The sequence below is a fragment of the Ixodes scapularis genome, unplaced genomic scaffold (genome assembly GCF_016920785.2).
Source record: "Ixodes scapularis isolate PalLabHiFi unplaced genomic scaffold, ASM1692078v2 PGA_scaffold2__306_contigs__length_199485367, whole genome shotgun sequence".
NCBI lineage: Eukaryota > Metazoa > Arthropoda > Arachnida > Ixodida > Ixodidae > Ixodes > Ixodes scapularis.
In genome coordinates this window covers 84,737,833-84,882,011 of record NW_024609857.1, presented here as the reverse complement: position 1 = coordinate 84,882,011, position 144,179 = coordinate 84,737,833, and the positions used below count along the sequence as shown (strand labels likewise).

Here is a 144,179-nt window from a genome sequence, read left to right as displayed (position 1 = left end):
CGCCCACACCAACGAAGGACCCGAAGCAGGACCTTCGAAATGAGTGCATGCAACTGAACCTTGAGTGGGACTGTTCCCTAGGCCCTAGGGCTTAGTGCAATATGATTAAAAACAAATACCTCCGACTTGCATAACAATATCAACATTTATCAGACGTTTCGTCTCCTATATGGGAGACATCATCAGTGCGGCCCGGCTTTTGGAACATTTTTGCATTTAGTGCAATATGGTAACGTTTTGAAATGAGAGCAGTTATTTCATTAAAGTTTTTCTCCCAATCTCAATCTTTAAAACAGCACCCCCCCCACCCCTCTCCGCTGGAATGTCCCGTTTTCTACCGTGGTAAATATGGTCACCCTAGTTAAGTGACGCCTATAACATAATTCAAAGTGTGCCCAGAGCTTTTGAGGTCTAAAAATGTGCTACAATATAGTTGAATTATGTAAATAATGCCATTTTTGTTACAAAGACTGGCACAAGGAGTTAGTCATGTTAGACAAGTGCAACCATTGCTCCCCAGGACTATTTTCGACAACCCACCAGCTTGTGATAAACCTCAAGCTTACGTTGAAACCAAAAGTAGAGTAGAGTTCTTAGGCTATCTTTGATATTGTGGAACATAATTCTTCGCACTAAATTTAATTTCTCGATGGCGCTTGAAAACCATTGATCACCAGTGACCGATAGCCTAAGGGTGCGGTCAGGAAAGAGTTAACAAATTCCACTTTCTCAATGCTACAGTATGAAGAAGATGGTTGTTGAAATTAGGTTAAATAGAAAAGGGTTTATCTTTTCTTTCCTGTTTAAGTTTAATGTCTACACTGTGAGGTCTCAATTAATAGTGAAAATACCACTCCCCAATGAATGTTTACATAATGTGAGTCGTCAATTATAACGAGACAAAAGCGCATATATTTACTCAGTTCATCCCCGGTCTATATTCATGAGATACGCCTGTATAAGCAAGATCTAAAGGAGCGAAACACGGTCGTACCGCACTGGCTAAACTGGCCGTCTTCAGAGGGGTTACCAAGTGCCGTTTCCAGGGCAGAATAACTTTCCGCTGTCCTAAGCCTCCACACAAACCGTGGCAGATTCAGAGGGAAGGTCCAGATGTCCTGACCCCCCCCCCCTCTTGAATTCTGCATGTGTAAAAATTTAGGGCGTGGAAACGGGGGGAGTGCAAGTATATGATATGCTGACCGACACCTGACCACCCCTCTGGAAATACCTGCGTCCGCCCCTGCACACAACAAACTTGAATTGACTAAAATTCTTTGCTTTCTTGGTATTGAAATGTTTCGAATCAGGCACGCAGAAGAGGTCAAATATCTTATACCTGATATAACGAGTGTTTGTTAGGAAAGAAAATCTTGTTTTTCGACCCACGTAAATGAACTATGCATCGCAGAAAGCTTAAACTTCATGAGAATGTGACACTAACAGTGGCAATAAAATGAAGAAGTCTGAGAACATGACGTAACCTAGATCGAAGTGTAAAAGAAAATGACCACATTTTTCTATGACCCGAAGTCGACACAAGCCTAATATTGTCAAAACAAGAAATGACATTGTGGATGCTAGTGTCATTTATGCCAAAAAAGAATGCTTGCCAGCAAGAAGGAAAACAATGCCATCTTTCCTGCTAAAAAGTCTTTTGTCACACGCACTCGCATACCTTTGATGAGACCCTTGTATCTCAGTCACTTAGTGCTGTCGTAGCTCCGCGCCAAAGCACAAAGATGTGAGGGTAGGCACAGCCATTTCTATGATGATCATTCCAAAATTTCTCAGCGTTTGGCAGCCAAAACAGATAGCTAGGAAACTAGGTTGTAAAATTGTTTTGCCGGTGTCAATAATAGTCCCCTGCATTGAGCATTATTGAAAAAAAATCTACCAATCTTTTTAATCCAAATAGAACCAAGGAAATGGATGTATCTCAGTAAGTAACAATGAAAAATATAGTTCTATAGCACGACCAAATTTACCCTACATGTCCAGAGTACCATAATGTCTCTGAGCCAAAGGGGAACAACACAACATTGAACAAAAAAAGTAATATTAAAAGATGTCAATCTCGCTATCAATGTTATGCGCAAAGCTGTAGCATCCTCAATTTTAGTGACCGGCTACAGGACAACAGAGACTGCACAAATGCATGAGGATAAATAAAAGGCAACAAAGGATTTCAATATTATATTGTAGATTGACTGCCGCAAGCAACTTCACACCAAGGCATGATGTCTCACATCTGCTAACATTCCGATCCCACGCTGCCAGTTTCTTACGAGTTTTGACTTTCCAAATCATATTTATAGATATAGAGTAGAGTAATGCATAAACTATAAATACAGCACACCCCGCACCTGACTACTACATGCCTAGGTCAGACCTTCTGCACAATTTTATGAGGCAGGTTACGTGAAGGTCACAAGAACACCTCGAATCACCCGATATTTGTTAACAGTGCAGCTGTCGGACTCCTCGTAAAACTCTCGGCAGAAGCGCAGTAAGAATGCCAACTCAACACCACTTCCCGAGACAGCGTTTATTTCTTTTTTTTTTTTTTTTTGTAAGAGTAAATGCACTGGGAGAGGTGCCTTCACATAGCAGAAACTTGGCAGCTTGAAGCTTATTGTTGTTTTGTGATCTCGTGAGCCAGAAAAATCAGGCAGATAACGGTTATCTCATAGAGAATTTTTTGTTGTGTATACGATGGAACTGTCTGCCTTATCTTCTTTTCTTTCTTGTCGTGTTGTGATGTGAGAGGTGTTCTAAAAACTAGCAACAGCACATATCATCAGATACGTCCGCAAGTCAGTACACAAACAAAAGCAAGCTCACATGTGCGACATCTGTGAGCTAAGTACAACTTCGGGAACATCAATAACACCCAAAAGAATGCGGAAAATGTGTAGCTCTTAGCAGTATACTTCATCCCATGCACCATACAGGGCTTTAAAAATTTTAAATATTTATAACCTTAATAAAAAAAATTAAAGATTATTTGCAGGCTCCTGTCCACGTAATGTGACTAGTAATTCGTGTTCAATTATGTCTTTTCTCACGCTAGGTTATATAGGCAACATCGCAAGGCCACACTGACATGCGATAGAAAGTTTGAGAGTTAAAAAAGTTTCAAGCCAAACCGAACGAGCGGAAAGCCTTAAATGTGCGATATCCTTTTCTTACTCTTCTTCTTGTGGCACCGCCCAGAAACACACATACAAAAAAAAACTGTTTAAACAAAACGGGCAACTCAGTTTTAAACAGTTTATTTTGGGGTGCTATCTCGCTTCGATTAGGGATCCCGCGCCCGGAAAATTAGTTGTGAAGATGAGCTCACCGGGGATGTGTCACAGCTTCGGTGAGACACTTTAAGAAGCACAAACATATCGGTTTTGTTTACTTGAAAGCGCGCCAACCGAGCTCAGCTCGCTCTGCTACGTTACCAAAAGCAGCTGCTCCCCTCGAACTGCGGCAGGGGCTTACTCTTAGTAGAGAACGCAACATATTAAACGACAGCCCAATTAGGCAAAACTATTCTCGGAGCGTCAAAGCGAAAACTGGGTCAGCAATGACACGCCGGGAACTCCGCAAATATTCGGTGAAAAAAGAAGAAAAGAAAGAGTAGCCTCGGCCGACGAACGGGCTCAAGCTTGGTTACGCAGCGACGACACGAAAATATTCCGAGCGTCGCTATTATCTCGAAGAACAAGACCTAAAGTGGCGCGAGGGAGCGTGGAAGCTTCCTTATACGCGGCTACACCAGAAATCGACGAATGTATTTGGTGTCGTCTTACCGTTTGAACATGAGAATGTCATCCAAGACCCGATTAGCATGTCCTCGTACGGAGATGCCTGGCGGACGCCATACTTGATCACGTGATGTTTTTCGTGGGTGCCATGTTTGTTCACGTGATATCGTTTCGCGCTCGTCTGAGGGCGCCAGGCTGCGTCCGGCCGCTTCAGGGAGCCTAGATCTAAGAGACAGAGAGAGAGCAACTTAAACCATGAACAGCGTTTGCCTCCCGCGCAAATTGGTTGCTCGTGCGAATGCGTGAGTTTGCGCGCAAGGCGCTGCAAAGCCCGATGACGTTTGGGTTGGGGTTCGGTCTCCTCCTTGCAGCTTATATTGCAAAGGCGGGCGGCCCATAAACCACGTGAATCCCATCCAATATTTGAAAGCACTCTTACACCTAGGCACACTCGGCCGCTTGCTTGACGGGATCGCTTCTCGAGACAGAATGAAACTTGAGGCTAACCCCGAAAGATTATGCCAGATAAGAGAAGTCGCCTGCGCCCGCAATCAAGACTAGAAAGTCAATACTAGAGCTGACCGCTTTCCGCATTCGACTCATCAACGTCTCGGACGCAGGAGAAAATGTCCAAGAAGGACGAACTCCACGTAAGTTTGAATAGCGCTCGAAAACGATTCCGAAACTGCTTGTTGCAAGCTTTTACTGAGGTGCAGTAAATTCCACGGATGTGGAATTTGGAATGTGTATGGTAGAATTTCGGGCTTGAAATAGTTAACATTTTTGCACTGTAAAAATTTAAACTGGGCGAAAACTGTCCACGTTGTATGAGTCATTTTGTTTAATTAACAATCACTAAATTGATTATTATTATTATTATTATTATTGTTGTTGTTGTTGTTGTTGTTGTTGTAGCACTGCAAAACTATGGTTCAAAACGCGCGTATGTCGACAGAGGACACATTAAAGAGCGATTTTTCTCGCACTATCGGCTTATGTCGTTTCATACACATAATGATACAATTTTCCAAACAAAAATTTGATAGCGAACCGTTTGGTAATGCTTGTTCTAAGGCTTCAGTAATTCGTCTGCTATATTTTCCTTTTCTCTCTTTTGTTTCTGGGAACCAACGTTGAACGAAATATAAAAAAAGCTTTGTAGGAAACAATACACTAGTCGTTCCGGTTGTATGAGAATGAAATATCATATGCTGCGGAATCGGCATAACAGTCTCTGACATTGAAACTAGCAGACAGCCGCATCGTCTGATCGTTACACATCGGTTGTCTGCAGCCGTGGCAGACGACATTTGACGCCCAGAGCCGCCATCTTTTTCGGCTTTATTTTTATCGAACGAAGCGCCGCGACATTGCGGTTCTCAGAAAGTGATATAGTATAAACAAGAGAGGACACGTCGAACAGGAATTCGGCAATCTTTTCCTGATGCTCCGGGCATATTTTCAAGGACGTCCACTTGTTATATAACGCGGCCCGGCCGCGTTTTATCAACAAACTTGTTCAGCAAGGCTTTTTTTTTTTTTTTTTTTTTTTTTGGATTATGCATAGGAGTGTCAACTCACTTGCATACGTTTTGTCTGGCACCTTCCGTCTGATGCTGAGAAGTGTTTTGTGCGAGGAAATACTACTAAAATTACAGCTAGAATCGAATTATTCGAGCATCGTCCGTCAGTCAGGGAAGTTTACTTCGCCACTTCTATAACATCATCCATATTCGCAGTATTCATTTATACTCTTGCCGGCTGCGACGGATGCAGTATTTTGAGAACTTTACTTATTCGACAACACGCAACTTTGAGAGCAGGGTCTTTAAATACCAATTTACCAGCCATAAGAAAATATTGATATTATTATATTATTCATATTGCGCTAACGCTCGGAGAGTATAGAGATAAGCTGAATAGATAATCAAAAGTATCCAGAATGTGCTGCTCCCTTTTGTGCTTTATTTGCAATTGAGGCGAATTTTTTTTTTTTTTTTTTTTTTTTTTTAAGGTACAGTAAGGGACGGTGGGGGGGGGGGGGGGGGGGGGGGGGGCTTCAAGTTTAAAGACATGTTTTGGAGATTATATATTTTTTCCAGAACTCCAATGGAAGCTTTCTTTCTTTCTTTCTTTTTAGAACGACTGGTAATAGCTGAAGATTGCTGGAGACTTCATCCTTGGACAATTCTTGAGTTCACGATAATTTCTGGGGTGGTTGATGATATGGAGAGAAATTTCGAGCTTATATCCACCCACCAAACCTACGAAGGACGCTATTTTCATGGATTCAATATTGTCTTCAAAGAGAATTTTAAAAGTATATATATAATGTGTACAACAAAACAAAAATCAATTTTGCTAGAATGGAAAGTCTTCTCTTTTGTCATGAAATCTCTTTTTAGACATAACATGCTCATTGCTCAATGCACGCACGCACAGACTATAATGTACAATTAATGATTCGCTCTGAATAAATTGTGTCGAAAAACACGATTCAATTAAGAACTCATCATCTTTTAGGCGAAAATCATCATTGCTGGATGATTTTCGCCGAAAGAAGTGGAGAATATATATATATATATATATTTTTTTTTTTTTTTTTTTTTTAAGCTTACAATTTTTTTAAAAGGATGCTTCGTCTTAGGAAGTTAACTCACATTGTCTTTGAGGAAGTCCACACCATCGCCATTCGCACGCTCCTTGTTATTTTTGTTTTCCTAAATAATTAAGCGAATTTTGTATGCCGAATACGAGCAGAAATTAAAACAAGCCACTGCTCACACCATGATTTAGTGGCAGCACAGAACTGGCATATAACCAGTTAATCGCACAAAACAACTTTTCTTTTCTTTTTTTTTTTTTTTGAAAATAAAGAGATTTTGTAAAAGAAAAAAATAAGAAGAAAGTAAGAGAGGAAGTAAAAGCCGAAATGTTCAACTCAACGCTGGTGACGCTGGTGCAATGCTTCGCACTTTTTAATATTATTTTAATGCATTTTCTATCTATGGTAATTTGCTTTCATGATACTTATTTCTCTGGGGGTTGCACCGATGTTCGAGCAAAAGCCGTGGTCGTCAAGTAGTTTTACTATGTGCGTCGTTCATCAGGCTTATCAAGAAGCGATCGGCTAGCTGCAGCGGCTGCACACTGCTTGAAAATGGCATAATTATTTCTGCACTGACCTTCGAACAGTTAGCCTGCTATTTAGTACCAACACTTTCTATTTTAGCAGAACTAACGCAGGAGGAGGCGACCTCCTCCCCAGCGTTCGTTCCGCTTAAGGGGAAAGATGGGAGGGGGGACCTTCTCTTAAACTCTTCACGTCACTGACTGTAGTTTTTGTCCACAGCACATATGATGTTGGGTTGAAGATCATTTTAGTCCCCTCAGGGAGAAAAACAAGGCATCCGGGGCCAACGTGCTATCGTTAGATTACTTCGATCAATTTTCACCAGGAGTATACGACAAGTTCATCTCCTCTTTACCCGTTACTTAACTGATTTGTTGATGTATGGATATGTGATTTCCGTGCAGTTCAGAAATGTAATTTAATTAGAATTAAAATTACTTTGCTCTAAACGTAGTTAATTACAAGCATACTATAATTTCATAAAGTAGAGCAAGTATTTCGCAATTATTTTCCTTTTAGAGCATTTTTCTGCACTGAGAAGTAATTGTCCATTCCTTCTGGCTATTGAGGGTCCATTGTACAACGTTTTGCATTCGTCACATTTTGGCCTTTGCTTCATCTACTTTATTAATAACAGGATATGGGAACTGAGTTTTTAAGAACGAAACGAATCGGTTTACTATTCGGCAACACCATCAAGATTAGTTGTTAGTATTTTTTTTATCGCGACAGATCAAAGTAAAAGTTATCTATTAGCGTCAGTAGGCACTGAAAGAATCTGATGGAAACATTCATTCCTTTTTCTGAAAATTGCTGGCAGAACCCTTCATGGGATATTCAGTGAACAGATCACAATCAGATTTAAGTGCAATTCTTGGTTGTCTCTCCTGACAATAGAAAGCACTCTCGCTTTATGCTGGAAATTTTCCGTTCCCCTCTGTGTTTGTTTATCTGCAGCGCGTCCGCGGACGGCGCCTTGGAGGGTGTTGCTTTCAGGTCTCCTGGGCCGTGAGTTGGCCGATAGGGCAATGATTTAATAAGGCAGGCACTCGATTTATGCCTGCCTCTCAGTGACCCCGTAGAAAGAAGCGCCAGCATGACAAAATCACGAAAAAGACACCTGTACTTGTAATTTAAATTTTGCAATTAATGAGGCTAAAAGTGAATAAATTACTACAATTATTTTTAGTCAGAGCAGTGAAGAATTTTTACACCCTTTTTAGTCGGGCATATTGTTGTTTGGTAAAACTTTCATTTTTGACGAGAGTAGAAAGGTCGTGGAAAATGGTGTTGCGGTTGCTGTACGGGACAGCTTTAACGGTGGTTGTTTTAGAGGCTGCATCCAATAACTATTGCCCGCAACGACGTTTTCTTTATTTAAAAATACGTTTCTTGAACTTCCACTTGTTATGTTTTACGCAAAATATGGACGAGAACAAAGCAACGTACTTGTAGCCTTCGTAATTGCGAAGGCGCTCACAGCTGATAACGGGTATCTTCCAATCGTCGGGTATATGAGGCGTTGAAGCAGTCAACAGCTATGTGCGTATACGCTGTGCGTGTCGCCTGTAAATTTCTTGCTCGTGAAAACACAACTCTAGGATGTATGCTGAAATCGCCAGCACCCATGTATTTTTAGAGTGTTAGCTAACAAACCAAGGGTGTTACTGTAGCAGCCTTGGGTTGTTAGTCCTGAGACAAGTTGACTGACACATTTAAAGTGTACCGTGCTTTTCACTCTTGCCCGCCTCCTCGTTTCCTGTATCCTCTGCACTTTTTACCTTGCACCAACTTGGCTCCCCTCGCTGCTTAGGAGAGGGGACCGCTAAGAGGATTATCTTCCCTGCAGAAAACCGAGGTTGTACGTCGGCCTTTAAGTATAATAAAAAAATTTAGTGTGTCACTAATTACAATTACGAATTCCCCAGAAAAAAAAATTATAATACAGGAATTCTATCGTTGCAATTCAATTACTGCTGAAGTATAAGCCTATTGAACTCGAGCGTTCTTTCCAGGAAACGAAGATTTATATCTCTATGCTTACGTGTACACTTTTGTTTGTTTCTTTCCAGTATCTCACCGGATTCGGCAATGAGTTTGCCTCTGAAGATCCTCGCTGTCCAGGATCACTACCTGAAGGACAGGTACGCTCTTTCATTTTTACAGCACGGATAAACGTCAACAAAAAAGTTGTCCGTGTTTTGACCGCCTTTTTTTCTCGCCTGGAATTTTCTAAATGTAATAATTATTTTTGTTCATCCATAAATTAAAAAAAAAGACGAAGAGAAAAGTCATAACAGCAGCAGACGTTTTTACCCACAGAAGATTTTACCCACGGGCCATTCTTCAACAATAAAAAAAAACTATATAGTGCCTTTTGTTAATAAAAAAGAGAGGTTTACAAATCTCTGTAACGCGAAATTAGAGCGCAGCTCTTGAGGAGGAGGAGGAGAGGCAGCCGAAGGAACTACGGGGAGAAGATTACGTGACCTCGCTCGGCTCGAAGCTGCAGCATAACGCCTGCTAATGTCAGCAGAGAGGGGGAGAGGAAGCGTCCTCCGAGATAGCACACGGGAACCTACACGGCACCCCCGAATTAACAGGTGTGATCCTGAAGACTGGGAGTGACTTGAGGGGCGCCAGAAATGACAATATTTATCTTTTTTTACACAACTACGACACGCAGGCGAAATCGGTTTTCTGTTCTTTACTTCAGAAGTGTCAGAGGGAAGCTTCCACAAAGTTTTGACCAAAAACCGAAAATTAAAGTCCCTGAATTTTTTTCTTCTTTTTTTAAGCAGCGTGGGACACGCGTGTCAAAAAGAAATTTGCGAAAAAAAAAAAAAAAAAACTACTATTGACAGCGCGAGGCGCGATTTAGTCGGCAGTCACCTCCTTTCCACTTGTTTTCTCTCTCGGCATTTCAGGCGCGTGGAGGAGAGGTGGATCGGCTTTGCCTTCACGTTGAGGTAGAAAGACCTAATGACCATCTCAGTAAGCGAATGACCATTCCGTGACGTCATGGACTTTGCGCGCAGAATTTCTAATAAATCTCTGGCCGTCATAATTGCTCTAAATTTTTTTTTCGCGTTACATTTATTTCTTGACGCGCGTGTCCCAACCAAACTGTTTAAAAAAAATTCTTTTCAGGGGCTAATTTTTCCTGCATTATTTCCTTCCACATCTTTCTCTCGACTTCTTTTATTTACTTTTTCAGAGATATAGTCCGTTCTGCCCCCACACTTGACTGATGGTATTTGAATTATAGTTTTCGGGTTCGGTTTGGTTCATTTAGTGTTCAAACGTTTCATGTATATAGCTAAAGTGAGCAAATTGTTTCACGAATGAGCAAGACGAACATGCACGTGGTTTCCTCGAAGGAAACGGGTTTGAAAACGTTTCCCGGTACTGAATGCAAGTCATGTTATAAATAGGAAATTTCAGTAAACCATGCAAGACGAAGTAATCACAAAACGCTAAGTTAATTTTATTATATTGTTTGTAGTCACTGAAAACTTCAGAAACGTAAGGTACGTTTCGACCATCCTATGCGGAGTGCAAGTTCGCCAGCTTCTTGAGCAGGGGTTCCGGTGACGTCAGAATGCCTAGCTCTGATTGGCTCCGATTGGAAGGATAGTGGGTAGACCACGAGGCAGCTCGCTTTGAGGTCTACCCACTACCCCTCCGGGAGAGCCAATCAAAGCTCGGCGTTCTGACGTCACCGGAACCCCTGCGCAATGAGCAGACAAACTCGCGCTCCGCATCAGCGCTGCTCCGCAGTCATAGGGGTCGGCATTAAACGAACGCCGAAGAACGAATCGCGGGGCAAGATTTAGCGTGATTGTAATGAACCCGGCGTTTCCGAAGTTGTCAGCGCTATAGTAATGAAATGTACATGTCTATATTAAAGCTATAGAGTAGATTGAAAAGGTTTGTGCTTGTAACCTCTGCCAGCGTGACAAAGACCGTGCCCATTTTCATCTTGCAGAATTCTCCTCAGGAATGCCCGTACGGTCTCTACGCCGAGCAGCTCTCGGGAACCGCATTCACGGCGCCGAGAGAAACCAACAAGAGAAGGTGCGACGTGCTCTCGCGTAGCGCCATTCACGTTTACCCTAAGACAAGAAACGGAGACAAACCTACAGACGGACCGCATTTTCATGCTATTTTCTTGTGTTCTTGACGTTCTCTTCAGTCAGGAACAAATTGTGGGAAGGACTTGCACCTCGTGGCAAGAAAAATAATTTCCAAATCCACTAGCTGTGAAAAAAAAAAAAAAAAAGGAGCGGGACGGCAATTGAGCATTAGAGAGACTAGATTTAAGAAAGAGAGAGAGATTAAAGCCGTGTAGAGCGTTTGCTGTTTAATGGCGGACCCCTCGTGGGCGGGGTGGGCGCAAATGCGCGTTGTGACGAGGAAGAAAGTGGGCGGTGTGGCGGAGTCCTTTGCAGACGGTCAATGCTCTCCTCGCAAAAAGTGGCCCATAGACCACGTAACCCCGACGGAGCAGTTGGAAACACTCTGAAATCTAAAGACCCTAACGAAAATTTTGATACTTAGTGCCATGCCATTGCAACGCCCGCCCCCCCCCCCCCCCCCCCCCCCCCCCCCACACACACATTTTCCGAAACACCTTTCGCCGTCCATGGCATCCAATATCCCGACACGCGTAAGCTGTGCACATACCTCGGCAAACCTCACTCATGAGGGCCCTCACTCACCCTCACTCACCCTCATCTTCACAGGTGAGGTGAGGGTGAGTGAGTTTCTGAACCAGGAAAATTCATGAGTGTGAGGGTGAGTGAGGGCTGTGAGGGCCGTGAGGGCCGTGAGGGCCCTGAGGGCGGTGAGGGCCGTGAGGGCGGTGAGGGCCGTGAGGGCCGTGAGGGCCATGAGTGCGTGAGGGGCGTGAGGGCGGTGAGTGGCGTGAGGGCCATGAGTGCGTGAGTGGTGTGAGGGCGGTGAATGCGTGAGGGGTGTGAGGGCCACGAGTGCGTGAGGGCAGTGAGTGGCATGAGAGGCGTGAGGGCCGTGAGGGCCGTGAGGGCGGTGAGTGCATGAGGTGTGTGAGGGCCATGAGGGCGGTGAGTGCGTGAGGCCCCCTTCAGATCGAGCATCTTTCTCAGCAATTTTGGTGGTAATGGTGGGTAATTGTTCTCTAGCTTTCCCTAGATCGACACGAATTGCTGAGATCGGGTCCGGCTCGAAATAAGCAAGCAACTCGGAGCAATTCGAGTACGTTTGAAGCGGCTGCATCCGATCAGGGACGCAAAATTTTCACGCGATAACTCGTGCCGGTGATGATGACACCGAATGACTTGGTTCTGGTTTGAAATCGATCGTTTTATTGGAAATAAACTGTTTCAGAAAGGTGCATTAGTATTCTTAACGAGGTTTAAATGCATAAAAACACGTTCATAACGCGTAATTGTGTCTAAATAGTGCAAGAAAAATAAAATGTTATGATGACGATGGCAAATTGCAGCAATTGGTTGCTGCGTGTGATCGCGGGCGGCCCGTGTTGCTGGTGTTGCGACGTAAAGTTTCTGGGCGAAATTGCCCCATCTGAAGCTGGCCTGAGTGACGTGAGGGCCATGAGTGCGTGAGGGGCGTGAGGCGTGTGAGGGCCGCATGGGCGGTGAGGGGCGTGAGGGCGGTAAGTGGCGTGAGGGCGGTGAGTGGCGTGAGGGCGGTGAGGGCCGTGAGGGCCGTGAGGGCGGTGAGTGGCGTGAGGGCTGTGAGTGCGTGAGGGCGGTGAGGGCCGTGAGGGCGGTGAGTGGCGTGAGGGCTATGAGTGCGTGAGGGCCGTGAGGGCGGTGAGGGCCGTGAGGGCGGTGAGTGTCGTGAGGGCGGTGAGTGTCGTGAGGGCCATGAGTGAGTGAGGGGCGTGAGGGCGGTGAGGGGCGTGAGGGCCGTGAGGGGCGTGAGGGCCGTGAGGGCGGTGAGTGCGTGAGGGCCGTGAGGTTTAGTGAGGGTGAGTGAAGGGCTGAAGGTGATTGTGAGGGTGAGGGTGAGTGAGGGGCTGAAGGTGAATGTAGCTGTGAGGGTGAGGGTGAGTGAGGGGCTTAGGTGAGTGTGGCTGTGAGGGTGAGGGTGAGTGAGGGCGACCTAAAATGCCGACCTCTGGCTGTGCATCGTCTCGATATGTTTTGTTTTGAGCTGTCTCTTTTTCTATTTTCTGACTTTTTTTTTATTTTATTTTTTATGGTTTTCCAATATAACGGAGGCTAAGATTTTACACTAACCGTGCTCATGCATCGTAGCTTTGGTTGTTTCTTCTTCGAAGAAACACGCGTTATTTCCTAAATGTATACTGATAGTCTGCGCCGGCGGCTCATGTGGATTGCTTTCTTTTCCGCAGCTGGCTGTACAGAATTCGTCCGTCGGTGCAGCATTCCCCATTTTCGAAGTACCCGAGTAACACCACCACCGACTGGAATGCCAACCACCCGAACCCCAACCAGGTATAACCACAGCCCGCTACTGCACGTCATTCCGTGCACTGGAGCAACTGATAAATGCCCACTGTTAGAAAGTACTTTAAGTACATTGTACTTAAAGTACTACTTCAAGTAGGTTTAGAAAACTTGTAATACTTGAAGTACGTTTTCTCTGTATGTACTTAAAGCTTTTTTTTTTTTTTTTCGGGTACTTTTTGCGGAAAGTACAATTAACTCCCGACTTTGAAGTACATTCCCCAAATTTGGTCTCGGTAAAATTAAGTTCTTTTAATGACAACGCGCTCGTGTACTTGGCTTTCCCAATAAAATAAAATCCACTCTAACCAAAAAAAAAAAAATGGCGTAGTGTTATGAGAAAACGCGCTATCGTCTTTCGAAACATTATCCAGTCATTTCTTTGAGTGAAGTAATGGTGGCTATAAGGCTGATACAAATAAGTGAATTATGAGTTCATTGTGTTAAAGAGTTCTTCAGTGAGAGTAAAACTATATGTCTTTGTCCACTTGACTTGATCCAATATTCGGATACCAGTTAGAAAAAACAAAAAGACACTGTATAGGGGAATGAAAGGGCATTATGGAAGATTGTGTTAAAAACTACTTGTACTTGAAATGGAATTGTATTTGAAGTATTTCACTTCAAGTACATTGCGCCCGGTGTGCTTACTACTTTACTTGAAGTGCATGACCTCTCATTTACTTTGTACCTTACTACAAGTACTTTTTTAGATGTACAGAGCGCGACACTGTTAGCGCGAACAAGCGATCGCCGGTTTTTTTCAATTTTTCTCTTTGAGACCAAGGGATGTCATTCAAGTTATTATTGCTACGTGAAAAAACTAATTTAGTTCTATAATGTAAGCGATAAAATTTCGTGCTCGCTAGTACTATCTACAAGTCACAGGGCGAAAATGCGCCGATGTCGTGTTCGCGCTAACAGTGTCGCGATGTGTACTAGCCAACAATGTAAATGCCGATGTTTAAAGCAAATGACTGGCCATAAAACAGCATATGAACTACCTTCGTTGGCGAAGACAGGAGGAAATTTAGCCTTTGGATGTGTATGCTACGCATTGTGTGCTATCAGCCATGTTCCTGTTGCCAAAATCAATATGACAAACGCATATCGTGACTGAAAAATATTTTGAAGGTTTTATATCTGCCGATTTGACACCATCATCACCGTCATCATTAACGACATACATTAAGGTAGATGGAATAAACCGAAAATACAGTCGATACAAATTCATAAATAATAAACATATGTCTCCGTTGTGTCAGGTTTTTCATTTTGTTTTATTATATTTCGAGCTACCCTATACCAGAATTTGCTGTTTTCGTACATATTAAACTGAGTCTGCTTATTAAATATTTTTAGCTATCTAAATGTCCAGAAGCGTATTATTATTGGGAAACTATAGCAAATCTGAAAATACGTTTCTTTAATTGCAGATGCGCTGGATGCCTTTCGACATTCCGGACCAAACGAAGGGCGAAGTCGACTTCGTGGACGTGAGAATTATCGACCCCTTTATTAAGCTCTAAAATATCTAATGAGATCAAAACATAAGTTAGGCAAAATTTCAACGCGATAATTATGACTGGGAAGAACGCTCCAAATATACGGGGTGTTCGATTTTATTCCAGACAGACTTATTAAAAAAGAAAGCCTGGAAATGTGGTGCGAAAAAGCGTGTGATAATCGTATTATTCGCGTTTTCGCGTACCCTTTTCACTTGCTTTTAAGTCTTTCTAAGATGTATTAATTTAGTGGTCGGTGACACTCAGCTGGTTTTTAATTGGAACCATATGTTTAGTTTACTAATTAAAAAGTAAATAATAAGTATTATTTCATTATTCTATTTATCGTGACGATTGTTTCTGTCTGTATGACGAACTTACGCAGACGGTACTAGGTACCTTTCACGGCTTTGTTTTTTAGCGAATTTCTTCGAATTAATATTAAACGTCTCGTATATGAGATCAGCAAAACAAGAAAGCTGATGCCAGTTGACATCTTCGTGTCGACCTTCAGGGACTGAACACCATCTGCGGCGCTGGAGACCCGAAAACACGTCACGGAATGGCCGTTCACATCTACTGCTGCAACATGTCCATGAAGGACAAGTAAGTCGGGGATTCCTTTGGGAATCCGGCCTTCCTTACGTTCCAGTTGTGAATCTTTGTAAAAATAACGGCATCAGTTGTCCTTACAAGGCTGTTTTTTTTTTTTTTTTTTTTTGTGTGTGTGTGCGTCTGCAGGGCCATGTACAACTCTGACGGAGACTTTCTGATCGGTAAGTTGTAAGGTTCCGTGTTTTCTATAAATACCGATAAACCTCGAAAAACAACCGCCGACCCGGTTTCAGCAAAATCGAGAAAAACCGATAAACCCCAAATTGAGGCTGTCCTTCGAACAAGAAAAATCCGAGCCTCGCCAAGAGAAAACTTTATCGACATCTTTGTCGTGCGTTAAACCCGAACACATCCCATTGAGCTGTCTGCGAGGCTGCTTCTTTCTCTGAGAAGCCCGCCCGTTGTCTCGTGTTCTTTTCTTATCAATTTACCGAACTTTTTTTTTTTTTAGGTATTTGGTTTGCGCGCATTTTTTGGGGGCATTGACGAATCCCATGCCTGCGCCCTTCTGTTTTCAACATCAATCGAGATAAACGTACGCCAGCTTATTTTATGTAGCACGAAAGATTGGCACATAGAAACACCAAAACCAAGAAAAAACGCTCTCGAATTTGATTTAAGATAAATTCCGAAGACAGGAAACCGCGGCTGCAAATAACCCGAGTACGGCAGAGTGGAGCTTCAATTGCCCCGCCTCCCGTGCAAGCTTCTTACCTTCGACGACGCTTCAACGTCCCGCGCACCTCGAGGGCGCGCGCAGTCAAAGCACGGCGGAAGGCATAGAGCGCGCGCTGGAGGTTGGGCGTTCGGAAAACACGCCCTGCCGTTCTCGTTCTTTCAGCGACTATGCGCCAAAAAGTGAGGGAGAGGAGGAGACGGGAGCGCCGGGGACGTCAGAACGCCGAGCTCTGATTGGAGGGATTAGTGGGTAGACCTAAAGCTAGCTGCCTTTGTATCCACTGCACTCGTCGAACGCGTTAGAACGAAGAAAGAATGCGTTTGGCTTTGGTTTTCGAACGCGTTCCACGAGTGCAGTGGATACAAAGGAGCGCAAGTTCGTCTACTCCTTTTGCAAGCGTTGTGGTGACGTCAGAACGCCGAGCTCTGATTGGCTCTGAATGAAAGATAGCGGGTAGACCTCGAGACAGCTTGCCTTGACGTCTACCCACTATTTTCCTTTTTTCAATCAGCCAATAAGAGCCCGGCGTACTGACGTCACCAGAGCCCTTGCAAAAGAAGCAGACGAACTCACGCTCCGCATAGCTTCCGATCTACCCACTAGTCTTTCCAATAGGAGCTCTGCGTTCTGCAATCCTCGGACTCTTTCGTCTCCTCTCTCTCACTTTCTCGGTGCATAGCTGACCCACTTCCTTACGGTTGGACAAATATAAATCGCTAAATGATTTCTTTTTTTTTTTCTTTTTTTTTTTTGGAGCGCAGCTTTTATGGCTCGTTTACACTTGCGAAATACGCACTCGCCGCCGACTGGATTCGCTCGCCGAAAAAAGATCGGACCGTTCACATCTGTTGCCGTCTGCGGAGTGCGCGGCGCAAGCGTCTCGCAGTTTCCCGAACACACAAGAGTTGACGAGAGCTCCGAAACCTCCTCCTTGCCCGCGCGCGTCTCGTCGCCATCGTCGCCAGCTCGTCAGCGGGGATTTGACGTCAGCAAGCCCCACTTGTCCCGTGCGTTCTGGTTGACTTCCGGCGCGAGAAAACTTTTTTCCGGCGATCGAAATTGGTCCCAGAGCGATCTTGCTCTCCGCCATAAATTCTGCCTGCTTTCGTCGCCGGGCGTCGGAATTCTCGCGGGTCCGGCCGCCGGTTCCTAAGTGTGAACGAGGCATGAGGCGCCCGTTTCCGGTTTGAGCGACGTCGCCGTGGCCGTCGCCGTCGGCATAACCGCGCGTTGCATTATGGGAAACCTCCCATGATGCAACGCTCGGGTCTCACTCGTGAGACCCGCGCGTTGCGGGTCTCACGTGTGACGTCACGAGAATCACGAGTGACGTCACGAGGGTCCCGCGCGTTGCATTATGGGAAACGTCCCACGATGCAACGCGCGGGACTTTCGTGACCCGCGTGTTGCATCATGGGACGTTTTCCATAATGACGTCACACGTAACGTCACGAGAATCACGAGCGACGTCACGCGGAGGGGGAGGATGAGGGGAAGAGAATGAGAGGAGAAGGAAGGAGGAGGAGAGAAGGAGGGAGGAGGAGAGGGTACGAACGAGGAGGAGGGGCATACCCTCCTCTCTGTACCCTCCCCTCCTCCTCCTCAATAGCTGCGCTCTAAATCGGCATTAAAGGGAGTTGTAAACGTCTTTTTCTTTTTTTCAGTGCCACAGCAAGGTGGCTTGTCCATCCTGACTGAGTTTGGCAGACTCCGTGTGGAGCCCAACGAGATCTGCGTGATCCAGGTAGGTCCGAGGGGGGGGGGGGGGGGGGGGGGGGGGCACGCATGGACGTTGCTCGCTTCGGCACTGGGGGCGAAACATATAGTCCGTTTCACTTGAAGTTCGACCGCAGCCGACGCTATCGGTCCACTGGAGCCAATCAGTCAGCTCGTTCTTTTTGCGGGCTTGCTATCACTGCTTAAACCAATCACGCGCAAAACAAAGAAAAAAAAGCCTTAGTTGGTAAAACTCGCAAAGGTGATGAGCACTGTGACGAAGATGAGACGGAGTATTGCTTCCCGAGTTTGTTTCACAGCATCATGTTTTGGCTGCCGAGTGCTGTAGCAATAAACTAGAATAAAAAAAGAAAGGCTTTGCAGCCTATACTTTGTTTTGTTTTACGTCAGAACGCAACAAACTTGTCTCGATTGTATGTTAGCCTTGAAGTTGGTACGCCTCAACCGGTGACCTGTCTCTCAGCTGTGGACGAGAAATATAGCCGGTGCAATACAACCAGTGCAGGGTCTTCAACGTGCATTACGGAGTAGTGATTACACGAACTAACAGACGTCATCACAACGCCTGCAAAAGAGGCAGACGAACTTGCGCTCCGCACTGGACTAGTCTTTGAGAAGAACCTCTGATACCTAAAACAGATTTTTTTTTCCCCCTTCGTTGTTCCCACGAAGTAATAAAATATGACGCCAAAAGACATCGTTTAGTCGAGTGTTGTTTGCTGCGTGCGAAGTCGAACATATTTGCAGAGATAAACGAACACATGCAATGGAAACCACAAAAACCAGCATGGAGGACAAGCGCTTAAGGTTACTTTAAAGAAGCACTGAAGTGAGCTTTCTGATGGCATTTTATGGCGCAAACTCAACCTACGCGTCCTAAACATACTGGGAAAAAACAAAATTACTGTCACGTGTCGCCTTTTTTCACTATTGAAACGCGACCATGCATCGTGACACGGCCCCGTTTTCTGAGATTAGGGAGTTTTCGTCGACAGCGTTTTCCCCTCCGCTAAGCCCTACGTAACGAAGAAGCCGCTACTGCGCCTGCACGCCGATGGCCTTCACTGTAGAGTTCCTGGTATAGTAGCGGGTTGCGGAGAGCATTACGGGACGGCGAAAACCATCTACGAAAACTCCCTATTAGGAAGCGTGTCGCGATGTTCGCTCGCGTTTTTATTGGGGAAAAAGGTCACGTATGATCGTAAACTCGGGCTTTCTGAGATGCATAGGGAACGTAGGTGAAAGTTGTGTCACGCATTTTTGCCGGCTCGAGTCTCGTAAAAATTAAGATGAATGAAATCTGCTATTTTTTATTAGGGAAGATATGCCTCCGACGGCTTGGTACTCCTCAAATATGCCGAGTTCTGATGAAAGCCCCGAGTGGCTAGTTCTCAACAAACTGAATTTGTGCGGAAAAGAAACAACGGTATTCTGAGTCGATAGCATTTTTTCGTGATTGCTCAGTCATTGGGAATCGTTTATGCGAAAATCTAAGAACGTATAAATGATTTCAATGTTCTGAACTTTAAACAAGCTTACGAACACTAGTCTGATGCAAGTGTTCTCGCGCGGTGTAGGCCACTGAGCAAGAATTGTCTCTTTGTTGCGTTGCGTAACCTCGAGGTTAGAAGAGGACTACTTCTTTAAATCTTTTCTCGGTAAGCTTGTCGTGGAGACTTCGATGTTCACGCAAAGCTGCCTCTGTGCCTCGAAGGCGGCCTTGCACCAGGTGGCGGGTTTGAATCCCGGCGGAGGTGCCTGCAATATGACGGAGGCTTATTGTGTAGATGGGACTGTGGGTCCGAGATTTCGGTTGCACGCCTCAGGTGGTCGAAATTAATTCTCAGCCCTCCGCTGCGCCGTGTCAGATGCCCTCCATTGGTTTATTTATTTATTTATTTATTTATTTATTTCCTACGTACATCACCCATGGGGAATTTTGCCGGGAGTTTGGTAAAACAAAGAAATATTGTTTTTTCACACATACAAAAAACACAGTAAACCAAAACACAAATATTTCGCAACAGTATAAAATACAAACAAGAATATTGAGAAGAAAAACTGTGTTTCGAAGCACAAATACTTTAATAAAGTGTAGAATGCACACAGATATTGCATAAAATTAATGTTTTAAAGAAAATTATGCATTTAATAAAAAGGTATCATTGAATCGGAAGTTTCTGTGACGACATACTCTCGGAGACAAATCCACTCATTAATCGATCTTAAAGAGAGGAAGTTTTTGAATAATTCCGTCCAGAATTTAAACTATTTCATTTTCAGTGGATGATTCACCCTTGTTGAAATGTTATCAAGGGTATGAAGATATTCGTCTTTGCTAATGCGCGTAAAGTTTAGGAAAATATTTCTAAAAAGTTTTATTCTGAGATATTTCCTCCGCGCAGCCAGCAGCTTCCAACCTAGCTGATATCTTTTTCTTTTTAATTGGTCATATTTAATATAGAACATAGCCTCCTCTATACTGACAAAGCCTGGCAGCTCGTCACGAGACGCGGCCGCCGAAAGTGAGAAGGTAGAGCGGCAGACAAGAGTCATGTAACGGGCGCCCCGCTGCGGCGAGACGCCGAAACACACTTGTCCCGAACGATGGAATGTCCGCTCGTGCTTCTCGCGTTCCTCGGGCTACCGCTTCTTTTCTCGTCGGGTTTGAAAATCATGTTTTGAGTCCTCGCCGCTGCAAAAGCTGTGCGCTGAATACCAGACAACCCGAGAAATGCTCCGTGGTACCAAATCCTCGCGCTCCAAATCTGCGACCGGGCACACTCTATGGCCCCGTCATCGAACTGCCATGCTTTGTGACTGTGAGTATAGAGGAGGCTATGTCTGGAGTTATAATTATTTGTAACAAATCTCACTACTCTATTTTGTACACGTTCAACTTTTGAAGATAAATTTAAAAAAAAATAGATCCCACATTGGACACACATACTCCAAGATTGGCCTAACGTTAGTTTTATATAACAATTCCTTGATGTTCTCTGGAGCTATTTTAAAATTACGTTCGATAAAATTTAGAGCATGGTTCGCTTTGATTATTATTGCGTCCACTTGCTTTGATCAAGAAAGAGTGCCGTTAAAATAAACCCCCAGATACTTGGCTTCCGTAACCCCTGTTAAGACAACGCGATTTAGTTTATATGTAGATAAGAAAGGGTCGCGCTTTTTGGTAAATCGAATATAATAGCATTCGTTAATATTTATAGGAATTTTCTACGCATTACACCATGACAATCTTCTATCAAGGTCAGTTTGAAGTAGAAAATAATCATTATCGTTGTTGACCTCACGATAATTGACACAATTATCCGCGCATAAAGGGATGCCGACGTTACATTTTCGGTTGAAATCATTAACATAAGCCAAAAAGAGAAGGGGCCCGAGTACAGACCCTCGGGGGACGCTTGACGTCAGCGCCGCACACGGGGATTTTACAGCATTTAAAGCTACACATTAAATGCGATAAAATAAGTTTTTCTTCTTTGTTTTTAACGTGAACGCAGTCGCGGGTGTTAACACCAGAGTGACAATAGTCAAATGCGGCTCTCGCATGGACTGGACACGACCACTGCGTGAACGCTCGACTTGTGCTCGGTTACAGTCAATGCCTTGGCGGCCATTCAAATTGAGGGTGGAGTTTAAAATCGCCGTGATGACGAAAATAGGCACACTGTAAGCGCTTTCTCAGCGCTTATCCCCCCATATGCGAGAAATGCTGAACCACTCGACTATGGAGGCATGCACGACATCTGATATTCAACTGAGGAGACCTATACGGCGCATGGCCAGAACGCGTTTCATAGCCCCACGGGGCGAAAATCGCAGGGCAGATTAAGCGATTATTGGAATGATCTGTATATACTTCATTTCACTTCAAGTCAGGGCACAATCAAAGGCTAGAAGACACGCAAGCACACACGCACAGACTACAACTGCAACATCGCATCGCGTTTTTCTATGTTTGGTTAGATTAGACGGCAATGACATACCCACGGGAAAAAAGAAAACGATAATCAGAGTAACTTTGTACTTTCAGCACTATTTGAATGGTTTTATCGACTCGGCGTCGACTGCGCTCCAAGTTGTAGGGTGAAACGAAGTATAGAAATGTTAGCGGCAGTGCTATACTGCGTTTCAGCTCAAGTCCAGACGCAGACGACGCGTAGTGTCACGTGACATATCAAGCAGCAGCGTCAAAGGCGCCAGTCACTAGGCCTTTTTCTGTTTCTGATTGACTGAGCAATGATAGGACACGTACAGAAGCACGACAAACACAACGATTTGGCGCTTTTTCACGCTGACTGATCGATACCATCAGCTCGTAGCGTCGACAGCGTCAGTACTTTAGGTGAAACAAGGTGTAGTTCCCTGCGAATTTCCAACGCCAGCGAGTGGCTGGGATGAACATTGGTCGCATTTAACCGGCAACAAATCACGTGGCCACTTGTTTTGCCTGCGAGTTATGGAGAGAGAGGAAAGCGTATTTAATGGAACAGAGAACTGAACTCGAGGACCAAAGCAGGTAACACAAGAGCGACGAAAACGTACGGACGCCAGCACCGGTTGCTATGATGGTGCCGCGCTACGCCCGTTTTATCACCTCGTTTCAATAAAGACGAGGTGGCTGCTTTTTTTTTTTTTTTTCGTTTTTCGTTCATCGTGTAGTGCGCGGAAAGAAAATCTGTTACGTGCAAAACAGATTATTCCAAACAATATTTACTAACCATTAAAAAAATCGTTTTAAACCACAAACGAGGCTAGTACCTCATGTGACGTCCATGCCATTTGTTCGAGGCTGTTGACGCTGAGTAATTTCTTGACGCCTCGGTTGTTATTTTATTTATGATCAGACTCAGGCTGCGTGACTAAATATACTTTTTTTCTTATTGCAGCAAGGCATGCGCTTTCAAGTGTACGTCTCCGGGCCGAGCCGGGGATACGTGCTAGAAGTGTACGACAACCATTTTGTTCTACCGAACTTGGGACCCATTGGTGAGTTTACGAGCACCACGCCTTTACCTGTCCAGTGATAAGCACGAATGGTGAACACAGCGAGGGCTTCGTGTTTGTGTCAGATCGTCTAGTTTCTAGCCGGGCTATTCAAACTAAAACGAGAACCTGGCTCGCAAATCGACTCATGGTGGAAAATATACGAGCACCTTGGAAAACATTTTTAGAAAAATATGAGACGTTTTCAATTCTCTGTAATGCCGAATTAGAGCGCAGCCCTTGAGGAGGAGGAACGGGGGGGGGGGGGGGGTACACACCTCCTCCCTCTCCGTACCCTCCCCTCCTCCTTACCTGCTGCCCTCCTATTTAGCGGCAAAATTTTCGCTAAATTTCCTGCTAAATTTAGCGGGGACTATTCCCACTATATTAAGCGGGAAAATTTAGCGACAATTTTCTTGCTAAATTTAGCGGGGAAACTGAATCGGTGTTGAGGTCACGTGACGTAAATTTCCCGCTAAATTTTGCGGGGAAACTTAACCCTCAAAATTTAGCGGGAGATTTCCCCGCTAAATTTAGCGGGAAAATTTTCCATCACGCGTGGCGCGTGGTTACGCCGACGCCGCTCGACCCGGAAACGGGGGCCTAAAAGCTGCAGCGCTCTAAAAGTAACATATTAAGACATCGGTCACGTTTGGTGTCTTCCTTCTGTTCTGTCCGTTACCGGGAACGGCGTCGCCAATATGATGCCGTTTAGTAAATTTAAGGTTTGTTCGTGCTAGAACTTAGTAAAGATTGCCTGGCACACATATTCTGCGCAATACAAGAACAAACACAAGTGTATTTGGCTTATTTAAAGAGACCATGAAATTATTTTTTAACTTCTTAGTCCTTAACTCTCCTCTTTAGCTCAAAAGCGAAATGAGAAATCACGCGGTCATGAATTGCTTAGGTACCGGTACGATGACTCCAAGCTTCCAACGTGCTTTTTAAGCATACCGTAGAACTTATCATTCGCAAGCGATGATAAGTGCTGTCACGGCACTTATAGGCCACGAACACGGATTCAAACATTCGTCAACGGATTGATTGTTGACGAGCGCGTAAGTCCATGTCATGCAGTGCTCGTGTCGAACGCGGCTCCCTCGCTTGGCTGGGAGAACTTTCGTTTCCGGTAGAAACGCATACTTTACGTCACGGCCACTTGATTTCACATGTCGGTGGCCGAGTCCGGTTGAGTTAAAGAGAAAAACAAATGTAAATATTCACGTCTTCTTTTTTTTTTTTTTAGCGAAATTGGAGGCAATAAAACGAAAAAGGATTCCTGCTTTGGTTTGGATGAACATTCAAGATGAATTGTGGTCCTCATTTGGGAAAAGCTGAAAAATAATTTCATGGTCCTTTTAGTATTCACTAATCACGCTGTCCGTATCGTGAGTGAAAATAATAGAGAGTTTTAGTGAGTCGTTTTGAGGCGAACGGTTCGTCTCCGAACGATTCGCTGATGCAACTGCGCATACGCGCACAAATTGCCCGGGAACTTGAGAACGGTTCGACTGAATCGCCACAATTTCCGGCACCTGACTAGCGTGAATGAGGAAGACTCAAAGCCTTTTAACTAGCCGCATGCAGGAGGACGAGCTAGGACGAACGGTGCAACGCACACCTCAAGGCGGCCCAATAAAGAAGCTGGTATCGTTTCGGAGCGAAAGGTTCGTCCACGAATGATTCGTCGACGCATCTGCGTATGCCGTCCTGAAAAAGCTTCGCATCCATTTGATCTCCTCCGACCGGTAGGGCATCGGAGTCGCGATTATGAGGCCGAGATTCCAGTCTGTGTATTTAAATAAAGGCGAGGAACTGGTAAATTATCACTTTGAAGGTCATTAGTTAGTTTTTGCTTCTAGGTGATGTTGTTGTTGTTGTTGTGGCTTTTGTTATACAATAAATTACTGAAGGCAGTCATTATAGAAACTAAAACTAAAATTATGTGTTTGCCTTCAAAAGCTCCGAAAAAACAAAAACGTCCATCACCGCCCAACATGCAATTTGAGAACAACATGCCAATGCTTGGAAGTGAGTATGATAACATATATACTTGCCAGCTCGACGGTGTTCTTTGCGTACGCCGTCGTGCTGTCTTTTAAGTGGACATCTTGGTTAAATAAACGAGTGCAACGGAACGTGTGGTGACTGAACCTATGCCGTGTCTGCGGGGACATCGATACTCAGTCCTTTCGAAGTTTGTAAGCTGGCCATGTCATATTTCCGCGTGCATGACCAAGAAGGAACGCTTCTCCGTACATACACAAGATTCTTGTTTACTCTTACCTCGAGTGTGAAAGATAAGAAGGCCAGAATGACCTTCCCGAGTCAGCTCGCTGCCGAGCATTCTAGGTCGAATATTCGAGATACCGAGTGCGGTAGATCAGGAGCCGAGAGCGGCCTTGCCGACCCCTCAGACTCTCACAACCACGAGGCACACTCCCTCGCAGTCTCGCTCCAGCCAGCTGTTACCTTGACACCGCGACGCTCGCTGCTGCTGTATCGGCGCTCATTCTTTCTTTTGTTTCTGGCACAACTTCGTCGATTAAACCTTTATTTTCAGTTTACGCTCGTCGAGCCTTTTCCATTTGCGATAACATATCGAGCCAACGCCCCCGCATATGTGGGGGCGCCGATGAAGCGCTTGGCAATAAATCTTTATATTCCAGACTAAACCACAGCTGCCTTATTATATCACATTGAGATGTGGCTTGCACAGCTCGCCCAAAGTGCTCCACCCACCACGTTGAAAGGCCTTAAGTCGTCTCCGTTGATGGTAGTCAGGTGCCGCGAATCATAACAGTTAGCTATGCTGGGCCCTTCCCAAGCTCCTTCGGGGACAAACCGGTCGCCTCAAAACTACTCATTAAACTTCGATTTCCTTATAGTTGCGAACCATCCAAGCGCAAATGCGCAGTGACGTTGGCGAATCGTTCGAGGACGAACTGTTCGCGGAAAAATGACAAAGCTCGTTACTTTCTTTTTTTTAATTTCTGTGGCAGAAATATACGAGCCCCTTTCAGTTATCGCGAAAAATGTTTATGCAGGATCAGTTTTACTCAGACTTGGAAGTAATTTGTTAGAACTAACGGGATTACTTGTAATAAATTACTTTTCTTGTAATTTAATCATTAATCCGTCACTTTTTTTTAAAGAAAGTGTAATTTGTAGTGTAATCGCATTACTTTTTGAGTGACGAGTTACCGAAAATTCTTGTCACAATTCTTCCATCCTGTCAAAGAGATACAGTGGAAGAAGGGCGATGCATTGGCCTTCACGCTTTTGGCACGGTAACACAAGACGGGAGTTCACTAGCGAAGACAGCGCTGGCGAGGGAAAGGAAAGAAAATCACAGAATGCACCACAGGCCAGCTAGAGCCCGTTTCTGGAATCGTTCGTATTGTCAGCCAGCATGGGAGGATTGGACTGTTTATATAGAGGCAACAGTCTTTGACTTCATAGAAAACGAACGGACCGTTTCGAATGCACAGAAGAGCAGAAAACAAATGGCCCACCAAACCATCGCGTGAGGTTCGTGAGGAGTAGGGCCGTGGATACCCTGACCTGGGTGCATATATCCGCTCCCTAACGCCCCCCCTCCCCCCCCCCCCCCCCCCCCCCACCAATCCGCCCTCTCTCTCCTCCTCCTACCCTCTTTATCCCTCTGCACCTTATCCGCAAAAAACCAATCAGCGGTTTTTTTTTTTTAATTTGTCACATTAAACCGTCTTCTTCTTGTCGATGTTTCTGCCTACACACGCGCACCCCGCAAACACTGAAAAAGTTCTAATGAGACCTTGCCCCTGCTCATCCTTGACAGCACTGTGCAAGCTAAATGCTAACTGGACCAACCAGATATGTGGCTTATGTCACTTGATTTCGCACAAGCGGATGCGGAAGGGGGAAATATGAGGGCTGCGATGGGCAGCAGTTCATTGGAACAGAAAAAATGTAGCACCAACTTTGCTGAGCAGGCACTAAGCTAGCCGGGAGCACAACAAAAATGGCTCGGGTCTTCGAAGCTCTACCCATAATCTTAGAAACGAGAATGCTGGGGTCCTCGTCAACGGATTGTGTTTGCGGGAACTTAGGCCGACATCCTAGGCCAAGGGTTTCAAACTCGTTTGAGTGCGGGGGCCAGGTAGCCCACCCCCAAAATATTAAATGTAAAGTGCCAACATAGGGCGGGGGTGTGTGTGTGTGTGTGTGTGGGGGGGGGGGGGGGGGGGGGAGGGGTCCGAACCAGATGCCATAGTTTTAGCATTAAGCGTTGTGTTATTCAAAAGCTATAAGGGATTTACTGAAATTTTCAATGAGGAAATAGAGCCCATTTTCACCCATTTTCAGTAATTGGCGCCATAGAGCTCCGCGTATTCGAGAGCTCTGTCGGTTGTCCTTTTCCCATTGAAAATTTTAGTAGATCCCTTCTAACTTTCGAATAACACAACGTTTAGTTCTGAAACTTTGGCATCTGGTTCGTACCTCTAGCGTTACATTTGGGCGGAGAATGAGCGTTCGGCAATGCATACTGTACTTGTGCAGTAAAAAAAAAAAAACATTTTTTACACCCTGTTTACTAGGACAAAAAAAAATTCTGCAATGGTGTTCCGCGTTACAAAACAGCTGAGTCGTTCAGTCACACCCAGAGATTTCCTAAAGGAGGGATCTCGTGCTATCTGCTTTTTGTAAAATAGCCACTTGGCCAGTGTCGTCTATAGCTCTGATATATTCGTACAAATAATTCGGGCTTGTACCTAGCGGGATTACAAGTTTTAAAGTACTATCATCTAGCCTACACGCTGGAAGCCTACAACACAACTAGAAATCAAGCACACTATCGTTACTATGTCACTCAATTCAGTCGGGAAGTATCCGATTTCAATATGTCTCGAAATAAATTCTTTTCGTGCGGTATTGTTGGCTTTCCTGACGATTTTTATAGCAAAATACAAGAAAACACTTTTGTCTCGGCGGTATGTAAGACCAAATAATCCACGATCTGAAAGAAAACAGATTAGTGTCAGATATGTTAAAACGTCATAAGAGCAGAGCTACGTTTCCACTGGAAATGAATGAACGACAAGAGGCCATTATATATCGCGCATGCAGCGCACTGGAGGCATAGAAACAGAAGCTCGCAGACATGGGACACTTGCGGGCCGTGTGTTTGAGACTCCTGTTTTACGAAAAAAAAAAAGAACAGGCCAATGTTTTTGAGAATAAACAGTGGCTGACTGGGACACGAGTTGGGATAGCGTGAGGCGGCTGTAACGCGTGAGAGACATGGAAGCCCACTGTCATTGACAATTTCTTTTTTAATAATTTCTAAACGGCAGAATTAGTTTAGCTGAAAGATTGCGCAGTAATATTACGTGTAAAGAAATATTTACTGTGTGTTCTGATAAGTTTGGTGATCAAGAAAGAAGATCAAGTGCGTCATTCGGTCGAATAACAACCTTCGTCAAAGAGGTGTTTTTGAAATGTACCCAAACGCAAGTACCGCATCTCGGCCTCAAACGGCCAGTCAGTCCTAGTGGGTAAACCAGCCCCTATCTAGGCAATATGCAGCAACCATAAAAAAAAAAAAACAAAGAAAAACATCTTCAGGGGAATCATCGTGTTTTGAAGTTTGCCGATGCCAAACTCGAATTAATTCGAATGGTATGCGTGCCTCCACCGTACAAATGTAATCGTCGCATGTTCATGGAATTTAGTTCTGTCTATCCCGGTTGAACAGCGCAAAACTCGTGTAGTTTGAACACCTCGAGTACTCTAAAATTTTAGATTCGTCCTCCTAAAATTATTGATCTTAAATCATGGTTAAATAGTACTGAATGTGTTTTATTTGTGTTTTACTTCTGTTTTATTTTTTATGTGACCCTAAATGTCTCCCCTCAAACACTCAGTATATGTATATTGCACGTGTTGTGTGTGCTTCTTTGGAGCAATGTAAAAGTAATCGAGTAAAGTAACGAAGTAATTAATCAATGGCTTTTGTGGGGAGTAACTTGCAACAGTAATCAATTACTTTTGAGGCCAAGCAATTTTAATTTTAATTTTTTTTTTTTTTTTTTTTTAGATTAACGGGCGCAAGTCTGGTTCTAGTTTCTACCGTCTGCGGGGCAGAAATCATAGCGGGGCCGACGCGCAGCATTGGGAGTGGGCTTCCCTTGCATAAGACGGAGCTTGCAGCAAAGCCCCCTTTAGGTGCTTGGCTCGAGTTCTGACGGTGCACCGTTGTCGCAGGTGCCAACGGACTGGCCAACCCGAGGGACTTCAAGACGCCGACGGCCTGGTTCGAGGACCGGGAAGTGAGCAACTTCGCCATCGTCAACAAGTACCAGGGCTTCTTTTTCAAGGCCACCCAGGTAAGAAGCTTTGGATGCAGCATAAAAAGCATGCCATGGACGTATTTTAACTCAGGCGTGTCCGAGGGACAGTGACGTATAAGAAATACGACTTCTGAATATGTTGCATGGGAGCGATATTTACACAATAAATTTATAGTTACAATCTATGTTCTTTTACCAATTGGCGTTTAGTATTAGTGTTTAATTTGAATGACACAACTCTCCGCAAGTCATTCATTGTTTTTTTTTGTTTTTTTTTTTTCTAAAGAGGTGTAGAGATAAAATAAAACCTGGAAATGGTACTGAGGAAAACTATGGTACACCTTATATTTTGATTAGTCTTATTGTACATAAGGAAATTTTTAACGCCGTAAAATATATCTTCATCTAGTTTTGCTCGGAGCCTGAAAAGAGAATGGTGCGCACAAAACAAAAAGAGCTAGCGCTAGGAAATATTTGGCAGGCGAAAATCGCATGCTTGGTGCCCGAGCACCGATCGCGTGTTTGCGTCAAAGCCCGTCATTTCGATGGAAGCATTTTCATAGTTTTTCCGTTTACGGGAGTGATTCATAATCCGATTGCTCTTGAATGATGTAAAATAAACGGATTTTTTTTTTAAAGTGTAGAATATCTTAATACGCCATGTTTTGTTAATAAACGTCTGGCTATTCAATAGGGTATTCTAGGGTTCTAGGTCGATAATATGCTCAACGAGTTGTGATATTAATCTTGTCCTGAGTTCACTGGAATTTTTTATGTTTTTTTTTTTTAACCAAGTGGAATTAGTATTATGTTTTCTCTGTAAACGTCTAGATAATTTCGACCTTAAAAATAAAGAACACAGCTATAGCCGAACAGTCTAGTACGATATGTGACTGCAGATCATTTAGCTTCTGCTCGGAGCAAAAATGTATGTTGCTAACAAAGAATACCACAAGGCTTCTCAACTTAGTTTTGTACCTTGCCAAATAGCCCTCAAATTCTTTTTTCTATGGCTCTATACGGCGACGGAAAATGGCGCCGGTTTTTATCAGCGGGCACACTGCAAATTAGTGCAACCCGATCTTTTGTCACAGCAGCTAATCAAATATATGCTACGTTAGTTCTCGTTTTCTTACCTTACCGAACACGGAACGAGCGATTCCGTGCTGTCAAAAACCTTTCAGAACAGCCTCGTTGGACGACGACTCATTGGCAAACCGACTTTCTTTTCCGGTGGTTCATCTACATTCTGCCGGAGAGGCGTTAGCAAAAGCTTTTTCGTCCTCAAGAGAGGCCTAAACCCATTACGAAATGGGAATCGTGGTCTCGAAATACGTGACTTTCACTGACGTCATATCGGCTGCTATTTCGGTGCAGACTTGTGCGGTACTCATTACAAGTAATTAAATTTCATGTAATCGATTACTTTTTGGAGTAATTTTGTAATCATTTGAATACTTTTATCAGGAAATAATCAGAAGAGTAATATTGTTACTTTTGGACATCCTAAAACTGCTTGCAACTGTTAACTATCCTCCGACCCCTTTTAATGACAAGTTTCCAACAAAGGCATTCTCGAACCAAGTTTCCAACAGGAGGGCGGTCTATCGAAATATTGGCGGATTAAAAGATGAGTGGTCTATAATTCGGTGATTGTAATCCGAAGAATGTATCGTACAAAAGGCCCGTTTTCAAACTGGCGGAAAAATTTGCGTTTTGGTAGTCTGAAGTAATCGGAAGTAACGGTCATTATTTCAAGTGATGGCCCATTCATTTTCTTCCCAGCGGGGAGGTAATCTGTTTGAATACGTGTCGACCAAAAGTAATTATAATTGTAATCGAGTACTCTTTTTCGAGTAACGTGTACAAGACTGTGTGCTGGCCTAGCTTCTGAGCGCGTATACCTACTGCAGCCTGCATTTCGCACCACAGAATTTGTGGTTTTCCGAAGAACCGAGTAGAAATAACGACCAGGATTTGGGTGACGACGTCACGTGCGAGCCATGTATTGTTCACACATGTACCTTACAAGGCGAGTTATCTGGGCACCACCTTTTTGAATGCGCATCTTTAACGTTCGTACTAAGACCTTTTCCCAGAAACTAAACTAACTGTATCTATTCAGTAAATTATTTAAACCAACAATGCCCAAAATATATTTTAAAAAAAATATCTCGGGATAAACCATGTAGGTTCGCCGATACCAGCATGCTGGGTTAAGGTGCTGCGTGGCATGGCTCACAAAAGAAAATATGTTCATTGTTTTTGAACGAACCGCGACCGTGTTTGTTGTCGCAGGACCATTCTCCCTTTGACGTGGTGGCCTGGCATGGAAACTACGCGCCCTACAAATATGACCTGGACAACTTCATGACCATCAACACGGTTTCCTTCGATCACTGTGTACGTATCCACTTTTTACTTTTTTCTTATATGTTCATTTCAAAAGGATTTATTATCTAAATATAAATTGCAGCTCTAGTTTATAAAAGAAACTATCGACACTGCTTCAAACATCTCTCCAGGTAAAAAGTTCCGGAGGTTCAATGTGCAACTAAGCGAACAACAAACTTTTGTATTTTCAAATCTAAGTAAAGTATTTACGTCGCATCGCATTCTTTTTCAACATGTTGCAATCTTTTCTCTTCGTCAAAAAAACTGCGCTTCAAAATGTACCTTCCAGACCGACATTTTCGTTGTTCCTTCGTTGTACTCTTTGGCCCCACCTTGGGTTCCATTGTGGTCGGTTTGCCTTGCTGCATACCCGATCCGAAGGAATAACACGGAGCCAACGGTTTCAAAAACAACAATCTACATTTATTTGGACATGGACAAGACGATTAACATTGTTACCAGCGGCGCCCGAGTCCAGGCAGCGACTCCCTGTGCGCCGCCTCTGATCCGCCTTATCAAGGCGGCGCACGCGAGTCGCTGCCCGGACTCAGGCGCCGCTGGTATAATCATCTCTTCACCTTGTAACCTTGTAACCTTCATTTTTAACGTAACTCCATATATTAAATACAAAAAAGGGATCAGTGGTCCAGTGGGTTAACGCATCGCAGCTCCGAGCACGTGGAGTGAAAGCTCGCGCTGCAGAACCCAGAGATCCTTGGTTTAATCACCACCCCTGCTCATATCGACATAGATGAGCATCTTACCGGCGTGCGTTCGTGTATCACTATTACGTGATGCACGTTAAACAGGGGTTTCCCCAGGAATCGAAATTGGGGGGTCTAAATTTTTATTAGGGGTGGGGGGGGGGGGGGGGGGGGGGGGCATTGAGAATAGAGGAATCGTTGCGAACTAAGGGGGGTGCCTTCAGAAAAACAAGGGGGAGTGTACACCCCCCCCCCCCCTAGGGGGTGCGTAGCGAAATCACTGACGTTAAAGACCCCAGTTTGGCAGTGATACTGCACTGGCTAAATTTCTCATCTACAGATGAGAAACCAGTCGCTCATTGGGACTGACTAATTTCCGGCTCTCCAAACATAAGCACAACACAATTACTAGTTTTGACGTTGTATATTCGTTAGTGTGCGTCTTTAAATGCCAGTAAGGATGCGCCGAATGCCTTCGAAGTACTAAGTGTACGGGTGGGCGCTTTTCTGATGCAATGCAGCTACGCGAATGTTTTATTTAGTTTTAATGGGGCCTTTTCTGTACACGCATGGTGGTTCAGGACCCTTCAATCTTCACCGTGTTGACCTGTCTGTCAATGAAACCTGGAACGGCGATCGCCGACTTCGTCATCTTCCCACCACGTTGGGCAGTGGCAGAGCGTACCTTCAGGCCTCCTTACTACCACAGTAAGAAATGCTCAATGTTTTCTACACGGGTATATGGCATGAACATGATTTTGTATTATAAAGAACTGAGTGAATGCTGAGCGTGCTGCAGCACTAAATGCTAACCTGACCAAAGCTATTCTTGCTTCGGAATATAATTATAAGTGCTATTAAACTGCGAGGGTGCCGAGTTTATAATGTGACCTATAGGCTATCGAAAGATAATTGTTTTATACAATTATAATAAATCAGCAAGCACGGCTTTCTTCTTTAGACGAACGCATTGGTGGAGTGTAATATTTAAGAATGAGACATAGAAAGAGAGAACCTGGACGGCACACTTTTTATATTCTGTTCGTCTTTGCCCTTCTATGTTTAATTATTATTTTTTTTACACAATTTAACTTTAAGATCTTCTTGAGGTGACCGGAGGAATTAAAAACAAAATCTGCGTACTGAGCAAACTTTGCTTCCCGAGAAATCACCATAGAGGTAGCTTAAAACGAAGTATTCTATATTTCCTTAAATAAGAGTTCTTGCGTACTTGTATAATAAAGAGTGTTTTTTGGTTTGATATTTTTAATATTCATTCTAGACGGGAATTTCAAATTCCTTCACATCGATGGCCTTTAAAAAATCGGCGAATCAGATCGCGATGACGACTGTGCGTGTGCCCCTCGGCAGGACGTGGTTCGCCAATTTTTATAAATTTGGCACGAGAGCCTTCGAAATTCCTGTTAAACAGGTGCGGCGTATAACATTCTTGAGAGACTACGAGCCAATATAAATAATGGGCCGCTTTTTAGGTAGTTTTCACCGTGAACGCTCTCGAAGAGGAGCCTTCCGAAATATTTTATGTTTGACATTTTTTTAGAGCTGATACATATTCCGTAGCCTATTTCTTCGATACACCTATTGCCGAATTGCCCAAGCATCGAGGAGAAGGCTGGAAATACAGGTCTACGCGCCACACGCGATCGCCTTCCCTGTATAAAAGATTCAAAGTAAATAACCAAACTAAAACGGCATCTCGCACGCGCGTTCGTCAACGCCTTTTTTATTTATTTACATTAATTTTTTTTTATACGGGAAAGGCGAGCACGTGTGGAGCGTAGACCTACATTCCGAGCATTCACGTTGCGCCTTGGGTACAATGGGTATATAGTGATGCAATGATGCCTATTTCCATAAACAATTAGATTGCTGCTAACGTGACACAAAATTAATAGGATCAAGCCAGGGCATCCGTTGCATAAAAGATTACATTTTTGTGCGAAGCGCTACATTATACTGTCGAAAACACCCCAAATTAATGTTTCCCTGCCGCGTCGTGTGTTTGCTGAAAAAATTCAAGTCAAATCGAAACCAGAAAACCAGCGTGAAGGAACGCGACTTTAGTCACTTCCGGAGTTTGGCGAGTTTTTTTTTTTTTTTTTTGCTCAGCGCGATTAATAAGTTGTTTTTTGTTTTGTTTTTACCATTTTATTTCTACTATTGGATCGCTAGAAACATTGAGTTTTATAAATTGCATTATTTCTTGTAATAGAGATGCGTTTCAGAAATAAGTTCAAAATCGCCATCACACATGGCTGACGAAAAGAGAGTGAGAGCGAAAGTGACAGAACAATCCGTGCTTAAAGTAAAATTGTAATTGCGTGTATGTTTATACAGACGAGAGTTCTTCGGCCTCAATGGGCGTTTGGTGTCTCGGCTGTAGATGAAAAATTTTGCCAGTGCAGTAGCACCAGACTGTCGAACCGAAATTGTTGTCGATTCGGTTCGGGTTAGGGTTCACGGGTTAGGTTCAGTTCCGCTTAAGTTCCGGAAAGTCAAAATAACGGTTCAAACCGGTTCGAACTGGTTTGATCCAGTCTAAACTGATCATATATTTTCCGCGTTGTTTCGGCTATAGGAACTAACCCGCCGTGAAAGAGTAACTATACTGTATAGTTCTTTATCGTTCGTACAATCTACTTTTATTTTCAGGTACCACAAAATAACAAACTGCGATATTTAATTGCGACTAAACGGTACAAGGAATTCTAGATTAACATAAAAAAAACGTCGTGTTTATACGACTCAACATCCATTTGTTTACCTCAGTCACATATATCTCGCTTGAATCGAAAGGTTGTCACGAAGTGCGGTAGGTCGCCTAAAATACCCGCGATTAGTACAACTTTGCGTCGCAGTCGCAGGGCGGGCGGGCGACGGGGGCGGCTGCCTTTCCCCTCAAACAAAGTCGACTCCTCCCCGAGCTTTCCCCCTTCTCGGGGGGCAATTTGACATGGGGGGACCCCGCGGTACACACGAAAAAATGGGAGAATAGTATCCTTACAAATTTTCCGCACCCCCCCCCCCCCCCAAAAAAGAAACAACAAAAAAAAAAACACAACCAAAAACAAAAACAAAAAACAAAAAAAACGGAGTTCTGGATCCGCCCCTGCGTCCGCCGGTGACCTCCGCGGGAAGGGAAAAGTAGGGATTTTTCATTATTACCAGTAGAGAGTCGCCTCCTGGAACCGTCGCGGCCGGTGTAACTTGAAAATGTAAGAGCTTCACGGAAAGATTTTATTTTTACAAAATATTTTGACAAAGGCAGCTAGCTTTAGGCCTACCCACTAATCGTTCGAACCACGCAGAGTTCGGCGTTCTGAAGTCCTTGCGCACTCTCGTCTCCTCCTCTTCCTCAGTTTGTCGGCGAATATAAACGCATAAATACCTTATCAGAGACTCTTTAATTAAGGAGCTCGTTCGAAATCAGGTTACATTTGTGGGCGGGAGCGTAAACAAATATGGCTGTTAGACACGTATATGTCGGCTTTGTTTCTTCTTTCCACAGGAAACTGCATGAGTGAGTTCATGGGTCTCATCACCGGTAAATACGAGGCCAAGGTAAGTCGACGCTTTCAACAATATGTACGCCTACTGAACACATCTGTGCAAGTTACCGCGAGCAGACCCACCTCTCGAAGGAGCTCACTGCGATGACACGCAGTTCTTTTGGCTTCTCGAGGCTATGGCCCATAGGAAGCGTAACGGGCGGCAGTTTAGGGCCGAAGTCCTTGAACGGAAACCGCACGGTTATTCCTAGATAATCCACGAACCCTATACATCCGACTCGCTCCGGCACAAAGGATCAGACGCATCTTCCAAAAACTCGAGTTGGGAATCGGAACGAAATTTGAACACGGGGAAATTTTTTTATATTGTTGAACGATTTTTGGATGTATCTATTTCTGTCCGATTTCCGCCTTTCAGCCTTAAAGTGAGAGTGATGCGGACAAAGGCTTGGGGGCCTCACTTGTTCCCCCACTAAGTCGGAGTTACTAGTCGTGGCAAAACACGCTCGCGGACAAACCGATCTTCCCCTCAACATCACACTAGATGACCAGCCTGTCCCGCTTAAATCGGCCATATGGGTGTTCGGCTTCACGTTGCAATCCAACACTAATGCAACACAAACCCTTACCAACTCACCACCCAGTCCAACCAAATCATGCACATGATACGCCGCGTCTCTAACCGCCGAAATGGCCTTAAAGAAGCAGGTGCCTTACGCCTTGTCCAGGCCTTGATTCATACACGCCTACTCTACCACCTACCGTACCACAACCTCACCCAGACCGAACACAGACGTATGTCTACCCTACTACGGAAAGCGCAGAAACTGGCGCTCGGTTTCCCCGTTCGCACAGCCACCGTTTGCCTAGAGCGGCGTGATTAACACCCTGAAGGAACTTATAGAAGCGCATGGAGGCTGCCCAGTTGACGCGCTTGCGCTCGACGGCTCAAGGGCAGAGTCTCCTTGCCACCCTTGGTTTCCCACACTGTCCTGCTTCCCTTACCTCTGCGGGTCTCTCCCCCGCTGCTCGCGCCAAGCTCGCTGTCGCGACTCCACTCATTTTCCAAAATGGCGGTTTTATTGAGGGTCGGAGATCCGTGCCGCTGTTGAGCCTGTCTAGCGTGCTGGCTTCACTGAGCGACACAAATTATTTCTGGTAATACGAGGAAGCTAGCGTGTTATGACCGTCGGTCATCTTTTTACTCTGAAAACAAGAACGGTATTTAGCCTAATATTTGCGCAAGGATGCGCGTTTTAATTCTGGAGCGAAACCGAAACTAACCTCTATTTTGGATTTAATTTCTCGATAGAGGTTTTAATTTCGGATTCTTTCATAACTCAAGATGTGTCTCACATCGTAATTATTTAGTTCGAGAAGTTGTTCGCGGACACTTTATTATATGACATACATATTCGATCCAGGCTGATGTTTGTAGTTCTTGAAAAAATCAGTGCTGATAGTTGTGCATTCTCGCTGCCTTTTCTTGCTCAGACAATTGTCATGGGAAGGAGTTTGAGTTTTTGGTGTTTTGGGTGTTTAGATGATTAATCGGTTTAACATTGTTCCCAGCACAAGAATAAGAGAATAATTTTAATTTTTACAAAATGTCCACAAAACGTATAAATTAATAAACGCTGTTCTCACTGCAACAACCCAAAGACGGAATCTGAGTCAAACAGCTCAAGTGTGTGTGCGTTTTTATCGCAACGCGTGACGCATAGGACTTCATATTACATCCAGTGTTTGACTGTTTGTCTATCTTGATAACTATGTCAGAGTTTTTCCCCCATATGCTAAAAGAAAACAAAATTAACCTTTCTGGAAAGACTATTATGGTTAAATGGCATATTTTCGTGATCTTGGCGTCAATTGGGGGCATACATTACCGCGATTTGTGTTAGTAATAATAATATTAAAATTCAGATATTTTAATACGTAATTTTTCAAGCTCGAATATAATTCGTTGCTTATAATCCAATTTTAAATGCGCGAACAAATATGACAATCAAAAGTGTGCTACTTAATTATCATCACTGGTGCGAATTGCAGCATTTTTAACTACCAAATAATAAAATAAAAATAGTCTAAAATATATGAGAACATTCTAGCTAATGTGAGAAATCCATGCAAAATTACATTAATTGTGGGTAAAGTATAATTTGCTATCAAAGTCACGATTTTTGACATCCGGCAAAACGTTTGAATTCGCCGCCAATATCCTTCCCACCAGACCAAATCCCCAAAAGTAAAAAAATAAATAAGATTTTTTTTTATTATATAATATTTTTATAACATATAGGTACTTCCATTCTTACGCTTTCCGTCGTTCTGCCAATCTCAGCCTTTCCAGTTCGAAGGAACGCCTACCTGCTTGCACGTCAGCTCACTGCAGCACGTTTCGTTAGCGTTAGAAGACGGTGAAAAAGTAGTGAGTTTTAGTATTTCGTATACGAGCGAATGCAAACACGATGTATTTGCGCTAGCTTTGCGTGTTCCACACTGCGCGTGCGCGGAGCCCAAAATTGCGGTCTTGGATGGCGCATGGCGATGAGGCGCACGCACAACGTAGGGCACGCAACTCTAACACTAACGCACAGCGGCTTCGTTTGCTTCTATGCGCAATACTAAAACTCTCCAGTAAGGTACAATCCATACCGGCTGCATTCCTACGTTGGGACAGTGAAGAGTGTTGTGTGCATTCGGAAATGACATTTTGCGAGCCATGATCGCGAGCAGTTCCGCCGTGCCCGCTGAGCAGGAGAACCGGGGGACCCTCACTAGAGCGCTTCCCGCTTCCGCCGCGGGAGGGCGAGTGTCGAGCTGGAGACGCGAATTCCCCGCCATATGCATCCACCCGTCACTCGGCCGGCGTGACCATCGCTCGCGCCACCTCCGACGCGCGTATACTGAAGGCTGCGATACCGTTCGTGCCCTCTTTACGGACGCCAGTCCGCAGGATGCACGCGTGGGGATCACAGTCGTCGTGAACAGTGATCTCAGGCTGGTCCACGCTGCCACGGAACGTGGCCTCACTGACGTGTCCCTCCTGGAGGAGTGTGCGGTTGCCAGGGCAATCCTTTCCACCTCCACTCTCTCCTCTTCCACGCCCACTCACATTCTGACTGACTCCCAGGCGGCCTGTCGCCACTTCCTTTGCAACATCCTACATCCGTTCACTGCGTCCCTACTCGACTCTTTCCTATCCTCCACCTCCCACACTTTCCGGTTAGTCTGGGTGCCTGGGCACGCAGACATCCCCGGTAATGAGTGCGCAGATGCGCTCACCCGAGAACTCTAAACCGGGCACCTGGGGAAGACTCTGCCACCCTCCGACCGCCCTCTTTTTCATACTCAACTCATCTAGCTGAGTTACGCCTCGCTCGACAACATTCCTCCTCCTCAGCCTTCCCTTACTCGCAGACAGGGCGTCCTATGGCGTCAACTCCAAACCCTTCCCGACGCCCCTTTTCCACTCTTACGCGTATCCCTCCCGCTGTCCGCCTGAGTGCCGGCACTGCGGCGATCGTCCCACCCTTCTCCATATGGCCTGGCAAATATGCCAAGCCATTCCCTCTGCCTCGCCTCTTCCCAACCCCTCCCCCACCTCCTGGGAGGAGCGACTGACCGATGACACGGCCACCGGCCAGCGATGGCTGGTGGACCGTGCCGAGTCGGTGGCCGCCACGTATGGGGCCCGGGCTAGGGGCTCCAACTGGGTGTACTAGAACCCACACCTGCAATAAAGTTTATTCATTCATTCATTCATGCAGACAAAGTAAATGAAGAGCGCGGTGGTGTTACCATCATCTTTTTCGCACCGCCATCTTTGAGCCTGTTGCACGAGTGGTGAAGATTGGGGGTTGGGGGGGGGGGGGGGGGGGCTGGGGGAGGAGGGTATGTTTATACAACCTAGAACTTAGCCTGCCTCAACGGGCGACTTGTCTCCCAGCTGTCGATGAGAAATTTAGCCAGTGCAGTACAATCGCTAGCATGGGGTCTTTAACTTGCACCACGCAGTTGTGACGCACGACCGTACGCCGGTACGATGCTACTGTGCGCGACTTGTACAATGATACGTGCAACTTCTTTTTCGGTAGTAACCTTCTCACACAAAGCAATCACTCGAAGTATGCTTCAGTCGAGTGAATGCGGTGGTGCATCTTTTTTGTTGTGTGGCACCAGGAGAAAGGCTTCCAGCCCGGCGGCGCCACCCTGCACAGCATGATGACTCCTCATGGACCGGATGCCCAGTGCTACGAACAGAACAGGAAGGGCAAGTTGGTCCCACAGCGCATCGCCGAGGGATCTATGGTAAGTCACGTCGAATGTGCGGGAGTCCTCTATGCTGCGCATGATCAACTGACCTCCGAGATACGAAGACAATGGGCGCATCTCCTTTTCACCTTTGCTCGTCATGCTTAGAGCTTCCTAAAGCCATAGTCACACTGCTTGTATACATCGTACAAGGGACACGGAGTTTCTCTGCAGACGCGGTGACAGAATGGTCTGCGGACATCCGTCAAGCACGTTCGAAGCATGTTTGCCTCATGCATGCTTCGAACATGAATGCAGACAGTGTTTTGTATGACCAATGTGACCGTCATGCACGGAAGAAACAGGCCTCACAGTACCTTCGGAATGTCTTGTGTATGTACTGGCAACGTAACCGCGGCGTGCAGGGCCCGTGAACGGTTTTAAAACGTCCCTTGTGGAGTCTGAACTACACCTCTGTAACTCGTAATTAATGAACCGCAAACGTTTGTTTCCTTCTTAGGAATAGCTTTTCAATCCCCCCCCCCCCCCTTTCCCTTTTCCCATTAAATTATCATCTGTAACACGAAACGATTTGGCCTTCTAGCATTCTCTACTTGTCATATTTTTTATCTCGCGCATTCTCGGGCAACACCGCCTAGAAGACAAGGCCGCAGTGTTGACATTTCTTTTGCGTCACCAGCAAAAGCCAACGCTTGGACACCGATTGGAAACGTCCACTGCGTGCGATGCTCGGCAACGCGTCAAGTTTCAGCCCGAACGATGACGCAGTCGTCGTGCCCATTCCGTGACCAGCGTTGACCTTCGCCGATGACGACATGTCTATCGGCACCACGGCTTTCTTATCTTCGAGGTGTTGGGCTCGGGTCGTGGGTCGCTCCGGGTGCGCGTCATCGGACTACGAGTAGCTTGACACGCAGTTGTTATTTCCGCGCAAACTCAAAATACGACAGCTTTTATTTTATTTTTTTTTTAAGTACATAGAGTACCTGTTTTGTTTTTTGTACACCCGTTCGTACAGTATCACACTTGTTCCATAGGGACCATTTTATTTTTACTCGTAACTTCTGAATTGACTGTTTCACATTAAAGGTCGGTTCACACATACAGCGGAGCGCTAAGTTAGCGCTACGTGAGCGCTCCAAGGAGCGCTCATGTGGCGCTTCCTAGCGCGTGGTGTGGCGCTCTGTTAGCGCTTCAGAAGCGCTTTGTTAGCGCTCTGTTAGCGCTACAGAAGCGCTCTGTTGGCGCCACAGAAGCGCTTTGTTAGCGCTCTCACGCTCCTTGTGCCGTGCTTGCTGCTGCTGAACAGCGCGTGCACGGCGATTCCTTTGTTGTTTTTCTTTTGGCATTGAAAGAAGAGGAAGTAAAGCAGCCGCTCTCCAAGCAAAGGGTCGGGCAGGCCATCCAGAGTCATGGACTCTGAGCGACTAATTGGTTAGGTACGACCTCATCGCTTTCTATTCGATCTGCGTGACCCTAGTTTCAAAGACACGCTGTTAAAAATAATCGCCTTCGAAAGAGCTCTGCGTCTCGGTCCCTCAGCCTGGGAACAAGGTTCGCCGGGTACCCCTCGTATCTCTACGGCGAAAGATTTCGCGCACCCAGAAGGCTCTTCTGGGCATTAAGCCGTCCACACACATATGCACTAATCACGTATCTAAGAGCATTTGTCGCATTTCTATTTCAGCATCCCAGATGTCTGCCTTGGTGCTGCTGACGCACACCCAACCACAGGAACCGGTACCGCGGTGCACGCGCTAATCCGCGGCACCGCGGTACAAGAAGCGCTACTGAAGCGCTAACAAGGAGCTACTGGAGCGCTAACAAAGCGCTACTGGAGCGCTAACAAAGCGCTACTGGAGCGCTAACAAGGCGCTACAGAAGCGCTAATCGCGCGCTATGTTAGAACTAAGTCACGCGCTAGGAGCGCCGTGCACATGAGCGCTCCTTGGAGCGCTCACGTAGCGCTAACTTAGCGCTCCGCTGTATGTGTGAACAGGCCTTAAGTTCGACTGCAGCCACCGCTACGATCCGATGGTGCCCATCAAGCACGCGCCAAAGCAAAAGTGCATCTTCAAGGCGCTCGATGTCTTTGTACGTTTGCTACCCCGACTAAACCAATCGCATACAGTAAAAATTTCAGCATCACGCAGCATTCACTCTGCGTGACTGGTATATAGCAAGTGAAAGCGAGCACACAAAGACGACGGAGTGTAGGTTCTTCGCTCAAATATTCCTACCCCCATTTCCCGCCCTCTTTCTTCTATAATATACAAACTACTTATGCTATTCCTGTACCATTCAGCTTCTGGAAGAAACGGGTTTGTTTCTATCCGTTTAAAACTCGTTCAATCTGAGACACCCGCATTTCTACTCACGCAGGCGTTCATGTTCGAGAGCTCGCTGAGCATGGCGGTAACTAAATGGGGCGAGAGCGTCTGCGATAAGCTCGACCTGGACTACTACAAGTGCTGGCAGGCCATGGCCAAGAACTTCGACCTCAGCTGGAAGCCTGTCAAGCAAGAGTAGATGCACGAAGAACGGCTTTGGTTCTCCATACAGCCGAGACGAGACTTCGCCACTTTCGTGCATAATACTCTTCCGCGGTTAACTGCCTTCAGATGAGCAGAAGCAACGGTGCCATATATCTGCTGCGTTTTTTGTACAACCGAGCTCGAAAGGATGCTATCAAGGGATCGAAAGTGGTGTCACTGGAACCGTGAAATATGAAATAAACAAATATCGACGGATCGAACGGATCATCGCAGAGGCTAATGCGTCTTTTGTACGAAGAGTACGAAGGCAGCGCGGGTCACAATAGGCCATTTTCAAAAGTCAGAGACAGCTATACTTCGTTTCACCTAAGTCCAGAGACAGCCAACGCTACGAGCAGGTGGGTCCAATCAAGCAGCTTCAAAAACGCACCAGCATGGTGTTCCATGTTTCTGTACGTGCTCTCTCATCGTTTAACCAATCATAAACAAAAAAGGCTTAGTCGCTTGTGATTTTGACGCCTTGATTTGTCCCATTAGCTTGTAGCGTGGCAGTCTCAAGAGCTTCAATATTTTCGCTCTAATGGCTGTAATAAACTCTAATGAGTTTAGATCAGCTCCGGCCAGCCTTACCGTACACCCCTGGCACCAAGCGCGGCCATGGACGCGAGAGGCGAGGCGTGCCGAAGCGAACTCTGGCCAGCCTTATCTTTCGTCCCTTGCACCAAGCGCGGCCACACTCGCACTCCAAGAAAAAATGGAGGAAAAAGGTAGCAACGGCGCGGTCTTCCGCGTCTTCCCCTCTTCTACTGACGCGCCCCCAAGCGGACAGGAGAAGAAGGGAGAAATGATACGTGTTTCATCTTCTCCAGGCAGACGGGAGAAAGCTTTCGCACTCCCGACTCATATTATTTCGGTTTCGTTTTTCGAGCACGTCGGGCACGTTGTTTAAAGGGACACTGACAGGGTATTTATGCTCGCCGAGGTTTTTAGTTGTACGTGACATATGAGAGCTCAACTACCCAGAACAAAATTTGCGGCTCGAAATTTGGTTTCTTTCCGCCCGAAAACCGCCGATCAAGAACTGGCCAGTTCGAGTCTCGCTCACTCTTTTTTCCGCGGTCACGGGCCGTTTTCTAAGGCATCGATGCGACCACCAAATTTATTCAAAGTCGTGGGTCACTGAAAACACACACTCAATATTAAAAATAGAAAAAAATATGAAACCCATTTTTTGTGGCTTCTAAAAAGCTGCAAATCGTTGATTGAAAAAAAAAGTTCCACAGACAACCGGAAGCATTCTGTGCGTTCGTCGTTTCGCGTATCGTGGAACTCGCGGGAACGGCGATGGCAGCGGACGACGGGCGTGGGACCTCTATTTCAGAACTGTCGTTCGCGGTACCGGCGAATTCTGTCTACTTTTAAAAGAGAAATTTGGGACTGATCAAAAGAATTGGTATTCATCCCGTACGACACGCCCGACCACCAAGCCGATTTGCACGAAGACGTCGCCGAGACGTCGCCCCCTTCTCGTGGCTGAAGACATCGCTCGCGCAAACGTCAAGCACGACGTGTCTACTTCGAGTTGAATATGCACGCGTACGATTTCTTTACTATAGGTGCGAATGTCGCCAATGCGTGGTGCTTCCCGACTTCGACCCGGGAGTGCTTTTGCTAGAGGAAAATCGGCAGCAAACTTTCCAACTTACAGTTTACCGGCTGAATTATTAGTCAGGAAAGAGATCCAACATTGAAGAAATGCTCCAGTAGCTCAGGGGGAGGAAGAAGAAGCGACCGTGAGTGGAAGCCATTAATTTACCTTCCTGCAATTTAATTCAACAACGGGGGCCCGGGGCTTCCCCGGGTGACCCTGTTTGCCTAATCTTTGCCTCGAGAGGATGGCGCACGCCACGAGTGGGGAGATGAGCTCCGGAGGGAGCGGTTCGACGGCATCTGATGGCCGGGTTTCCAAGAAGACTTTCGAATCTTCAGACTACAGAGTTATTTTACCAAGGCTACCACAAGGCATTCTCGTCCTGAACTCAATATTTATTCATGCTGACATCACCGGAAGGCCATACAAGGCCAGCGATTTCAAGGAAGCCCTATTTTCTATCGCCGACCGGAAGGACGTCGTCGGCTTAGGGCAGTATCAAATGAGCCACGTCTGGATGATCACCTTCGGAAACGCTGCTGCAAAGAACAAGCTGAAGGCACAGGAGGAGCTCGTAATCAAAGGGAAGAAATGCATCATCATTGACCCGTGCAAAGAGGAAATCAAGCTGAAGCTTCTATGGGTGCCTATCCCCATGCCGGACTCGGAGGTGAGAAAGGTCCTAGAACCCTTTGGAAAAGTCAAGGAAATGACGAGAGAAAAGTGGAGATTTTCAGGTCTCGAGGACTTAGAATCAACGACGTTAGATGTAACCCTTACTCTGAGACAGGATCTCACAGTAGACAAGATCCCACACATCTTAAACATATACGGGTCGAATGTGCTCGTTGTAATACCAGGAAGGCCACCACTCTGCCTGAGATGCAAAGCGATTGGACACATCCGCCGGCAGTGCCGCACTCCTCTGTGCCATGAGTGCTGGCGGTATGGACATACAACTGAAGAGTGCGTCGTGACGTATGCCTCCAAGCTCCAAGGAAAGGCATCACCGGAGACTGACCACAGCGAGCATCTAATGGATGTGGAGGAAATGTGCAACGAGGAGCTAACACCTTCGCAAGCGACGGACGACCACGCTATCACAAAAGACAACTCTAACAGCGCTACCAAAGACGTGCTAGCGGAGCAAAAGAACAGTGTAGAACAAGACTTGGGACATGAGGCACCACTAGCCGAACCAGAGATTTCTACAAACATAGAAAAGGACCCGCGAAAGCAACTGACGCAAGCCAAACAGCTGGCGGATGATGACAGAACAGATAGGCGACAGAGCAAGAAACCCAAGGTTGACGTCACCGAGTCTGCGAAGGAGGAATCTCAGGTCGCAACATTTCCAACAACCTCCAACGACCCACAGAAGCAGCTGGTTCCTAAAGAGCAATGGCTAAAGCCAAAATTCAAAGACCGGAAACCATCTTTCCCGGCTGCCCTAAAACCCGACCCACAAAATGAATAGGAACCGCGTCACCCCCGCCCAGATAAGTCCCTCCACCATTTCCACCTTAAATGTGCGAGGGATAAATTCGAGAAAAAAACAGTACCAACTGTTTCGGTTTCTAGAGAAACATGACAGCGACATTGTAGCCCTGCAGGAAACGAAAGTGTCAGAACAGAATACCTTATTTTCGGGATGTAACCTGTGGATGAACACCTATGACGTGGTCCACTGTCCCGCAATCGACTACTCAGCAGGGTGCGCAATTCTGTTCAAGAAGCATATGAATTACAAATTGTGTAGCGTTCTCGAAGGGACTGACCGCGGGCGCCTAATGGTAGCAAACGTCCTCCTACAAAACCAGCCTTGGCGAATAATTATTGTGTACGCGTACAACGACGTTGCGCAAAGAGAAAGCCTCTTCTGTCAGGCTAGAATTTACGCCGACACTAGGTTTAACGTCATCCTCTTAGGAGACTTCAACTGCGTTTTAAACAAAAAGGATAGACTTCCACGAACAAACATTGTAGATCCAAGCGCAGAAGTTTTAAAATCACTGGTACGAGACTGCGACTTGTTAGACTCATCAGCAACATCAAACCAAGCGATCTGCTTTACTCACTTCCAAGGGTCGTCTCATGCACGATTGGATAGAATCTACATCTCCGGAGCAGTCTCCGGTGCAATGAGCAGCTACAACGTGATTCCTGCCTTCTTTTCTGATCATTGTATGGTTCAGGTGACAATAGGCACGAGAACATCTCAGAGAACAAGGAACTCACAGGCCTGGTCCCTTTGGAAAATGAATGAGAGCCTACTTGAAAACGAGGAATTCAAGAAGGGAGTAGAATCAGCTCTTAAAATATCGAGTGTACCAAACATGGGTGGGGACAGAAATGGGAAATGTTTAAACAAGAAATAAGGAAGATGAGCATCGAACTGTCATCAATTGTGGCATACCGACAAAAAATGGAAAGGCGACTTAATGAAGGCATTCTCTACCTGTATCGCCTTGAATGCCAGGAACCAGGAAAATACAAAGATGACATAAAGAACCTTAGAAAACAAATTGAAGAACATGATAAACTGCACTACGGAGGAGCCGCAGTAAGAACACGTACCTTGCAAGTCATAGAGGGAGAGCAACCGACGAAGAGGTACCTTAATGCAGAGAGAGAATATGTGAAAAAGAAGCGAATTGACACACTACAAGGAGTTGGTCAAATTTCGACTGATGAAAAGGAAATTCGCGAAACATTTGAAGCCTATTACGAAGACATATTGTCACGGGTGGTGACCAAAAAAACAGGAAATAAACAGAAAGAAATAAACGTTTAATGTGGCGAACTTGTGCCAAAAATAAACGAGTACAAAAGATAATAATAGAGCGTCGCGGGCGTCGAAGTCGGCGTAGCAGCAGAGTCGAACGCTGGTGCGAAACTGACTCGACAAGGTAGCGGGCGGCCTCTTATCTATAGTCAGTTACAGGTCAAGAAGGTAGCGGCAAATGCCCCTCAAAGGGAATCACATATCCCTCCGCCACCTCCGCATCCAATAGTGTCCCACCATTTCCGTGACGTTGCGGCCAACGCGCGAGGAGGGTCTTGCCTTTCTGTACATATTTGCTTTATTTTTCGAATCTGACTTAGCACTGTGGAAGCCTCGAGAGGGAGATTAGAGTTCTGCCCCACCGACGGAAACAAATGCGACTTTCGGGGATTAGCTTCCCCCCCGATGGATACAAAGGCTGCTTTCAGGGGCTCGGTTCCCTCTACGATGAATACAAAGGTCGCTTTCTTAAAAAGTGGGATCGGAGACAAGTTGGAATCTATTGAAGCGGAACAAGGAGCGTTTCCAGTGAACTCTTCTTTCGACTGCGGAGGGATTTGAAACGGGCGCATCACACTTGTGGGAGGAGCTTCTCCTACCTTCTTGACTTGTAACCGACTATAGAGTGTGTCACTATCTCGAAGATTCGGCGAAAGCGGCTCGAGCGTCGCGTGATCGGGGCGAGAATGAACACGCACTTTCTAGAAAACAAAAGCAGGAATAAATGATAGAAGTTACGTGCGGTACATGAATAGACGAGAACTTTCTGGGGGTCCGTGACCGAGCGTTGCTTTCTCAGCCCTGCGCGCGGCATTATCCCCCCCTTTAAAAGTGCATCGTCCCGATGCAGCACAAAAACGGAAAACAAAAAAAACAAAAGGACAGCAGAATTGCTAGCCGGAGTTCACAGTCCACAGTTCACTCGTCGACGAGAGTGGAGAGTCCTATCGTTCGTAATACGGCTTCAGCCGGACGACATGCACCACCTCGGGTCGCGGCTGACGTCTTGCAGATGGGCGCGTTCCGTCGGGTAGAACTTCGTAGTTCAGATCGCCGAGGCGTCGGATGATCTTGTAGGGCCCAAAGTAGCGCTTCAGCAATTTCTCACTGAGGCCGCGGCGACGGATGGGCGTCCATACCCACACCCTATCTCCGGGCTGAAAGTGGACGTCCCTGCGACGAAGGTTGTAGCGGCCGGCGTCGACGCGTTGCTGGTCTTGAATCAGGAGTCGGGCGAGCTGGCGAACTTCTTCGGCGCGTTGAGCAACCGCCTGGGCGTCGTCGCTCTCGTTGTCAGATGGCTCATGGGGCAGCATGGCGTCCAGCATGGTCGTTACCTTCCGACCATGTACCAGCTGGAAAGGGGTGAATCCAGTGGTCTCTTGAACCGCCGTATTGTAGGCGAACGTGACGTAGGGCAGCACCTCGTCCCACGTCTTGTGCTCTACGTCGACGTACATAGAGATCATATCGGCGATTGTCTTGTTGAGTCGCTCCGTCAGCCCGTTGGTCTGCGGGTGGTACGCAGTTGTACGACGATGGCTGGTATGACTGAGTCGGAGGATTTCTTGGGTCAGTTGTGCCATGAACGATGATCCGCGATCTGTAATCAGAACTTCTGGAGCGCCGTGCCGGAGGACGATGGACTCAATGAAAAACTTGGCAACTTCCACAGCAGTCCCCGAAGGAAGAGCTTTCGTTTCGGCGTACCGTGTGAGATAATCTGTGGCGACGATGATCCAGCGGTTCCCCGACGTCGAAGGCGGAAAAGGACCAAGTAGATCCATTCCGATCTGCTGGAAGGGTGCAGTTGGAGGAGAAATAGGCTGCAGGAGTCCGGCCGGCCTCGTCGGAGGTTTCTTGCGTCGCTGGCACTCGTGGCATGATCGTGTGTACAGGTGGACGGTCTTGGGGAGCTTGAGCCAGTAATACTTTTCACGAATACGGGCCAGTGTCCGGCTGTATCCAAGGTGTCCGGATGTCGGGTCGTCGTGACATGCTTGAAAGATCTCCCCTCGAAGGTCGGTCGGGATTACCAGCAGCCACGGCGAGTTGTTGTCCCCGAAGTTCTCTTTGTAGAGTACACCTTGTCGACTGGCGAAGGTCGACACGGCTCGTGAGAAAACACGGGGTACGGTACCGCCGCGCCCTTCTAGGTGCTCGATTAAGGCTCGCAGCTCCGGATCGTCTCGTTGACGTCGTGCCATGTCATCGGTGTTCACTGCCCCTAGAAAGCACTCGTCATCATCGTCGTCGCTGCTACCGGAAGGTGTTTCGACAGGGGCCCTGGACAGGCAGTCAGCGTCGCTGTGCTTGCGTCCTGACTTGTAAACCACAGTCATGTTGAACTCTTGTAGCCGGAGGCTCCATCGAGCGAGGCGTCCTGACGGGTCCTTGAGGTTCGCAAGCCAGCAGAGCGAGTGGTGGTCCGTGACTACGCGGAACGGGCTTCCGTACAAGTATGGACGAAACTTCGTGATTGCCCAGACGACCGCAAGGCATTCTTTCTCAGTCGTGGAGTAATTTCTCTCTGCCTTGGACAGTGTCCGACTTGCGTAGGCGATGACTCGTTCGGTGCCTTCTTGTACTTGAACTAATACCGCGCCAAGTCCTGCGTTACTTGCGTCAGTGTGAATCTCGGTGTCCGCATCCTGATCGAAATGTCCAAGAACCGGAGGCGTCTGGAGTCGTCGCTTCAGCTCGTCGAATGCCTGCTGCTGTTCCTCGGCCCATTCGAACCTCTCGGCGTCCTTCGTGAGGTTTGTGAGCGGTGCGGAAATTCGTGCGAAATCCCGAACGAAGCGACGATAGTAGGCGCAAAGCCCAAGGAATCTTCGCACGGCCTTTTTGTCTTTCGGCGCTGGAAATGACGCGACGGCGCGAGTCTTCTCAGGGTCTGGGCGCACGCCTTCGTTGCTAACCACGTGACCTAGAAACTTCAGTTTGTCATAGGCGAACCGACACTTTGACGGTTTGAGGGTGAGCCCAGCGGTCCGTATGGCTTGAAGAACAGCTCGGAGTCGTCGCAAGTGCTCGTCGAAGTCGCTGGAAAACACCACGACGTCATCGAGGTAGACCAGACAGCTCTGCCACTTCAGTCCTGCCAGTACGGTGTCCATAACACGCTGGAAAGTTGCTGGAGCCGTGCACAGTCCGAAGGGCATCACCTTGAATTCGTACAGCCCATCTGGCGTGACGAAAGCTGTCTTCTCTCGGTCCCGTTCGTCGACTTCGATCTGCCAGTAGCCGCTCTTCAGGTCCATCGATGAGAAGTATCGAGAGTGGCGCAGCCGGTCTAACGTGTCGTCGATTCGGGGGAGTGGGTAGACGTCTTTCTTCGTCACCGCGTTCAGCTGCCGGTAGTCCACGCAGAACCGAAGCGTTCCGTCCTTCTTCTTAACCAGTACGACTGGAGAGGCCCACGGACTGCTTGATGGCTGGATTATGTCGTCGTTCAGCATCTCTTGAACTTGCTCCTGGATCACCTCCCTTTCTTTAACGGAGACTCTGTACGGTGATCTATGCACAGGGCGCGCGTCGTCCTCGGTAATGATGCGGTGCTTCGCAACGGCTGTTTGGCGTACCTTCGACGACGTCGCAAAGCAGTCACGGTATTCGGCGAGGAGGTTAATCAGCTGCCGTCGTTTCGGGTCCGGAAGCTTAGGGTCGATGTCGAGTTGCGCTGGTGACGTACCGTCTTGCTGAGGTGGCGAGGATTCATCAGTAATGGCGGCGATTTCGGCGGAGTTTCGGAGATCCTCGACGTGGCCAACGGCTGCACCTTTTGTGAGGTGTTGCGTTTCATTCCGGAAGTTCGTCACGAGGACCACAGTGCGGCCATCCTGAAGTTCGGCTACTCCTCGTGCGACGCCTATTCCTCTTCCCAGGAGCAACTGGAGGTTGCCTTCCAGAAGAACTTCGCTACGGGTAGCTGCATCGGTCACGACGGGTACGACAACACTTGATCGCGGCGGCAGATTCACGTGGTCGGCAGCGACTCGGACGGCGGCTGACGCAGTTTGGAGTTTCTCTGAAGACGGAAAAGGTGTCCGCAGCGTCAATCTGTTTTCTCTAAGGTCGATGACGGCGCCGTATTCACACAAAAAGTCCATGCCGAGAATGACGTCTCTGGAACAGTCTTGTAGAATGACGAATTTCACAGGACACGTCTCGCCGTGAATTTCGACGCGAGCGGTGCACCTTCCAACAGGCGTGATGAGGTGTCCTCCGGCGGTTCGTATCTGCGGTCCATCCCACGGCGTCGTGACTTTTCGAAGGTGGCGGGAGAGCCTCCCACTCAAGACTGAGTAGTCTGCTCCGGTGTCCACCAGTGCCGATGCGTCGTGGCCGTCGATGATGACGTTTAGGTTGTTGGACACCGTTTCAGGAGCGTCGTTTCGGTCTCCGGTAGCGTTCGAGTGGGGGCCCTCCGACGTTCGTGGAGGATCTTGGCGTCGGTCGTCTTCGGCAACTCCACCTCCAGGGGTTGCCGCGCCTAGTTTCCCCGGCGTGGAGCGAGGGGCGACAGGCTTTCACGTCGGGGTCGGTGCATCGGCGAAGCTGGACGTCGTGGTGAAGGCGATCGGAACTCTCGGCGGGACGCAGGCTCGGGGGACTGAGGTCTTCGCAGGTACTCGTCGATCTCAGTAGGGCGTTCACCATGACGGGGGCGCGGGTCGTTCGGGTGGAACCCGCGTAGCCCGAGTCGTCGGTATGGGCATCGGCGGTAGATGTGGTCCGCTTCCCCGCAATGGAAGCACAGAGGGCGTCGGTCGGGCGTTCGCCACACGTCGGTCTTGCGGGGTGCGCGAGGCTCCGGGCAGGCGTACTGGACCTGGTCGTCGTGGCGTCGGTCGTGCTGCGGCGCAGGAGACTGACGTCGGGGCGGCGCGACATAGGTGCGACGAGGAGGCGGTGGCCGTCGGGCCACTGCGGCGTAACTCAATGTCGGTGGTTCCGGAGCGGTGCTGACGGGAACCTCAGGCTGCAGCGCTTGCTGGACTTCTTCCCTGACAATCTCGGTGATTGAGGGCGAAGCTGGGCTTGCGGCGGCAGGTAGAAGTTTCTTGATCTCCTCCCGCACGACGTCCCGGATAATCTCGCGGAGGTCCGGGCTGTTGCAGCTGGAAGTCGAGAGGGCCGCGACGCCGGGAAGTCGCTGGTAATGGGAGGCCCGTGCTTGAAGGGCACGTTCAATGTTTGTTGCCTCCGTGATGAATCCTTCGACTGTGGTAGGCGGGGCTCGTACAAGGCCTCCGAAGATGTTTTCTTTGACGCCTCGCATCAGGATTCTCAGCTTCTTCGCTTCGGAGGCTTGAGGATCGGCGCGGTTGCTGAGTCGCAGGACATCCTCCACGAAGCTGACGATGCTCTCGTTAGGGCCTTGGATCCTCGCTTGAAGAAGCTCTTCCGCGCGTTCTCTTCGTTGTTGGTTCGTGAACGTTCTTCGCAACTCAGCTTTGAGTTGCTCCCAGGAGGTGATCGATGCTTCGTGGTTCTCGAACCAGTTCCGAGCGGTTGCTTCCAAGGCGAAGTAAGCATTCTGTAGACACTGTTCTGGTGTCCACCCGTTATGACGGGCCACTCGTTCGTACTGTTGGACCCAGTCGTCGACGTCTTCGTGGCTTTCGCCGTGGAAGGGAGCCGGTGTCCGAGGAGCGACGGGTAGGTAGACGACGGCAGGAACGGCGGGGTTCTGCGACTGGTTGGCCATCGTCGTCGTCTCCGGCTTGGGCGTGTCCAGCAGTAAACCGTAGTCAGGATCCTCTTCCTTGGTGCGGCGGCTGGTCCGAGTTTCAGCTTCCGCGGTGAGTGGTCTTCTCACCGAGCTAGGAACCGGACTTGCAGTGCGGGCCCTTGGAGGGGAACGCGGCAGGGGCATGCGGTACCCAGCACCTCCACCAAAATGTCACGGGTGGTGACCAAAAAAACAGGAAATAAACAGAAAGAAATAAACGTTTAATGTGGCGAACTTGTGCCAAAAATAAACGAGTACAAAAGATAATAATAGAGCGTCGCGGGCGTCGAAGTCGGCGTAGCAGCAGAGTCGAACGCTGGTGCGAAACTGACTCGACAAGGTAGCGGGCGGCCTCTTATCTAGAGTGTGTCACTATCTCGAAGATTCGGCGAAAGCGGCTCGAGCGTCGCGTGATCGGGGCGAGAATGAACACGCACTTTCTAGAAAACAAAAGCAGGAATAAATGATAGAAGTTACGTGCGGTACATGAATAGACGAGAACTTTCTGGGGGTCCGTGACCGAGCGTTGCTTTCTCAGCCCTGCGCGCGGCAATATTTACTTCCAAGCCACTTACCACAACCATGCAAAAGCAAGAATCCTTGTTATCTGGGCTACCAACACTACCAAAAGAGACGACCGAAAACCTGAACACCCCCATCGATGTAAGTGAAGTTGAATTAAATATAAAAGAGATGAAAAACGGGAAGGCCCCAGGCCCAGATGGTTTACCAGCCAGTTTTTACAAGAAATGGAGCAAAAGACTTGCACCTGTACTCTTAAATGTTTTCAAGGAATCGTACTGCAACGAATGTCTACCTCCATCATTTCGGAAGGCAGACACAGTGTTAATACCTAAATCCAAGAACTTAGACAAGCTTCAGAGGGTAGAAGGTTATCGACCTATAAGTTTAGTCAATAACGACTACAAAATTTTTGCACGCGTGCTAGCAGGTCGATTGCAAAGCGTAATATCTTTGATTGTTGGTGACCACCAGACTTGCTCCATCAAGGGAAGGAATATACAAACCAACCTTCACATAGTTCGATCTATAATAGAAATTTGCCAACAAACACTCGAAGCCGCGGCAATTTTACAACTCGATCTTGCAAAGGCCTTTGATAAAGTCCAACACTCCTTTCTGTTCTCTCTTCTGAGGCACATACAAGTAGGCGAAAATGTCGAACGTGGGATAAAACTTTGTTATACTGACATATCAACCAAATTAATAGTCAACGGAACTCTTACACGATCAATAGAAGTTCAGCGTTCGGTCAGACAAGGATGCCCCTTGTCACCCCTTCTTTTTGATCTCTACCTTGAACCACTCTGCAGAAGCATCCTGAACGACAACAAAGTTCAAGGCTTTCGTCTCCACAGCTGCGAAGTCAAGCTTCTGGCTTACGCCGACGACGTTGTGCTTGTGTGCTCCAAGTCCAACAAGCCAAGCATAGAAAATGCAATGTCGCGCGTTTCGCATTTTTGTGCCGTGTCTGGTGCGGCAGTAAACAACGACAAAAGTTGCGGCTCGTGGTGTGGGGAGTGGGGGACGACTCCACCCCTATTTGTGAACATAAAATGGTCCACCGAGAAACCACAACTGTTGGGAGTACCGCTGAAGGCAGTGGACAATCCAAAGGCAATGTGGGACAACGTTGGAAAAAATGTCAAATCAGCTGCACGCATGTGGAACCTCAGATATCTGTCAACCTTTGGTAGAGTTGCCGTTTGCAATATTTTCTTTTTGTCAAAACTAACATACCTTCTGCAGGTTATGCATTGTTCCAGAATAACAGTTAACGGGTTCAACAGGATATTTGCGACATTCATCTGGAGGTCACCGTATGAGCCAATGAGAAGAACAAACTTATTTCGAAAAATTCAAGACGGGGGGCTTGGTCTGGGTCACATCTTTGTGAGGCAACTAATTGCCAGATGGAATTTTTTTAGACACGAACAGCATCCTTTCTTGGAGATGTGCAAAAAGTTCTTTTTGGCAAAATACTTAGTACCACCAGCTGATGATTCACTAACCACAAGTAAAATATCGTTACGAGGTTATTATAAAGAAGTAGCAGACACGTTGGAGTTCCTAAGAGCGAGGTTTGACCTAAGCTTTTTAACATCGTGCTCAAAAAGATTACTGGTAAGGAAACTTCTGCTTTCGTTATTTCCGGACCCAGTGTTTCGCCTGCACCCTTATGACCCTCCAAAAAATTGCAGAACGGATGTTCTAAAAAGAGTCATGAAAATGCAAATTCCTCCCAAGTGCAAGACTTTCTTTTACAGATTTCATTCACGTACCTTACCAGTAAAAGAGTGGCTCGAATCCCGCGGCATTGGAGTATATGGAACCACCAACTGTCGTCTTTGCCAAACAACTGAAACGTTCACGCACGCTTTCGTTTTATGTGTAGACGCTGTCTTTTTTTGGGACGTTTTCAAAAGGACACTGAAAAAGGACTTTGAAGTGGTTGAAAAAAATTTTCGGTACTTACATTTTGCCGAAAGCCTGGATACAATCCAAGATGTTTTAGTTGTACTGGGCCTTTATAGCTTATGGAAGACGCGAAAAGTAGATACCGAAGCGGGAGCTGCAAAGCCCTCCTGGGTAAATTTTAAACACATAGCAATTCAAGTTGGCCACAGCATACTCGCATGCCAAGAGAACGATGAATGGAAAGAAATAGTTAAAAACCTCAGTCAGTCGCCAGATATTATATAACAGGCAACTACTCGTGGAGAACATATTACCGTAGCAAGATGTCACCCTTGCAAAGGTCACGCAGGTGCCCTACCACCTTAGTTAATTTACCTATCGCTTGCTTAAAAGTTTTTGCGTCATTGACAAAAAAAAAATCATAATTTGTACAAAATTGAACACTGTTGATATTGTGTAAATAAATGTAAATAAATGTTTCCAAAAAGAGAAATGCTCCAGTAGCTCAGTGGGAACGACGTCAGCTTCGCACGCAGTAGGACCGGGTTCGACCCCCGTGAAACCTATTTTTTTTTTTTCAAACATTTTTTGATGTTTACATTTTTTTTTAATTTTTTTTTTACAATTATCATTGAAGAAACAAACAAAAAATGGCAAAAAAATGTTGTGGACGACACTTCGCTGAATTAAATGGTATGGGATTTCCTTTTTGACACCTGCGAACTCAATGTAATCACTTTCCACAAAATGCAAGGAGCATATAAATCAGGTAGCGTCCGCTTTCCGAGGTGCCCGTATATGTTCTACATTAATTGCAGCCAGCCATTGGTCCCGATCCCGTTGATCTTTCGGAAACTCTGTCGCACAACGCCCTTTTTTTCCGGACGCAGGACATGTGAGCCAGCTCTTCACGCAGCACCTTGGGTGTATTCTTTTCGGAGCCGATCATGGAAATTCTCCACGGACACTCACTACTCATCTCCAACTCCTCAATGTACAAAACAACTCATCTTGGAGTACAGAACAACGAGCGGAACAAACATAACTGCAAAAGAAGCGCACGCCACGGCGAACAGTTCCCGTACGCCGCATGTCGTGTCGTCTGCTACGGAGAGGAGAAAAAAAAAAACGCACGGTCGGGTCTAGCCACGTGACTTCCGCCACTCACTCTCTTCTCTCCACTTCTCCGATCTCCGTCGGGTTTCGGTTTCGGTTTCGAGCAGTTGCGTCTTTTGGCTTTATTAAAAAAATACGCTACTCTGTTGCAAAATATTAATTGGGTAGTCCTCCGACACCATAATAAAGCGCCTGGCAAAAAATGAAAAAAAAATTTGGGGGGGGGGGGGGGGGGGGGGGGTGTCAGTGTCCCTTAGGGGCCCACCAACAGTTTTTTGAGCGGTTTGAAGTTCGCGCTTAAACGGAGCTCCATGAAAGCAGGAACACCGAGGAAAAAAAATCATACAGAAATTCGCGATATTTTGTGAGTTATTAGCAAATTAAATATTGCAGAAAACAACTTTAAATAAGCAAAACATTGCGCTTCATGACGTAAAATGAAACAGTTTGGCGATTGGAGCAAAGTGGTTGGCCAATTGGACGCGAGTTTGGTTGATAGCCTGTCGGCCCGGTCGGCTCGTCGGCCATTAGGCCTAGCTGCAACCATCGTAGCTTTGGGATCGGGTTGACATCATCGATGAATTTAGCGGGCTTATCAGGTTTTGAGTGCAGACCTGGGCGTCGCGCCGTACGAGGACACTTCACGCAAGCGCCGCGTCTCTGCCTCAGTCCGCTTCGACAGCCGCGGAAGACTCGTCTCCCGCAACTCCGCCACCGGAGCCACCTCGGCGAGTAGGAGGTACAAACTGTTGAGCGGCACCGTTGGGTACCATACAAGCTGGGTCCCGTCGCCGCACTTCACTCGAACAGTGAAAAGTCTGTCACAGCACTAAAAGAAAATAAGGGTTCCCCTGGCTCCTCTTACTGCTTTTAGTTGACCGGGACCGGGGGCGCACAAGGAAAAATACGATGCGCGCTGTCTGCACGGATCACTTGTCGTCTGCTCGCGATGGTACGTCGCGGACGCCGCTGGGAGGCGCGCATGGCGCTCTGACGAGGCGTACGAGGCGTTGTTTTCGCCCTTTTTGAACTTTACTTTGCAACTTTATTAACTCTATAAAAATAACTTGTTAGTGAAATAATGACGGTTAACGTGTGATATACATTATTTCGTTTCAAAATTCCTGGGACGGCTCTCGCCAATCACGAAACCCAGAGAATGTGACGTATAGTGAAAGGGAGCGCCGTTATGCGCGCGCCTTCGGCACCTCACGGCGCCACCGTCGGAGGAGGTGTTTCCGAGTTGTCAAATTAAAATACGATGCGCTAATATTTTCAAACTCTTTCGTTGTCCACTTGGTTTCCGGGACCACTAGCGTGTAGAAACCGCGGCCCAGGTTTCGACGGCGAGTTTCCCAACTGAGTGTTCTAGTAACGTTGCGTGGTGTGACAGCACTGACAGGGTAGTCGGACAACAAATCGGACAACACTGCTGCCGGGCGGCAGCAACATGATGCCCGACTGTTGCGATGTGACAGGGTCACCAGAAACACGATTTCCTCGTGTTGCCGGATAGAGTTGTTCAACTGTTGCCTCAGTGTGACAGGGCCTAGCAAGCTCGTTGGGCCCAGAGCCGTATATTGGGAGAGTTTGGCCAGTGGGTGTTTCGACGAAGGCGCCGGAGAGGAGAAAAGTAAATGAAAGGGAGGAGAGCGCCGAAGGAGCGAGAGAGAAAGAAGGGAGCGGAGAGCAGGGCGGAGAGGAGACGACCGCCATTTTTTAGCAACGCTGTCGGAGACTGGTCGGAGAAGAGCACTGCTGATGCTACGCGTCGTCTGTTACGGGCCGACGTCTTTTTCGCCTGAATAAAAGTTTGTGGCCATACGCCGAAAAATCTTCATTTATTAGCCTTTTAACCCACCGATGAATAACAGAATGCCATTTTCTTGCCAGAGCCAGCGATATAAAAGGAATCGAGATTTAGATGCCGATCCCACGCATTCCGCCGGGAGAATGATCGGAGATGGCGGCCCTCCCCAATCAGGTGGGAGCAGCCGGGAGTTCACGCGCATGCGCTCAGACTTCTCGCTCTACGCCGCGTGCTAATTGGCTCACTCGGAAGGAGAGCGTTACGACGGCGAGATCATAGACTGACCAAACTCTCCTCATATACGGCTCTGGTTGGGCCTAGTCCGCGATCAAAATCAAATCAAATCAAATCAGTTCATTTTCACCTTGTACAAAGATGAAGGAGCTGTGGAAAAAAGCTGCAGCATTGCAGCTTGACGAGTCCGCAGACATTGGCAGCTAAGCAGCATCCTCATCCTGCATCTTTGAAGCGCGCCCCATACGTTCGTGCGCAATCTCTCTCAGAGGTTAATTGGGAAGTGCAATTAAGTAGGTTGATAATGAGCCAGTACTGATCAGTGATGATCTGTTGTGCGCGGTATTCTGTAAATCGTCTGACGACGAAAAAAAGGCGTGCCTCCCCCTCCTCTTCCGTCGCTAATGGACGCTGGATCAAGCTCGTTTCAACGTGTTTCTGGACCGCGAGTGCCGCAAGTTACGAATACAGTCGTCAGAGTAAAGTAAGACGCTGATACAGAGGCACATACGGCTTCACGCACACTGCACTCGCAAAACACATTCGCACGGTGCCGATTCTTGATCGGTATCCAAGCGTGCGAAGGCACAGAGACACAGCACTTGGGCGTGCCGAGGAAGCTTTGAACACGCCGCTGCGACCGGCGAAATTTGCTTTCGACAAGTTGTGCCTTTTTCTGCGCCACTGCGCTTTCGTAAAAATTTCCACGTATTCTGAGCGGCAAGTATCACGCCTCACACATCTTCTGCGAATGGAGTAGAAAACGTGTACAGCACGCTGCCACCAGCCTCTGCAACGCTAATAACACACAAAACAAAAGAAAAGAAAAGAAGAAAAAGAAAAAAAAACAAAACATTGTGAAAGTTGGTTGTTCTGTAGTTCGGTGGCCGCACTCGGCGCTGCAGCGATCCTCTGCAGCGAGCAAGCCGGCCGTGTCGCAGCAGTCGCCCATTGTTTGCCGCGACCTAGCGGTAGCCGCCGCAGGAGCATCGGGGAGCAATGGCGACGAACAGCACGGCGCGCAGTGTCCCCGTCGTGATTACGAAGGAATTTAAGGCAGTTACGAATTCGGAAAGTTCCTTCTGTAGCCGGTGCCGTCGGCGCAGAATCATCGGGAAGTAATAGCAACGATCACCACAGAGGACAGTGGGCGATTACGAATCCGGAAAGCCTCTTCGGTAGCCGGTGCAGAATCATCGGGGGGAAGCAATGGCGATGAGCAGCACAGCGGACAGTGTTCCCGGCGTGATTACGACGGGGTTTAAGAGGGAGCGCACCTCAGAGCCCCATAGAGAATACATGAGGTTTTTCACCAAATTAAAAAAATTCTCACATAATAACGGCTGCGCGGATCTTCTTGAAAATTTCGGCTTTAAAGACATTGAGTCATTATCGAGACACTAAACGCAACAGATGTGTCGTCATAAATTTAATTATATTCTTTAAAAAAATCATGAAAATGGTCAAAATCGGCTAATTCGGCACTCTTGCGTTCGGAGCGAATTTACAAAATTATCTAAATTTAAACATAAGAAGAATTGCGTTTAATGTCTTCTAAATTTATTACGGAATCGAATAATATTCAAATTATTCATGTAAGTCGATTTGTTCCGTAACTACAGCAAATATAAAGAACCAAGGTGTCGGTGCTTGTTTTCGTCGTTTTTAAGGTACCTCTCTCTCCCGTGCGGTGGCGCTCGCTGTCCACGAAATGCGAAATCGTCCGTTCGGAGATCGGCCGGATCGGCACTGTGCGAGGTGTTCTTCCGCGGCCGTGTTCCGCGCCCGTATCCTGTTTCATTCTGCACGCCGAGGCGTCAGTGTGCGTGTCTTGCTTTCCTGGTTCTCGCTGGGTAGGTCTCCGTGTTTTCGCAAGTGGCAAATTCACCTTGGAGCTATGGGTCGAAGACAACCGTCCTGTGGCAAGCGGACCGCGAGGTGTTCCACAACCTCGCGGTCCGTCAACGCGTTGTGCTTGTTTCTACTTTTTTTTTTTTTCTTTTAAAAACGGGCTTTTTTTTTTTTGACGCAAAGTTTTATTTTATCGTTATCCTTCACACAAACGTCCTTCGGCCTTGGGGTCGTGGAAATTGGGGATGAAGCGTGCACAGAGTAGATCGTTGTTTGCCTCCTTTTTATTTTTCACGGACGTCCTGTGACCTCCGTACGGTTCGTGGTCACCACAATCTAACGCGGGGAAAAACGGGTCGCCTGCTCTGTAGTCAGGGTATTCCTAGGGGAGGGTGATAACTCGCTGTTCTTCTGGAAATTCACATATCACCCAAAAAGGTGACATGGGTAATGATTACGGTATGTTTTTTTCCGGTGTTTATTTTTGAGCGAAAATCGGTGCATGTTTTTCGGTGCTTATTTTTTAATCACCAGTGTATTATGGGTTGAACGTCTTGTGATGACGCTAAAAAGCGTTGATAACCAAAGAAAAATGCGATTGGACAAGAACATTTCAAATTTCCAATTCTATTCACATATCCATTACGCTCTTCTCGTGGGAGCATCTATCCTGACGAAAAATGCCAAAGTCATTGAGCTGTGAACGCATACTCAGTGTACAATCTTTCGGCCTAGAGAGGTATTGCGCACGCTCGAACGCGCTTCACAGCCCAGTAGACGAAGTTGGTGGCACCCAGAAGGCGAGTTCTTGAATGGTCTGTAGTAGGCAAAAGAAACAAATAACAATCAACGCATATCAGCTCTTCAAGCGAAGAAGCGCGTTTCTAAGGTCAATGGTTCCGGACGGCACTAATGTTGTTGGCGTTGTCGTAAGATGACGTCAGTTCATACGAACTGACGTCATCTTACGTGATGACGTGACACAAACACGTCATCTTACATGATCTCGTTACACGAAATGACGTCATCTTACGTGATCACGCTGCACGAAATGACGCCATCTTACGTGACCACGTAACACGTCATCTTGTAAGTCAACCTCTCCACACAGCAGCGCTTTCCGGGCCCGTGCAGTGCTGTAGTCGAAAGCAAGCTCCCTATGGCAAGCGAAAGCTTCTGAAGTCTCACATTGAGAATACTCGCTAGCGACCGTCTGTGGAAGCTTCGCACGTTGAGGTTTTTGTCGAGATCGAGCCATCGTGTTCCATTAACTATAGTTGAAGTTATCGTTCAATAAAGCCCTAAAAAATATGAATGTAGTTGGTGTAGACATCAAGATCTAATCAAAAATGCGGTTTGACGTCAATTAACGTGCATATACAAGTGTAGAAAAAAATGAGTTATTTGTGCATAGATGTTTAAAAAAGTGTTTATTATTCGACATAGGACTTTGGGAGAAGGATGTGTTCAGATTTTTCTTCATGAGCGCAAATATACCTGACGCAATAAATAGTGACGATTTCATCGTCCCAGTGGTGAGCAGGTGATTTCTTGCTCGAAACAATGATGCCATTTCATAAACCAAGTTCTGTGACATATGCTTTTCCAATGTCTGGTCACTATTTTGTAAACCTTTCAGTCCAAACGAGTATACTTCTGTTTGTTTTTGTTAGCTCAGGAGGGGGTCACAGAGCCTATCTCTTTGTCTTCCTCTAGGACAGACGTACAGAGTTATACCGCAACACGCATCTGTGGAACACACAGAGCTATCGCTCTCCTGTTGGCGGTACAGTAGCAGACGACACAACGCAGCTCCGTAGTCTATCGAGGGCACGGCTAGCCGCGGCCCGTAGCGCGACCGTTCAGACTTGGGAAATGGTTTTGAAGAACCGAGAAATGGTATCTTGTGTACAATAATCACATGTCGTTAGTATACTAGTATTCTACTTGCTAAGCCAAATAAATATTTGCAGCTTGTGAGAATATGTTTGCGTGACGATTTACCGTTCACACTCCTGACGGATGTTAGCGAGTCCTTCATGTTCGTGGCTCGCAGTTATCGCTACCCCCTCGGAGTGACTTCACCATATATATTTTTTTCTTGCTTGCAGGACATCATAAAAATCACAAACACGCGAGAAAAAAAAATCTTATGAGTACGCGTGATTTTGAGCTTCGCAGCTCTAAAGATGCCCGGTAAATGTCGTCCAGTCTGTTTTGTCTATACTCCGTTTCACCGTAATTTGGCAACCCTCAGTCGCGGAGCAAAGCACGTGACAGCTACTTTTACGAGCAGTACTATGGCACCTGCAGCGCGTCTCCGACTGGTGTGGTTAGCGTCTTATGCTGGCCATACATCAAAAGTTGTCCCGAAGTGCAACAAATGACGTCACAGAAGACGGAGTGTCACGCTGTTGCATCTCGCGATCCTGGCAATTCATCGTAGAAATGCTGGCGAAAACCACGAGGGAACACGAGTGTCGCTGTCGTCATGGCGTCCCAACGAAAAGCAATTATACAATTTCGACGTTTTTGTAATTCGGTAATTTAAATTACTGTATATAATTTTTAAGAAAGTAAAGACATCATAACCAAATAGGAACTTCCGTGCCAAAACATGCAGTGCGAAGTGAAGACAACTACTATCTTTTTTTCTTGATGTCCACAAAAAAAAAAAAAAAAGGCTATGCAGCATCGATCCTACCGTTTTTTTGTTGTTTTTTTCGCACATTATGTGATGTCCTCTAACACGAAAGTACCGACGTAAAAGCGCTGTAGAGACGATATAAAAACAAAAATTTAAGGGAATCGAGCTTTGTAGTAAACGGAAAAAAATAAATAATTAACGACTTTTTACGGTAAACACTTCACCTCTAAGTAGAACTTCAAAAAAGTGACGGTTACGCGCTTTCATGCCCATTTCAACAAAGTTGGGAGAACGATGTATTGCATCTTGTGAATAGACATGTGGAGCAGCATGTTTATGTTAGAGGCATTGTGTGTAATCGCTGCGCAGTACCTGCCAAAAGAAGATATTATTTGGGCAGTCTCAACCGTTTCCGTCTGTGTGTGCTACGAATACAGCAACTCTTTTCGTAGAAGAAGTGATGAGGAAATGGCGTGCCCTTGATGATACGATTGTGATTATGAAATAAAATTTTTAATCAGCCAATAATTGCGACCTGTCCGGTCGCCTGGAACCCCGACAACAACTCTCGTTCTCTGGAAAGTTCATTCTAATATTTACACGTTTTGTGGAGTTCATCGAGCGAATAAGAATGTTCCAACGATGAGCTAAACCTACACGAGTTCCCCAATCCAACTCGGCGCTTTTGAATTTTAGCGCCGTAGATAGTTCTGCGAACAGAGTATACTTCTGTGCAAATATTCGTCTAACAGTTTTGCAACGTTGGAAAGCATCGGAATGATTCAGAATCACTGCGGAGTTGATACTCGGGAAGATAAGACGGGCACTTGGGAGAAACGGACCGTGGCATTTGAGACAGGGGCACAACCGGGGGACAAACGTGCTACTATCGCAAACCCTTCCAAGGTCATCGCTTGGGCGACCGCGCGCGCCCAAGAAACCTTTCTTTTCTTCTTTTTAGGGGTGGTGGTGGGGGGGGGGGGGGGGGGGGGGGGGGGGCGAGTGGAGGGGAGTGGTGTAGGCGCTGATTGTCTTCCTCCTTTGTGACTTTTGACAGACGCACAACGAGACTGGCAGAACAAGCGCATGATTCATTTCTTTCGATGGAGGCGTTCTGTCTGTGTATGCGAACATGATTTTTTTCCCCTTTTAGTAGTTAGTTGTTCTTGCCGTGACTCGGGTCCCAGTGGGTGCGTTGTCGTTGTATGCCCACTATTTTTTTTTTTTTAGTTTATGGTAGTTTTTGCGCTGATGGGGTATCAAGGTAGACAAAAAGTAAAAAAAATGAAATAGCGCCTCGACAAAAAAAAAAAAAAAAGTTGTTGCGATCAGGAACGTTTTCAAAGCCATTTTAGGAGCCTGCGGTGTTACCACAGGTGCAGGATTGAGAGCGTAACCCACGCACTTGAAGAGAAGGGGAAGCTCTCGTCTTATTGGAACTCTCTTTTACGGGTTTCCACGTCGCGATTGTCCTTCAAAATCAACTGTCATTTATTTCTCGCTCGTGGCTTTCAAGTACTGGAAGCCACGACTCGAGCCACAATAGTTTTGCGAAATCAAGGTTTCGCTGAAATGGATAACTCTCACGTACAGTTCGACGCGCAATACCTTTGCCGTATTGACTCGCGAGAGATGCCCCCAACACGGCTGAGTATGGCGGTGCCACAGACCTAAAGGCCCATACGCACATTCGCGTTTGAGCGCGGTGCGTTCCGTAGCGAAGACCGCTTGCGCCAAGCTTGTACGCACAGTTGCGTTGACACGCAGTCAACCGCAGTCAAGAGCCAATAAGAACGCGCTATCGTCGGTAGTGGCTCACCAATAGTAAGCGAAATCCAAGGCAACATGGCGGCGCACGGCGACGGCGTCGGTGTTCGATCTTGGGACAATCTCGCCGGCTTCCCCGACGTTTTGTCAGGCTTGAACCATCGCAGCCTTGGAAAATACAGTCCCCACCGCTCCCCAAAACGAAAAAGCAAGCACTGCGACCTGCGAACCGGATACGTCTCGCCGAGTCGGCCGGGTGGGGCGAGCGAACACGTCATCCCCTCTCCTCTTTCGGCTTCTGATTGGTCGAACGCACGCGAACGCACCGCAACGCTTCGGAAAGTTGAGCGAGTCTCTACTCGCTTGCGTCGCGCTACCGAGCGTTGCGGGAAGGCGCTCGTCGCTCTGCAAGCGACCGCGCCTGGCCGCAAGGACTCCGCAACGCACTCAAACGCGTTCAAACGCGAATGTGCGTATGGCCCTTAACATCTAAATTTTGTTGCCTTACCTGTTACTCTTTCGCGCCCATTTTGAGCCATATCAAAATGAAAGCGCATGATGAAATAAAAGTCACACTCGTTTTCCGCTTGATGGAAATTTCACGCCAGCTCGCTGTCTTTGCTGGTACCTTGAGCGTTTCCCAGCAATGCGGAGAGTTAAAAAAAGAAAAAAAGAAAAAAAAACGTACGATGGCATCCTTTGCGGGATGAGGACGATTCGTCACATGCGCATTCGTCACAGGACGATTGGTCACAGGAGGATTCGTCACATAGGAACATTTGTCACAGGATGACTCGTCATGCGGGCAACTGGTCTCATTGATCGAGCAGGGGACGATAGTAAATTGTAAATTTCAACATCTGCCTACATACCCTGATGAGGAGTTTCACAATTTTCCACTGTCACGTAAACCAATGGTTATATAAACTAATATTACAATACTCATCCGCTTTTCCTTTCATTATATTACGGGTCTTGAGCAGGTTGATCTCAGTTGCAGGCTTGAACGAGCAATAATCCGACTGGCAGCCAAATTAGTTTTTAGTTTTGCCTTGCATACACCTATTCGACAAAACCAACAAGTATCGGAATTCCTTCTGCCGAATGTGTACGAGTACCCCTCGTGCAGCATCATGGCTCTCTCTGTTGTGATCACCTCCATCCTTTTGAATGTAGTTCAAAAATAGTCGCTCTTCTATGGCCTCCGCATTCACCGTTCAGGACGGACCCAGATAGCTAGAACGTCTGTTACAAATTCTTTGACCTCGAGAAGCGAAAGACATGCTAAGATAAGAGGTGACCGACTTTCTGAGGCCCAACCAACATTCAATGTTCGGGACCGAATCAGAAGCTAAAACGTTCCTTACAAATTCTTCGCCTTTGTCCGCCCGAACCAAATTGAACAATACATTTTTGGGGGGACGAACTATTGTGAGACCGGTTGGCCGCGTGACGAGTCATCCTATGACGAATGTTCCTGTGTGACGAATCGTCCTGTGACCAATCGTCCTGTGACGAGTGTGCATGTGACGAATGGACCGTATCCCATCCTTTGCACACTCATTACTTCTATAACACTGAGCCACCTCGTATCCTTTTGTTTTTCTTTCATGGTACTAATTTCTTTCTGCGCATTACGGCTGTTACGACGCTAAGTCTGTCTGCCCTTCGAATTTAAACTTAGGCTCAGATCAGGGACGAACCAGTTTAAATCAGGAAAATATAATTAACACTGTAGCAAAGTAAATCTATCATATCGATCGGAAATACGATTTGGCACATTCCATCTGAACACATATTGTGCACAGCGAATGCAATAGCGAGTCAGCGTGCAAAACGCCGCCACACTGAGCTACCATAACATCTCAGCGATTTTTGCATAGCACCGAGCACGGAAAAGAGAAAACAGTTATTCATCCACATAAACGAAGCAAATTTATTTAAAGCCCGGACACTCCGTACGTCCAATCTAGCTAAGGTTATCAATAGACTCGACCATGTCATTTGTCGAAACAGATAAAAGACGTTGGCAAAAATGATTAGACTGAATAAGTGAATCTAACGCACGTATTTTACCAACCGACGGTCGCGCGAATTCAATACCCTTTCCAATTGTCATTGCGCACCTTGGACACACTTTGGGAAGCAATGCATATTTACATCGCCGCCCGAGGTCTCCATTAAACGTGTAGTGCTGACCCAAATAAAATGCTAACCTGACTCTCAATCGCTCACCGCAAAGGACGATTTCGAACAGGCGGTACTGTAGGTCACTTGAGATAAAAAAAAAAAAAGAAAAACAAGCTATAGAAACGAGCGTCGTAAAAAAGGGGACCGGCATTTTTATTCCTACCTCCGAACAGAAACGAGCGCCACCCACTGCATCACACAGCGCAGAGGCCGGACTCGGTCACCGCGCGTACATACCAAGCGCGCGCGAGGGAGGGAGAAACTTCCTCCGCCGGGAGAACACGGCAGATTTCGGGATCTATTTCACGCAGCGGATAACGCGGGCCTTTTCACACCTCGATACTGGCGCCATCTAGAAGTTGCGCGTTCAACCACGTTTCGAGCCGCGCGCCATCTGGTGGCTGAAACGGACGAATAAATAGAGGTACCGCGCCCTCTTAAGGTGGCTACGAATTCAGAAGAAGGGAAAACTCCTTCGTGAATCTGGCCGCGTGTACGACGAGAAGGAGGTCCGTTTCGACGGACAAGTGGATGTCATGGAGCGCCGTACTCCGCTAACAAAATTAAGCGCGCCCGCAAAAAATGTAGTGGGCGTTGAGTGGACTGTGGTAATTATGTACCTTTTATTTCTGAATCAGCTTGACAATAACTGGGCGATTTTTTTCGCGCCGTTCCGCGATTCCCACTGTAGGCTGATGGAAACATCCAAGGGTAGGCTTAGGTGGGCGACCGCATTCCGCTTGTCGATTCCGGTGAAGTATTTGCTGCATATTTTAGAGTTTGCCGTAGGTGTCGATGCTGTTCCATCGTCGCTAGAATAGAAAAAAAAAGTCAATTATATGAACTGGAAGGTTAGAAACGCCACTAACCTGTATGGACGCACAAGTCGCACCCAGATCGCGCAGTACTCCGCCTCGTACGGCTTCGAAGAGACGATGTAGTACTACGCGCCGTGCGCGATCTTCGACGTACTGTTGCAGCCGACCACGCAGCAATTGTTGCGCCTTTCTTGGTGCGGAATAGCCATCTCAGAAATTACAGCGCTAACTAGGGATGTCGCGAACCACCCCAGGTTCGATTTCGAAAGGTTTCGATATTTGCGAAGCGAACTGAGGTTCGATTTCGAAAAATTTTTGATCTTTTCGTACCCTCCGAGGTTCGAATTCGAAAAATTCGCAACTTTCGATCACGGTGGAGTTTCGAATTCGAAAAGTTCGAAGCTTTCACGGTCTCTAAAATTTCGAATTCGAATATTTCGAATATGTTTTTACTTCAGGTTCGATAAATTCGATTATTTCGAAATTCTTTGGAAATAAAATTCAAAAACTTCGAACGCTTCGAATTTTTATAGACATGAAGTTCGAACAATTCGAAGATTTCGAATTTCTTTCTGCAAAAAGTTCGAAAAGTTCGAAGGTTCGATTCTCTTTTATCGCTGAATTCGAAAAAAAAAATTTTTTTTCGAAATTTTGAATTCCTTTCTGGTCCAAGTTTTCAAAGTTCGAAGTCCGGTTTTCAAGTTCCTCCACAGTTTGTTGCAAATAACGTTTTCACGACTCACTGGTTTTCACAAAATCAAGTTTAGAAAAGTTAGGGTGTGATATCTAGATTCTGCGAAGTTGGTCAGGCAATTAAATGAGACGACGAGTGTCCCGGATGTGCTGGAATATTTGGCAGTGCAGAGTGACGTCTGACCATAGATCAGTAATTGTGACTGCCAGCCCGGGGGGGGGGGGGGGGGGGGGGGGGTCTTTAACCTGCATCACGCAGTAGTGATCACACGAACACACTGTTTTACGAGACTCATCCAGTTCGAAACGGCCAGGGGCGACCAGTAGGTTGAGGCTCAGAAAAACGTTGTAGCGACCTGGCAAACTACCTCGCCACCCACTGCACGCTGGTAGTAATCCAATCGAACGCCGCTCGAATGGCGCTGGCATTTAGTAAGTTAAGTTTGTAATTGTCCTGGAGGTTTATTTTCTGGGACGGAGGAATCGCCTCGCAAAAAAGCCGACACAACTCGAGGTCGAGGAGCGTTCTACCATACGAGTGGCGTCGGAAGAGGAAAAACGGGGGGAAAGAGGGTAGCGGGGGGGGGGGGGGGGGGGGGGGGGGGCTTCAGTTTCCTTCCCCCCGTCCAGATATTTCGGACTGTTAAAGAAAACAATACGGGGAAAGAGGACGTGGTCGAGCTAATTTTAATCTGAAATTATTTAAGCATATGTATAGCTACTGTTGCTCTTCACTGCATAAAAGATTGCGTAGATGGTCATTGTTAGAAACTCGTTGTCAGAAGGCACTACTCGTCACATGCTTAGTGATTCGGAAGTTCAAAGCTATGTCTTTTCAGCCTAAATACCTGTGTCAATAGTAAAAAAAAAAAAAAAAAAAAAAAAGGAATAAATGCGGGGATAAAAAGCTGGAGAAAAAAAAAAACTATCAAGAATCCGCCGGAAGTGTTGTATTCTTGCATATTCAGAGGTTCAGAACTTCGAAACAAGTTTCTTTTACCAAAATGTGTACAGGCTAAAAGAAACACGTCCCAGGAACGCGAAGCGAAAAAAAAAAAAGTTTTCTTTTAATGACGTGCTGAACTTGAACACTATTAGAAATCTTCTCCCATGAGTTAATTACGTGAAAAAACAATAAATACATTATTTCGTATTCTGCAGATGGCAATGATATGTACTGTCCGTGGTGTTAATTTAAATACGATACCTCAAACAACTTAGACGAAAATAAATATCAAGTTTAGGGCATAATTGCATGTAGATACATGTTTGGACATTTCTTCGAAACTTACGTTGAATAACAATAATCACATCTTAAGACGGCACTTACCTAGGCTATACATAGATCATTCTTTAAAAAAGTATAACATCTCTACCATAAATAGCTTCGGCTACAGCGCGCTTCAAATCTGGCACAAACGATAATCGTCAAAAACCCGTCGTCCTTCCTCGCCCCTTCGGGAATTTATTTCTTTAAAACTAAGCATGCCAGAACATTGAAACAAACGGCATTGTCTTTCGTAAGGAACGCAGCACCGCGTGCAAAAGTTCGAGAAAAAAAGATTACGAATGTACCTCATTACTTGAATTCAAATGAAACCGTCCGCCGGTCTTTCGAAGTTCGACGAACGTCGAACTTTTACCCTAAAAGTTTGAAGTTCGTCGAATTCTGACTTTTCAGGATTCGAAAGTTCGAAACTTTTCGAATTCTCTTGATAAATAAGTTCGAAAGTTCGAAATTCATCGAATTTTTTGGTCAGTTAAGTTCGGAAGTTCGACAAGCATCGAACTTTGCAGCGCAATAACTTCGAAAGTTCGAAAAAGATCGAATTTTGTAGCGTAATAAGTTCGATGGTTCGAAAAGCGTCGAACTTCTTAACAAGGTCGAAAATTCGACTTCCGTCGAATTTTACGATGTAGACAATTCGAAAAATCGAAATCTTTCGAACCTTTCGGACCGCTTGATTCGATAATCGAAACTTCGATTCGAAAAAATGTTCGCGGCACCCCTAGTATGGTGCCTGGAACGCGTCTCCGACTGGTGTGCTTACCGCGGCCAAAAAAGTGGTCCCTCGATTTCCGCCTGATGACGTCATAGAAGTGTCATGTTGTCGCCGGTCGCGACCCTGGCGGCGTTCCAACTGTTATGGCGAAAATGGCAGACGCCTGTTCTGCTGCAGATCGCTCTCCACTGTGACAGTTCACGGAAGCTAGAGCAGCGGGAAGTTGGGACGCCTGGGATGCCGTGACGACAGCGACCCTCGCGTTCGCTCATCCTTTTCGCCAGCATTTCTACGGCCAACCGCCAGGATCGCGACAGGCAACAGCATGACACTCCTGCTTCTGTGATGTCATTTGTTGCCACTTGGGGACCACTTTTGATGTATGGGCGGGATAGGACGCTAAACACACCAGTCGGAGACGCGATCCAGGCACCATACCCCTAGCGCTAACCCACTTCAACGCACAACCAACGCAGCGACTGGCAGGAGCTCCCCGATGCAATGGACCCGTTTGCCGCTAGGGGCGTCCTGGTCGGGGCTTGAATTAGATGCGCACGGTTCCTATGGCAGCGAAGAAGCGGTCCTTTAGATAAGATAACTTTTGTGTCCTTCCAAAGTTAGACATATCTGAATATTAATTTAAGAAGCGGCACCTATTTAAAGTATATAAGTAGAAAAAATTGGTCTTTCATTTTTTTATGAAGGAATATAAGGCGGCGATCGTTATGACTTTTGAGCAAACAACATTGTGTTAACGTTTTCTTTTTTTCATTTTCAATTCGGTTTCTTTTCCTGTGGTGTTGTGGCTGCTTTGGCGGTTTGGACAAATTAAGGAGTTTTGATATTGGATGCAGTTTGGACACTTTACAACACAGTACCAGAAGGTAACTCGCTCGAAATATCGCCAAGATCATTTTGCGACTTGAGCCTTATGGCTGTAGTCGCTGGCGTGATAAGCTATAAGCTTGACAACTACCTTCAGGTTCAGCGCATGTAATCAATACAATTAACGTGCGATCGTGTACAATGAGGACTAATAACATTGACATACGGTTATCTGCCGGCGTTAGTGAGGCTTCGCGCTTTTTAACAATGCCAACCGATCGTTCGTTTAGTGGATGATTGATGTTAAATCGCTTGCAGTGCACCGTTTTCCCGATCTTCACGGTTCCGTTTTGCTCTTGGTTTTGGCGTATAACAAAACCATAGACGCTTCGAGTGGAATGTTGAACAAGCGGAAGGCTCGTTTAGACTACGCCGACTGCCAGAGGCTGGCCGGATCTCGCGAGGGCATCGCGTCGTTAGCCACGCCGTCCGTCGTCAAGAGATCGTCGAGGGATCCTCACCGGGGTCTCTACCCAGCTCAGAGGCCTAGGATGAGCCGCAGCGCAGCGAACTCATCGAAGAGCGGCACCTCCGACACCCCAGCCCCCGGCCAGGACATGTCTTTGAGGTACCCCAGCTTTCAGTCGGCGCATGCACTGTTGTTGGCCAGCTGCGCCGGCAGCAGCGACAGGAGGAGCTCTGCCACGAACCGCCCAGAGAACGGCAGGACACCCGAAGGCTCTCCGGGGAAGCGCAAGAGGGCCAAGACGATGCCCCAGAACAACAAGATCACGCGTTACTTCGAAACGTCTCCTAAGAAGCTTGGCGCCCAGTTTGACGAGGAGCATCGCTGTCCTCAAGCTGCTGGGCCTTCGTCGCTTTCTTTCGTCGGTTCTATCAAAGGTGAGGCAGTCTTACAACTGCATTCCGCGTAACCACGGAATCTTTTAAGAACCCTAGTTATTATCTGTAACTCCTCAGTGTGTGGTTTCTCGATGCACATTCGCATCTCTTCGCTCTGAGCTTATCTGGAGTCTCCACCTGGTTTCTTCGCGGGTGAACAGGGACTGGCGATGGAGCTCTGCACAGGCCGGGTAATACGCATTGATCTTGGGCCGGATCCGGACTCGCGCCCGAGGTGTGCTTTATCTCCCACTGTCGAGGCACCTCTAGCTGGGCCAGATCTGGCAGGCATCCCATTGGGCCGGGCCAGGGTTGTGTAAGACTAGAGGTCTGTGCAGTGCTCTAACTGGTGCTACATAGTATGATGTGTTCTGAAGTCAGGCGGTGATCAAGTGCCACTTAGGTTTTTAATGCCTCAGCACGCTGCTCCTTGTACAGAGCTAATTTCAGTTCCGCAAATGGAAAAAAGCTTGTTTCACAAACTCTTCTAGATAGAGCAAAGGCTTGCCAAAGGCCATGCACCCTTGCTCGCAAAAAATAAAGCAACCCTAGTAAAAATAGTTTTGGAGTGCTATGCTGGAAGCAAAGCTACATTAATAGTGGGAGTCCCATTGTCATTCCCTGCCAGGTCATTTAATAAAGCCTGCGTATCGAGGAAACCAAATAAAAAGTTTCCCTTTTTGGTTAGAGTTCTTAATCTCAGCAAGGCAAGCGTAACAGGTCTTGGTTTTCATGCAATGCGCTCCCCTGGGATGCCGTAGAAGACTCCAAGTGGCAGTACCCTCTGGAGGGGGACTCTGATGACTCCGACGACTCCGTGGTGATCACTGAAGTGTTTGGACTCCTGTGCCCGGAGGTGGTTCCCGAGACAGAGCTGAGCAATCCTTTTGACCGGCTTCCCACCGAAGTGCTGGAGGCTGTCTTTGCCAACATAAGCCTCCAGGAGCTCTTGTTGACCTGCAACCGTGTCTGCCGCAGATGGCTCCAAGTCATCGGCGATCCAACGGTGAGAGCAACATACTCGCAGTTAGTCTCTGAAAACACATTTGATTGTACCTGCACAGGTTCTTTTTGCAATGTTTTGCATGCTGTTCAATGGAAGTTACGGGACCCCACATGTCTTCTTTTATGAAAAAATAATATGGCAGTGTTAAAAGGGAGTCCGGCATCAATTTGAACGTTTTCAACTAAACTTAATTCCTAAAGGAGCACAGAAGACTGCGCCTAGAATATCATGTAAATCTCCCAAAATCTCTCTATACAATTCTAAATTGTAGAAATATGGTATGGCCGAAACCAAACCTAACCTGGAACTTCCCTGGTCCGCCATCTTGTTGCGACATTAGATGTTGTTTAAAGATCGGCATACGGGCAGCTGGATCCCGTTTCTTCTGGTGTTGGAAGCAGTTGGAAGGCCGTCACGATTGTCCGTGGAAAATAATGGGCCATGATTCATCAAGCTTGTCTGAGCCCAGCAATAACTAGCAAATGTTCCAAGATTTTCAGCGCAAGATTTCAGAGAAGTCAACATTTGCATTCTATCTGCCGGCTTTGCCTCCGAGGGGACTGCCCGTGGTGGCTGCACTCGCAATCCGCTGACATGTGGACCTAGATGGTGCTTCAGAAGCGAAATGTTATGGAAGGTTGTTTTTTTTTTTGCTAGCACGGTGCAAACATTTTTTAGCACAACGCGAACGCTACCTTACAGCATTGGCGTTGGACTATTTGAACCCACTTCCATTGCAGAAACTTATCAGTCGTAGACCGATAAGATGTCACTCTACTGCATTTCTTCGTGGTGTTATTACATCCCACAGCACAGCTGATTCACCCCACCCTCCATTGCATACCGCAAATAGCCTTAACCAGATGCAATCCACAAAACCACGGACACTCAACGCACAACGACGTGGAGGATGGAGTGTCGTCTGCTCTTCGGTACGTTTGATGTCACGAGCGCCCCTGCTTGTTGTGGCCAGAGAGTGGCAGCCACTGATTCGGAAATTTACGCGTCAGCTTCAAAATTAGTTTTTTCGAAAGAAAATTAATATTTTGATTAGATGTCTCGTACCCATACTCACGGGTGGATATTCGCTAAAAATTTAATAAAAGACAAGGACCATCAATATTTGACATAAAAAAACGATAAAGTAATTGGGAAAAAAAAAAAATGTTGAATGTTTTACTTTTTGCAAGCTGGACATGTAAGGATTTCTATACTCGAACAATTTTTGATTTTATGAAATTAAATTGTTAGATTATTCTTGAAGTGGAATGCTCATAGGCTACCTAGTATATACACCAACTTTCACAATTTTTAGAGTGCTAGGAATTGCAATTATCAATTTACAAATTTTTATTATTTTCGTTTGGCGACTAGGCAACAGTGCTTAAGTTAAAAACGCCATGGTGCCCATAAGCCACGTGATCATGACTGCACTCTCATTTTAGGGGCCCTCGTGATCGCCCAAGCTCGCCTTGCAGTGGTACGATCAAAACCGCTCATGCAACTCGGCAACCTTAGTGCTTTTCTTGCCCCCAGCCCTTTGACCTTCCATCCAGTATGTGCCCGCAAGATTTTTCTCGGACGACGGCGAGTTTGTCCGTGACTTGCCGTCGCTGGAACTTGTCACCAGCGGGTCGCAGTTGAAATGAACAGCTTCCAACACCTCTTGATAGCAATCACTCTCATCGCTGTTGCAATCAGTATCGAAGACTTTGACGACGCGAGCAATGCTGTAGACATAATCGTCACGAACCGCATGCTCAAAATGCGGAAGGCAAACGAGGAAGCTGAAGCTCCAGATGTTAAGAGAGCCAAGTCTGTGAGTGCGTGCAAGGGGACGCAGCCCGGTTGACTGGTGGCATCACCAACCCTTCAGCCATGGTGGTCTTTACGAATGGGGCGGGTCCGAGGGTCCAGCATATAAATCAATTTATCCACAAAACTATGGCGCCATTTTCAAAACAAATTTAGCAGAATTATAGGAGCATACTGTGAGTCCTAGCAGTATAGTTATCAGATATAATATTTTTGGCATGTCCTGACCCCCCAAAAAATTTGTAAAACATTATTTTGAAGAGTCGTATCTATTTGCAGCTGAGTAGTGTCTGATAGTGCATGCAGACATCTCATAGTGCTTGCCATGTCACCGAACGGTACTTGTGGCAAGCTCCTAGCACAGTGCTAAAATAATTGAATATTAAATGAAAGGGTAGATTTCTCTTCAATTCGTTCTTCAAGCTTACCTAAAAGGCTAACTCACATTGAGTGTTTTGCACTTCCAAGGTAAGCTAATGTGCTGTCAAGAGAAAAAGGGAAGAGCTCAAATCCAAAACCATAACAAAACTAACAACTCATTTCAAAGTTGATTTATTGGACACAATTTTTAATTCCTCACTCTTTGCTGACTAACACAATGATAACTAAGGGTTCCATGTTTCTGCGGTTTCTTTTTTCCCAGAGATTCAATGTTTTTCTGTGTTGGTTTTCGGTCGCTAGGCCTATCCTCTCGACCAAGGGAGCACACTTTCTGTGGGACTGTGGGACTAAAGAAAATTCGTTGGATTTTCTTTTAGTTTCACAGAAACCACCGCGGACAAAGCAGATATTGGCACGACTTTGCAATGTAAACCGTATGGTAAAAAGCAGGAAAATCGCCGTAAGAAGTCGCGTGCCTTATGAGCGAAAGCAGTACCGCCCCCGGGGGTGGGTGACCTGGGCGGTCGCACATGGTGCCATCAATAATAGGCACCACTGCATACCCTATTGAATTTTCTTTTAGCTTTCTAATTTATTTGAGCTCGGCACCCAGCATGACGCTTTATGCTCGATAACCTTTCGTTTTTGGAATGCAGTTCTTGGCTGACAAAACTCTCATGTTGGGCCACTACTCACATGTTTACTAACAATGTGATGTTGGTGATGTTTTACTTAGCAGATATGGGCAGATCAAAAGGGAGGGGAGGTGGGAAGCGTCACGGCCAGAGTTTGCCCAGTGTGCTTGATGGCGTAAGGCCGGCCTTGAGTGGAAGCGATTTGTGGGTGGAGTGATATGAATCCCTTGAGGGGCCATTTGCCGCTATAGGAACCTGTGGCCAAGCAGAACGTGAGGAATCAAACTTTCAGCACTGCCTGGCAAAGCATGCTTCACTAGCAGCCAATGTGATCTCGAGTTGCCATCAGTTTTTTACACGGTGTTCCTGTCTCTTCCAAACCAACAGTTCCTGCAGCACCGGAAACGCTACTACAAGTTCAAAGCGGGCAACTGCAGGTCTGTCGTGTGCGAGGTCCAGTGCATCTGCGAGTCAGAGAAGATGTGCTCCACCAGGAGCTGTCTTCCTGGACTCATTAGGCGAGTAAATTGCCACTAGAGGTGGCAAGGTTTTGTGGTCGTGAGCTTACATTTTTGTAACACTCTTACATGAGCTAGTAGCTTTTGTACAAAGGGGCACTGACCAGTTTCAAAGCACTCAGTTGAACCAAACTATCTGTGATCAATGTTTTTCTGACAACTAGTTCCCGTAAAAGACTGAGAGGATGCCTCTACCTAGGGAAACATCCTTCCTCGGATCCTCAGAAATTTCCACGCATGCCTCTTAAAGAGCCCTAAAGATTCCCCAAAAATGTTTTGCTTATATACGAAGCACTTAAACACGATATATCCAATTAATTGTTTGCCACAGAGTTGTGCATTTGCTAAGAAAAACAGTCTGTAACCAGGGGACTGGCAGAGAGCAACGTGTTGTCAGGTGCTCTGGATGTCACATGGGTCGTTGCACTTGATGCAACCATGCATTCAGTTTTTTTTTTGTAAATCCACACATCTTTGGGGTTTTTGTTGTAAAGATTCAAATTTTTTGTCAGTGAAATTTGTATGGTTCATTACTGATAAAATATTCTGAATTCCGTGTTGTCATTGCAATAAACTGCGAAAGAGAAAGCAGGTGTAACTTGGAGTAGCAGATTTTCCTAATTATAATTCGTGCCCTGTGCAACGGCAAATTTTGACTGAAAATGAAGTATTTGTCCTTAGATAGTTTGCTCTAGTTATTTCATTTACGTTTTTCCCCCATTGAAACCATTAAAGTGCTAAGTAACTTATTCCCCAACAAATATCACTCCATGCTGACTAATAAACAGACAAACGCAAATTTAGCAATTTTTTGTGGCTCTTATTATTTTTATTAGAATAGTTGAAGGCAAATGAAGGTGAGTGTGAACGCTCTTCATTTAGGAAACATTGTGTCCGTGGTTTCTGAAAGACTCCACAATGACTTATATGCAGTGTTGGGAAGCACTTTAAAGGGGCCCTGCAATCATATTTAAGCGTCTACCTTTTTTTGCGGTTTCCACGTCTCTTGGGGTTCGGGCAAGCCAGCGGGCACGGAGAGAGTAACTAAATATCAGTGCATCATATTTTAACCAGGTGACGCAGAAACCTCCATTGACGGGTGCAACTTGCGGTGCCGAAAGCGCGTAATATGTGACGTCTTTGGTCCTGAGCTTACTACTAGTCAGAGCCGCTAAAAGCTTCTTTTTAGTCAAAATACAAAATATAAGTGGCACGAACCGTTTCAATTATTTATAAAAGTAGTTATTGTTCACTATTTTAGATTGGAAAAGAAACAAATGCAGTTTATAAAGTACGGAAACAAGAAATGACCCGTCGACATACCCGCCACCAAGCGGTGGAAGAGTCGGCGCATACCAGAAAGGAGTAGTGGGATCAGGCGCCGACACGGAAAGGTCCCGGATGTACGTGGCGGCGCTGCGGTCGTATCGACTGTAGGATCCAACCGGCTCTGAGCATTCTGAAGGCCTTCGGCGAGCAGCTTTGGTCTTGCGGTTAGCCGTTTCGCGGTACGGCAGTGCGAAGTGGCTGCCATTCTGAACTGATCTTTACCCTGTGTTTGCTGTCGTTTGTGACCAATGAAGTGTCATGTCAAATTAGTGTTTAATCGGGCAGCAAATGCAATGAGAGCCGCTCTGGCTGTCCGCTACCTACAGCCTATCCAGAACATGCTTTAGCGGCGCCCTCTCGCGCCGTCGACACTGAGTGCGGCTGCCGTGAGCGCTCACTGAGCTCACTACCCCTCCTCTAGTTCACGGCCACTCAAGCAACCAAGGGCGTCTTGAAGGAGGTTATTTCTTGCTTGTTTTTGTAATTTTAATTCGCCTATAACTTTTAAAATAAAGCGAAATTTGAGAAAAGAAAAGTTTAATTAAGTTATTACGTTCAGTGCACTCAGGTTTGGTGCAAACTAAAAACCAGTAAAAAAGTCTTTGCAGGGCCCCTTTAAGTACATCATACTTAAAGTACTACTTCAGTTAGGATTAGAAAACTTGTACTTGAAGTACATTCTCTGAGTATGTACTTGCACTTTACTTAAAGTACTTTCTGATACTTTCCGAGAAACGTACAACCCCCGACTTCAAAGTATGTTCCCAAATTTGGTCTGCTAATATTGTATAACAAAATGATGCTTTGTCAACTCTGAAGCAATACTAGGGGGATATTCAACTCTCACCAGACACGCGAGCAGACAAAGCATTGCTCTGTTTGGAGGGATGTGTCATACGTATCGTTCAAACGGCGTATGTCATAAATGGCTTATCATCACATGAAAACTTGCTGTCGTCTTTCGAGACGTCATCTGGTAGTTTTTCTGAGTGATGTAATGGCGGGTGTAAGACGTACACAAATAAGTGCCTTTATAAGTTAATTGTGTTAAGTAGTTTTTCAGCGAGAGTAAAAGAATTACTCTGTGGCCACTTTATCCACTATTCACCGCCATTTCCAAAAATAATTGATGCACCCCCGATTGCCCCTACAGCAATTCATACCAGTAAAAAAAAAACATTGTATGAGGGAATTAAAGGGCATCATGAAAGGTTGTGTTAAACAGTACTTGTACTTTATTTTTAAAGTGCATTGTATTTATGGCACTTAGTGTACTTACTTTAAATTGCATTGTACATGGCACCTAGTGTACTTACTACTTTACTTGAAGTACATGAACTCTCACTTATTTTGTACTTTACATGAAGTACATAACCTCTCACTTAATTTGTACTTTACTTCAAGTACTTTTTATATGTACTTTTCCCAGCACTGCTTAATTGCCTATAGTAATGATCTTACAACCACGTTTCAACTGATTTTAGCTTTGAGACATCAGAAGTCAGAAATTTCTTGCTAAACAAGTTTTTTACATCTTGTGCATGGCAAAAGCGCATTCTCTGCTGTTTGGATTAAAAACATATTTTATCCACTTTGTGGTGCTGGAGCTCCTAATTCTCGTCTTCGAGGATGGTCTAGACCAGTGCGATACATTGGGAGTGTCTGACCAGCGGGTGTGGTGACAAAGACACTGGAGAGGAGGAAAGTGGAGGAGAGGGTGGACAGAGCCGAAGGGGCAAGGGAGGGGGGAGGGAGAAAGGAAGGAGGGAGGAAAGAGGAGACGACCACCATTTTGATGAAACACGCTTTCCGTACAGAGTACTGTTGAAACTACGCATTGTCTGCTACTGGCTGTCTTTTTTTTTCCTGAATATAAGTTTGCGGTCAGACATCGAGAAAACTTCATTTGTTAGCTTTTTAACCCACCAAGGAATAACAGTATATAGTTATCTTGCCAGAGCCAGCAATATAAAAGGAAATAACTGAAATTTAGATGCCGATTCCATGCATTCTACCGGGCAAATGAATATAAATGGTGACCCTCCCCACTCGGCTGGGAGTAGCTGGGAGTTCACGCGCATGCGCTCACCCTTCTCACTCTGCGCTGCGGGCTGATTGGGGGCCGGGGAAATCATGATGGTACTCTGTTTGAGTGTTTGAGAACCCATGTTCTAGATGCTCGATATTTGTTTTTGGCTTTTCCTATCTGCTGGATAAGCATCCCTTCCTAGACATTTTGCCCAAACCAGGCACTTCTTACAGCTGGCAGAAGTGTTTTGGCAAACCCCGAAGCAACACTGCTTGCGATGTTGAGAAGGCCGCGTCGTCCCCCCCCCCCCCCCTTGTATATATCATCTCATAATCATAATCACTAGACGTGGCACCGCGGGCCTCCATGGTACGGGCTGTCGCCTTTCCGCGGTGCCACGGCTCTTCTGAGCCAGTAAAGATTACGATATTTAAAGTGCTCTTTACCTTTAGGTGCTTTTGTGTTTGGTTATCGCGGCCTTTCGAGGCAGCTCTTTCAAGTGATAAAGTGCTTAGCTTTGACTAAATATTCTATGTGTTGCGTGCTGCGTTCTTCACTTTGCGCGTAGAAGTTGAGCCTGTCCCGGATTCCTCGGTTTTTGTATTCGGTGTGCATTTGTCGTTCCATTTCACATTCATTAGTTAATGCTACAGATAATGTTTGCTTTCCAGGTACATGTTGAAGTTTAGAAAAGAAGCAAAGGGCCTTGAAGCTGTCCTGAGGAATCATGAAAAATATGAGATAGCCACGGAAGTGCTGCAAGGAGGCTTTCGGGACTGCTTTTCTGGCAAGGTGAGGTTGACAGGTTCGAAAGAAATGGTGCCCTTCTTTAGTGTTATGTATCTCAGGGTGTCTAGCGACCGGGAAAACCGGGGATTGTCAGGGAATTTTTAATTACCGGGAAAAATCGGGGAATCGTCAGGGCTATTGTCAAAAAGCCAGCCCAGTCAGGGAAAATGAGCCGGAAACGCCATCGAGTGCCCTGAACATAGACTTGGGGACTTGGTGGCACAAGAATAGGCAATAAATTCTGCTTAGAGCAAAGTGCGGGCTCTGTTCACCCGATGTAGAGTGCTACCCGATGCAAAGAGAACAGCCGACAAATCCAGTCCAAGCCTTCATTGGATTGTATTGAGAGCGTGACACTAGGCTAGATCCAGTTAGAGGTACTAGATTTAGTAACAAATGGGAAAGCCGCAGACCCCAATCCAAATCAAGCCTTAAGCCGAAAGTATCTGAACGTATGTATCTGGCGGCCGTGTGGCCATGTTGCCATTCGGTTATTGACATGTGCGGTTGAGCGTCGTGTTTTCATCGTGTTTCCGGAAGTGGCCTCTGCACTGACGATATCGGTGGCAAGGAAGTGCTCATTTAATCCGAACTGGACGAATCCGAATATTTTGGAATATGCGAGTTGCATTAAGCCTGTGCAAAATGATCCTCGCAGTGCTCAATGCTTAATGCCTTGTCTTGTAATGGTCTTATATATTTAACCGCCTCTACAGTGGTCAGGGAGTTTCACCTGAAATTGCCAGGGAAAACCTGAAAAAATAATAATTTGCTAGACACCCTTCATCTATGTTTGTGATCTTGTCCGTAGGACCCTCATCTTCTTTGTGTAGTTGGCAGTTCACCAGAAAAGCCTAGATAATAGTACTTGACGATTTGTGATTGGATATTTTACCATGCCCTTTGCAGTTTGTACACCCGTGGTGCATTGTGGCAGCACTCGTGGTGGTTTCGGAGAGCGTCCAGGACATCTTTCAGCTATTTCACCCGTCGCTCGACAATCTGGCCCTCAGCGAGGCGTTGTACTGCATTGCCACCTTCCTTCTGCACTTCCAGAAGAACTACAACATCAATCATGGGTGAGCAGTTCCCAGTTGCCTGTTTGCTTTGCTTCGTTTCATTATTGGGCTTTTGGGGGTAATTAAGTAGAAACCCACTTTTTTTTACAGAAAATGTCCTCATATATTTATAAAAAGTAGAAGGGTAGCCATCTACTGTGGTCAACCTAGGATGAGGAAGAGCTATCATTCCGTTACAAAAACTGCTGGCCTTCCTCATGCTCTGCTAAAAGAACATGTTTTCAAAACTTTCTGGAAAAATCTGTTCACATTCAACTGAATTTTAGTTTGCACATTTTTAGTTTCATTTGAGCACCGAAATTGTTATTGCAGCAGAAATTGCAACCAAAATTGTTTAATTTTATATGAATACTAACATTTTCTAGTATACCACATTAAAGTTAAAATAACATAACTTCCGGTTTTTCCTACAATGAGAATTAGCTATTCCTGTACTGCAGGACCCAGCACAGCAGCGTCATTTTTCCTACCATCAAACTTCGTAGGGGTGCCCTCCCCCGAGAGATAGCCCATCCCGTTTTTCTGGCCAAATATCCATAGGCTAAAAACTCTGAAACACCGCCCTCCCCCGATTCCCATCGGTCGTTATGCTGTCTCCGACCCACATCACATCAACCACGCACACATCAGATCAACCACGCACGCGACATTGGTTACCGTGACATGCGAGTTCGTGGTGGGTTCCTACGTGTGCACCACGAAACGCGAATTTGCTGCGTCCACGATCTGCTACACCGGTTTCCGTGACATACGAGTTCATAGCTAGTTCCTGCGTATTTATTGCTCTGTGAAACGTGATTCTGATGCGTCCACGATCTGCGGTATCATTTTCCATGACACGGGAGCTTGCGGGGAGTTTATTGCACTGTGGTAAGCGAATATGCTCCGTTCACGATTTGCGGTACCAGTTCCTATGACACGGAAGTTCACGAGTTCCCGTGTGTTTATCGCACCGTGCAATGCTTATCCGTATGTCTGCGATCTGTGGTATCGATTCCTGTATATATGTATGTTCACTAATAAACACTTTCTAATGGGCTACAAAGGAGTACAGCGTAGTTACTTCCAGCTGTAGCCGTAGCTGATATGTGGCTATTGCGAACTCCGAGGTTAAAAATATTTACTCGCTAATCTTGGGAAAAGCCGAATCATTAAGGAAAGGAAACGTTAGAGTCACTCGAACTTTTGTTCAGGTACCACTACAGGACCTACTACGCACTTCACCTGTACGAGAACATGTGGTCGGGCACTCTCAAGGACTTGACTGCCGTCCAACAGTCACATAAGGGACAGCAGAACATTCTCAAGTTTGGGTGAGTGGAGCCAGTCTAATACAATGGCAGTTGGCTTAACTGCAATCAGCTGGAGCTAAATAGCGTCGCTGTCATTCAGCCGCTGACGACAGTTGAGCTAAACTGAGCTTACCTATATCGGTTCAGCTCGTTTAATCCTGCTTAAGTTCAACGTGGTGGCATCTGCAGCATTGTCACGGATAACCAGCATTGGTGAAGCACTTACCGTTTCCAAATGCTGGGTAGGGGCGTCTAGGAACAGTCATAGGATTTACGTCCCATTATCATGTAATCAGTGTAGGTCATATGATTATGTAATTACTATTGTTAAGTGATGACATGACCACTAGAAGTGTCACGTGGTCCATCAGACCAATGTGATTCTGTAAGCTAGAGTTACATGATCATGTTGGCTGATCACATTACGTACAGTTTATAATTGCAGTGTCACACAACCTATCATCATGGTCTCACGCGATGGAATGTCACGTGACACACTGATGACATCACATGACCACCATCCGCTAAATTTAGTATGAAAAGATTTTGCATATTTCTCACTTTATGCATAGAATCAAGGTGTTTCTTTGGTGTTGTTTACTCTGTTGGCACACTTCCCGTTTTATGTCGTAGGTATGTTATAGCGGACAAACTTCGTTGACAAATGTTTTATTTATTATTCTTCATCAACAGGACATCTAGTCAACGCGTCAAATACACTCACGAGCAGATGAGGGTCATCAACCACGAGCTGAGTCCCAACGACATTGTCCGCATCATTGCATTTGCAGGTAGGCGCATCAGAGACACTCTCTCGGTTCTTTTGCCACTATACGCAACTCTTCATCTGGTTAATTTTTAGCCCATACGATTCCATCTGTTCCATGTTCTTCGCTTGTCCCAACAAAAGATTGCCAGTGGCTAAAGATTTCATACCCGAGAATCTCTTTGTGAGATAGGCAGAGTTAAACCTCCACGGTGTGTCTCAGTTAACATGCACCCATGCAAAGGAAAGCAACTGTGTGCTTTTGGCCAGTGTTTTGTGAAACAGCCAGTATTTTTTTTTTGTTTGAGCTGAGTTGTTTAGTAAAGACTACTAATTAGCTAGCTTTCTAGACATTTATTTAAGAACCCAGAGTCAATTGCAAATTCGTGAAGTGCCTCGTGAAAATTGCTTGGAGGCACATGATTTACATGATAATCATGCGATTTCGTAAGAAATGGTAAACTCTCGCTCTGCCTTATCGCAGCAGTCGCCATGCAACCATTCTGCAGAGTGTCACCTCGGTACTTTTAGCTGGTTTTTCGTGACATCACTGACATTGCGACGGTGGGGGCGGCGTTGTCTAGAAATTTGGACAATCAGATGGCCAATGCGGGTGACAATAAAGTTTTAGCTAGCATAACTAGGAACACCCTAAATAAATTTTTTTTAAATTTACTTTACTTCAACGATATTGTACCTATTATATTCTTGCCAATTTTCCGAGTAAGAGATCAATCTATATTTGAGTATATATGGCATTTTCCCCTGACCAGACGACTCTGCCCACTAACAAAGCATGCAAAAAAAAAAGGATAACCTATATCTTAGCAATGAGTAATTTACTTTTAATCGGGCTTGCCTTATGCTGAGCACAGAGGGGCTTGTCAGCCTCAGAAGTTCCTTCTGAAGCTGACATGTGACTTCCCTAGGTCCCATTTTGGGACCCAGGGAAGTTACGTGGGTTGGCCCGGTGTCATTGTGGCGAGGTAATTGCACGTGGTTCTTTCGCCGAGATTGCTTGTCTTGTGCAAAAGAGACACCCCACCTTCTTCAGGAACAGGCAAAACGTCCACCCTGGTCGAGTATGCGCGCTTGCGGCCATCCAAGAAGTTCCTCTGCATCGTCTATAACAAGTGAGTTGCCATTTCTCACAATTTTTATGCGTGTGTTTCAGCCAATGCAAAAAAGTGTTCCCACGACTGCCGCCGAGAATACCTCGCCCAATTTACGAAATCCAGTCTGCTTTCCACAAATCCCATGAAAATGCTGCAGTTGATATAACTTAACCCGAGACGGAAGGAGAAGGAAAGCACGTAAAACGAAGGGACAACACATGATGTCTCCCTGTCTCGGGTTTAGTTATGGCGACTTTTCACCAGTTTGCCCTATGCGCTCATCCCTCTTTCAGCTGCAGTTGAAGTTGTTGGGCTTTCAGTACCTCGGTATTCTGCATACTTTACATTTTGTCCTTGGTTCTAGCTCTTATGGTTCCTTTACAAACATTATGTAAAATGTTGAATGAACAGGTGGTTTAAAACTCCTGCCTGACCATGGGGAAAGGGTTTGCTTTATGCGACGTTTTGTGAATATTTTTTTTCTGAAGAAACTATTATAGGTTTACTATAGAATGTCATCCATAGAAATTAAGCTGAATGAGGGCTTTTGAAGGATGCGAGCATCAAAGCAGAGACTTGACTTTTAATGCAATATTTAATTTGTCAAACACAATTGTGTTCCAAATATTGTGCCAAACCGGGTAAAAATATGTCTTTACCAAGGGTGGCCAAGCTGTGGTTCGCGAGCCGCATGCGGCTCTCCGCGTGTATAAGTGCGGCTCGTGGCTCCCCCCCTCAGAAAAAGAAAAGAGAAATGGAATGCGTTTTAAATTGAAAGATAGGCTGCTGTTTGGTAGTCTTGTTCTACTGTTACCTTACGTACAGTTGGTCTGCTTTTGATTCTGACATATTGAAAGTAGTTCAAGTTTCGTTTACTGCTCTATACAAAAGTTTGCCCCCCCCCCCCCCCCGCGGCTCTTGCAAGTTTCGTGGGTTTGTTTGCGGCTCTTAGGCCGGGTCAGCCTGGCCACCCCTGGTCTATACTGTAGAAAATGAAAGTGTAAAAGAAAAGGTTGAAATATACTAAATATTTTGCATTTTCACTACAAAGAACTCTGCAGAAGTGGAGTTCTAACTCAATAAGTATTTATTCAACCACTAAAAATTAAAGTCAACCCTCATGACTGACGTGCCATTGGGCTGAGCAGTTTCTCAATGTGGCAACGCAGAGGTCATGAGAACTAAAATGTGATAATCTGACTTCATCGTCAGACCCACTGCTGTGCTCCGAGTGAAATAAACCAATGAAGGATTCGCGAGAATCGATACATTTCTGAGCGCTTGCCGGACCCATGGAAGTGGCCGTAGCTGTCTCAAATGATGACATGCCATTGTCTTCAGATTCGACTTAAGAATCGCCGCCACGTGGAAAGGAGAAGAAAAACGCAGAAACTTAAACTGTAGTCTTCAACCAACTTTTGAGATTTCGCAGTCAGCACAAGAGCTGTGCGGGAGTTTTGAAGTCCATCAATCACGGGTGATCAATGTTTTATAGGGGTATGCGAATAGTGATTTTTGACACAGAATCGAATATGAATTGAATAATTGTGGCACCGTACCGAATACGAATTGAATAATTTTCAAATAATTTTTGAATAGTAAGTAAACTGCTACTAAAAAGAGTACAGATTACAAAATTAGTTTTTTGTTCCAAAATGTTTCTTAAAATCATTGTAATAATGGGACTACATAGATGAGAATGACTAGAGTTAACAACATATACTTAAATAGAGACAAAAACTACTAAACTGTTCGAATGCTAAACATAATATCAAGGTTCACACGGATGCTGAACATAAAATCACAGTTCACGTGGAATTATAAAAGAAGAAAAGGAATCTTGCACCTTATCAGCGTTCTTTTCACTAGCTATATGGGAGTGAGGTGACATCTTATCTTCGCAGATCAAAAAATGAGAAGGCTTGTTACATCAGCTTGAGGTAGTTCCCATGCAAAAAAACAAGCTTTTCCAGGTGTTCTGCAGAAAGCGACTCTCGTCGGCTTGTCACACTGTTTGAGCACGTTGAGAATAGTCTCTCGCTTGCAACCTGGGTTACAGGAATTGCCAGGTATTGTTGCGCCGCACATGCGAGGGTCTTGTACTTTTCTTTGCCTACAGTTTGCCACCAGTGGAATAGGCTGTTGGTACGCGGCAAAACTGGAGACTGAATGTAGTTGTAGACCTCTTGCATTAGACAACTTGGTGCATCATACTTCTTCAACAATGCCAAGCTGTTCAATATATTCCACACTGAAGGCTGCTCACTGGTTTGAGATTGCTGTTCGGTGCAACTTTGTTCGGACGTGAGCTGTGTTGAGTCTTGTACATCCTGAAGCATTGTAAGGAATAGGAACTCCCCATTCTCTTTTTCTTCCTTGTGGTAGCAGATATCTTTAAATCGAGGATCAAGGAAGTTGGCAAGGGCATGAGGTGCCTGTGTGCTTACATCCAGGAACCTTGTTTTCACTGATCTGAGAAGATTCTGGGAGAATGCCTTGTCTTGAATTCCACTTGCACCCTCAGAAAGCAATATCTTCACACAGTGAACAAGTGGAACAACCATGGAAAGTGTTGGGAAAGACTCGGCACAAGCAGCTGTTCTGGCTTCTTTAATTGGTTGCAGCACTGACACCAAGGCCGTTACAAGACGCCATTCTTCCGTGGCCAAGTTCTCAATGGTATCGGTTTCTGCCAGGTCTAACGCGACAGTGGACTTGAGCTTTAGCAGGCGCGCCAGCATGGCGTACTCACTATTCCATCTTGTGGGTACTTCTTGTACCAGCTGAAGAGAAACTTCTATGCCCATCCTCTTTTCAGTGATGTGATTGCTGCGCCAATTGCGCCAAACTGCGCCAAGGGGCTAACCCTGCTTCATCCTGCTACATTTTGCCAAAATATGGGTAATCTGCGCCAAGCCTGCGCCAAAGGACCAATTTCAGTCATCTTTCAAAACCGAAACTAAACTGAGTACCGTAATTGAGCACACATGAGCTAGGTGGTGCCAGCAACCATCCGACATAAACTACCCTGCATCAATCGTTCATCCGGTCTTGTATGATTTTTCCCGCCGTCTCTCGTCTCGCGTCTTTTTAAAAAAACAATTTCAATGATAGACGTGGTTGTGTGCGGACGCTCCGACGCTAGCGTGCTGGGTACCAGCCGTGCCGTCACGCTGTGAAACGAAACCATGTTCTTGCTCAGCGGGGGTTACTTTATGGGCTGAAGCACTCGCTCCTGAAAGCAACGGCCGTGGCCAAACTATATTTGGTCCCTGCCTGCCAGCCACCATGGTCACGTGGCGTCGGGTGTTGCCATCCCCACGTCACTGCAGTTATGGCACTTTCCAAACAAACGTAAGGACTGCCGCATATTCAACAACAATCCTGTTCTTGTTTAATACGCTACTACAAACATCCCTTTAGCTCAAAGACTGCTGTGTCGAAGTATTGATTGCCTAGGTTTCTCTCGGTAGGCTTTCTTTCGAGACGTACCCCGGTACGTGAAAAATCAGCCGCGAAAGATGTTGGTGAAGAAAAGTGATATAAAGCAAAGAAGGCAATGTCCGCATGCTGAACCCGCACAGCGTGCTTATTTGTCTCGAGTTCAGTCGTTGCACAAAGCGCTCCAAGAACTTTTTGACCCTGACTCGCGATGTCTTGCATCAATGCGCTCACATTCTTTTTTTTTTTTTTTTGTGTGTGTGTGTTTAGCTGTACCTCGCCTGCCGGACTGGCAAGCACGTGCTGCTAGACTGTTTTGTTTTTTTTTGTTTTTTTTTTTGTCGTATGTTGGACAGTTACATTTTGCATACAATTTTGGGAATTAGTTGGAGACGGAGCGAAGTGGCATGGTTTCGGTCGAACAGCCATCTCCGCTCGCGTGACAATTTCGCAGGGCACGGCAGTAGTTAGGTGTTTCATCAGTTAGAGACTTCTTCCATTTATTATATTACTAGTCAACCTAATTATGTGATAATATAGAGTTTTGGTAGATCGTGTTTTGGGGTCACGCTACTTGTAGTGGGAGCTCGCGCTGCCCCTTCGATGTACGCTCTGAAGCGCGCGCTGTAGCGGGCCTTTGAAAACGATCTACTGAAACTCTCTATTTACTACTAAGCTGGTCATTTTCAAATAAATTTTAATATGTGCAGTTTCGTCCGATATATTCGTATCATTGAACTGAAGCATTGCAAAATGTGTTAAGTCATTGGCATTTCAGTTACATGTTGAAGGACTCCCAGGTGGTCTATCTTGACAATAATTGGTTGATTGCGGCGAGCAATGTGTCCTTCGTTTGTCCACCACCTAAAATTAATATCTTTTTTTTTTTTCTAAGAATATCAGCTCCAAAAACCACTTTCGCTGCTCCGAAGCACTGTTTTAGCTGCTCCAAAAGCCAGTTTTGCTGCTCCAAAACTCTGTTTTGGCTGCTCCAGAAGGTGCTCCAAAACGGCTTAGGCCAATCACATCACTGTCTTTTGTATATCTTGCAATCTTGCCCTTGCACTGCTGCTCCGTTTGTAGTGCCCCACTATGGCTCGCACTTTGGTACACACATTTGAAAACCCCTCGGTTTCTTCCTTGGCATCTTGAACGCGAAGCTCCAAGGCATATGCAAAACACGCAATGTGCACCCACAGCGTTCGGGCAATTGCAGAAACAAAGTTTTGAGCGTTATCAGTGATTACAAAGCAAGAAAGAGTCAGAGGTATGCCCCACTCCTCAAAGACGTCCTTGATCAGAGGACGCAGATCCTCCGCAGTGTGGCGTTCACGCATGCAGCGGCACATAAGCACAAAACTGTTAGGCACGAAGTCCTCACTCAGCACGTGGCACGTCACTGACACATAACTGTCGCCAGCTCGTAACGCCCAGCCGTCAGTGGTAATGGCAATACAGCCCATGTCTTTCCTTAGGACGCTGTGCAGCAAAGTGTGGAGAGCATATCTAGCAGCATTGTACATTTCCAGCACGGCAGTCCTCAAAAACGTCGCTCGAGAAGGAACGTTGTACTCAGGCACTGCAGATTTCATCAGCTTTAGAAATGCTGGTTCCTCCACGACTGTGTAGCTGTGCAGGCCAGTTGCGATGAAGCAGCTAAATTTTCTTTGTTAGTGCCCTGGCACGAACACTTTGCTTACTCAGTCGGGGCTGGAAAGCCGGCATCATACTTGCGTTCTTGGACTTTGGAGTATTATGTTGCTCTGCCGCAGCAGTTGCGCTTTCATACTCCTTGCGAGCCCCCGGATGACGCTTCAGGTGATTCAACAAAGGCATTGTCGTGTTTGTGGGCGTTTCCACGATGGTGCCACACACAAAGCACTTCGACGATGCAGCGCAGGAGCGATGGAAGAACTTCCACACTCCGCTGCGTTTTCTCTTCGAAGAATTTCCCGCTCATCCACTTCTACTCTGCTCATACTAAGCGCGTGCACCGTTGCAAAAAGTCCTGAAAAGTCTCCACGACACGCTTTCCGAAAGCGTGCACGATCAGCCTTATGCAAAAATGGAGGCAACAGCAACGTACGAATAGAAAGAAACATACTGCCGATGATGATGATCATTGCCTAGGAGAAGAGGGTACGTATTGCCTCTTACAGCACGTATGGCAGGCGTGCCGGCGCGTTGTGGGGCACCTGAAATAGAATCTCGTTGCGCGACACCATAATGACTGCCGTATTTAATCGCATAAAAAACGCACCCCTCACAACGGGCATCAATATTTTGTCTTTTTTTTTCCGTCCCTTAATCAACGCACCTCCAATTTTCGGATCCGAGAGTCTTGAATTGCGTCCAATTCAGCAAGCCAGCAAGCCAGTTTTCTTTTGCCGCCAAGTAGTCAGGCCAAGTCAAGTCAAGCCAAGCCAAGCCAGGCTGCTCACATAATGGCCGCAAGTGCGTAGTTGCGGTACCTATGGAAGTGATCAACCGTGAAACCGAGTGTCGCGCACACTTGACGAAGCTTAGGTCGAGGAATTGCCGAGTCCTGGACATTCTTCGCCTATCGGATGCACTGATGTCAACAAACAAGCCGTCGTCTGTGGTCCGCTTTCAGACAGTGAAATCGTGGAAGTGGTTAGGCTTAATTTCACATACTCCAGGTAAATGCGTTTATTTAATCCGCAACAGAATGGCACAGCGAGGTGCACGCTGCTTGGGGGTTGGCGGTTGGACTTCATACGAGTTCTTGTCTCCGTGAACGAAACTTGATCCATGCGAGCGGGCTCCCGCGGTCGGGGGTTGGATTTCGTATGAGTTCGTATACGCTTAGTCGCGAATTATACCTGAGCGTGCCCGCCGGATACTAGCATTGTATATCGCCTAAGAATGATTGTGTTGCTTTTCGTGCTGAATCAGCTTCATAGGGCGCTTTTCCTTCGGCAAAAGGCACCCCGAAAGCGCCCTGAAAAGGTTTGCAATTTATAAAGCATGATTATTGTGGCGCACCCCCGACCAGCCGTGGGTGCGCCTCCATCAATGGAGACGTGCCACAGTACCTTGCCGAGTCATATTGGCACCTAACATGACATTTGCACGAGGTGTGTAAATGCAAAAATTTTACCCTGTGTAATGAACCCCCCCCCCCCCCCAAATATGGGTCAATTTTTCGGGGAAAAAAGTGTGTTCATTATGCAAGTAAAAACGGTATTCGGAAATTATTGGAAAAATATTTGAAACTTCTGAAAGTTATTATTCAATTCAATTAACAAATTGAATAGGGGAATATTCGATTAATTATTTGAAAATTGTGAATATTCGCACACCCCTAATGTTTCATGATAGGAGCCACAAAAAAGATAAATTCAAATTTTTCAGAAAAAACTTTTTTTTTTTCAAAAATGACATGTTTGTGTTTATTAACTTCCAAAAAATGGTTTCAGAAACTTTTATTTATAAACATGCAGGATTTATCTCACAATAAATTATTTTCAAACGGCACAAACTGGTAGCTATTGCCAGGGGAACAATGAAGTCTTAAAGACGGAGGAGCTAACAATGTTCCAGGTGAATTTGGCCTACCTCGGACTCGTAGAAAAGAAAGATACCTGAAGTTGAAACTTCAAATGCATTTTTCTCAGTTTCACTTTTTGGCAGGAAATGTGGTATGAGGAAATGTATCATTTTACATTTTGAAAGTCTAAAGATTTCATTCAGTGGTGTCCTGGACTGAAATGTCCTGAGGAATAAGTTAAGCCACTCATAACCTGAAATGGCTGAATTCCTCATGACAAAAATGGAATATTTTAAAGCACATAATTTTTTTTAAAATCTTCTGCCTCTTTGGGGTGTTATTGTTTTTCTCTAGAATTGCATTTTCTACAATTAATTTTTACCTTAACTTGCCTTATGGGTAATCACATTAAATCAAACATTTTGTGAATTGCAGTCATTATTTTTTTTTTTTAATAAATTTCCTAATAAAGTTACTCTTTTTCTGGGGCTTGTTAAGTATAGTATGTTGTAGAATTGAACACAAAATCGCAAATATATTTAATTGTGTTATTAAAAAAAATATGTGGACAGGAAGGTATACACGACGTTTCAGGTGGACGCCCTTCTTCCTACAACACTGAAACTTTAGATGTCATCCATCCTAAAACGGTTCAATTCACCCTGAAAGTTTGAATCAATTTGAGGGAACCGTTCAAAAGTTGACCCTCCCAGGCCATGTCCCCCCTCAAATGTATCATTTTTAAAGTGAAAAAAGCAATATCACTCGTAGTTCTTATGCTAACAGCGCTAATTTTTGCCAGACACTCAATATGCATGCCCTAAATCCATAACAGAAAGCTGGAGCTTTAACGGGGCATTCCTTTTAAGTGGCAACAAACCATCCCAAGGGGGACAAGGTAGTAGGCAGAGAAAAGGGATCTTTAGGGCACATTTGTTGCCACCAAAAACACTTTCTTTCTTTTTTTTTTTTAATTTTACAAAAAAATTTGTTGTCTCTTTGGCATTTCCCAAGGGTGTTCTAAATGCATAGCATTTAGAACGCCCTTGCTCACGTCCGCCCTAAACCGCTACCTGTTGCACACATTGCACATCGCATCTAATGTATTGTCCCTGAAGTGGCGCTCAAACCTGCTGAGGCTGGGCCCGGCGCCCTTGTTACCGCCTTCCTTGGCCTTCCCCCCTTCGCCTTGCTGCGCCTGCTTTGGTGGTACACAAAGGCCGGGAGTGGGAGCCTCCATATTTTGTGCAGTTCGCTTTGCTGCTGCCGACCGGGTGCCGAGCAAAGTTCACGCTCCAAGATAAAAGAGTAGTCGCGGATCGCATGCTCTATCAAGGCTACGTCCGCGGACACAAAAGCGCTGATGCTGGTCCCTTAAATGTTACGCATTTAAAAGAAATGCTCGTGTCTATGGTTGCTATCTTCGTAAAAGTGCACCCATGCGATGGCTAGCGTATGCCCATGGTTTCAGTGGTTGGCTCTTTTCTTCTCGCAGGTCTGTGAGCGAAATAGGGAAGAGGACGTTCTCTTCTAACGTGGAGTGCCGGACTGCTCACTCGCTGGCCTTCAGGTCTACTGGCTTCCGGTGAGTTGTGCGTGTAATGTGATGTAATTCAGGAATAGGTGCTGCAACGAGCATACTAATTAATGGCGTACAATCAGTTTAGCATTTGAGTGAAACCACTTTGCATCCAGCTGCAAAGTGTTTGCTGGATGGGAGTATAGTCAACTGTATAAGGAGAGTGGCATTTACACAGTAAGAGCCTCACTTGAAATACAGTTGTTTTCCTTCGTGTGTTTGTTAGGATGTAAATGATGCCTAAATGGCCATTTGAAGGGTTAATCCTTTTTCTGCATTGGCTGAGATTTGTATACCACTTCGGGGGGTTAACAGGGGCGGTAAAAAGATGGACATATTGATCCTCTGTAGGGTGCTCAGGTGTTCAGAGAGGTAGTAGTCTTTAATGGATTTCTTGAGAACTGTAGGAAGCTTCATCAGATAACTAGATTTGTTGTTTAGGCATCCTCACAGTAAGTAAAAGTGGCAGCTATACTTCAATCTGTCGATCAATTCATCATAGGCAGAACTGTAATGTATGAAAAACGGTGTGTTTTCGTGATATCTTTATGGCGGTAGCGGTTAATGCCTTTCTTGGCAAAAATACCATGAGCCATTCTGCTCTGTGAAGGTTAGCAGATGACACAGACCCCCCCCCCCCCCCCCCCCCCCCCACCGAGGAGCCGGAGGAAACTAGACACGTGCAACTGGACCGCCACCCGGCGGAAAGTAAATGCGCGACGGGGCCGCCACCCCAAAAGAGCGAAAGGAAAGGAAACTAGGCATGCAAATGGCGTGGAACGACGACAAAGAGTGGGCGGTGCAAGCGTAGACATGGCCGACGCGGGCTGCACAGCGGCAAATCTTTGAGGAACCCCTGTATTATCTACCTGGGAGTCTACGGATCTTGAAAATGGTGCCTACTGATAACTGATCTACTGAATGCAGTGTAGACCGCATATAACGTATGTCGCGGGAGTCGCGAAAATCCGCACTATAAGCGGTACCGCGCTATAACCAAAACATAAATTTTTTAGGCCAAAATACATGCCATCAGACAATTTACCTTTGTAAAAGAATTTATTTTATGTTAGATGAAAAATAAAGCTTAGTTTGAGGAAAGTCTTTATTTCACCAGACTAGTGCACTTCTCTCTCAAGTGTGTCACACATTTTGAAAGAAATGAGCGACTTTTGCCTGGCGCAGCCTTTTAACGGCGTCGCGGGTTGCGGACGGATGTTGTGAGCGTTCAAGATTGCTAACCCTAATCACTTTTCTCTGGCGATGAAAACGTGTGAAAATTCGCATCCATTATACGGTACACGCCAGTAATAGCTTCAACTTGAGCACAGGCATGAAATGCTCCAAAGAAGAAATCCGGGCGATGTTCGAAAACACAAAAGCTTAGAAAGCACCACTGTAGTCGAAGTAAACAAACACGACACGGTCGTTTCTGTCGTCTTGACAGTGCCGCCACAACATCGCCACACCAGTAGGTGGATCTTCCGTTCTAGTACATGCTGTGTTATCATGGCGACACACGACGAAAATTTACAGTCAAGGATAGCGCTTTTACGTGGAACGATGAGCTTCCACCACACCGTCTACGTCTACGATCACAACCGACGCCATGTTTGCGGATAGTAGCAGCCGGCCCGGGACCGGTATGCAACGCGTGCGAACACTTCTCCTCAACCTGTGATTGGTTTGTCGTTGCGGTTGTTTCCAACGTGGCGGAGGGACGCACGCACGTGAACGACACGTGTGTGCGTCCCTCCGTCGCTATGGCAACTGAAGCCTCTCTCTTCGCTTCTCCCCACTTCTTCGAGCAACCTCCTTGCCCCGCAAGGGCCGCTTGCGGCTCGCGCCGTTATCTGGTGTCGCACAGGGAAGCTGGGGACGCATGCTCGCTGCGCCGGTCAGTCGGCGCAGCGACTGACCGGTGCACTCTAACCGGTATTTCCCTTCGCGTGCCTGCATTTTAAGCAATATGTAATTACATGGAGTTCTATGGGAGGCGAACCGGTGGTTTAAAAAAGCCGCGTTATACCCGGTCCTGCACTATAAGCGGTTACGTTTTAAGTGGTCTATACTGTAGACCTATTGCTAAATTACCCAAGCGTCAAGCTGAATCCAGTGAATGGTGTTGCGCGCGCCGGCATCTGCAGCAGTAACTGTTTTAAAGCAAAAGCCTAAAACAAATGGCATTTTGCGTGCGTGTTCGTCAACGCTTCATTTTGGCTATTTAGTTTGAATCTTTTATACGGGGAAGGCATGTGCGTGTGGTGGTGTGAGCATAGAGTTTTTAGTCACCGCACACGAAAAATCCACGGAACCCTGGCTATACACCTTTCCAAAAAACACTCGACCCCAGGGGCAACAAACCGTCTTCGAGCCCAGTCACTGAGTTTGAGGCTAGACTCTCACCGGCATCCCTCCAACCCTAACCGAGTGGACTGTGATTTCAATAGGCGCAGCCTTGTAGGCGCAGTTTCAAACGCTGCTGGCAGCTGAATTCTCGTCTTTTCCACCTATATTTTGTGTTTCACGGTACATGTATTTTCCCGAGGACATTGAAAAAGCATTGTGCCACATTTAAAAAAAATAAAAAAAACTAAACTGTTTTTGTTGGGTACGCGCGCGACAGAACGAATGCGATTGGAATGAATAGTTCTAGTTATTTGTTTTTTTCTGACGATCAGTTTTGACGGCGCCGCGGGATTCGCCGCATGTGAAACGACAAAGCGCTTTGCTGTCAAAAATAAATTGCAACAGAAGAGGGCCGAAAGGATTGCATTTTTCACGCTCACAAATAATGTGTTTACTGATGGACAGGACACGGACATACAATTGAGGAAGTGGTAACATTCTAACCATATATCGTACTTACCCCACGATGCAGCGTTATCCGAAAAGAGTTTATTTGAGAAAGATCTCAAATAACACAGTCACAGTCGACGGCAGTCACATCTTGACGATCGGACGGAATCCGAGATTTCGTTTTGGGGCACGTTTTGGGGAGAGCTTCCTTTTTTCACAACCGCACCAAGGCAAAGAAACAAACACGACTGACCCGTTTCTCACCCCAACCCGGACAACTATTTTTGGAGATGACTGAGGATTCTACGCGGATTACCTCTTGGAGGGGGGAGAACAATGTTCGCAAAATCGCGTCGAGGGTCGTTCGACGTCCTTCACCTGCTTCGTTTCCCGTGAATGTCGAGCAGAAAAGCTTGAATGGCAGGCACTTACCAGCCTTATTTCTCACAATGGCAGATAACACAAAAAGGGTACGCAGCACGCATAAACAAAATTAAGTGGAAACTTTCAAGAGTGACTAGAAAACATTGAATGCAAAAACGTAGGTTGAGAACCGCGCTGAGCGGGTCTTCACAGTTCCAGAGAGGCAGAAAATTTCTAGCTGATTGAGGGCGCGAGAGTTGCAAAAGCCGCATCTGCGTCAGCAACATGGCGGCAGCCTAGGAGCGTTTTTTGGAAAGGTGTATAAACAGCTTCGGTGTAAAAATGCTCATGTACAAATGCAAAAACCCCACAGTACAGCAGAGGCCCTTCCCTCCCTCTCCCCGTCGTTCCTCCCAGCTCTCTTGCTCTCCCCCTTTCCCCCCTGTGGGCCGCCGCTGTTTCGAAAAACCCACATGATTGTGGGGAGAGCACTGTCTGCCTCCCCATCCTTCCTGCTGCATTCTTGTACCCTCTGGCGACGCTCTCCCTTGCTCTCCTCTCCGGCAGCCGCTGTTTCGAAACAGCAATGGGGTCGCACTGTGCGGACATGCTCCCTCGCCTCCCCACTGCCACCGTCCAGGTTCCATTCTCGTGTGCTCTCCACGCCTTTACAGAACAGCTCGCATACAGTGAAACCCGTTTGGAACGAACCCAGGTACAGCAAATTATTGTCGATATCGAAATCAGGCAAAATTTAAATAGAAATGCATGTAAAAAGTACTTTTTATAACAAACAACAGATTGGCTATATCAAATTTTTTTTCCCCCCGGGAAGGCTTCCAAAAACGTGCAAACAATCATCTTCTAGCCTGTCCCTTCCCCCTAAAAAAAATCTAGGAAAGAAAGAAAATTCGAAAAGCTCAAGAAGCGAACAAAATTGACAAAGAGAAGCAATTCAGAAGGAGAGAAAGCTAAAAAAAACACTGCACCAACGTACAAAAGAAAAGAAAAAACTTCATGCCAAAGCGGTTGCCTTCAAGGAGAAGTGATTCAGAAGGTGGAGATAAGCTAAAAAAAAAAAAAAACTCTGCACTTATGCAAAGAAAGGAAAAACTTTCCAGTGCTTTGTTTCAAGGTGGAAGCGAAGAGATGAGAGAGAAAGAGAAGCTCTCCCTTACAATGAACGCATCGTAGAAGTTCGTTGTAAATGGTTTTTGCTATATCGAACTGGTCGTAGCGTTTCCTGCTGTTCGTTATAGACGGGTTTGACTGTACATACTTTTGCTTCGTCCACCGCAGGCGCTGTCGCCCCCATTCTGAAAGAGCGTTTCAGCGAAAAGAAAAAAATGCACGTCTTTGTGTCCTTCTCCAACACATGCAACATCTTGCACACTCGTTCCACCAGAGCACACATCTCCTCACACACGTCTCCTACATCAATTCCACCGAAAGCAAACACCCATTACAAAAATCATACAAACACTGGCTGAAGGCAAATCACAATGTAGCAGCTACCGCCGTCAGTCACAACACACTCTGTGCAATTGTTTGCAATTTATTTTATTGGCACACTCCAATTATTGTATTTACACAATTGTAAGTCGACTAGATTGTAAGTCGGCCCCCGCACATTGTACATCAGCAAAAACAAAAGAAACAAAACAAAAAAAAACTTCAGATTTGCATTTTACTGCGAACATGTTAGAACGGCAAAGTATCTGTTTTGAAAGCCTAGCCTTCAACACGCGATCGATGCCTTCTGGGGTGTTTTGGCTGCACATGCATGCACGAGGTACGCAAGATGCCCAGGTGTTATCGAAACTAGGAAGTTTACATTGGAGACGGGACAACTGAAACTGCTCCCTGCTCCCTGTTGTTCTCACTCTGTTCGCTACTAGACTACGACTCGTTGGCACTGGTGATGCCAATCTTGTCGTCATCCCTGCTATGTTCTCGAAGTACGTCGTCAGCGTCCAACAAAATCTCGCACTTCGCAAATGACAGCAATCGCATTGCGCGTCACTGGTAGGGACCGCTTGTGCACTTTTGCGGTGTACCATTTGAAGCCTCACCTCCAACTCCGGGAGGCATCCCCACCTTTCCAGACTTTGGCCTACGAAAGCCTCTTTGTTTGCCATCACAGTTTAAGATCCTGCGCCATTGCAGACTCCACTGGAGCATCACCCGCTCCGCCGGGTCGAACTTGCGCCCAACAGTGCAGTTGTTGGTTGCTTCTGGGTGAAGAATCATAAACGAGCACCAAAAGCCTAAACTGCCCGGATTACGCATGTTAATAAAATAAAACATAGTTAGCTACCCCAGCATGATCTTGACACACTATCTAACAATGTGCGACCGTGAATCGTGCGAGAAACTGTGAAAAGAAGCCGCGAGGAGTGAGCCGTGAGCCTGTTACAGCGGCCTTTGGAGTAGCTCTTCTAAGAAGTGCCGTTACCCGCAGGAGTCGGGCATGCCGTCACCCATGCGCTGTTCACCACGGTACATTTGGGTTAATTTGCGAATTGCTATTGATAATACTCATTGGCACAAATGAAAAAGAAGAATTTGTAAAATGAGCGCACAAAATAGCGCAATGCTACAAGCCGGCTGAACTTGGAACGACCCAACGTTTTCTTGATATCGCGATTGTTTCGTTTATGTCGGTGGTGGAATGCTTTAGTTCGATTATGAGTCGACTTCCCACTTCAGATTTTCAAAAATTGAAAAATGGGTTGACCTGCATTCATGTAAATACGGTAATCACATAACATCACATGACATGGTTGTATGACATCACAGTGTTGAGTCATGGTGTCAAGCGACATCACTTTATGTGACACATTGTCAGTGACACTTAACCTGGTATCATGTGACTTGGTCATGTGACATTACAGAATCAAGTCACGGTGTCATGTAACCCGACGTCGTGTGACGTGTTCATGTGACCTGACGTCACATTACAACACAACTCGACACCCGAACTTACTTAAAACAAGAATTCACAGGGTCTTTTACATTATAGCTTAAATGACTTGAAGATGAAAGCCCAAGCGCCAATGCAGTAAAGACAGACACATGATTTAATTAATTTACTTTGATTTCTCTTAATTCACTTTGTCATCCTTCTTAATTTCATCTTCTAATTCGCCTCAGTGGTCATGTAAACGTGATAGCGAGCCTCCGAAGACAGCATGCTTTCTTACGACGCACTTTTGGCACCATTTCATTGACTCACTCGGATCGTGGCGTCAACTGTGGTCCAGGTGACAGCGAATCCTCAAAGACAGCGCGCTCTCTGATGACGCACTTTTGGCGCCATTCCATTGGCTCACTCGGATCGTGGCGTCGGCTGTGTTCCTGGTGATAGTGAACGTCCAAATACAGCACGCTCTCCGACGACACACTTTTGGCGCCGTTTTATTGGTTCCTTTCGTTTCGGTACCTTTCGTGTCGCCGACGTGTTTTCGAAAGGTCAACTGAACAATAATACCTATAATGTTTTCTCCTTAATAATGCTTTTGACACTGTCATCTTACACCACAACTTGGCACCTCAAATCGCATGACAGGCCATGCACACCACAGACACACACGCAATCTGAATGATCTTTTATGTCTTTTCATGCATACAGCGCCATGCTAACCCATCACTATAGGCACAGTGTTGCATTAATGCTGCGTCAGCACTGTAACAGCATGCTGCTTCATGAGACCTGGCCTTTTCCCGTTCACATACACTCTTTGCTTTAGTGCCATAACACTCGTAGGGGATGAATAGTCTTGTCCTTCCTGTTGCCAGTGTGCTTTTTTCCCCTTTGTCGTCCCAGGTACCGTGACAAGATGACCTCGAAAGTACGCGTGCTGGACGTGTCACGGCTGGTGTCGATGCCCCCGGGCCTGTCCCTGAACAAGCAGCGCTTCTCCAAGCTGGTGATCCAGAGTGTAGAGCACTTCCTTTCCTCGGCCGACGAGCTGCTCACCACAGCCCACGTGCCCCAGAAGGTGATGGACTTGGAGAACAACATGCCCATCCAGCTCACCTCTGCCCAGAGACTGGTAGGGAGGGTTTGCTACTGTAACATTGGCTTTCTTTATAAAAAAGTTTGAGACGCAGCTCAGTTTTATTACCTGCCTTTCTGGCCCGGCCACTGCATGCTTTAACATGAAACATTCTTTGGTTAGGTCCTCGGCATTTCGTGAAGCCCTGAAAATAGTGAAGCCTGAATAAAAGCGCGGCCGCAAGGCTTGGACACTGATTGGAATCGCAGCGAAAAAGCGTTTGCGCCAGGCGGAAATCAAACCAAGACCATTTGGATTATGAAGCGAGTGTTTTTCCTACGTTTCACGACACGTTGTCGTGAGTTGAGGTGATGATAATGTGAAACGCACTTTGGCGAGGTGTTCGGCATTTCGTGAAGCCGACAGAAAAGCGTGGTCGCGATGCTCGACACTGATTGGTTGACTGGTGGGATAGGAGGAGTAAGGTACTCGACGCTGATAGGTTGACAGGTAGGTCATGTGACCAGAAGAAGAGGCGAGGAGGAGCTCGACTGCCTCTGTGCACTGAGAGAGAGAAGCTTGCGAGTATTGAAGGTTCTGGAAGATCGCCAGGATTATCAGCCCAATTTGCAATGGTATCGCTTCATTCTAGGAACAACCATCAAGTGTACACATGGTACGCGTTAAACTATCTGGTGAAGAGCGTTGTGAACGTAGGCCTCTAACTTCTGGAAGCTCGGAGTATAGCTAAACGTTTGTGACGCTAGAATGTTTCACGTAAGCAACACAATTGCCTAGCAATGTGTCATACATAATTTTTCTAAATGTTGCCTCGTCGTTTTTTTTTTCCTTTTTTTTTTTTGGCATACACTGAGAATGGACAAAATGAGGCAAGAGAGTATCGTCTGGGGTGATATGTCGCCAACACAAGACGCTTGTGAACATGCGCAGTTGGTTCCAAGTGCAGAAGTTTGGCAACTGGCCAGCTGGGCCAATTCTCCTAGCTACTATTAGCCCAAGGCGTGCAACGGAAGCACGCGAGATCTGAGTTATCATCGGTAAGAATGCAGTTAGACGTTTAAACGGCGGGACAACTGCTTTAGAGCGGAACGTGCGAAGGGCCAGTTGTTGCAGTTGGTTGCTTGGAATGGGTCTTCACTGCCGTGTTTAGCACATCACAGTTTTTAAAGCAATAGCTTTACCAGGGACACTGCATGGATTTCGGTGTGGGTGTTTGTAGTCTGTTGTCACAGCGGAGATGGAAAAACCCTTCTTCTCTCCCCTCATGGTGCGATGAGAAAGAAGGCTGGTGTTACCATTAGCCGCACGAAGAGGGAAGAGAGGAGAGCCCCGATGGGAAACGCACCGGTAAAGGCGCGTCGACGAGGAAGTGTCGTCTGCTAAAGTCAGTGTTGGACAAGATACTGGACAAAAGTATTTGAGATAAGTTGCTAAATAATTGCTTCATAAAGTATTTAGGGTACTACTTAAGTTACTTTCACTGCAGAGTATCTTGAGTAGAGTACAGATACTTAGAAATGTTGTTCAATTACTTTTGAATATACTTCCGCATTGCGTAATTTGTATGGACTTCAGTGGCACCGGAATGATTCATTTGCAATCAACAGAAGCAAACAAAACCGTAGTGTTATTGAATGCAGTCCCAGTACAAGTAGTATCTCTGGTGCATCTTGCAAGATGATAAACATATATTTTAAGAAGCAGAAAGTTCCATTTTGCGCTAGTTTTTTAATGCACACCTTGAACACATTGTTTTACTTAGGGCCATTTCGCCATATCTGTATTTATGTTAAAAAAAACTTAATACACACAAAATAATTGCAAAACACGGCACTTGCCGCCGTGCCTCCCTCGGGTAGGTTGCCCAAAAGCCGCAGAAGGGATGATTAAACTTCAAAAAACAAAAGTCACGAGCGGACACGGAGAAGCACTGCTGTCTTTCTCGGGGTTGTCCGTTGCTTTATTTTCCGTGACTAACCTCTAGAAGCGTGTTTGCAAGGGCGCATAACTTCAGGAGGATCCTTGTTTGCATTTTGAGAGCCCATCCTGCTCCTAGCTCGTTTCCTGCCGTTTTGTTGCAGTTGTTGTCCTCGTGAGGAGGAGAATCTTCTTCATTTTTGGACGAATAGGAGGAATTGAGGGAAAGTTTTTTTTCTGCTTGTTAGTCAACCTTTAAGATCATTTTCAAGAACACTTTTTTTTTTTACAAAGGTTGTGACAAGCATGTTGAATTATACCTTCAGGAAGTGAGAGCAAAAGCATGTGTTTGTCTGTCTTCGTTTCACCCTCAATTTCTGGAAATAGTTTTACCTCTCACAAAATAAATTTTTTTTTACATCTACGGTGTCATGTCAGTATTTTAAAATTAAAACTGGGCTCAAGTTGTCTTGGAAGTCTACTTACTGCCGCAATGGTGAGATGAAAAAGCACTGTATTTACTCGCATGATGAACACACCTTTTCTCCCGAAAAGTTTACACATATTTGGATTAAAAATTACATTAAAATTACACAGGATAAAATTTTTGCATTTACTGGCTTCGTGCAAATGTCATATTAGGTGCCAATATGACACGGCAAGGTACTGTGGCACGTCTCCAGTGACGGAGGTGCATCCACGGCTGGTCGGGGGCGCGCCACAATAACCATGCTTTATAGATTGCAAACCTTTTTAGGGCGCTTTCGGGGTGCCTTTTGCCGAAGGAAAAGCGCCCTACGAAGCTCACTCAGCACGAAAAGCAAAGCAACACGACCGTTCTTAGGCGATGTATATTGCTAGTATCCAGTGGGCACGCTCAGTTATAATCCGCGACTATGCGTATAAGAACTGGTAGGAAGTCGAACCCCCGACTGCGAAAGCCCCCTTGCATGGATCAAGTTTCAGAACTCGTACGAAGTCCAACCGCCGACCCCTGAAGCCCGCTCCCACGCATCAAGTTTCGTTCACGGAGAGGCTACCAGACATTCTCAGCCTACAGCACCTACAGCAGAGCGTGCACCTCGCTGTGCCGTTCTGTTGTGGATTAAATGAACGCATTTACCCCGAGTATGTGAAATTAGGTCTAACCACTCTTATGATCTCACTGTCCAAAAGTGGACCATGTACGACGGCTTGTTTGTTGATATCAATGCATCCGATAGGCGAAGAATGTCCGGGGCTCGGCGATTTCTCGACCCAAGCTTCGTCAAGTGTGCGCGACACTCGGTTTCACGGTTGATCACTTCCGTAACTACTGCAACTACACACTTGCGGCCATTACGAGAGCAGCGTGGCTTGGGTGGACTTGGCTTGACTTGGCCTGACCGCTTGGCGGCAAAAGAAGACTGGCTTGGTGGCTTGCTAAATTGGACGCAATTCGAGACTCACGGATCCGAAAGTTGGAGGTGCGTTGATTACGGGAGGGGAAAAAAAAAGCCAAAATATTGAGGCCAGTCGAGGGGGGGGGGGGGGAGGGGCACGAGTAAATACGGTAGTTTTTACATACAATATTTTTATATTCTCAGGTTTATTTTCAGTAGGCTCGACCATAGTTGCCGCATATGTTTGAAGTGACCATACCCTTTTGGTTGTTTTTTAAAGCGGTAGCTTTATAAACCGTTTTATCGTGGGTAGCGCCATTTTGAGAGCGAGAGAGAAAAGGGGAAAGGGCTACTGGCGCTTTCCCCCTTTCTTATTGTGTAGAAAGAGTGAAAGTCCCGGATGAGAGGCTTGGCAGGTGTTGGGCGTCTGCAGTGCCCCAACTTCGTTCGCGCTTTCTTCTATGTTTCAAACTCCCAAACTTAATTAGAGCCATGGTCTTCGATGGCGACAGTCCCCCGGTCATCGGGACACCATTGCTGGGTGATAGGGTGCACGAATAACGACAGAAAGCGTTGAATACTGTCCGAGGACCTATGTAGCTTGCATGGAATCCGGCAAGGCAAGTACGGCTGGAATGTTTTTAAGCTCCAATGCTTTCCGCATGTCTGGAAATGATGAACCATTTATACATTTTTGCTTGCAATGGGCCTATTTCAACGTAGTCGCTTTTAGTTGTAATCAACAAGCGATACACGGAACGGGAACCTCAATTAACTTTGTAAACGCCCGGAGCTGCTACATATCGTCTTGCTGTGCTGTTTTTATCTTCGTGTCCCTGTTCTTATATCTCCTTGTGAATGAACGACGAAGACGCTCTAGACATACTTTTATCGAACCGCAGAAAGCCTCGAAGCAGCCACGAATTATTTTACTATTTGATGCAATATTTTGAGTTCTCACCTCCAATTTCTATCGCTGGCACGTTCGCTGCCGCTGTTCCCCCCGTCGCCACACTGGCGGATGCCATGACTCAAACAAAGAAACGTGCACACTGGGCTCGAAAACGCAGATCGCAACACACAAAACGTTCCTGCAGCGACTATCTAGCGCCTCAAAGCGCCTTAGTCAACGGAAACAACCCACCAGCGGCACTTCAAGGAGCGCTTTTGCCGGCTCTCTGGTATCGCGCAGGAGATCGCGATTAAAAAACAAATAAACAAACAATAGAACTACGTTTTCAACAATTTCCAGCCTCACCCGGCGGCAGAAATGAGGCTTCAACTAAGTGCTGTAGATGATAAACTCGAGTCAGTCAGCACTGCAAATTATCACTGTTAAGATAAATTCAGTTACGGAATTTTACAAGCTGAAACAGCAGTTATCATGAGAAAACTCGCACGCACATTGCGAGCCTACCCCATGTTCATCGGCGGTAGAGCGTTCGGTGCGCGCTCCATTCATGAAATGTTCCGAGCGAAGTCGAGAGGATGGCGTTGAGGAAACGCCTTTTCGGTTTACGGACGCAATCCACTGCCGCCGGAGACAGGGGTCATGTGGAAAGTGATGGAGCTCAAAGACATTGTAGCCGCTCTCGCCTTGACGGGTTCCTTGCAAGCTACATATGTCCTCGGACAGTGTTCTATGCTTTCTGTTTTTATTCCTGCACCCTATTACCCAGCAATGGTGTCCCGATGACCGAGGGACTGTTGCCATCGAAGCCTCTGGCTCTAATTAAGTTTGCGAGTTTAAAACAGGAAAGAAAGCGCGAACAAAGTTCGCGCACAGCAAACAGCCAACACTGGCGAAGCCTCTCATCTGGGACTTTCACTCTTTCTACACAATCAGAAAGGGGGAAAGCGCTGGTAGCCCTTTCCCCTTTTCTCTCTCGCCCTCTTTCAGTAAAACGGTCTATAGGGCCAACCAACCTCAGGAGCCATGTAAGCACGAAATGTTTAGGTCGAGCAGTCCGTAACCGCTAAACATTGTTGAAGAAACCGGCGACCGGTACCAGGAATCAAACCCCCTGGTCAATGGCGAGGAAGCCAAGTGCTCTGCTGACACAGCTACGGACCCAGCACACAGGAACGGGAGGAGCAGAAGCTGGTGGTTTGAGAAAGCGTGCCACAATGCCACAACGCTGTCTGCCATGGATGGATTATAGTGGCTGCAGCAGCTGTGCATTGGCTAGAGGTTAATATAATTCTACCAAAAAGATGGCCGCCAGTGGCCGCATTTGCGGAGCGGGCAAACGCGATCCAGCAGTTGTCATAAAGATCAGTGGTTTCCATACAAAACCCTGCCCTAGGTGCCACGTGAACTAAGAGCACCGCCCACCCTATAAAGCTACCACATTTAAATGCGTCTGGCAGAATGTCCAAACATGCAGCCAATTTTTCTTTTCCTCCGACATGTTCTAGAATTGTTTGCTGTAAGGAATCATTTAAAATGGCCAGGTTCAATATAATCGGCTCTGACTGTGCCGAGACTGGGACACTTTGTGTTCAAGCAGTCGGATCCAGGCGTGCCAGTGCATCGACGGCCTAACCTTGCAGGCCGTGGCAGACGAAGCGGCCAGCTTCTGGGAGAAGATGGCCGACCCCAACAACAAGGAGGTGCGCATGACCCACGACGGGTACCTCAAGCTTTTCCAGCTACAGAAGCCCAGGCTGGGAGTCTACGACTGCATCTTCGTGGATGAAGCCCAGGACTGCAACCCAGGTTTTGCCTGCATCCTTTTGTTCATAATTTGTTGGTCGTAGGGTGTAAAAGGTGGCAGCGATATGCTTGTTCTCGCAATGAAACAGATTCTTGGTATGGTGCCTGGAACGAGCCTCCGACTACCGTAGCGTGTTTGCCATCCTTTACCGCCCATGCATCAGAAGTAGCAACAAATGGCATCCCAGGAGTCGGCGTGTCATGTTGTTGGATGTCACGATTCTGGCGGTCGGTTGTGGAAGCTCCGACAAAAAATATGAGTGCTGCCGCTGTCGTGGCGCCCCAGCTCCAAGCTGCTGAAGTTTTTGTGGACTGTCAAGCTGGAGAGCAAACTGCAGTGGAATGTGTCAGTTATTGTAGCCAGGTTATCAAGAAACAAGCATGATCTTGTACTTAATGAACCATTGCCCGCTCTTGTATCGTTTAGCTCTTTCCTTACCACGGAAAAAACTGCCCCTTTTTTTTAGGGTCCCAGTATCCTTTTTTTTATTCTGAAAAATATGCTTCGAAAATTTGTTGTGTATACATATCTAAATCTAGCTCAATAAATATTTTTTTTTATAATATAAGTATGAAATATGACCCTAATAAATTATTCATTATTCAATTTTTGAAAACCAAAACTATTGTGGTCAACTCAGCAAAAATTAGAAAGATATGTGGATATCTTGGCAAAAAATGACAGCTAAAATATACAAAATATGCCAAATTTCAATAGCAAGAAAGGCTGCAAATTGTAGTGCTCTAGATGAAAAGAAAAAAAAAATGCTTTTCAAGTTTTACCACAGTCTCAACCAGCACGGTGTGCATGCTATTCGATGAAGCAGTTTCTGGATGTGGTAAAACGCAAGTGAATGTAGCAGGTACTGGTGGAAGACATTTGTCTTGTGCCCAACTTTACACTCTTCGTAGCTTATCTTGCAGTGGTGCCGCTTCATTTTTTGGGGGGCTTGCGATGCAGTTGTTCAGGGGTTGGAGGGGGTTGGACATACTCTGCATCAAGTCCAAGAAGCTGTTGGGCGAGCTCCTTTCGGAACGCCAGCTGATCAAAACGCGCACTTCAGTAGGGTTCAGGAATATTTGGGTGTTGCTTGCGGTGTGCTCGAAAAAGAATGCAACTGTTGACAGCTGAGGTGCCAATGCAGAGAAGGAAGAGAGTCTTCAACCAACGGTCTGTTTGTTGACATCAATGCATCCGATAGAGGGGTTGCACTGACGTCACATCACATACTTTTGACCACCATGTAAGAGGAGGAGAGGGAAGGTGGTTTCGTAGGAATTTCAAGTGTTGGGTCAATCTTCTATAATCTTCTGGGAGGAGAATAGCGACACCTGTGCAAATCCGGGAGGCACAAAAGAGGGTCATGATAAGAGGAGAGCTCCTTCTTGTCCTCTTCTATGGTGGTCATCGGAGCGCTCTTTGAATGACGTCACGTGCAACCCATGTATAGGTGAAGACAGTCCGGAACTGGGCAATTCCTCGACCCAAGCCTTGTCAAGTTTGCGTGCCGCTCAGTTTCATAATTTGATCACTTTCACAACTACACTTGCAGCGCCATTATGAGAGCGGTTTGGCTTGGCTTGACTTGGCCTAACCGCTTGGCGGCAAAAGAAAATTGGCTTGGTGGGCTTGGTAGCTTGTTAAGTTGGACGCAATTCGAGACTCACAAAGTTGAAAATTAGAAATTCGTTCATTACGCGAGTGGAAAAAAAAAAGTCAAAATATTGGTACCTGTTGTGGGTGGTGCGTTCATTATCCGAGCGAGTTCATTATGCGAGTAAATACGGTACAGTCACGGACCGATTTTTCAGACTTCGGGGGGGGTTGGAAAGAATATCCGCATAATAAAGCAGTCCGAAAAATCTGCAGATTACAATACTTGGCTTTGTTGAGCCTAAGTGGGCTTAAAAAAGTCGCTAAGAGTACCTTATGTCATGTAACATGACATAAGGTACTCTTAGCGACTTTTTTAGCGACGTGAGCTGGGACGAGGACGTGACGCCCGACGCCTCCGCCGGGCGTCACGTCCTCACCCAGCGGAGGCGCAAGAAGAGGCGTGAGCTCCAATGCACACATCGGCATGGGGCAAAACGACAAAACCACAAGACATTAATGTGCGAAGTTTAAAAGCTGTTAACAGCGACTCCACACTTCACGGATGGCGACTGGCTCAAAAACAACAAAAAGTTGGTTGGAGATTAAAAAAGCAATTAAGCAAAAAAAATCAAGATGATGATGAGGATGCATATCAAAGACAAAGTGCATTGCATAGCACGCCTAGCGGCTAGTTCAGCTGCACGAAAATAGTGCTGTCAAACCTATCCAATCCATCTGAAACATCAGGCCAAGCCCACGGTCAAGCCAGTGAAGGATCCAAGATGGCAGCCTCTTGGCGGCCGCCATTCGATGGCCGCCACTCGAGTCGTAGCTATTTTAGTCCGAAAAATCTAACTTTCGGACTGCAAACTGTTTGAAAAATTGGTTGTTAATACATACTACAGTGCAATCCATTTATAACGACACCACATGTAACGATATACCGCTTATAACTATCAGCTTATAGAGTTTATAGTTAGAAACAATCGGTTTCTATACTCCGCGACAACTTTTCTTGGCAATGCAGTGGAAGGTACAGGCCCGCGTCCCCTCTCCCATTTTGAGTGTGCGCGGGCTCTCCTCCTCTTTCCATTTACGGGGAGAGGAGGAGAGCCCGCGCACACTCAAAATGGGAGAGTGGACGCGGGCCTGTACCTTCCAGATACAACAATAATTGGTTATAACGATTCCATTTTCGGGTTTTCTCATTATCGTTATAAGTGGATTGCACTGTATTTCAATTGGGTAAGTCACGGTTCATCGTCGATGTCGAAAACAACGAACAAGGCCTAATTTTCAGCGTCCGAAAAATCAGTCGGGGACTGTATACAGAAACTCAAACTAGAGTCTGATCTACTAACCAGATGCATTGACAACAAGCTAAAATCGTCCAAACTTGCACGCAACACCAACAAGGAACATTAACACCATAACCAAAACAAGCCTTACCCATGTACAGTCTCCGATGTTCTGGGCCGATTTGATAAATGGTCCAGCGTCATTTTCCCGCTCACTCGTGTTAGGGTCATCAACAAAATCGACCGCAGGCGCGATCAAATTGCAAGACCTCAGACATGTTTGAATCGCAAGACCTCAGACGCTTCTGAGGAGGCACGCCGGGCGAGGAGCGCTCTTCCTTGTCGGTTGTTTTTAAAACGTTTAATTTACATGATACTGAAATTAGCCGCCGTGTCACTTGACTGTAGTCATCTGAAACGGTGGAGTGGGGAGGGGGAGATAAGACAGAAAGAAAGATATAGAAAGAGAGAGAGAGAGTGTTGCATATACAAGGGAAGGGTCACTGCCCGCACGGATGCAAGCAACGGGTCAATAATGTGTTTCCGGTGAACGGATGCTTTGTGGGGTGAGAGCGTGTCCAATCCGCGTAACCCGTAAGCCGTAGCTCGCTGGAATTGGATTTAGTTGTGCGGAGTGCTCTGGGCAGTCCCAAATGATGGGAGGACACGTCGATGGCACTCTGCATAGGGGGCAGAGCAGGCTAGGGCCCAAATCGTCCATAGAAGAAAGGTGGTGAAATTTGCCCGTCCACAGTGGTTTTAATGCTGTTTCTGTTTGGAGCTTGCAGAGGCATATTTGCACATTTGATTATGATGAATTGCCATCTGGTGGGAAAAAATAGAACTAAACTGAAACTAGAGTGTCTCATCTAACCACCAGATGCGTTGACAACGAGAATAAAACAGCCGGACTTTCACGCATGACCGTCAAAGAACATGAAAACTAAAACTGAAACCAAAGCAAGCCTTACCGACGCACAGTCGTCGATGTTCCAGGCTTATTTCAATTAGAATCTAATGATATGACATCATCTCGCTACTAACTCCTGCTAGTATCAGCGACCAAACCAACTGCAGACGCCCTCGAATCACGAGACTTCAAACGCTTCCAAGGAAGCGGACGCCATGTTTGCAGCGCGGAGCACTCTTTCTTGGTTGCGTGTTTGGTTATAATAAATCGCCATCACGGGCGCAGAAAATAACTACACAGAAACTGAAACTAGTGTCTATTCTAGCTAGTGATGGACTGAATCTGCCAAACTTCAGATTCGGCAAAGTTCGGTACATGCCAAACTTTTGAAAAAAAGTTCGGCAAAGGTTCTTCAAAAATTTGGTAAATGTCTGCGCACGTGCGAGAATGCGATGTTGCCATGGGTTGCAAATTGATGCCGTGCGGTTGTGCAGTTACCATAGTACAGTGTGGTACTACCAGTGGTTACAGCGAGGTGCAGAGTAGGCGACATGGTAACTGTGTGTTTTTCAGCCTTTGTGAGTGTGGTTCTCTTCAATATTTTTTGCCTCAAGAACAAAAGATCTGCTTGGAATAGATGCCACTGCTCAACTGACGAATGATGTGGTACATTCTGGATAACGTGACTTCATTTGATCTTTCCAGTGATGCTATGAGGTAGTTGCAGCATTGACTGACAAGTACTATAAAGCGCAATTATAGCAATCTTGTTTGTGACTCGCAAGTAGTTTGTGCCCGGCATCTATAGTCGGTTGCAAGCTAAGAAAAAACCGGGAATGCCTCTCAGAGGAACATGTAATCCTACGCCGAGAAACGCCAGCCAATTGTTTTCATGACGTCACAATTCTGTGGACCAATCGCGATCCTTTTTAAAAAAAAAAAAAAGCTCAACATGGCTGCTGGCCTTAGCAACGCGATGCTATAGTTTCTCGTGACAATTATTCTGCTTTTTTGCACCGTGTTTTACGTGCCCGAGGTTACGCCACGAAATCTTGATGGTATCGGCTTGCGTTTGCAGCAGTTTTTGCGCGACAACGTGAGAATCCAGCGACGCTATCGCCAACGAAAATTTCGAAGCGGGCGCGAGGCTGAGCACTGCTGAGAGGTATGTTAGACGGTATGTTAGACAGTATCTTGGACAGAAAATGAATTGGGAAGACGGTACATTGGACATGAATTTCTTTCTTTCTTTACTAAACAGCTATTTCGTTGACAAAAACGTATTCTAACTTATTTAAATGTCCTGAATGAATTAAATAAATATTGTAGTAGTTTAAGACAGGTTTCCTGGAGGAAGAAAAAGCAACGTTGCTAGCGAACTACTTTCTCGACGGCGGAGGCACTTCAGATGGGCGCAATGCGCTTGTGGGTGGAGCTAAAAGATTGTTCTTAGGTTGCATCCGACTATAGCATTGAGGTCTACCCACTATCCTTCTGATTAAAGTCAATCAGAACTCGATATCGTTCTGATGTCACCGCAACCCCGGCCCAAGAAGTAAATTACTTACTGTGCGCATTGCTTTCTAATCAGCATTATTTTGCAGTTTTCATCTATCCGCATAAAACTAAACACAGTACTATCATGCTTAACATTGCACATCCAACATTCCTTACTCTCCCATCTTCCTAAACGTTTGCATGTGTCCGAACATGAAAAACCGTCATTTTAAAAGTTAAAATCGAGGCGTTGCAAATATGGGACACACACTTTCATGCAAAGCTGGCGTCAAGTGGTGACTCAAATCGAAGAAAATGCTTATTTTCACTAATATTGTTGTCTCTTCTGGTAAAGGCTCACCAGCCGTTGCCGTTCATTTTCACGCATGAAACGGTGACTCGCAGAAAATGGAGCTTGCAACTCATTGATTACGTGTGATCAATCTTTGGTGGGCGTGATCCAGAAAAAGTTAAGGCATCGTTTCTTTTTTTATACAAGGTGATTTTTTTAGTTTGAATAGATTATTACAAAAATCTGTAAAAGATGCAGTAATGCATTTTGTGCAGGTCAGTTATAAAGCCAGGGGGACATTATGTGGGTGGCTAATGTTTGCAATAAGTCGGCTAATTATTATAATTCGTTAATTAACTTTTTAATTACTGAAAAGAGACATATGGTTTCAACTAGAAACTTAGAGTGTCATTGAAAACCACTAAATCAACTCTTTTTAAAATGACTTGAAGCTTGGGTGGAAACTCGGGAGTGCGCCGAAGTTCCAACTCGTGAAGCAGGCGCAAAGCTAGCAGCAGCGGAACGCGGATGATTAGGTCATTATCGCGTTCGGCCGCTGCTACCTTTGTGCCTGCTTCACGAGTAGTAACTTTGTTGCCCCCCTGAGTTTTCCGCGAGCTTCAAGTTGTTCTCAAAAGAGTTAATTTAGTGGTTTTCAATGACGCTCTCCAAGTTTCTAATTGGAACTATATGTCTATTTTTACTAATTAAAAAGTTAATTAACGAATTTTAATTAATTAGACGACTGATCGCAAAGATTAGCCACCCACATAATGTCCCCCTGGCCGTATAACTCACCTACCGTATTAGTGCATCTTTTACGAAGTTTTTTTGTGATAAATCTGTTTGAAATAAAAAAAAAATCACCCAGTATACTATGGGCAATTGGAACTTACTTCATGACTTCATTGTCAACTTAACGGACATGTTACTTTTTCTGGTGGTGAAGTTCTGCACTTGTTCGTTGAGGAATTACCATATGTGTCTTGCATTGCTTTTACTTTTTCTGCGTGTTCTTGTTTTTTGCATGTCATCCTAGCTTTGGAGCTAATTGCTGGCTCTCTACATGAAATAATACTAATGAATAAATCTTTGGGTTCACGATTTACATGCAAATATTGGCATTTTCTAGATAACTGACAAGGAGGTGTGTATTTCAGCCATGCTGGATTTCATCCTGGCCCAGAGCTGTCCAAAGATCTTGGTAGGAGACCCCAACCAGCAGATTTACGCCTTCCGGAGAGCCATCGACGCACTGTCCTCTGTGCCGGGGACCCATACATTCTACCTCACTAAGGTACAGACAGGCATGTTCACATCCAGAGTTCTGCTGCAGTACTCAAGGTGAACTTTATTTTAGCGTTTGCCGTCAGATCACTGTCCAACAACGAACATTGCCATGCAAGGGCTTGTGAACATATTTGGAAATTTAAAGCCATATTGAGGCTGAATTTCACGGAGCTGTTTCATCATTTACTATTCAATCATTGTTTTTAAAACTGTACATTGCCAGGCAATGGCTTGCAAACATTTGAGAAAAGTTTTGCTCTTATTGAGGCAAAATTTGATGTGGCTCACTCAGACCTTTTCAGTGATCTCGTTAACTTAATTGCAGCGGAGGGATTCTATCAAAATTCGTGTAGTAGTTATGGCAGCTTTTTTTTTTTCCTTTTTTCAGAATACTTCGTGGAGATTTGTTTTTGTTTTTTTTTTTGTTTTAAGAGTGTTAGAGAAGAAAAAAATACTGTCATTAGCTGTACATTTTACTCGTTCCAACTGCCACCAGTCTTTCAGATTTGGCCCAGAGATTGGATACATAGCTTCATGTGCCTTGGAAACCCTCAAAGGCATCAGCAACAAGACCATAGTGGGCAGTGCAGAACCAGGTGAGGCATTCCCTGTGTCAGTAGCGGTACACGCCGCCTTGGCATTATGTTTGCGAGGGTGCGGATCGTTGACGCCATTTCCTCCTTTCCACCAGGGAAGGTGGACGGCAGCATTTCGGGTCAGGTGGCGGTCATCGCCAGGTCCAACTTGACCCTCTTTAATCAGGCCGTGGAGATTGTCTGCAACGAGCAATACAGGAGGATGGGACTGTCTCATGTCAACGGTGCCTTCATTGGGGTGGGTCTTCCCGCCCTTCCCTGCGTCGTTCTTGCACATGCTTCGAAGTGTGACCGCCATTTGACGACTGATGATGGTTCATTGCTGGCTGCACCCTGGTCTTTTTGAGTCTACCTTAAGAGTGAAGCCAGAAGCTTTAAGGTATAGCTTTGGCTCTTGGCATTCGTGTATGGCACATTAAAGCGGTGAAAGCATTACGAAAGGGTAGGGAGGCTCCAACGTTTTGATCTTGGAACTCTACTCCGAGTGCGAAGATACATTGATTTTCTGAGTTCAGAGGCTTACAAGCTTTAGTAAATAAGTCCCACGCACTAGGGAATTAAGGAGGGGGTGCATTTAACTCATAGTTGCAGATTAGTGCATGTCTCAGCACGCTTAAGTTGTGCTCAACCCAAAAGAATGCTCCACCCAAAAGAATGCTTCTAGCGAACACTAGGAAGTGTTTGGCACATAGTTATGCATCAGTGAGTGGCTTGGGTCTGCTAAGGTAGTGCCTAAATCAGAAAACCACCTTACCTAGGAGAAGGGACGGTCGAGGAAAGTGTGGAGCTAGGGGTATCCTTGACGGTACTCTGAGGAAGCCAGTTTCAAAACCCACGGTGTAGGAAACTGCAGTGGTACGTGCACGAAAGCAAGTGAGGGGGCAGCAGTGAGTTTTGCACAGGAACGTAAGTGTACCCCTGTTCCAACAAAACTTTAAGTTGGGCTTTTTGGTTCATGACTGGATAGAAGCGCTGAAGGACAGGGACAAAGTGGAGGAGGTAACGACAACACAGAGCGCACTCGCAACTGAAGGTTTATTAGAAGCACAGTGACTTAATTTACTTCAATAAAAACATGTCACTTCCAGCCACCCCACTCTCTCTCTAAAAATAACACTTCCTTATCTAACAGTGCCACAGACAGCTCACTGATACACTTATTGGCACCCCTTGCTTTTTAATGACATACGCTTAGTGAATTTCCCTTGTTTTTCCGCTATGTCTTCCCAGGGTGGTTGTGTTTGCCGAGTACCACCCAGTACCCTTGTTCGTTTGCTTCCTTCAGCCTTTCATCAAAGAGAGAAAATTTGAAGAGCATGGCTCAGAATTGGATCACTGCGGACCATTGACAACTGCTGCAGTGAGATAACCCGTGTACTACTGTGGTCTATTGACAGGGCATTGCGGGCTATGGTTTCCAGCAGATACTGGACATCTACAAGCTGTGTCACAAGCCCGAAGGTCCGTGCCCCAGACCCAGTATACCCTAGTTAATACTTTTTCTTGTCCGGTGAATGTAAATCAGTCCTACCGTAATATGCCGAGTCATCGCCCACCTCCCTACCACCTGAAATTCATTAAAAAAGTGGGGTGGGCCATGTCTCGGTGGGTGAGCACAAACACTTGAAAAAAAGCGGAAAAAACCGCATATTTTTCTCTGCGTATCTAGCGCTGATGCACAAGAGATACATCAAACTCAAAACTCGATTTAGTTTCATTGTTTTATAGAAAAAAATGCTCACGAAAGAATATTTTACTATAGCGAAGTCCGTTGCTTGCATACGCGCTAGAAACACCGCCGATCTGCATATAGCGCGAACGTTTGTTCCGTGAAAGAATGTCACCACTATGTTCTCCTAGTTAGTAAAAAAAAAAAGAAAGAAAAGTCTACAAGAAAATAGAAAAACCGACCAGGCGCAACGAGCGAGCGGACCAAAGAAGCGACCAAGAGCAATGCTGGGAAAGCGGGAAAGCCGGCGGTCGCGTTGGCAAATACTTTGGCGTCGGGCCAAGTCGGGCGCCTTGTCAATTGCAAGCTCTTGCGCAACTTTCTTGTTTGGTGCGTACATACGTGCGTCCGTGCACGGCGGGCTATCAATGCACGGTTGGGACGCTCTGCAAACGTCTGTGTAGGGCGTTCCAGCAAAGCTTTATTTACGTGTTGGCTTTGCCTAAAATATTGCACAACCGCGGTCGCGACGGGCGGGAAGAAGGAGCAGGTTCGCGGTGACCTTACTTCGGCGGAGACAGACTTTGACCTAACACTCCGGGCTTACATTAACAAACTCTTATTTTGTTATCTCCATCGTTTTCTTTTCGCACGGATACACGACCACTTTGGGGTCGCTCACGGAGGTAAACAAAAAGAAGTGTCTTTCCCTCCTTTGTTTTACTTTGTCACGGACGTCCTCGAACTGTAAGGTCCGCGGCCGCGTCATTCGGGTAGGATGAGTGTTCGCGGATCGCAGAGTCCGCGCTGGAGTATTCGAAGGGGTGGGCGATGACTCGGTGTTTTTTCGGAAATCGATATTGGCCCAAAAAATGGGGTGGGCGATGGCTCGGGGATGGGCGATGACTCGGGATATTACGGTATATACCTACAGGGCTCCAGTTACACTTCACGCACAATTATTTGAGTAATAGTAAGTGTGGAGTTCTGATGTTCTAAACACTGCCAGCACTGCGACGATCATGATTGTACCTTTTGTCTCTGTCATCGTCGGCGTTCATTTGCAACATTTACTCGCACATTCTGAGACATACCACTTTGCATTTGCATCCATGTGTGTACGACACATTGTCATTAAAGAGCGCGTGAACTGTGGAGCTTGGGGAAATTGTAAGTAGAGAATAAGCCAATAGTTGTTGCCTCTTTTGTCCTCCAAAAGCACATCAAGAACTTCTAAAACAAAGAGAAAAACATTTACAATTCTCTGCAACGCCAAAAGGGAGCGGAGCTCTTGAGGAGGAGGAGGGTAGGGGAGGGTATGTCGCTTCCCCCCTCCCCTTACCCTCCGCTCCTCTCCTCCCCATTAGCGGAAAAGTTTTGCAAATTTTGGCAGGAAATTGTTCCGCCAAATCTAGCGGGGAAATTTTTCCGCTAAATTTAGAGGGGAATTTTTTCAGCTAAATTTAGTGGTGAAAGGTTACTGCTAAATTTAGCGGGAAATTTTCCCGCTATATTTAACAAAATAAATTTCCCCGCTAATGTTAGTGGAAAAATTTTCCCGCCAAGTTTAGCGGGAAACATTCCCCACTTAATTTAGCAAAAAAATGTAGCAAAAATTTTTCTGCTAAATTTAGTGGGGAAATGTTCCCATAATGCAACATGCAGTTACGCCCGCTTGCAAAAAGTTGAGATAAATGGAAAAATCAAATGGATAAATAAAAAAGTTGAGATAAATGGAAACATCTCCACGTCTATCTGTAACCTCAGGAGTCCCGCAGGGCTCAGTCTTAGGTCCATAATTGTTTTTGATATATATAAATGATATAGCTACGCACATTGCAGAACCAGTAAAACTAAAACTTTTTGCAGATGATTGCCTTCTTTACTCTGTGATAAACAATACTAATGATCAATTAGCTCTTAATAGGAACCTGGAAAATCTAAGGCAATGGTGTGAAAACTGGCAAATGCAAATAAATTTTCATAAGTCGACATATATCCATATAACGAACAAAAAAAGCGTTTTGAAATTTTGTTATAATATAGGCAATGTTAATTTGAGTGTTGTAAACAGTTTTAACCCCTTGCCTACTAATAACGAGTGTCACTCGTGCCGCCATTTACGGACCATAAAACCCGACCACGAGTGTGACTCGTGTTTCGGTTTCAGAGCTTGTTTTGTGAGCTCTGCGGCAGATGGCAGCACTACCCCTGTTGCTCCTGTTTACCTTGGGTTCTTTTCTTGTTTGCTTTGCCTTTTGACAGAGAGAGGGCGCTCCATTGACAAAAAATAAGAGCGCTATTGTAAGCAAGCGCGCCAAAAACATGTCTTCGGCGCGGAGGTCTGCTTTGGCAGACGAAGATATACAAAGAGTTCTTTTTGAAAGTGATGAATGCGCCAGTATTTCTGACGACGAATCCTGCTGCCTTTCCGATTACTCGCAATCCGATGAGAGTTCAACGGACAGTGAGAAAAGTGTTGAAAACGATGCGAATCCTGGAAGCATTTCATCGACTTCGGCGTCTCCACGTCAGTGGAACTGGGAGAAGAGGGACAATCAGCCTGCTCAGTTCACCTTTGTAGAAACCCCAGGTGTGTCAGCAAGGGTTCAACGCAGTCTTGGTGAGAAGACAAGCGCCTTGTCGACCTTTTCTGTGTTTGCAAGTCATGATTTTTGGGCGTCTGTCTCTGCTGAGACAAATCGCTACGCCGAACAAGAGATGGGCGACGAGGATCGTCCCAAGAAATGCTATGACGAGCAATGGTTTGACACCACTCCGGATGAGATAAAGGCATACTTTGCCTCGCGCATCATTATGACACAAGTGAAAAAACACAGCCAAAATGAACTGGTCCAAGAGGTCCATAGTGGAGACCCCAATTTTCGGCAAAACGATGTCCTATGTGAGGTTTCTGCTAATCTCTCGATTTCTATCATACTGTGAAGAACTATTGAAGAAGAGGAGACGACCAGAAGTCCTGGTATAGAGCACGAGACTACGCCTGAAAGCCAAGGAAACGTTTTTCTTTATTTTGACGCAAATTGCTTGATTTAAATAAAGCTTTCTGTATGATCTTTAAAGAAAAAAAATGAGTAGGCAAGGGGTTAAGTACCTTGGTGTGGTGATCTCACACGATTTGCAATGGCGCACCCATATAGATAATGTCTACTCCTCTGCCTATCGAAGTTTGTGCTTCCTTAAACGAAAGTTAAAACATGCAACTAGTAATGCCAAAATCACAGCTTATAAGACAATGATCCGTCCTATTTTAGAGTACGCCAGCATTGTATGGAGTCCAAACAAAAAAGTAGGCATCAATAGACCAGAAAAAATTCAAAGGCAGGCTGCACGTTTCATTCTTAATAAATAAAAACGAACAGACTCTGTGACTGAAATGCTTAGCCAGTGTGGACTTCAATCATTAGAAACTAGACGGAGAATAGTGCGGCTAAAGTTCTTATTTGCGTTGTATAACAATCACTTAAACATTGAACCTGAACTATATTTAAAAGAGACACATAGACGATCACGCAGATTAAATCACAATAAAACAATCCAACCGTATAATAGTAGGATAGACATTTTTAAATATTCATTCTTTGTGCAAACAATTGAAGACTGGAACCAACTCCCAGATTATGTCATTAATTCTGCAAATATGTCCCAATTCGAGTCTTCTTTAGAAAAGATATTTACCCAGCAATAAATAAAAAGGGCGTTTTTCCTTTTTTTCTATTTCTCTTCTTTTTACAAAGTGTGGCGATATGGTTCACATTGTCTTCAATTAAAAATTGTATAACAGTTTTCTACTATTACATACATATGTATAGAGTTCAAATTTTTTATATGACTGTATATATATTGTTGTTACCTCTCCTGTAATAGCCTTCTAGTGAAGGCTGACAGTATTCTTAAAATAAAATAAATAAATAAAAAAAATTATACGCATAATGCAACGCACGCGGTTATGCCGATGGCGACGTTGCTCAAGCCGGAAACAAACGCCTAAAAGCTGCACTCTAAAACAAAAAACAAAACGAAAAGGAGAGAAATAAAGAATGGCAAAGCGGGACATGTCACCAGAAAGCGAAGAAAGGTGGAAGGTGCGTTTAGAAGGAAGCTGCGAGGCAAAAGGGCAACCAAAGGCACATTGGTGAAGGTGCTTTAACGAAGAACGGACAGCCAATCGGGGAAGGAGAAGAATACGTCCACTGATGCAGTTTTATGTTCCCATTATGTCAACTTGGTTTTTGGCGACGTGCCCGGGTCGTTGCATGATGTCGGGGGCATGTGATTATGTGTCTTGTATAGTCCCAACCCCTAATACATTGTTTCTACGGGGAGTTCGCTGGGGCTGCACTAAACCATCATAAAATATGAGACGTCGCATAAACTGGGGACGCATAATTGGGATTCTAGCGTATGATGGCATAATAAAGGTTTTGTTTGGTAATATAGAAGATATGACGAAGGAGCTTACAACTATTCCCATAACAGTTTGGAGTCAAAAGATCTTGGGTTTTTAGTGGCAAAATTTCATAAGCAGGAAATGCAGCCTTTTTTATATTTCACATCATAAGACTAATCTACAAATCTTTTTAGCCACAAATCGCGGGGGAAAAAGACAATTTTTCTCCAGACTTCAGTTAAAGATAATAAATCTGGAACTCAGTGTTTAAATTAATCAAAACATAAAACACAAAAGTGAGAAATGGTAGTTGCACCACTCTGTCGATACTGAGGGCGTTGGGGGCCTCTTGAATCCCCAGGTTTCATAGGTGATTTCAAACCATTCCCTCCCAGATGTTTCCTCCATCAAGGATGCCTTTGTAAGGCGGTTTGACAGCTTTGCCCGACTGCGGAGCTACGCGCGCAATGCAGAGGACGTGGAGCTGCTTGCGAGGATCCTCTTTGTGGAGGAGCACGTGCACGCGGTTCCCCAGTACGTGCGGACCCTGGAGATGAAGTGCAGCGGCAACGACAAGCTGGCGAGTAAGCCCAACCCAGAGACCGCTCAGGCTATGTCTCGGACGAATGTTACCGGTTACTACCTTTAACTGCAGGCTACACTTCGTCTGTCAGCCAGGTGACGTTTTTTGTGTGGTGGGAGAGAAGGGAGAGGGAGGGGTTTGAGGGGGCCGTGAAACAAAGGCTGGTTGCGGGGAACCAGATGATCCATTTCATCCTTCGTGAGATTACGTTATTGCGATGCCTTTGCGACTTTCTGGCAATGCTGTGTCCAGTTTTTCGAGTTGCTCTCTGCTGTGGGATTGTTTGTTGTCCCGTTTTACCATATCTGAAGCTCCAGCTTCATTGTGGCATGGCATCTGTTCTGCCTTTTCATTTCATTTCATTTATTTACTCTCAAGGCCGAAGCATTACAAAAAAAAGTGGTGAAGCAAAAAAAAAAAAAAAAATACAACATGAACATAAACACAGCAGGGGGATTACAAAAAATGGTTGCAAACGGCACTTTTGAAACGGTCTGTGTCAGTGATTGAAGTGATGGAGGCGGGGAGGTGGTTCCAGTCTGTGCAGGTTTTGGGAATGAACGAGTGGAAGTGCAAATTGGTGCGGCTGCTTGGGACGCCAACCTTGAACTGATGGTCGCTGCGGGAAGAAATGTACGATGATGGCAGAAAGAGAGAGTCACTAAGTAGAGAATTGAAATGATAAAACTTGTGAAAGAGACAAAGACGAGATAGTTTACGACGCAATGAAAGATCGGGTAAGTTAAGGTTAGATTTCATAGAAGCGACACTGGCAGTTCGAAAGTAATTTGAGAAGATGAGTTCTTAAAATTTGTACGACATGTGCTGATTCTGTACATGCAAAATGTGAGGCTGAGTATTGCTGGGCAGAGGTGGCATCTTTGCGTGAGAAGGTATTCTCTGGCTCGTGCTTTGCGAGGTCACTTCTGCAAAGGCAGGCATCGGCTCTGTGTTTGTAGATATGTAGGCGTTGTTCATAAGGATTGCAGAGTTTGCTTAGAGCAAAGATGATAATGTTTTTGCGGCAGCTGAGCTCGACCCGATTTGATGGTATACAAATATACCGTACTTGCACGAATATAACGTGATCACGACTATAACGCAAGGGCAAGTTTTAATGCCCTCAAAAAGCAAAAAAAAAAAAAAAATATATATATATTACTATTATAACGTGAGCCGAGGCTGCATACATTTCCCGCACTTGGGGGCATGGCAGAAGTGAGAAGGCAATGGAAATCGAAGAAATATCAGTTTATGTTTTGACTGCACTCATCCTCACTGCTTAGGTCCTTCCCTTTACAATCTACTTGGTGACTACGCAGATAAGCAGAAGCACTGCGGCGCGCGCGGCTTGTCTGGTAGTTCCTTTTTCTTTGGCGTGAGCTCTTTGGCAGCCCACAACCAAAGCAAGGCACAAAGCAGAATCACCAACGCACAACACCAGACCACTCTGGAGCAGAAACTAAGAAATGCGCAGGCAGAAAACAAAGATGGCTGAACCTGATACACGACCACACTCATTTTTGTTCTGGTCCCTCCGCATAAACAAACACCTCCTGTTGCACGATTGCATAAACACGATGGGTGGTCTTGGCTTGGCTCGTGTTGACTTGACTTGGCCTGGCTTGACTTGGACAGTGCCCGCATTCTTCCGTGGCACGCTTCATTTTTGGAGCGTGTCTTGCGGCGTGCGTTGTACAAACACAAAAGCAATAAAAATGCTTTTTTATGTTCTCTATTTGCCCCTTCACGTGCCCCAATAGCTAATAAATTCCCTCCCACACCCCCACTTCTTTTCCCATCTGATTTCCTGCACTGAGCCGGAAAGGTGGCTTTCTCCAGACTCGCGCGCCCGGTGGCTGAACTCGATTCCGAATTTAACGCTAGTTGTCTATAGACCTTTGCAAAAAGAGCGCTCTGGCCGCCGCCATTTTGCGAACCGAGCGACCCCTATCAGCCAGCAATTTCTGGCACCCGCCTGAGCTGTGGAAACCCGGTTAGCGTGACTCCCCACCTGCATTTTGCATTCGCAGTTCACCGGCTTTTCTTGGAGGTTTTTACTTTATTCGCCTGTTTAGGATGCTTACCCTTTGTGTGTTGTCTTCCACTGTGAGAACCAGGGACTACCAGGGCTCGTAGCCTGCTCGGCCTTCGTAAGAGACGAACGAAGAGAGCGAACGTCAAGCAGCCTGCGACGCGGGCAGTTCGACGTTTTTCGAGGATTATTTCCGTTGAGATAATCTCCAAAAAGCCTTCCCGGCTTGTGTTCCGGGTCTTCGCGAAAAATAGCTGATAGGGTCGGGTCCGGGGTGTGGGGACGGAAGAGAAACATTCATTCATTTGCTTTGAAGCTGTGCAAAAAAGCTGCTCTCTTCTACATGTTCCCCAAAACACGCCGGATTCAGTCCGATTGTCGTGAAGTGACTATCGTCACTGTATATTGGATATGCTGTGTTATTTGAGACCATTCTCAAATCCTGTTCGGATAACGCGGCACCGTGGGGTAAGTACAATATATGTTGTTCGATTGATGAGACTCATTGAATTTTATGTTGTAGGTGGGGAATATCCATGCAGTTCGGATATCCTGTGTGATAAAATATTTTGACCTATATAGATTGACACGGCTGAGTGTACGGTGCCGTAAAACGATGAACATAAAATGAAACAAACATTCCAGTTGCATTTGTTTTGTCGCGCACGGACTCAGCAAAACAGCTTTCATTTCTTCGTTTTTGTTCCCAAAAATAAAGCACTGCTTTCTTAAAGACCTCTATAAATTATGTTCGCCACAGAACACAAAATAAAAAAGAAAACGCGGCAATTCAGCCGCCACCAGCGTCCGGAATTGCGCCTACGCATCCTGCCACTTCCCACTGACGAGAAACTCCACAGCTCAGCGCAGTCGGGCAACACTGACGTACATTCTCAAAACCAGGGACGCGCGCTGTAAATCGCTTCGTTCGAAACTGCCGCTGGAAAGGTCTATTGGAGTACGTAATTACGAAAAAAAACTTGCATTATATTCATGCAAATACGGTGCTCTAAACTCCTTCGAAAGGTGTTAAAATCAATTTTGAGGTATCTTTTTTTTTTTTATGATGCAAACTCAAGTTATACATTCTAAGCATCCTAGTAGACCCTAAACTTCAATTGTGCTTTGCCTTTTTGCTCATTAAAAATGCAACCAAGCATTGCAACATGCCCCCTTTCTGAGATACACCCTAGAAAAAGGGGAAAGTTGCAACATTTGATCATGTTCTTATAAGAAAATGGGCTATAGAGCTTTCCAGAAAAAGCTCTCTGGCCGCCGCCATTTTGCGCATCGAGCAACCCCTATCAGCCAGAAGTTTCTGGCACCTGCCTGAGCTGTGGAAACCCGGTCAGCGTGACTCCCCACCTGCATTGTGCATTCGGAGTTCGCCGGCTTTTCTTGGAAATTTTTACTTTATTTGCCTGCTTAGGATGCTTACCCTTTATGTGTTGTCTTCCACTGTGAGAACCAGGGACTACCAGGGCTCGTAGCCTGCTCGGCCTTCGTAAGAAACGAACGAAGAGAGCGAACGTCAAGCAGCCTGCGACGCGGGCAGTTCGACGTTTTTCGAGGATTATTTTCGTTGAGATAGTCTCCAAAAAGCCTTCCCGGCTTGTGTTCCGGGTCTTCGCGAAAAATAGCTGATAGGGTCGGGTCCGGGGTGTGGGGACGGAAGAGAAACATTCGTTCATTTGCTTTGAAGCTGTGCAAAAAGCAGCTCCTTTCTACATGTGCCCAAAACACGCTGGATTCCGTCCGATCGTCGTGAAGTTACTATCGTCGACACTTTATTGGATATGCTGTGTTATTTGAGACCTTTCTCAAGTCCTGTTCGGATAACGCGGCACCGTGGGGTACGTACAATATATGTTGTTCGATTGATGAGACTCGTTGATTTTTATGTTGTGGGTGGGGAATATGCATGCAGTTGGAATATCGTGTGTGGTCAAATATTTTCGACGGTTAATACCTTTATAGATTGACACGGCTAAGTGTATGGTGCCGTAAAGAGATCAACATAAAATAGAACGAACATTCCAGTTGCATTTGTTCTGTCGCTCACGGACTCACCGAAACAGCTTTCATTGCTTTGTTTTTGTTCCCAAAAATAGTACAATGCATTCTTAAAAAAACGCCGAGAAATTCTATTCGCCAGAACACAAAAGAAAAATAGAACACGGCAATTTAGCCTCCACCAGCATCCGGAAGTGCGCCTACGCAGGCTGCCACAGCCCACTGACGAGAAACTCCACAGCTCAGCGCAGTCGGGCAACACTGACCTACCCTCTCAAAACCAGGGACGCGCGCTGTAAATCGCTTCGTTCGAGACTGTTGCTGGAAAGGTCTATAGACAATTGTAATTTTTAGTTTTCTACTCAGTGATTAGATTGAATTTTCACTGTAAAAAGATAATCTCAAAATTCACTTTAGCATCCTTTTAATGGTTGCAAGCCCCTAATTGAAAATTTGCAAACTTAAAGGGGTAGTGCAACAATTTTAATGTTGAAAGAATTTGCAGTTTTTGTATTATTTGTATCGTTTATCTAGGCACAAGTGAAAAAAATCTGTCACCCTGCCCCGAAAAACTGCTATTCCGCTGTGTAATCACAAAGGAAAAAAACAAATTATTTGCTGATCTGCAGCTGCGTGTGGTGTTTACGGGAACTAGGGTAACACTTCTCTGGGGGACATTTGAAAGTCGACGAAACCTGTCCCCCTTCGCTGCTACACGCCATCAGCCTTGTGGCGAACCGTCTTGCGTCGATCCCTCTTTATGACCTTTCACGGTCCTATTCCTAGAAAAGTCGACAATGACTGAGAAGGCGGCTGTGGTCTGAAGAGAGAAGCCAACGGGAAATCAGGTGTTCCTTCATAGTATGTCACTTGAAAGACGACGTGAGAGTTGAGAGGCACCTTGACCTTTGGTTTGTTTCATTTTTTAAAATAAAAACTACCACGCTAAAAAAAAAATAAGGTTTTCTGTTCATCATTTTAGAGGCGACACAGATTGATCCCCGCAGTTAATTAGCCAGAGTCTGAAAATCATTGCACTGCCACTGACACCCCAAAGGTTGTATTTTTTTGTCGTTGTCTAAAACAATGCAAGTTGTAGTCATAGACACACAAAAATAATACCATAACACGGGAAAACAAATGTTTGCCTGTGGGCTCCTTTTTATTTTTGACATTTTTCTCTCTCTCTTCTCACCTCCTCTCTTCTTTTTATTTGTGATGTCAAAAATGATTAAATTTAGAAGCTTTGTATGTGACATTTTTATAATATTTAATAATGACATTCATAAATGTAATAAATAAATAAATAAAACATGTTTTTAATGCAATTGCGAATGCACTACGGCCCTTCATACCGAAAATCGGAGTTGAGAGGGATGTCGCCTCCTGGCTTTTTATCCTCCCTTGGGAAAACATAGCAGCGCTGGCTGCTATGTTGTCCAGAGATGCAAATTTCAGAGATGCAAATTCCAACCTTTAGAATTTATGAAATGTAATTGTTACCAAATTTATCCTTTTTTTTCCCAATTCGTAAAAAGTCGGAGCCGCAAAAATAAAGGATTTTGCAGTAACTGTTTGGTTCTGTTCCCACCTTTATGTAGTAGTCCAGTCACTGAATGTGACCTGAAGCTAACGTGGGACAATCGTCATCTCCTACTGTCTTAAAAAAGAACTCTCGAAAGAAAAAAAAAAAAATCTCAAGCCTGTTTTTTTTTTGTTTTTTTTCCCTTTGCCAGACATTGTCTTCACCACAGCCCACAAGGCCAAGGGTCTTGAGTTCGACACGGTGATGCTGGCAGACGACTTCTTTGTTGGGAATTGCTCACTGGGAAACCACAAGGTGTCCCTGAATGCGGGTAAGTGACGACAGGAAAGAAGTCCTCAAACAATCTTAGACAGCCAAGCTCTTCCTGTGTCGAGCGTTCATGAGCAGGGTGTGTATCAACCTGCAAATCCTAGAGCTGTGAGGTGTCGAGGAAATCTTGAAAAATGATGGCTAAGCCAGAGAAAATAACCAATGAGATTGGCACGGTGATGTGCAATGAAGCCCGAGGGTGCTGCGTAGATCGACATAGGTGGCCTTTGCCATACCATTTGCCTGAGGCATTACTAGGCAGTGCAAGTCACCACCTGATTAACCCAATTAATGCTGATGTGCATTGCGTGCATACCCATCTAGTGTCTGTTAATTTCCCTGATCTTTTGGCCATGGGAGTATATTTCTTTGCAGCAGCTACAACCTCTTCAAGTGTGTGTCTGCAATTCATACATATTATGCCTCTTTGGCAGAATATCTGTTAAAGCACTCTATTCCTTTTTCGAGCATGTTTAGTAAAGCACTAGAGAAGCTCAACAGAGTGGCAACAAGGAACTACAGCTGTAGTAAAAGACCATGCATACAAGCATGTCAGTTTAAAATGTTGTAAGTCTCTGTTAACCCTTTATTGACGAGATATAAAAAAATTGTTTAAAGGGCCCCTGAAAAGAAAAAAACTTCTTTAAGCAATCTAATTGGGACACTCAAATCGAAAAATAAATTTTATGCAAAAAAAAACTTTTTTTGGCGCAATATTGACAGCGAGAGATTTATTTGAAATTCTGCGCGCAAAGTCCATGACGTCGCGGAATGGTCATTCGCTCAACGAGATGGTAATTCCCTCTTTCCACCTCAACGTGAAGGCGAAGCCGATCCATCTCTCCACCACGCGCCCGAAATGCCGAGAGAGAAAACAAGTGGAAAGGAGGTGACTACTTGCTAAATCGTATCTCACACCATCACTATCGCTCTAAAAAAATCTTTTTTTTGCGTAAAATTATTTTTTTTTGACGCACGTGCCCCAACCAGACTGTTTAAAAACTTTTTTTTTTTCTTTTCATAACTTGGAAAGGTAGACTTTTGAACCATTCCCTCAAATTGATTCAAACTTTCAGGGTGAATTGAACCTTATTAGGATCGAGGACATCTAAAGTTTCAGTCTTCTAGGCCAATTCTACAACATACTATACTCCAGAAAAAAGTTATTTTATTAGGAAATGTGTTTAAACAAAATAATAATTGCAATCCACAAAATGTGTTGTTTAATGTGAAGTAGAATACTCATAGTGCAAGTTGAGGTAAGTATTGCAGAAAATGCAATTCTAGAGAAAAACTACAACACCCAAAAAGAGCAAAAGATTTTAAACAAATTTCTGCGTTTTAAAATTTTCAGTTTTTGTCATGAAGAATTTAGTTCTTTCAAATTATGAGTACCTTAACTTGTTTCTCGTTAAATTTCAGTCCAGGACACACTGAATGAAATCTTAACATTTTCAAAATGTCAAATGATACATTTCCTCATACCACATTTCCTGCCAAAAGGTGAAACTGAGAAAAATGCATTTGAAGTTTCAACTTCAGGTATCTTTCTTTTCTATGAGTCCGAGGTTGTCAAAATTCACCTGGAACATTGTTAGCACCTTCCTCTTTGAGACTTTGTTGTTCCCCTGGCTATAGCTACCGGTTAGTGTTGCTTGTAGGCAAGCTAACTTTTGTAGCAGGCATTCCTTTGCAACAAAGCAAGAATCTGATTTGAAGTGGAAGATACCGTGAAAGGGTATTACTGAAGATGGCACTATATTACGTCACTGGGCAGGACGTATCGTAAACCCTGTTTCAGGTCTCAACCAATAAGATTGCTCATACCAAATTTTCAGGATTTTTTTGTTTGGATGTATAGCATTCTCCTGGCCATTGATACTTTTAAACTTGGAAAGCTTCTATGGGCTAAATCTAGAGTAAATGGCACTTTCAATGAGGGTGAGATGTTCTGGCTATGTTAAACAAGTATGAAGCAGCGTTAAATAAGAAGCACGAAAAACTTGCTCCTTGCCGACTTGGAAGGCTGCGCACATGTCGAAAATAATTTATTGTAAGATAAATTCTGCATGTTTATAAATGAAAGCTTCTGAAACCATTCTATGGAAGTTAGTAAACAAAAACATATCATTTTTAAAAAACAAAATTTTTTTTTTTCTAAAAGATTTCAATTCTGAGGCCATATTCCCCTTTAAAACATTTATTTTTAAAATATTAATGTTCAACAAGTTCAGATGAAAGGACAGAGCTGTAATAAAAAAGAATTTCATAAGGTAAACTTGCAAGTCACAGCTTTGTTGCCTGTGGGCAACATAAGCAAAAGTGGTTACCTTGTGTAACATCTGTGGGTCACTATGAAATCTCAATAATATAATATCTGCACATACGATAGTGCATACTATAAATGTTCACCTGTTGCAAAATATTGATGACAAGAGAAAAACTGTTATTAATATTTTTCGCCCGAAAATTTGGGGAAATTCTGTTCTCGCTCGCCGCACATTTGCGTGCCAAACTTCTTTTTCCCTGCCAACTATTTGCGTACCTTTTCATCATATGGCGCTGTAGTTTTGATCTTCAAAACTATTGCGAGACCACTAGATAAAAAAAAAATGTGATGAAACAGAAACTGTTGAACAAAAAAAAAAATGATTATGTGGTTTGTTGCCTGGAGGCAACACTGGTCAACAAAGGGTTAATACCGTATTTTATAGGAGCTGCAGAAAGAAACACAAAAGAATTTGCCCCTTTGCCCTACTAGCGTGGCAAAGGCAGTGGTAACACAGAATGTTAAGTGTGGAGAAACTGTGTTCACATCTGGAGACTGGATGGCATAAAGCGGCCCTGGGTCATGCGAAGTAAGCGCTTGAGTACTCCGTGGATGTCTTACTTACTTACTTGTAGGTGTCACTTTCTCAGAGCCTGTTGGAATGTGAGAGGCGGTAGACGGAGCGTGCAGAAAACAGAACAATTGGAACGTGGCAGCTCTGAGCAGAGCTAAGCAGAGCCATGCACCAGCTTGCGAGAAAAGAGAATGAAACACCCGGAACTACCTCAACACATTGCGGCAAAGGAGTCCACTTTTTTTTTTCTCTCTGCTTTTTTGTTGCTCTCTCCTGTTGCTTTTTCTCTGGGGAAGCCAGAGGTGCGCTCGTTTCACGGCGGAGAGTGCCGCTGTATGTCTGAACATGTGATGTTTAACCCCTGCCGGGAGTAACACGGAGGCTCTCTTGGAACAGGTTCGGCTGGTACTGGTGTCCAACCAGTGAGGAAACGAGCGCTGCGTCAGCGGCGTTCGACTGGCAGTTGGCGTGTCGGCTTCCGTTGCTGGCACCTAACCGGATATGGCTGGGTGCCAGCCGTATAATGCATTCTGCTTTAAAAATTGGGAAGGAGCAGTGCCACTTGAAGGAAACAAAACATGTTTATCATGCTACTAACATTCAACTGTTGTGGCAACAACCACGAGAGAAAATAGAAATGTTATATTGCAGTCATTCTGTAAGATACGACGAAGCACTGTCAATTTCAGAGGCCTTGCTAGGTAACAGCAAATGCTCGCACTGCTTTCCAGAGACCATCCAGGAGTACAACGTGCTCTATGTGGCCATGACAAGAGCTAAGAAGAGGCTGTGTATGTCACGGGCAATCTACTTCCTACTTCTACAGGCACAAGTGAGTTTGCATGACCGTTTACCGGTGGAATGCCATTGCACAGTCCACGTTGCACTTGCACTAGTACTTGCGGTTCTTGACCAAGCTCATTGATTATGCTCGACATAACTGTGCAGCTAAAGATAGTAATATTACAGTGGTCCCATTGAAGTCCTTAAATTTAGAAGCACATACTTCATCTTTATCGTACGTATGTTCTCAGTACTTCGAAATAGTGACCTGCCGCATGTTGAGACAGGAGGCATTCATCTGTCTCTTACAAAGACATGGCTACTCGTTGAGACAGTTTATCCAGGTAAACTCCATTTCTGCTGTGCACCTAAAATAAAATTATATTACACTACTTCCATGCAGCACTTTCGTAGGTTGAGTTTGCAGTGCAAATACCATGCCACCTGCAGTGTGACCCTGACCATAGACCAACAGCCTTTTCACTCTTTAGGCCAGTGATTCTCAAATGGGGGTCTGCATACACTTCAGAGTTCCTGGGGGCCTTCTTAGGGTCTCCGAAGCCCTTTACCATCAGTCGAGCCAAGCTATAATACTTTTATTTTATTGATGCTGGCTGTCCCCAAACCACAAGCGCCAAGGAAGTAGGGTTGATTGTATTTCGTTTCAAAGGCTCAGTATTAGTTTGCATGCGTATAGCTTTCTTTATTTCCCCTCTTGTCATTGTAATCGTCCAACAATCCTCCCTCTGCCCCTACCGGTGTACCACTCATCAGATCTACTGATCCAGAAGGGGTTCCTGAAACATCAGCTGTTGAGAATCGCTGCTTTAGGCCTTGCTTTGTGGTAGTCTCAGTCCCTCTGTTTTCCTTGCGTTTGCTCCGCCTCGGTGGCTCTGAGGCAAAGCTCCGACCCACGGATGCCCAGACAGCAGTTTTCCCAGGCGAGGTACCCACAATCTGACAAAGGCTTATTGCAGAGAAGGGGCCGTCTAATCGAGATTTTGGTTGCATGTCAAAAGGTTCCCAGGGGGTTAAAATTAATCCTCAGTTCTTTGCTGGGGCGTGCCAGGTGCTCTTTGTTGGTTTGGCACAAAAAATTCTCAAATTCGACTTTCTTTGCATTGCGTGTTCTCTCTGTACCAGGAGAAGTATGAGTTCCTGCAGAGCAGGGACAGCGCCGTCCTCGAGGCTGGAGGAGGGGTGCTGACGTGTTGCAGCTGCGAGGAGGCCTTTGAGCCGTCGGGCAAGTTGGTCCTCCAGCGACGGCCTTTCTCCGTGGTGAGTGCACGGGCGGCCACGCCTGTTCCTCTGGTACAGGTTTTCATACCGCGAGCGAGTACTATTCTAAAATGCATCTTTGATGCATCGGGACTAGGGATGAACGAATATTCGGGTATTACGAAGATCCCATCGAATTCTGTTCTATTCGGCATTCGCTTCAAATCAAATTTAAGTATTCGGCAATTTCGAATTATTCGACAAGATCGAATTATGAGACCTTTCCGAATGCTCTGGCTTAGATTTCCGGCCAGGTGGTGCGAGATTCTGACTATTTTGACCATTTCGTGCTCCCAAACTCAGTACACTTGAAATTAACAATTGCAGTACTTCTAATACCAAATAAGGGCAAATATAAAACTATAGTTTAAACATATCTTGTGGTATTTGTTGCTTGTGCTATTCCAACAATTCGATTCAAAATTATTCGTCCAAAATCGCTATTCGCTTCGATTCGATTCGGACCCGAAATCCTCCATTCGCCCATGCCCGATCGGGACACCAGGGGGGGTACGCCAGCCAAAAATCAGCATAGAGAATATGCAGGAAATATGCTATGACGACGCAGCCAAGCGCGCACTGTCATTGGTTGAGGTTGGGGGGAAAGAAAGGCTCATAGGTGCATTTGGCGGGCTTCTTGCGCACAAGGTGCGCAAGAAGCGGATAAACTTGCACGGTGTTTTGGAGGTCTTTGAACAACATTAAAAAGAGTTTTGGCCTTGTCCAAATAAGCAGTACTGAATCTAGCCTCTCTAAAACAACCGGGACATTAAAATCCAGTTCGCACATGCATCTGAGTTCCGAGATAATGCTAAGTCGGCGCTGTATTAGCACTACCATCAGGTCTTACTCATCACTGATTTAGCGCTGTATTGTGTGTTTTTGACAAAATATTCTATATTTTGGTGGGTTGCAGGGTATCAGAGTTTGGGAAACACTGTTGTACAGCATTCCAGTTCCACAGTTGAGTTGTTGTAATTGCAGCAGTGCAGAGTGGGAGTTCTGTATTTGTTTCTACTTAGTGGAATCTTCTTTTGTATTCGGAGCTGGTTAGGATAGCATGCTGCGTCGCACGAAAAGATGCAAGAATCCAGTGTTTCTTTTGTTTCAGGGGGGCCAAACCTCACGAGGTGGGTTTCTCTGCAAGGCATGTGCCACATGTGCAATGTTTCAGCCATTCCTGAGGCCCCATATTGATGTGATGAACTTCAACTTCATGGTTCCGGACTACAGTCACGAGAGCCTGTCTGCCATTTTTGACTGTGTGCTATGACGTGGGCGTCCACACCCGGCCGTCGGGGCCCAAGATTGCGTTGTCATGATGCTGTGACCCAAGCGTAAAACTAGCACTGTAAGATAAGTTGGTGTCGTGTTCCAAATGGGCGTGGTATCGAATCCCTCCTTTGAGCATTCAGTGTTTTTGGAAGGGCCTCCAGCTTAGCCGATAAATTGTTTTTGTTTTAGAAGTTGCTGCAGTGATGCTGCACACTGCTCTCAGCACACTGACTTTCCAAACAAATAAAATGTATTATATTTTACGCATACAATGTGTGCTTCCAGTTTGCATCCCTGTCAGTCCCGTGTGCAGGAACTCTGTCAGTAATGCTTCACTATCGGCCACCCAAGGAGACAGTGTTAGAACCCAAAATGTGTAGCTCCATTTAAAGGGCTTGAATCCCGGCAGAGGAACCCACAATGCCCTGGCTTAAAGTGGTGCAGGACCAAGACAGATTTCAGTGGCAAGTCTAAAGATTTCCAAATAGTTTAAACCTCAGCTGCAATATTCCAGATACTTAACAGTTGTATTTTATGCAAACTTTTTAACTATACTTGAAAGCAGGCAAAAAATACAACTGATAAGTTATAGACATTAACAAACTTCAGAGTGCAAAGCTGCACATGTCTAGATAACATGTAAAAAGGCAACATGTAATGTCACACAAACAACTGATAGTAGTATTTTTTAAGAAAATTATTAAAACTGCCCTTGACTAGCCAGCAAGACATCGGCTGCTAATGCAATTATTGCAAATTATGATGCAAGGCAATTAATTGTTTCTGATGTTCAGTACATAAGCGCTCTCCTTTTGCAGTGACAAATACTCCTGCAGCAGAAAATCCCTTTGCTCCTGCAGCAGAAAATATAAGGTTGCTAGAAAAGTGACTCACAATGCAAGCTTGGCAAAACGAAAACCATAACTGCTCCTTTGTCGTGAGCTAATGCAAATGTTTGCACGATTCTAACGCACACTTTTTTTGCCAAAATCGGTGCCCAAAAATACATAGACTTTACAATTAAAACCAAAAACAGAAAAAAAATTCAGTACTTGGTATAAGGTGGCTAGCCCCATCACCATTGTGACCATTTGAAGGGAGACAAAGACATTGTACCGACCAATCACAGTAACATCAGTAATCTACGGAATAGCTCTGCATGATGTAAAGAGAAGAATGGGCTGAGGGCAAGTAGATACTGGGAGAACCCCAAAGTGGTTTCAAAAGGGATAGAAGACTGGAGGATAACTTATTCATATTCACGCAGTGCATAGAGATAGCAACGACAACGCAAAGGCCGTTATTGCTGGCATTTTTGGACATCAAAGGAGCATACAACAATCTGAATCAGGCAAAACTCTGGGATCAGCTGAAAGGATATGAACTAAATGAAAATTTGATAAAGTTTATAGAACAGATATACCATGCAGATAACAGGGTAGTTATAACTTGGGAAGCCGAAACCACAAAACCAGCAGCAATATTTCCCTGCTCTTTATGATATACCTTAGTGAAATGGAAAACAAAGATTAGAGAAATTCAATTTAGGATTTGATCTGACTTACATGAAGGGAGGGAAAAAACTAAATCAAGTTTTACTAAAGCTGATGTGTGCAGATGACATTGTACTTGTTGCAGAGAGACGATGCAGTCACTAATTAGAATTTGTGGTGGGGAAAAGGCCACTTAGGCCTAAACTTCACTAGGGACGAGTCTGGGATACTACAGGGTGATTCAAGGAGACGCCAGGCTCTTTATAGTCGCGTCCCACTAGAGCGACAGACAGCAACAAACGACAGCGACACACGACAACGAGCGACAGACGACACCGACAGACAGCCTGTTTATCGGAGTCCACCGTCCCACTTGGCGGACACGACGCAGAACACGGGGAGAAGAAAACTTGTTTCCTAGTGGGACTGGAGTTGTCAACAAAACACTTCAAAATACACAGACAAACTGAGTCTGGCGACACGGTTTTCGTGTTTTGCTCTTTGGGCATAAAACGCGCCGACAGACACGGTGAAAGTGGAGACGATTACTTTATTTCTTGATTAAAGCTTCCACTTGTCTTCATTTGCCGTTGGCGACTTTCCGCAAACAGTCGTGACAATCGATGCCAAACTTTTTCCGAACTAGAATACCCGAATCGTTCCTTTTTTTGGGTCGCTCGAGGAAGTCTAGGTGAGCGCCACGGAATTTCATGCCTACTTTGAGGATGTTTATAACCTCATATCCGAATGATCGAGGGCAGGTGTTTTTTGGAAGACAGTACGGCATCCCGATTATCGCGGAATGCGATGACAAGTCTCTCGTGTGCCGGAATGGCTTGCCTCGGAACGTCGTGTCCTACTTCGTGGTGAGCGGTCTTACTTTGGTCAGTTCTCGAACATGAGTGTATCCATCCTGATGCAGGGGCGTAGACCTCGGCGTCTTGAAGCACCATCTCGCGCACCAAGTTTTCGCGGGCAAAACCAGCCACAGCAAATTCCCTTTCGCAACACGACCGTCCGGCGCCAGCAAGCAAGCCGCGCCCGCGACCACTACGAGTAATCGAGGGACCGGAACTGCGGGGCCGGGAACGAGGAGTGGCCGCCAAGGGCTTCTCGTTCCGGGAGGAAGGGTAGAAGGGTGGGAAGGGAGGCAACGGAAGGCACAAGCGGACGAGGAGGATAAGTTTGTCTCCGAGACATGTTCCTCAGTGGGACTGCTTGCTGCGCTTCAAGTCCAACGACAGACAAGAACTCGTCCGTCGTCGATTGTTTGTCGGCGCGTGTCGGCGATTGTCGCGGGTGATGGTCGTTGCAGTGGGACAGCATCGGCGACACGGAACTTTGTGGTGTCGTCGGACAAAAATCGGTGTTTGTCGCTCTAGTGGGACGAGGCTATTAAAGGGCAACTCCGCTTCTTTTCCAGTAGTGCAAAGCAATACAGTTCTCTTTGTTATCATCTACAAAGCCCGCATGGCACATATTACGACAGCATTCCGCCTAGAAGTTCATTAAAATCGCTGTCAAAGTTTGACAAGCACGAATCCGCTGGTTTTGGATGAGGCGTGCGGGCCAGACAACACTGCCCGGCTGCATTTCCGCTTCCTCTAAATTCCTTCTCCCGGTACGTCCATGACGTCAAGCATGTACAGAATTCTTTTTTTTTTTCAATTTTTTTCTTTGGTGGGGGGGGGGGGGGGGGGGGGGGGTGGGGTGGGGTGGGGTGGGGTGGGGGGGAGATCACGGGTGGCGCCAGCGCCGTGAGAGACGTGAGCGACGCGCTCGGCTGGCTCGGCGCTCGACTATTGATACCCTACTAATAGGCCCATCGCCTTGTCAAGCGCGGCGTGTGTTCAATGCGTATTGACGTGCGATTGCACATACTTTGCAGACTACGCGACGATGACTGTGAAGCGCATGTCCGCGTGATAGATCACGTGACCCTTTGTATATCACGTGGGGGTACATGCTTAGTGATGCCGAAAATCCGTTTCGGTTCGCGATCATGACTACCGTTTCGGTTTGCGATCATGGCTAGAGTAAAATTGCACGAGAAATATTTTATTTTTCGCGATACAGAGGATCGGGGATTGTTCTTGAGTGCTCAAAGCAAAATCGGCCACTATCTCGAAATTGAGCGGAGTTGCCCTTTAAATCGACCGCGAAATTCGGTTTTGTAGCGTGAGCTACACTGGCCGAGGTTGAGCAGTTTCGCGTGGCTCGCATAATGAGCCGTGCTCCGTTCTGCGGAAGCGCGAGGAGCAGTGACGTCACACGGTGCACAGCTGGCGGGGCGGAGCCGCCGTCGCCGCGGGCTCCGCCGCCACCGCGCGCGCCTCGCCGGTCTGCGCAAGCGCGAGGAGCAGTGACGTCACACGGTGCATAGCTGGCGTGCCGGAGCCGCCGCCACCGCAGGCTCCACCGCCACCGCGCGCGCCTCGCCTGTCTTCGCATTCCAGAGGAGTGACTTCATAGCCGCGGCAGACGCACTGGCGCCGCCGCGTGCCCAGCTGTGTGCTTCGGTTGCGCAGTAGCAAAGTCTGACGCTGCACCGGAGCTGCTTGATAACGCCTCTCATTTTGTGCGCATAAGCTCACGGTACGTATAGAGATTTCCAGCGGCAGTCTCGAACGTAGCGCGCGGGCGAAAAATGCTGAGTCACTGAGCTGTGGACGCATGCGCAGCATCCGATATAGCGCACAGCAGACCAACAGCGCATGCTCAGAAGGCGTTCCACAGCCCAGCAGACAAAGATGGCAGCGCGCAGCAGGCGGGTTTTGCAAAGGTCTATAGACCGGTGTCTGCTCTGTTCCATGGGCGCCGCCATTTTCGTTTATGCTGACGTCATGACACAGAAGGGGGGCTGCGTTTTTTGAAAGGCTCAGTCTCTTTTAGAGACCTTTGCCCATATCGTATACTTCGTTTCAGCCTAGGCCCGAGCGCGGCCGATGTTGAGTCGAAGCGCCAATCAAACAGCGAAAAAGGCACAACGTCATGGTGTGCTCTCTGCAGTTGATAGGAATAGCCGGTATTCGCCGTCCCTCTTTGCGTGCTCCTCTGCCGGCTAGTCCTATCAAGCGCAGGGAGCACGCCTTGACGTTGCGCTTTTTGCGCTGTTTGATTGGCCCTTCGGCTCATAACATCGTCCGCGCTCGGACATAAGGTGAAACGAAGTATAGTGCAAGAAGGTAAGAAATGCACAGTCACGAAGCTCCAAGAACCGCACCGACGCCAAGAGCGTTGTAAAAAGCAAAAATATTGTTTTATGCGCAGCCCCCCCCCTCTTTACAAGAGCCTGCGTTTGAGATTATTATTTCCCATTTTTATCGCTGGGGGCTAGGATATCGGACACTGGTCTATATCCTGGCATAGCCGAGCTAAGCCACCGCAATTTTTCTTAATCGCGCTACGACTTTGTGCAGCGTTACCCACAGATGGTGCATTTTTTTTTTGTAAAATTTGCTAGCAGCGAACTTACCTGACGAAAAACTAAAGAAAGAAAAAGGCTTAGCTCCTATGGAAACGCAGCGACGCCACCGGTCTGCCAACCACACGGCGCCGTTTCGCGCGGGAGACAAGAGATGGTGCAACGAACGCCGCCAATACGCCAACGAACGAGCATACGGGCGCCGAGAGCCAGCGTCTTTAGCAGACTATCTTTTCGACTCAAAAGCGGCGCGCGTTCCGCAGGCGGCGACAGTCGCAGAAACAAAAACAGGCGCGGTAACAACAAGGAACTGCAGTTCCTTATCTGCTAAAGACGCCGGCTCTCGGCGTCGTATGCTCGTTCGTTGGCGGCAGTTGGCGTCGCGACCACTTGCGCCATCTCTTGTCTCCCGTGCGAAACGGCGCCGTGTGGTTTGCAGACCGGTGGCGTCGATGCGTTTCCATAGGAGCTAAGCCTTTTTCTTTCTTTACTTTTTCCTCAGGTAAGTTCGCTCTTTGCAAATTTTACAAAAGAAAAAAAAAAGCACCATCTGTGGGCAACGCTGCACAAAGTCGTAGCGTGATAGGTTAAGAAACCGAATTTTGCGGTCGATTTAAAGAGCCTGGCGTCTCCTTGAATCAGCCTGTAGTTCAAAACGTTGTAAGGGGGAACCTCTGGAAATGTAAGACACTGATAAAACACGTAGAAAAGTACAAATATCTGGGAGTATTGTTAAGTGAGGGAAGAAAGTATCTAAAAGAACGTGAAGATATTGTAATAAAGAGGGGACGTTGGGGTTCAGCTATTATGAAACACAGGGCACTCTGGAACTATAATAGATATGAAGTCGTTAGGTGCGTATGGAAGGGAGACATGGTGCCAGGACTGTCATTTGGGAATGCAGTATTGTGTACGAGGTCAGAAATCCAGGCAGGTTTAAAGATACAGCGAAGGAGTGTTGGTATGTTGGCATTGGGGGCACATGGGAATACACCAAATGAGGGAGTACTGTGGGATATGGGTTGGTCATCTTTCGAGGGAAGAGAAGCGATCAGTAAAGTAAACTTTGAACAAAGGCTAGGTGAAATTGAGGATACACGGTGGGCAGCGAAAGGTGTACAAGTATCTATATATGAAAAGTCTAAACAGGGGACAAACCGAACCCGCAAGCTGAGATTTAAATACATTCAACGATATGGGGCCGATCAGAGCATATCAGTAGAAAAGGGAGTAAAGAAAACTGGGAGGAAATTCTGGGAAGAGAGAATGCAGGAGAAATCACAATATCCAGAACACTAAAGCAGGAAATAAAGAAGGAACAGTTTTATGATAATTCACTGGGGAACTCATTGCTGGTTGAAGCTAGAATGGGGGTGGTGAGAACGAAAAGATATGGGGCTAAATTCCAGGAAATAGACACTCTATGTGACGTAAGCAATCGCGAAAGGGAAGCTAGAGAACATGTCATTTTAAGGTGCACGGGGGCTTCGTTCCGCACTCTTGAAGAGGGGGAGGGGTGTTACTACGGATTTGGAGGGGGCACTGGGATTTGAAGGCACGGAGGACGAATGGATAGGGAAAAAATTGCGTTAACGAAGAGGAGATTAGAAGATTGGTAGAAAATGTCTAGGGAGGGGGGAAAATACAGATAAAAATAAGCAGTGGTAAAGGGGGAAGGGTTATGTTATAACAAGATTTATACAATGTTTAAAAAACGAAGGGATGACGAAATGTTAGGCCAGGTGGCGCAAGCTGCCACCCGTTACAAAGGGTATAGCCATTACTAGGGATGCTGCGAACTTTTTTCGAACCGAAGTTGCGATGGTCGAATCAAGCGGTCCGACAGGTTCGAAAGATTTCGATTTTCGAACTTTCTATATGGAGACATTCTACAGAAGTCGAATTTTTGAACTTGTTAAACTAAGAAGTTTGACGCTTTTCGAACTTTGCACGTTCAGAAATGCAATGCTTTCGAACCTTCGACCTTATTACGCTAAGAAAGTTTGATCCTTTTCAAACTTTCAACCTTTTTACGCTGCAAAAATTCGATGCTCGTCGAACTCTCGAACTTGATAGACCAAACAATCTATGATTTTCGAACTTCTTGCACTGAAAAGTTTTAAGCTCTTCGAACTTCGTACGCTAAGGACTTCGATAATTATGGAACTTTAAAACTGATTTATCTAGAGAATTCAAAAAGGTTTGAACTTTCAAATCCTGAAAACTCAAAAGTTCGACAAACTTCGAACTTCTATGGTAAAAGCTCGAAGTTCGTCAAACTTCGAAAGATTAGCGGACGGTTTCATTTGATTTCAAGCAGTGAGGCCCATCCGTAATTTTTTTTTCTCAAATTTTTACATGCAATGGTGCGTTCCTTGTGAAAGACAATGCTGTTTATTTCAATGTTCTGGCATGCTTAGTTTTAAAGAAATAAATTCCCGAAGGAGCGAGGAAGGACGACGGGTTTTGACGATTGTCGTTTGTGCCATATTTGAAGTGCGCTATAGCCGAAGCTATTTATGGTAAAGATGTTAAAATTTTTAAGAATGATATATGTATACCCTAGGTAAGTGTCGTCTTAAGATATGATTATTGTTATTCAAGATGAGTTTTGAAGAAATGTCCAAACATGTATCTACGGCAATTATGCCCTAAACTTGGTAATTTTGTTTCGTTTAAATTGTTTGAGGTATCACATTTAAATTAACACCACAGACAGTACATATCATTGCCATCTGCAGAATACAGAATACTGTATTGATTGTTTTTTCATGTTGAATAAATTAACTCATGGGGAAAGCTTTCTAACAGTGTTCAAGCTCAACACGTCCTTAAAAAAAAATTTTTTTTTTTTGCTTTACGTTTTTGGGACGTGTTTTTTTTTAGCCTGTACACATTTTAATAGGAGAAAATTGTTTCAAAGTTCTGAGCCTCTGAATATGCAAGAATAGAACACTTCCGGCGGGTTCTGGGTAGTTTTTTTTTTCTCCAGCTTTTCATTTTTGCATTTATTGTTATGTTTCATTTTTTTTTTTATTAATGACACAGTTATTTAGGTTGAAAAGACATAGCTTTGAACTTCCGAACTGCTAAGCATGTGACAAGGAGTGCCTTCTGACAACAAGTTTCCGACAATGATTATCTACGCGATCTTTTATGCAGTGAAGAGCGACAGTCATATACATATGCATAAATAATTTAAGATTAAAATAAGCTCGACCACGCCCTCTTTCCCTGTATTTTCTTTAACAATCCGAAATATCGGGGGGGGAGGGGAAGGGGGGGGGGCTGGAGCCCCCTTCCCCCCCGTTTTTACTCTTCCGACGCCACTAGTATGGTAGAACGCTCCTTGACCTCGAGTTGTGTCGGCTTCTGTGCTTTCTGCTCGGCGTTTCCTCCCTCCCGGAAAAGAAACCTCCAGAACAATTACAAACTGAACTTACTATATGCCAGCGTCACTCGGGCGGCGTTCGATCGGATTACTGCCAGCGTACCAGCGTGCAAGGGGGTGGGAAGGTAGTTTGCCAGATCGCTTCAAGGTTTTTCTGAGCCTCAACCTCCTGCCCGCCCCTGGCCGTTTTGAACTGGATGAGTATCGTAGAACAGTGCGTTCGTGTGATCACTACTGCGTGATGCACGTTAACCCGTCCCCGCCCCCTAGGCTGGCGCTCACAATTACTGATCTATGGTCACACCACACGTCCTTCTGCACTGGCAAATATTGCAGCACATCCGGGACACTCGTCTCATTTAATTGTCTGACCGACTTCGCGAAGTCTTAATATCACACCCAAACTTTTCTAAACCTGATTTCGTGAAAACCAGTGAGGTGCGCAAACGTTGATTGAAACAAACTATGGAGGAACATGAAAACCGGACTTCGAACTTTGAAAACTTGGACTTGAAATTTAAAATCTTCAAATTTTTTTTTCTTTTTTAAATTTAGCTTTAAAGGAGAATCGAAACCTTCGACCTTCATCTAGAAAGAAATTCGAAATCTTCGAATTTTTCAATCTTTATGTCTATAAAATTTCGAAGCAGTCGAATTTTTCCAATTTCAGATCCAAGGATTTTTTTAAATCTTCGAACTTCAGATTCAAATAAATTCGATATCTTCGATTTTCTTAAATTTCGAGTTAGGAAAGCTCGAGATCTTCGAATTTCTTGAACCTCAAGTAAAAAAAGTGAAAGCCGTTTACAACTCCTTGTAACGCCGAATTAGAGCGCAGCTCTTGAGGAGGAGGGAAGGGTACTGGGGGGGGGGGTCAAGTGACCTTGGGTGGGGGTCATGTGACGATGCCGATGACGTCATCAGTAACGATGACGATGCGGATACCGATGACGTCATCAGTGACGTCATCAGTGATGATGACGATGCGAATGCCGGTGACGTCATCAGTGACAATGACGATGCGGATGCCGGTGACGTCATCAGTGACGTCACTGATGACGTCATCAGCGATGATGACGATACGGATGCCGGTGACATCATCAGTGATGATGACGATGCGGATGCCGGTGACGTCATCAGTGACGTCACTGATGACGTCATCAGCGATGATGACGATGCGGATGCCGGTGACATCATCAGTGATGATGACGATGCGGATGCCGGTGACGTCACTGATGACTTCATCACGTCATCAGTGATCATGATGAGGATGCCGGTGACGTCATCAGTGACGTCACTGATGACGTCATCGGGGGTCACGTGACTTGGGAAGCCACGTGACCTTGTGGGTCACGTGACCTTGGGTGTCACGTGACCTTGGTTGGGGAGGGGTCACGTGACCTTGGTTACGCCGACGGCGACGCCGCTCAAGCCGGGAACGGGCCCCTAAGAGCTGCGCTCTAAAAACATTTGAAATATTTGAACCCAAACTTTTAGGAACCGTGAAAGCTTCGAACTTTTGGAATTCGAAACTCCACGGTGCTCAAAATTTGCGAATTTTTCGAACTTCGGTCGGTACGAAAATATCGAAATATTTCGAATTCGAACCTAGGGTGGTTCGCGACACCCTTAGCCATTACCATCCACCCATTCGCCATTTTGGCATCCGTATCGCGCGCATTCTCTCGCATCTAGACTCGTGTTTGCCGTCATAAGATGTAAAAACAAAATAAATTCCACCAGGTGGCTTTAATTCAACGAAAGGCCATCACGCTGGCGGGAAAAGATAAGCAGCACTGCGTGATCTCGCAATGCCGGCGACCCGACGAGCTCGCAGTGCTGTTTGTAATGCGACTCTCCAAAAGATGACGGGCGCGCACTCATACACGCGCAAAGAGCGCGGCTTTTAAAACCGTTTAGAGAAAAGCAAGGATCACCTCTGTACAGCGAAGAACCATCTCGGACTCCGACAACGACGACTTGTGCACATTATTTATTTTTGCGGTGGCGTGAGTTTTATAAAAGTTGTTCTGTGGGGTATGTGTTCAATCTTCATTTTGCCTGCGCGGTAAAATTGGCAGCAATTTACTTTTTGAATATCTGGAAGCTCAATCTGCCTGCGCGTTAGAATCGTGAAAACATGGCAGTTTTACTTATAACGTAAACAGCAAGGGTTTATAAAAAATGGCTACAAGACCCGCAATTTTAGGCGGCTAAACAATGCTTTTAAGGATTCTCTGGATGTTCAGGGCATGTTCCGCGCACGGAATATTCGCTATTCGATTGAATATCCCTACATTACCCGAATATCCTTACATTACCTGAATATTCGGCCATAACCAAATATTCTGAAATTTCCAAATATGGTGGAATTCTCGAATTGAACATGAATCGAATAAGAAAAATATTCGATTCGTATTCTAAATCTCGACTATTCACACCCCCCTAATAATTATCTATCCAATTGTTAATCTAAGTAACCAAGAGATATTTTCAAATTTCTTGGCTCTAGATATCACACTTCAGAGCAATATCTTTGCTTTTGAATTTCTGGAGTGAAAACCAGTCCACCTCTACCACACTTGCAAGCTTTTCATTCTAAAGTATAAACCTAAAAAAAAAATACAGGATAGCAGAATCAGTTTCTTCTTTCAAGGTTGAGTAAAGTTTTAATGGAAAATGGGGGTGGGCAAATGCCGAAGAACTTCTGCTTGCGTCTCAGCTGCACAGGCACCTCTTGGGGTAGACGTGGTCGCAGTGACCTTTAGCATTCATCAGGATGCGGCATCGTGTCTCACAGATGTCCTCATGGTCTGGACAGCCGTCGTATTTGCCGACTGCAAAAGAAAGGAGTCTGGGCCTACGGATAACTTTGAAACCAGGACAGTGCCTAGGAAATGCTTCATTGTTAAATCAGACAGCGAATGCCCCTGCTATGCAAGTGCCTACTTACAAAGTCAAGGCTTATATGCTATTCACTCAAATTTGTTTACACCCTTAAAGGGGCCCTGCAATCATATTTAAGCGTCTACCTTTTTCGCGGTTTCCAC

The 144,179-nt window shown here is 45.8% G+C and overlaps 3 protein-coding genes and 1 long non-coding RNA gene across 7 annotated transcripts in view; 2 read left to right on the top strand and 2 right to left on the bottom strand.

The window, feature by feature from the left end:
- LOC8026620 (mitogen-activated protein kinase kinase kinase 15) overlaps positions 1–43,377 on the bottom strand; it is a 468,648-nt gene extending 425,271 nt beyond the window's left edge. For both annotated transcript variants that reach the window (XM_042291939.1, XM_042291940.1), the window contains exons 1-2: positions 43,277–43,377; positions 3,804–3,983 (exon numbers count right to left, since the gene is read on the bottom strand). In XM_042291939.1, the coding sequence (XP_042147873.1) occupies positions 3,804–3,983; positions 43,277–43,305 (209 nt within the window). In that variant the 5' untranslated portion in view covers positions 43,306–43,377. The remainder of the gene's footprint in view (positions 1–3,803; positions 3,984–43,276) is intronic.
- LOC8024919 (homogentisate 1,2-dioxygenase) lies at positions 4,195–42,910 on the top strand. Its single transcript, XM_029966939.4, has 15 exons — positions 4,195–4,408; positions 8,964–9,035; positions 10,880–10,968; positions 13,253–13,355; positions 14,804–14,863; positions 15,387–15,478; positions 15,614–15,648; positions 17,831–17,910; positions 22,814–22,913; positions 29,160–29,281; positions 31,544–31,648; positions 32,925–33,051; positions 35,873–35,925; positions 40,059–40,187; positions 42,534–42,910. Exons 1-15 carry the CDS (start codon positions 4,385–4,387, stop codon positions 42,678–42,680), a joined length of 1,338 nt encoding a protein of 445 aa, XP_029822799.3. The 5' UTR covers positions 4,195–4,384; the 3' UTR covers positions 42,681–42,910.
- Positions 43,378–70,899: 27,522 nt separating the features above from the next.
- Positions 70,900–133,093, top strand: LOC8033846 (F-box DNA helicase 1). Of its 3 annotated transcripts, XM_042291938.1 has the most exons (21): positions 70,903–71,271; positions 71,531–72,115; positions 72,877–73,121; positions 76,340–76,470; positions 80,500–80,620; positions 81,527–81,696; positions 82,890–83,009; positions 83,682–83,779; positions 84,809–84,887; positions 93,317–93,406; positions 100,389–100,617; positions 106,434–106,599; positions 113,351–113,487; positions 113,977–114,076; positions 114,172–114,314; positions 115,474–115,537; positions 120,552–120,740; positions 126,524–126,643; positions 130,217–130,317; positions 131,412–131,546; positions 132,658–133,093. In XM_042291938.1, exons 2-21 carry the CDS (start codon positions 71,611–71,613, stop codon positions 132,817–132,819), a joined length of 3,105 nt encoding a protein of 1,034 aa, XP_042147872.1. In that variant the 5' UTR covers positions 70,903–71,271; positions 71,531–71,610; the 3' UTR covers positions 132,820–133,093. The 3 variants fall into 3 exon arrangements, 2 of the variants coding, with proteins under 2 accessions (XP_042147872.1, XP_029822804.3); XM_029966944.4 differs by having other exon boundaries at positions 70,903–72,115; XR_006077986.1 differs by lacking the exons at positions 115,474–115,537; positions 120,552–120,740; positions 131,412–131,546; positions 132,658–133,093 and having other exon boundaries at positions 70,900–72,115; positions 130,217–130,315.
- Positions 133,094–143,785: 10,692 nt separating this feature from the next.
- LOC121836384 overlaps positions 143,786–144,179 on the bottom strand; it is a 7,122-nt gene continuing 6,728 nt past the window's right edge. Inside the window, exon 3 of the long non-coding RNA XR_006077908.1 lies at positions 143,786–143,966. This is a non-coding gene — a long non-coding RNA (uncharacterized LOC121836384). The remainder of the gene's footprint in view (positions 143,967–144,179) is intronic.

What these genes read in the sequence shown, in the direction of transcription:
- LOC8024919 (XM_029966939.4), top strand. Translation starts at nt 4,385, where the DNA reads ATGTCCAAGAAGGACGAACTCCAC. An exon ending in TCTTTTTCAAGGCCACCCAG is followed by an intron (nt 29,282 to 31,543) that starts GTAAGAAGCTTT and finishes TTGTTGTCGCAG; the next exon opens with GACCATTCTCCCTTTGACGT. An exon ending in CCGGTAAATACGAGGCCAAG is followed by an intron (nt 35,926 to 40,058) that starts GTAAGTCGACGC and finishes GTGTGGCACCAG; the next exon opens with GAGAAAGGCTTCCAGCCCGG.
- LOC8033846 (XM_029966944.4), top strand. Translation starts at nt 71,506, where the DNA reads ATGATTGATGTTAAATCGCTTGCAGTGCACCGTTTTCCCGATCTTCAC. An exon ending in CAGAACATTCTCAAGTTTGG is followed by an intron (nt 83,010 to 83,681) that starts GTGAGTGGAGCC and finishes CTTCATCAACAG; the next exon opens with GACATCTAGTCAACGCGTCA. An exon ending in TTCAGGTCTACTGGCTTCCG is followed by an intron (nt 93,407 to 100,388) that starts GTGAGTTGTGCG and finishes TTGTCGTCCCAG; the next exon opens with GTACCGTGACAAGATGACCT.